The 112,108-nt window shown below is 41.9% G+C and overlaps 3 protein-coding genes across 3 annotated transcripts; 2 read left to right on the top strand and 1 right to left on the bottom strand.

Moving 5' to 3' along the window:
* Positions 1 to 1,752: 1,752 nt before the first annotated feature.
* Positions 1,753 to 12,646, top strand: PIMREG (PICALM interacting mitotic regulator; the record flags this gene model as incomplete). Its single annotated transcript, XM_081314358.1, has 5 exons — positions 1,753 to 1,851; positions 4,005 to 4,315; positions 4,944 to 5,242; positions 5,939 to 6,034; positions 12,496 to 12,646. The coding sequence occupies exons 2-5, from the start codon at positions 4,034 to 4,036 to the stop codon at positions 12,644 to 12,646; spliced, it is 828 nt and encodes a 275-aa protein (XP_081170484.1). The 5' UTR covers positions 1,753 to 1,851; positions 4,005 to 4,033.
* Positions 12,647 to 27,236: 14,590 nt separating this feature from the next.
* LOC308659480 (eosinophil peroxidase-like) lies at positions 27,237 to 77,230 on the top strand (the record flags this gene model as incomplete). Its single annotated transcript, XM_081313112.1, has 12 exons — positions 27,237 to 27,294; positions 51,216 to 51,327; positions 52,362 to 52,537; positions 53,290 to 53,413; positions 54,802 to 54,931; positions 64,839 to 65,042; positions 66,997 to 67,312; positions 68,180 to 68,340; positions 70,524 to 70,776; positions 73,114 to 73,284; positions 74,841 to 75,078; positions 77,032 to 77,230. 12 exons carry the CDS (start codon positions 27,237 to 27,239, stop codon positions 77,228 to 77,230), a joined length of 2,142 nt encoding a protein of 713 aa, XP_081169238.1.
* Positions 77,231 to 78,116: 886 nt separating this feature from the next.
* On the bottom strand, positions 78,117 to 111,786 carry LOC308660042 (myeloperoxidase-like). The gene is made up of 14 exons (XM_081314256.1): positions 111,710 to 111,786; positions 110,009 to 110,086; positions 108,964 to 109,057; positions 108,174 to 108,349; positions 105,253 to 105,379; positions 102,884 to 103,013; positions 99,859 to 100,065; positions 98,384 to 98,702; positions 92,279 to 92,439; positions 90,632 to 90,869; positions 86,751 to 86,921; positions 86,321 to 86,558; positions 81,633 to 81,850; positions 78,117 to 79,925 (listed from the first exon to the last, which is right to left on the bottom strand). Exons 1-13 carry the CDS (start codon positions 111,714 to 111,716, stop codon positions 81,643 to 81,645), a joined length of 2,154 nt encoding a protein of 717 aa, XP_081170382.1. The 5' UTR covers positions 111,717 to 111,786; the 3' UTR covers positions 78,117 to 79,925; positions 81,633 to 81,642.
* Between the last annotated feature and the right edge of the window lie 322 nt (positions 111,787 to 112,108).

Below are 112,108 nucleotides of genomic sequence, written 5' to 3'. Positions count from 1 at the left end.
TGCTCTTTTACCTTATGCTTTTTCCTCATTTGGTTTTTGTGATTTCTATTCAGCCCAGTTTGAATTTGTCATTTTAAAGAATTCTCATGAAGTATTTTATTTGGTGGTTATCTTAACATAGTTTAAGATAAGATGATGATAGAGTAAGCTTTATTGTCACTTTTTTCGTGAACACAATGACACACATTAAAAACGAAATTCTGATGCTCACTCTTAAAAGAAAATATATACCCATACATGTGATATATACACATATATACATACATATATGTACATGCACACACATATATTTTGTTGTTAGGTGTCTGACCCATCACGACCCCATGGACAACGTTCCTCCAGGCCTTCCTGTCCTCTACCATCTTTTGGAGTCCATTTAGGCTCACGCCTACTGCTTCAGTGACTCCATCCAGCCACCTCATTCTTTGACACACACATAATATATTAATCACAATGTAACATCCAACTTTGTGCCTATCTAATTCCTACTCTAGCTATTATCATACTGAATGAGAATGTAAGGTATAGTCCAGGATCTTGGTAATTAGAAGACATAAATTTTTGAAATTGCATTTATTAAATTTCTGCATTTCTCATCTCATATAAGTGACTGGGTAGTTTACAACATCATAATAACTTTGCAATAACATTTCTTTACCAAAGTCAAACTAGAGTGGGTTGGTGCTATACTTCCATATTACGTCTTTTAATATTCCCATAACAAGAAACTCTCTGTGAACTTCCTGTTCTATATTGAACATTGCTGAAGTCTCATTGGCCTGCTTTTCAATAAAAAGACAGCTGCCTCTTAGAGATGCCTCATTAGGTGGCCTTTATTGCCTTAGAGCCTGCTACATATCATACCCAGTAAGGAAAAAAAGCTCAAAACAAGAACAGCACAGTACTCACTTAATACAATAGTGTTTCTTAATGTGAGCAACTTTAAGATCTGTGGACTTGTTACCAGAATTCCCTAGCCAACTTGCATATCAAATCAATGAAATTAATGTCTTACTGTCTTGGTTCTATCCACCATTTCTTAGGGCACAATCCAAGCGTTGTGATTGCCTGGGATCAGATAGCTTAGCAAAGTGACATCAACACAACTTTGGGAAGCTATTGTTGGATCCTGGGCCCTATATGACACCTGAAGACTTTGCACAGCCTGAGCTTCTGTCGTTTTCTGAATTTCCATTTTATACAAAGTCCCTCATATCAAGCTACTTCTGAACACATTTGATCTCCTGAACACATTTAATCTGCCCACACCACCCACTGGTTGGGACTCGCAGACTATCATAGAGGTCCCATTCTGCTTTCCTTTAGAAATCCAGGGGGAAACGCCTTACTTTCTTACAAAACTTGATGAGAAGGGGTTTTAATGGAAAACAGACTTGATTTGGCTTTTTAAATATAACCAATTATTATTTCATAGCAACGATCTAAGTAAGCTGTTTAGAGTCTGTTGAATCAGGCAGCAGCAATACACGTGTCTGTAAAATAACAAAGGCCAACTTTAAGATCGTTTAAACTTATATCCTGCCTAATTTCTGCTACTCTCCGATAAAGCCTGCTGCTCCTTTGGGCGCACAAGCAAGCGTTTGAAAAGCAACACAGATGGAGATCGGTGGTATAAGCCGGCGCGGAGCAAACTTCCCAACGACATTCACTTACTTCTTCCTTCCGCTCTTTTTCCGTGCAATCGGGGAAGGGGAGGAGGAAGAGAAGGAGGAGCGCTAGACGCCAGCCAATCCGGTGGGCGCGAAAGACCCGGCGCCTCATTTGAAATCTTGCAAGAAAAGAAAGCTGGCCGAAGGCCGGGGTGGCCTAGCTAAATAACAAGCGGTGCAGGTGAGTTGGAGTGAAGGGAAGAAAGGCGAGATTGGCCTTTCCCCGTCCTGTTAGCTCCATTATAATTGTAGTAGCGATTAGATTGATTTGTGGTGTTGGAAAAAGACTCTTGGAGAATCCCTTGGGCTGCAAAGAGATCAAATCAGCCAATCTTAAAGGAAATCAGCCCTAACTGTTCTTTGGAAGGGCAGATACTGAAGCTGAAGCTCAAATACTTTGGCCACCTAATGAGAAGAGGGGACTCGCTGGAAAAGACCCTGATGCTGGGAAAAGCAAAGCAAAAGGAGAAGGGGACAGCAGAGGATGAGATGGTTAGATAGTGTCATCAGTGCAATGAACATGAATGGGGATAAACTCCTGGAGAAAGTGGGGGGGGGGGCTGGCGTGCTATGGTCCATGGGGCCACAAAGAGTCAGACACAATTTAGTGACTGAAGAACAAGTGATTGGCCAAGTCCCTGATGATGTTTTTCTTAATGTTTATCTCTGCAGAGATGTTTGCTTTTGCATTGTGCTAGCCTAGTGCTTCACAGTGAAGCTCCCAACACATAATGCCAGGACGGGGTAAAGGTCTGTGTGTGTTTATTAGTCCCAGAGCCCACCCGATGCTGATTTAGGCCTAGAGAGAGTTGGTTTCTCAGCTGGTTTCTGTGACTAAGGAAAAACTAGAAGCTGAAGTCTCCCTGTTACTATTCTAGCACTTAATCACAACTTCCTGCTGGTTCTCAAGTCCATAATAATTTTATCGGATTTATTTATGCAATGTATTGATTAAGGCCCCAAGGGATTGGTGCATTATATCTCCTGCTTTGCATTTCTCACCATCAACATCATGAGCTTTTTTTACACACACCCTTTTACTGACTCATGGCAACTTCTTCAGTTTGGCATTTAAAGGGAGGAAACCACAATCAAATATCCTTTTCTGGAATCTTGAATCAGTCAGTAAATACCTTAAGACAAATAGCAGATTTGCCACAAATTCTATACTGGGTGGTGGTGGGTGGTTAACCTTGACCAGATATACTCTAGTTGATAAATAACTGTTGTTAATAGGAAAGAATATTTGTAGCTCAGTTGTAACATGCAACTGAAGCCCTGTTCTGGGGAGTAAACCTTTGGAGTCATTAGTGCTGAGTTTTGTTTTTTATTTTTTTGCAGATGACATGTCTGCAAGAAAACAATAAATTATTATTATATTGAACTTTGGACAAACCTCGGATCATAAAGTCAGCATCTTTTCAAACTAAAGAATTTAGAACTGGCATGTCTGAAAAACTGCTGCTTGTCTTAATGATATTTATCTCAATGTTTTGCACAAATCAGTGCTGATTATTGTCCCTCTAGTCAACAGAGGTTGAATTTTCCAAGTGGTAGCCCTTCACATACTTTAAGGTGCTGCGTTTCTTTATTTAAATGTCCTTTAATTAAAAAAAATCAGAAGTAGGATCCTAGCCTGCTGCAAAACCAATCAGAACCTTGAGCATTAAGTTTATTTCTAAGAATCTCCATCAAGAGCCAGTTTGGTGAAGGTGCTGGGCTAGAAACCAGGAACCTGTGAGTTGCAGGCCTCCCTTAGGCTCGAAAGCTACTGGGTAACTTTGGGCCAAGCCATCTCACAGGGTTGTTCTGGGGAAAAATTGGGAAGGAATATTATTTCCTTGAGATATCTCTCTCTCTCTCTCTCTCACTCTCTCTCTCTCTCTCTCTCTCTCTCTCTCTCTCTCTTTCTCTCTCTCTCTCTCTCTCTCACACACACACACACACACATACACACACACACACAAAAGATGGAGTAAAATATTTAATGAGCCCTAGAGAATATTTAGGAAAAATAAATCTTGGGTGGTTGTCGAGATGTTGAGGGAATACATTGGAGGATAGTGGATAAAGAGGATAGCGGAAAGCAATCTCAATTTCTTTCTAATTAAGGATTGACTACTGACTGACCACTCTTTAAGACAACCCTTTTGCAGGCATATCTCTGAGAAGTTAAATGTCCCTACTATCCAGAAAGGTAGACAGTTCTTTGTAGGGGATTGCCCAGCATCTATCAAATAACGTTAATGACACTAGCAACAAGAAGTATTCTTCTCCCCCATGTTGTGAACTTGTGGACTAGAAATTTCAGTGGGCATTTTTTTTTCTTTTAAGGTTTTTGAAGAATCCAGCCCTGGGGGAAGATGGCATCTGTGTTCCAAACTATGGGATCAAGCATCAGCTGGCGGAGCCATCAGATCCTGTCTGACTTTGAGGAGAGTCCCATGCCAGATCGATTCAGGAAAAAGTCTTCTCTGAACATGAATAGTGTACGGATGTCCCTCCGGAAGAGAATGCCTTTAAAAGAAGTCAAAATGAATTTTGATGAGAATCCAACTTGGGAGAGCCTGGAGGCTAAGGAGAAAAGCTCAAACCTCCAGATGCTTACAAGAACGGCCAAAAATGTATTTGGAACCATGTCACAGGTACAGACAGAGTGTGATTCATGAGAAACTAAAGAATTGAGCAGATATGCATCTATGGTCTAGAAAGTTGGTTGAACTTTGTTTTGAAATTCTCAGATATTATTAACTTAACATGTTTTTGCTCATCAAGGAATCTTTTGATGGGAAATTTTTAAAAACCAAAACCAAAATAGAGGTACAACTGACAGGGAACTTTGAATGGGAAGGCATTAAACTTTGAATTAAAAGTCGCAGCTGGTACAGATACTCTTGGTAATCCATTCCTCCAGGCCAAGAATAATCACAGAGAGCGAGTCCAAAAAAGTCAAGATGGCATCCATAATCATGCAACTGAAGGCCTGTTCTGGGGAGTAAACCTCAGACTTCCTCCCCAATGAGTGTGCCTAGAATGATTATAATTTTATTTATTTATAAAGCTTATACACTGCCCATCTGACCTAAATGATTTTGATAAAATATAATTAAAAGTGATTATAATGATAATAGAAAGGAGAATGGTTTTTATGATCCGTGGATACATTTTGCACATTTTTGAAAACTTTTTCAGATTTCATCAAGCTGTTAGTTGCAATCTGGCGAATATCCCCATCATCTCCTAGTGTCAGTAAAAACTGCTTTTGTGTTTCAGAAAATGCAAAGAAGCTGCCAAGCTCCCTCTCGTGCTCTGGCAGCTTCTTTGGCCAAGGACCCCAGAGGCAAGAGCAGAAGTTCCACAAAACCTCCAAATCTCTCTCCTCGGACCCCTTGTCAAAACAAGAAACTGGCTTCCATCTCAACACCAACATCCAGCACAAGGATTGTATCCCCATCCAGCAAGAAGTCTGGGTCCTGTCAGCGTAAGAAAAACCTCCTGCCTCTCCGGAGATCCATGAGGGCTGCAGCCTTGAGAAGCCCATATGGTTCTCCAGTTTCTCTTGCTGTGAGAAGGTAAGTAGGACATTTGCTAAGCTAAGAGGTAACGTGAGTGACTTGCCACTTTCTCCTCCTGAGATGTTTCTTGATTCTCCAGGGCAGTCTTAACTTGAGATTAGCATTAACTAGGTCTATCCTTGATTAAACTTTTCTGAGCTCAGACAAGGTTAGCTAGATGCTGTCACCTTGTGTGATTTTTGCTAAGCTAGTTGCCTAATGATAAGAAAAGAGTGTCCTCCCAATTTGCTATTAGCAAATCCCAGGTCGAGAGTCAACACATTTCTGCTACTCTGGCTTCTCAATGTAGATATTCCAAAATATGCTATTTTAGTTCCATTTAACCACAAAGGCTCATCTTGCCTGCGGAAATGTATTTTCTCCTTTGCTTATAGTCCCTTTTCCCACCCTCAGGCACTCAAGACAGCTGACAAGAATATGCAAAAGAATATTCCAGTTTGAAACCCAGTTTTAAAATGTAAAAAAAAAACAGCTTTATCCTTTTTTTAAAAAAAAAAGCTGAATCCCTCCTGAAATCCAATGTCTATGCCTGTATTTTATGGTAATATGGTCCACCAATTAATCGTGAGGATATGTTTGGCATTATTATCCTGTTCTGAAAAGAGGAGGAACGAACTGGAGACAAAGAAAAGTGCCATCCATTGATGGCCCAATTCATTCTTCACTTTTGCCGGCCTCTCTTTGTCTTGGCAGGAAGCTGGATTGTGACTTGGAACTGGTCTCAACAGGCATTCGCCAACTGAAGCGCCTCTCTCATGCTTTCAACGACATCATTGTTCAAGAGGAGAGGTGAGTTCCAAAATGGTTTTACCATTCTCATCCCTCTGTCCATAATGGTGCCTGCAATCAGCCAATTGTTGGACTTCAGATAACTTTGTGTGGATAAGAGCATAGAGTCTTTGTTGTGCCACCTCAAAAGAGCAGGAAACTTTGGTGTCCATTCCCAAACACAAAGGACTCTAGGGGACAAATGAAAGCTTTGGACAGGTTACCAACATCCTTGTTCTGACTTTGCAGGCGTCTCTTATAATGCAGCCTTGGAAATCGTGGATAGGGATACCCCCCGTGGATAGGGCTCACAACTTGGGAGTCCTCCTAGATTCACGACTTACCCTGGAAGACCATATAGTAGCCGTGACTAGGGGGGCTTTCGCCCAGGTTCGCCTGGTGCGCCAGTTGCGGCCCTATCTGGACCGGGATGCCCTGTGTACGGTCACTCATGCGCTCGTGACCTCTCGCCTAGACTACTGTAATGCTCTCTACATGGGGCTTCCCTTGAAGACCACTCGGAGGCTCCAACTGGTACAGAATGCGGCCGCGAGAGTTGTCTTGGGAGTTTCCCAGTACTCCCATGTTACACCTTTGCTCCGCGAGCTGCATTGGTTGCCAGTTGTCTTCCGGGTGAGGTTCAAGGTCTTGGTTATGATCTTTAAGTCCTTACATGGCATGGGTCCGAGATACCTCGAGGACCACCTGCTGCCGGCGTCAACTCCCCTCCGCCCTGTGCGTGCCCACAGAGAGGGCCTCCTCAGGGTGCCTCCAGTCAGGGAATGTCGACCGGTGGCCCCCAGGGGGAGGGCCTTCTCTGTGGGTGCCCCGGCACTATGGAACCAACTGCCGGTTGAGCTCCGGATGGCATCGGACCTCCGATCCTTCCGTCGCGGGTTGAAGACCCACTTGTTCGAGTTAGCTGGTCTGGCCTGAAGGGGAATATGGGTTTTCTAATTGGTTTTATTATTTTACTATTGCTGTATTTTAATTGGGCATGGTTTAATTCTCTTTTAATTTTTGTATACCTATTTATATATGCCCTGTGAACCGCCCTGAGTCCCTAGGGAGAAGGGCGGTATAGAAATCCAATCCAATAAATGAAATGAAATGAAATCGAGGCAATCAAACTTGCTGAAAAGTCACACATTCCTGTTTCTTACCACCTTGAAATGGGAAAGAGATGAAAACTGTAGTATAAGCCCTAACATACAGGTAGTCCTCAACTTAGAACCATTTGTTTAATGACCGTTCAAAGTTACAGTGACATTGAAAAAAGTGACATGACCATTTTTCACATTGATGACTGTTGTGTGCCAAATTTCAATTCCATAGGACTCATAGGTCCCAGATTTTGGATGCATTTGGTAAGTTAGCTTATTTTTGAGGTCTGCAGATCAATCCAAAATTTGTCTTTGGTCCTATGAAACACTCATCAGCAACTGGCAATTTCCAGACCAAATCTGCCTCTTTCATGAACTATTTGTATTCCAATTGCTGAGTCTGCAGTGTAAAAAGTGTACAGGTAGTCCTCGACTTATGACAACAATTGAGACCAGAATTTTCATTGTTAAGAATGGTGGGTGTTACACCCGATGTTATGACTTTGTTTGCCATGGCTATTAAGTGAATCACTACGGTTAAGTGAATCATATGGTCATTAAGCAAATCTGGCTTCCCCCATTGACTTTGCTTATTTGAAGCTGGCTGGGAAAATTGCAAATGGCGACCACATGATTCCAGGATGTTGTAACTGTTAGAAGTCCATGCTGGCTGTGAAGTGCCAGAATTTTGATCACGCGACCATAGAGATGCTGCAATTGTCGTAAGTGGGAGGACTGGTTATAAGTCACTGTTTTCAGGTCTATTGTAACTTTAAATGGTCACAAAATGAATGAATGGTTTTAAATCAGTTGTAAGTCGAGGATTACCTGTATAAGAGAGGTATGGTTGGAGGAGTGAATCTTGTTCGAAATGTATTTAACGGAAAGAATGTGAGTCGGTGTCACCCAGTCTTGTGTTTTTAAGGACTGCTACTTGCTAACAGGGACCTAACTGTCATCTCGATGGTCCCTTTGAAGTAGTTTGAATGTCATTATCATTTCAGTTTATAAACCCTTTATTCCTAATGTTCTTCCCATCTACTAGTGATATGAGAGTTGCTCTGATTTGTAACTGAAGATAAAAACCATCAAGGTAAAACTTGTCTCATTTTTTTGTCTGATGTACTTGGAATTCATTAACACACACAGAGATTGCCTGCATGGAACAACCCAGCTCTTTAACAGGTTAATATGCATGCAAAAGTTGTCTTATCTCTTGTTATATGTGATAATACAACTACAGTAGAAACAAAATGTGACCAGATTCCCTTCAATTGTGTTGAAAAACAACATAGGGTCTTAACTAATTTAGGGATGTTGGTTGAGTTCTTTGCCCACCACTGTATTGCCCTCCAAATTGTGAAATGTGGCAGACTCTTGGTCTCTTTTCCCAGATGTTCTACTTCTAACTGTTGGCATTTTCTAGCGTCTTGGGCAAAGAGAGGGAAATAAAAGTCTTGCCCATCTCCCATCCCTTGACCGTCTTAACTTTTCCCCTATGAATAATGGGCTTTCTTGAAATTTGGACAAGCTTCCCAGCCATTAATGATGTTTACAGGGCAGTCAACCCCAACCTGGTGCTGCTAGATCAAGGGCCGGCAACCCGAAACAGTGAAAGAGCCACTCGGAACTGGTTCCCTCAGAAAAGAAAAAACTGGGAGCCGCAAAGAAGGGTGCGCATGTGCACGCATGCGCACGCATGCACAAAACAACAGGCTCCAACTCTTCCCCCTAGGAAACAAGAGGTTCGTGGACCGGTTTTCACGCCGCCTTCCAGCTGCTGCCACTACTGCTGCAAACTGGAAAGGATGATTCGTAGCTTCGGAGGCCCCCTAAGCAGGAAAGCGTGTCCCGATGAAGCCTTTTCCTACCAGGCTTTGCTGCAAAACCCCACATCGTCCAGGGCCCCCGTGATCGCCCAGAAGTGACCCAACAAACAGTTAGCACACCTTTCTCGGCCTGCAAAACGCCACAAGCGCAGCAAATGCCCTCTCCGAAGGGAACCGGGAACCCTTCCGCTCCCTAAACCCAACGATTGGCGAATGGCGTCGGCTGGTCTTCTCGCTCCTTTCCCTCCCTCCCTCCCTCCCTCCCTCTGCCGCCTGCCATTCCCACGTCACCTTTACTCCTCGCCTTTACATTTGCTAAGCCTGCCCATGACGAGTTTGAAGAGGGTACGGGCAAATTTCACGAGGCCGCGCTTGCACCACTTCCCACACCTGCTCATGGCTCCCGAGGAGGAAGGGCCCGGCTTCTCTTCTGCTAGCTAGCCCGAAAAGTCATCGCCAACTTCGAGAGCACAAAACACCCAACTGAAGCCAGGTGGGGGGAAAGGGAGGTGGCCCTTTTGCTGCCGCTTCCCCAGACGCCGGGCTTCCCGTGCGAAGCTTGCAGCCTTGGGAGGCACCTGCGCGGCAGCGGCGGCGAGTCTCACTGGCGACGGGCGCTGGGTTGCGGCGCCGGGCACCGCCAGAGCACCCTGCCCCTCCCCCCAGGGCCTCCAAACCGCTGCCGCCGGTTTGGAGATCATGTTTGACGAAGGCGGAAACTCTGCAAACAGGACGGTTGAGGTTTGGAGAGCTGCGCGTGCAGCTCTCCAAACCGCCGCCGCTCGTTTGGAGATCTGCCACCGTCAAACATGGACGAAGGCGGAAGCTCTGCAAATGGGATGGTGGCGGTTTGGAGAGCTGCGCAGCTCTCCGAACCTCCAGCGCCCCGTTTGGAGAGTTGCTGCCTTTGTCCGCATTTGAAAGAAACGCGGAAGAAGGCAGCAGCTCTCCAAACGGGGCACCGGAGGTTTAGAGACCTGCGCAGGTCTCCAAACCTCTGGCGCCCCGTTTGGAGAGTTGCTGCCTTCATCCGCATTTGAAAGAAACGCGGAAGAAGGCAGCAGCTCTCCAAACGGGGCGCCGGAGGTTTGGAGACCTGTGCAGGTCTCCAAACCTCTGGCGCCCCGTTTGGAGAGTTGCTGCCTTCATCCGCATTTGAAAGAAACGCGGAAGAAGGCAGCAGCTCTCCAAACGGGGCGCCGGAGGTTTGGAGACCTGCGCAGGTCTCCAAACCTCCGGCGCCCCGTTTGGAGAGCTGCTGCCTTCGTCCGCATTTGAAAGAAACACGGAAGGGAGCAGCTCTCCAAATGGGGCGCCGGAGGTTTGGAGCTCCTCCGCCCGTTTGGAGATCTGCCGGCTTTGTCCATGTTTGAGGAAGCCAGCAGCCCTGCAAGCGGGGAGGAGGAGGTTTGGAGAGCTGTGCGCGCAACTCTCCAAACTGCCGCCGGCCGTTTGGAGATCTGCTGGCTTCCTCAAACATGGACGAAGCCGGCAGCCTTGGAAACGGGGCGGAGGAGGTTTGGAGAGCTGCGTGCGCAGTTCTCCAAGCCGCTGTTGCCCCGTTTGGAGAGCTGCTGCCTTCGTTTGCATTTCTTTTGGCCCCAAAAGGCATCAGCTCTCCAAACCTCCGCCGCCCCATTCTCTCAATGGGACTTTTTTGCAGAATGGCAGAGGAGGCCTGGGAGCCGCATGAGACGGCTTAAAGAGCCGCATGCGGCTCCGGAGCCGCGGGTTGCCGACCCGTGTGCTAGATACTGTATCTGGATTTTACTTACATAATTCTCTAATAAGCACAGCTGGAAATTGCCTCTTGGGAACACCAGATTGGAGAATACCTTTTTAGGTTATGATTTTGCATCATGTTAAATCATATTTGGTTTGATCTTGCTATAGGAAGATCCGTGGTGTTATTTGCAAGAATATTATTAAACTATGGAGAAATTCTAGAATTCTTTCCTAGTGTCTTATGAAATTTCAGTGCATGTTTAAAATATGTATACTTTGAAATACTTAATTTTGGAATTCTTAGACACCTTTTAGAGATTTTATGGATGCCCTGATAATGTTAACACCAGGTTTGTTAACTAAGCTGTCACTGCTGGTTTTGCACAATATACAGCTAAAAGATTAACATTATGGGTGAACTGAGTATTGGAAGAACCTTCAGTTAGGTTGACTGTTAGAGTGCACCTTGAAAACTGGATTTCAGCAGTTATTTTTTTCTGACACCCCTGATTTTATCTACTAACTCCACAGTGACTTGACTAACTCAAAACAAAGAGCATGATCTCAATGGTAGTTCTACGCTACCTCTCAATGTAACACTTTTTTCTGTATGTTGTTTCTCTAAATGTTATGTCTACTCAGAATAGAATTAATGTAAAGTAAATAATATGGTTGACCTTACAAAGTATAAGATAGAGTTTGGTATTTGATGCTAAAAACTGCGACCAGAAATATATAACTAGTTCAATTCAATAAATAGATCTTGGTTCATGCCATTTCTGGATTTCCTGGTAATTTGCACTGATAAAATCTCTATGCAATTTTAATGGATTACTGAGTTAATAACTTGAGTGCACTTAGATATTTGCCCAAACACAGAATGCGTGAACATTCTTCACACAAGAGGCTCTCAACATTTGTTGTTATTTATTATCTCAAGCTGAACACATACTATGATTGTATAGCAGCTAAACCACTGGATGGAGGGGAGAGGTAGGATGGGACCATGTCACATAAAATGTCTTGAGTTTTACCCTCTTATCATTCGGTTATTTTTACAGAAAGGATGAGACATGTCTGTATTTCATTGTTCAATAGAATCAATTTACGGATGAGATCAAACTCAAATTTCTAGAAATATTAGAATTTGGATCATAATAATTCTAGAGCAGTGTTTTCAAACTTGGCAAGCAACATGCTGGCAGGGGAATTCTGGGAGTTGAAGTCCACATATCTTAAAGTTGCCTTGTTCAAAAATGGTATTCTAGAGCATTATCCTTATAAATTTGCTTTTCTAATGCCTTTTTACAAATGTTTCCTCCAGGCCAGACATGTCAAACTCAAGGCCCGATCTGGCCCGTAATGTGTTTAGATCTGGTCTGGAAGCAGACTACTAGTAGGAGGTGATTGAGTATGTAGTGTGTATGTTAGCTGAAGCAGCGCCAGAGAGGCCTGTGGGAGAGTCAGCTGGAACTGTGGTGTTTGTTGCTGGGGCCCCGGGATTGGCACGTGTGGCTCCAGCTGATCAGGGCTTCCAGTGGCCTTGGGGATGATCAGCAGCCACGAGCAATCTTCAGGCAGAGAAATCAGCTGGAGCTGCAATGTTGCTGGGGCTCTGCTGAGGCCCTGGGATTGACACATGCAGCTCCAGCTGATCGGGGCTTCCGGTGACCTTGGGGGTGACCGGCAGCCACACACGGGAAAGAGTGAGCCAGTGACTTGTCTGCCGTGGGGTTTTTCTGAGGAAAGAAAGGCAATGTATGTCCTGTGATACTCTCTTGAGCAACATTCCTTGGTGATAACAGTTGTTTCTTCTTGTCTGCAGAGATCAGGCAATCCTAAACTATTATGAAATCATGGCACGGAATATTCGGACGATGCAATTGCAGTCTGGAAGCCTGGCTCACTGTTTTCGGAGGCAGGCAAGGAGAGTGCAATGGACCTGCAGCAGCTGGGCTGATAATCACTTCAAATAGTATTAATCTGGAAACATTTGAAGGATGGTCTTTTGTATGTGTTTTAATAAGCTTTTAAAATCCATATTGAATCTACTCCAAATAAGCTTGTGTTGTAAACTGCTAACATAAGAGACCTCAAGGGTCCTTCTTATAGACTATGTATTCAAGTTTCTATACTGAAATTAACTCTATTTATAACCTTAAGCCAAAATGAGGTTGCATTCTGGACTTTTTTTTTCATTGTTACAGAATCTTAACAACTTTACTCTTTAATCCATACCTTCTTTCAGCATCTTATTCTCATTATGCTGTGTTTAATGAGTTGTTGGGAACTGTGTACTCTGAAAGAAAGAAAAAGTACAACATGTAGTATGGAATTCAACTTTCTCAGAATGTTTGATTTAATTAAAATAAAACACTAACATTCAGTTTCTTAAAAAAGATGTCTAGAAGATTATTGATAATATACTGTAATATCTTTGGGCACTGGATATATTGTTCTGAAACCTCCAGATTCAAGATCAACTCCATACAGGTAGTCCTTGACTACAAACAAGCCCAAAATTTCCATTGCTAAGCAAGACATGTTTTGTCCCATTTTATGATCTTTCTTGCTACAGTTATTACCGGTAAGTGAATCACTGCCGTTATTATTAGTAACATGGTTGTTAAATGAAGCAGGCTTCCCTATTGAACTTTGCTTGTCAGAGGTTGCAAAAGGGGATCAAATGACCCCAGGACACTGCAATCTTCATAAATTCATGCCAGTTGCCAAGCATATGAATTTTGGTCACATGACCATGGGGGCGTGTGCTTCAATCGTCATGTGAAAAATGGTCAGGAGTCACTTTTTTCAGTGTCACTAAAGAAATGGTTGAGGACTACACAATTTCTGTGGCCAGCTGTGGGCAGCAGATTTTAAGAAGCCATCAGAGGAAAAGATATAAATTAGGGTTGACTACTGTTTAGGAGGAACATCAGGACACCAAGCCAAGAATAGAGAATTATATGATGGCCCTTTTTAATATCTGGAAGGAAGTTACAAAGAAGGAAGTTCGTTTTGTTCCTTTCTCCCCAGTAGTAGCTGAGGAAAATCCCTCTCCTGAAGTTATTCTTTGCAGATAGACATAAATCACTCCTTGGCAGCAATAAATTGTAATTTTTCCTTATTGCAGGTTTTTTTTTAAAGGAAGGTTAAAAACCAACACAAACAAAGTATAAAAACAGAAATCAAAGAAAGCTAAAAGTTCAAGGAAAGTTAAAAAAGAAAAAAAAGTTACAAAGACGGGGCTTCCAGTGTGCTTTACAGCATTTACAAGTTCAGTAATAAATTTCTCTATGCTTACAACGCAACTTTTTCTATATGCTTTTCTGTCTAATCATCAAAACTAGAAATCACAAGTTCATTTTTTACCTCACAAAAAGTTTATAAGAGGTTTCAAATCAGCAGCAAAAGTTAGTCAATTTGGCTATCTCAGCAAGTTCTGTCTTCACTAACAGTTCCTCTATTGTGCATATTGCCAAATCTTTCCATAATCTCGTTGTAGTTATCATATACAAAAACAAAGTTCCATAACTTGCTTCCACCTGTTTGTACACCAATCCCAAAAGTAAAACACCGTTTTTTAATTGTATATTTAAAATGCTCTGAATCAGTGCATAGGTAGTTCCCGACTTACCACTAAAATTGGGACCAGAATTTCTGTTACTAAGCAAAGCAGTTAAGTGAGATGAGCTTGATTTTATGAATTTTGCCACGGTTGTTAAGCGAATCACTGTAGTTTAGTAAATTGTGTGGTCGTTAAGCAAATCTGTCTTCCCCTGTTGACTTTGCTCATCAGAAGCCAGCTGGGAATGTCACAAATGGCAATCACATCATCAGGGATGCTGCAACCATTGTAAATACGTGCTAGTTGCCAAGCACCCAAATGCTGGTCACGGGACTGCAGGGATGCTGTGATGGTCTATTAAGTGTAAGAATCACTTGTAAGTTGCTTTTTTCAGTGGTGTTGTAACTTTGAATGGTCCCTTAACAAGTGGTTGTAGATCAAGAATTACCTTGTATATTTTTGATTCCAGAATTTTCTAGCTTTTTTACACATCCACCAAATTCTGGTAAAGTGACTTCTGTCAAGGAACGGGGTATAAGAGTTCAATCAATCAGAATAGTGCTGGAATGGACTTTGGAGGTCTTCTAATCCAACCCATCCCCCCCCATTCAAGCAGGAAACCCTATACCATTTCAGATCAGTCTCCTGTGGTTTTGCATTGTTTGTCAAAAAAATAAATGCTGCAGTAAATGCAAAGACTTATTGAACCAATTGTATCCTCTCTCACTGTCCAGTTAACAGTGTCCAAAGTTTCATCTGAACTGAGCTAGGCCAGATGTACAGAAATTTGTTTTTATTTTCTCCTTGGAGGGCTGCATTTTCTCAGGAGATTATCATGCACTGTAGGCACAGCTGATATCAATGGTAGACTGCACCAGAATGAATTGTTTTTTTTTCCTAGTAGGATACTGAAGGATTGAACTGATTATGGTATGTGCGTGTGTGTTTGTATACATATCAAAAAAGTCAAGTTGGTGGCCTTGATTGCATGATCAAAGCTGTATTTTATTTACATGGGCACTTATTTGAGCCTGCTGTTTTAATTCTTGACTGGGTCCCCTGATTAACTGCTTTGAGAATTAAGCTAAGAGCTACATGTTTGCCACTAAACTGTATTTTCCTATTTTTCAGTTGAATATCTTTTTTTACATGATTAATTACTGGCAAGTCAAGTTTTATAAATTAAGTACACCGTGACCCATTTCCTGATGCATCCTGATGATTCATGTCCCATCAGAATGTTATGTTCTCTCAGGACCTCATCTTTATTATTAGAAAAGAAATAGGTTTATATAGTGAAGAAAATCTAACCTTTTCTTTTGAAGTCCCCTGCTTATGTAAGGTGATCCAGGTTATGCAATGGAAAAAATAGCTAGGATCATTTCATATATATTACATATATATTATATATAAGATTCACACCCACATATACATATATATGCACGCACATGTATATGTATATAATATAAATAAGATAACCTATTGTCACTTTTCTGTGACACATTTAAAAAAATGAAATTCTGATTCTCTCTCTCTACAGTATATATATATGTATATAATGTTTTTTAAGCATTCAAAATACACTTGCTTAGTCCCAGACACGGGACAAATCTTATTTCCTGTTTCAGCCTAGCCCAAGGCCATCTACAGGCAGTAGCCACAGCAGTGGCAGCTCATATTTGTGTAAATTTTTTGGCTTGCTAACAAAGAATAAAGGGAGACTGATATGATCATTTCAAACTTATTTGTTCTCATCAGTCAGCCATACCCTTCTGAGATTTGAACCTGGGCCGACTGCGTCTTAAGCAGTTGTTTTAACCCAGGTTAAAAGTCGGCCCAGGTTCGAATCTCAGAAGGGTATGGCTGACTGATGAAAACAAATAAGTTTGAAATGATCATATCGGTCTCCCTTTATTCTTTGTTAGCAAGCCAAAAAATTTACACACACACACACACACACACACACACACACACACACACACACAAATTTACATATGCTACATATATACATACACATATATATATTCATCACATTCATTTTGAATAAATGTGGAAAAAAAGTCTTGAGAATTAACAAGGTTGATACTATATCGTACAAAGCTATTAGAGAATCTGGCTGTTCTGCTTCGGATAGCACAAAGCCTCTTCTCAGAAGGTAACAGAAAACTGGTCACGGAGAGGACGTATAGCATCACAGACAATATTGCGGACCCTAGTCAAGCATCACTTATAAATACACGAATGTTTAAAATTTGTTCTAATCTTATTTTTGTTTGAAATATACCATTCATGCTATACCACTTGTTAACAAGAAGTATAGCTAGAATAAAACAGCTTAAAATACACTTCAAACAATTGAAATCAGAACAATTGAAACAAACTGAAGCAGTGGAAACTGAATAGTTTGTTGGGCTTTATTACAGCACTAAGATTAAAATAAAAAAATCAAGTACTGTATAGGAGAATACTGTGCAAACATATTGAAAGGAAAATGAAGCCTGATGCCTAAGACATGGCTGTAGTTTTCTTGGCCATAAAATGGATGTGGTTTACCTTTGGGGAGTTCCTCTCTCCCCACTTAGCCTCTTTTTCTTAGTTATGGTTGAGTGAAGTACTACAAATCAAGTTGGGCTTTGCTTAGCTTTATGAGGTCAGCCAAAACCAGATAAGCATCACCACTTAGTTCACCTAAAAGATATTTGCCTATCGCTGAAAAGATTGTAGATAGTGCTAGGCAACTTCTCTGAGGAGGCTATTTTAGACTTGTGGGACCTACTACTACTCTTACTACAGAGCCATCTGGGTATTGTGGATAAAGGCAAGAGGCTAGAAACCAGGAAACCAGTTCTCTGTAATCCTGGAGTACACTCGTCTTAGGCAGAAGGAAATAGCAAGCCACAGCTGAAAGTGTTGCCAAAAAAACTGCAGGGACTAGTCTAGGCAGTTACCAGGAGTCAAGACTTACTTGAAAAGGGAGAAGGAAAGGGGAGGGAGCTATCAGGATGCCATGAGAGTCGACTTTTGGATAGAGAAAATAAACACATATATCATAAAAGACATATTGTTCAGCATTAGAAACACAAACATGTGGCTCCAACTATTCACCATTTTGCAGGACTGATCAATATAGACCAACCATGTATGACTCCAATGAATGATGTCTTCAAGTTATCAGTATATTGGGTTATGGAAATAACCTTCAGGAACAAGAGAAAGAACTGCAAAGAAGGAATGAAATTTGAGAATATGTGTCAGATTTCACCTTTTTCTGTAGACTAAAGGCAGGGATGGGTGAAGGTAGATTCAGAGTTGCAAGATTTAGTTACTGCAACCTTATAATACACATTTTAATATTCATAAGGGACACGGTGGCTCAGTGGGTTAGGACGCTGAGCTTGTTGATCAGAAGGTCGGCAGTTTGGCGGGTCGAATCCAGAGTGCCGCATAACAGTGAGCACCTGTTACTTGTCCCAGCTTCTGCAAACCTAGCAGTTCGAAAGCACGTAAAAATGCAAGTAGAAAAATAGGGACCACTATGGTGGGAAGGTAACAGCGTTCCGTGCGCCTTTGGCATCTAGTCATGCCGGCCACATGACCACGGAGACGTCCTCGGACAAGCGCTGGCTCTTCGGCTTTGAAACAGAGATGAGCACCGGCCCCTAGAGTTGGAAACAACTATTACGCATGTGCGGGGGAACCTTTACCTTTACCTTTAATATTCATAACGTGTTCAATCTGGTCTAGTTCAAAGAGTTAAATGTACGTTTAGCACATTTCTGTTTCTTTTTTTCCAGATTTTTCTCTTTTATAATTTTGTGCATTCTTTTTTTCTTAAGATGTTTTTTACTTCTTAAAAAAATTTAAAGACTGTTGAAGGCACAATATTACTAGTAGTACTATTATTAATGAGAAGGCCTGCTATTAAAACATATAGGAACAGAGAGAGCCTTTATACAGATAGCCCTTATTTTAACACGACAATTGACCCCAAAATTTCTGTTGCTAAGTGAAACATTTGTTAAGTGAATTTTGCGCCATTTCACAACTTTCTTGGCACAGTTGTTAAGTGAATCACTGCAGCTGATAAGTTTGCAACCTGGTTGTTAAGTGAATCTGGCTTCCCTATTGACTTTGCTTGTCAGGAGGTCACAAAAGGTGATCACATGACCTTGGGACATAGCAACGGTCATAAATATGAACTAGTTGCCAAGCATCTGATCACCTGACCATGGGGATGCTTCCATGTCATAAGTGTGAAAAATGGTCATAACTCACTTTTACAGTGCCACTGTAACTTTGAACACTCACTAAATGAGCTGTTGTAAGATGAGGACTACCTGTAATGACCTCTGCCATCTTTATTCTCCTTTTATTGCCCAGAGTCACTAGAGTTCGGCAGCATATAAATTTAATAGATGATAATGATTATGATGATGACGATGATTGGTTCCACTCACTATATTGCTATTCAGCATTTTAGTTGCCACTCAAACTTCCCAACTATCTTCAAATACAAAATATCATGGTAATTTTAGGTTACCAAGATATGTGTTACTGCAACAGAAGTGTTGCCATCAAGGGAAGACTTAGGGAAGACCATCGCTGGGGAACCAGCTTAAACCAGTACATCTAATGACTGAGATGGATCTTATTGGCATCCAGACTGAACTCTTCAGAAGAGGAAACAATTTCCAGGAGAGACTGACCAATGCTAATCTTGACAGACAAACCTCAGCTAATAGACTGCTCGTCAGACCACAGGTAATCTGATACTGCAGCCAGATCCCAAATAAATACTTCCAATATTTCCCTGGATTTTATGGAAGAGACAAGAGTGCTCTTTTCAGCATCCCAATTGGACTAAACTTGAAATAGCTAAATGCTTTCATGTGGTAGATGGAACCTCGGAGGAGCTGGCATCCGAGTCTGGCGAAAGCTGGGATGTATGGAAATTGTTGAATATGTGTGAGAGTACAAGATCCAGAGACACTCTGAAGAAATGGGGCTATCCGGTAGCTTCTCCCGTTTGCAATTGTGACATGCGGACAACAACACATATGAATACCTTCCCCTTATGTCCTGATCACTTGAGGACCTTATGGCAGTGTGACAGAACACAATTAATGTTGCTATTTTCTGGGCAAGAACTGTTTAAGTTGTACAGTACGTGTTTTGATTTTGTACTTTATATTTTAAATGTTATGTTGTATAATATGCCTTATTTTAATTGTGAAGCTTCTGACACAAATAATTTTTCATGTAGTTATTTCATGCAAAGGTTAAGATAGAACTATGTAGAAGCCAGAAGGCAAATTCTGGGATGCCAGTGTGGCACTTGTGGGCACGGCTAGGCCCAAAGCATCTCCCTTGGGGCCTACCAAGCTCTATGTCCCATCGGATTTTATCTATGTTTTGAAGATTGTTTTTAATTACAAGTAAGTGGGAATATTTTGCTGAAAAATATTATTTCTAATAATGGATCTTACTTAGAGCCTAGATAATTTTCTCAGAAATTAAAAGACCAGGAAAAAGTTGCCTAGTGTTCTTATTTTTTAAAAATTTTTTGGAAGTATGCCTCTTTCCTCTGCTCCCAAGTGGTTGCTCAAATTGTAAAAAATATTCTGAAGAGATTAAAGAGGATTTAGGAGCACGTCCAGATAGTCCCTTAACCATACATTTAGCAATAATTTAATGTTAACAATGGCACTGAAAAAGGTGACTTACGATTCGTCCTCAGACTTATGACCATTGCAGCATCCACCATAGTCCTGGGATCAAAATTTGGGTACTTGGCAACTGGCATGTATTTACAACAGTTGCAGCCTCCCCGAGTCATATGATTGCCATTTGTGACCTTTTCAGTTGGCTTCTGACAAGCAAACTTAATTGGAGGAGCTAGATTTGCTTAACAACCATGTGATTCATTTAACAATCATCACAGAAAAGATCATAAAATCAGGCCCAACTTAACAACTGCCTTTCTTAGCAATGGAAATTCTGGTCCTACCTGTGGTTGTAAATCTGTACTGTACTATCTGTACTTTCCTTCTATCAAATGGGTGACTGTGACCAATAATCTCACTTCAGAAGTCCCCTTATGAGTATCCTTCCTCAAATTCAAAATGTACCCACATGCCTTTAAAAGTAATGTCATGATTTAGACCATGAGCCGTTGTGGCGCAGTGGTTAGAATGCAGTATTGTAGGCTAACTCTGCCCACAGCCAGGAGTTCAATCCTGACTGATTTAAGATTGACTCAGCTTTCCGTCCTTCTGAGGTTGGTCAAATGAGGACCCAGATTGTTGGGGGCAATAAGCTGACATTTGTAAACCACACAGAGAGTGTTGTAAAACACTATGGAGTGGTATATAAGTCTAAGTGCTATAGCTATTGCTAGATCAGTGTTTTTTAAATTTGGCGACTTTAAGATTTGTGGATTTCCTCCCCCAGAATTCCACAACCAGATTCTGTGAGATTGATAAAACACCCCCCACCTGTGCCCCAGGAGCATCTGGACATATTTATCCAGGAATGATCAGAACAGTCCCAAGGATCTAACACCCATGCTCAATTCAGGCAGTCTCCTGAAGTTGTTCAATGGTTTCAACAGCCAGCAAGAGTCTCAAAAAAATAAATAAATCATAGCATATCCCCTTATCTTTCTTCTGCCCAAAGTCATTACACAGGGCAACCAACAGCTTCATACCCTATCTTAGGCTAAATACAATTGAGTATTTATTCTTTATTTACTCATCCAGCAAGAACATGCTGAAATTGTTCTATGTTCCCTCTCCCAGTGGAAGATTAAAAGGAAATGCTTCATTTTCTCCAGCTGGGGCACACCACAGAAGATTAAAAGGGTTTTTGACACCCTGGGAAGGATGCTGTGCAGTAATTTTGAAAACTACTGAGATACAATCACTTCCATATTCCAAAATGTGACCAGAACTTCCAAAGGAATGGCTCAAATGATCTGGAAAGTCTCCCATGGGGATACATTAGCCTTTGTACCCATGGGGATACATTAGCCTTTGAGAATGGACTTTTCTCCATTCCTAGAGAAATAGATACAATAAAGCATAGAGGGTTTCCATTTTTGGGGATGGAAGATGGACACTGCTGGTATTTTGATAGTGATGAAGACTTTTCCTTCAACAAAAGGGGGGATGTTGTGGGAACAATCCAGAGAAAAGAAATATTTTTGGGAATATTAAAAAGACAGAGTAATGGAGATCTTTTAAAAAGGCAGAATCTTCTCCACCCCACCACCCCCAACCAGACAACTCAGCAGAAACCAGCTTTTAGAAATGCAGATGTAATAATCCATTCAGGAAGGTTGGAGCCCTCCAGATAGAAGCTGAAGAGATCAGGAAGACAAAGACCCTTAAAATCTACATACCCCACCCAAACTCTAAAACAGGACATAATAGGATTAACCCACCACTGTCAGAATACCAGAAAGTTATTCAGGTCAAAGTTCATGACACAGGAACAACTCCAAACAAAAGCCCAAGAAGGTATAAAAACCCACTCCCTACCCACATGTGTTTTTTTTTCAGAGCCATCTTTCTGCCTGACTCTCTTCTTCAATAAACTACAGTCTTGTTTCTAAAACAGTCGCCATGTTGTTTACTCCTGGGTTGGACTGGACCCTGATGAAGAATTTTCCATCAACAATAGCAGGTGGTGTGTGCCACAGGAATGTATTACATCTATCTATTACATCTGTATGAGATCCTAGCAGAGGTAAAACTGGGTTTTACTTGCCTTGTACCACCACGCTAGTGAAAATGTGCTCAGAATGCAGAATTATTGCATTGTCTGTAATGTTAATCAGGAATGCTGCACATGTCACAAGGATGATAATCTAAGGTACATTTTTCTAGTTTACTAAAAAGCATTATACAAAAGCTTTGATAATTCAAAAGCTTCAGCCAGAACTACTGGAGGTCAATATCTATGGGCTATCTGGGGTGATAAATGTATATGGAAAGTATATGAAAGATTGCAACCTAGAATGTAAGAAGAATAAATAGCAAGAGCATGAAATAATTGAATAAGAGAATTGCACTTGGGACCATGTCCCTTTGACGAAGGAAGAGTGAATGAGCTGAAAAAAGAAGTCAGAAAAAGTGGTGGCTGGATGGAATTGATGAGATCTTGAAAAACACAGAGATGTTTAAAGAATGAAGTAGTATATAGACAATCTCTTTGGCTTGCTGTTTCTTACCTTTTTTGTGCACTCTGCATAAGTTTGGTTACCCAGATAGGAATAGTATGTCAATATGAGTTGTATAAACCAAGAAATTATGAACTGTATTCCAGGTTTAACTGGCTGGTGGATTATTCCATAAACCATAGATAATCATATTATAGCTTTGTGTCATATGGGGGGGAGGAGAAGGGGGGGAGGGAAGGAGAGAGAGAGAGAGAGAACAGGGTTTTCAAAAAGAGGTTCTCTATTTACTATATATGGGGACGCGGTGACTCAGTGGGTTAGGACGCTGAGCTTGTTGATCAGAAGGTTGGCAGTTTGGCGGGTCGAATCCCGAGTGCTGCGTAACAGAGTGAGCACCTGTTACTCATCCCAGCTTCTGCCAACCTAGCAGTTCGAAAGCACGTAAAAATGCAAGTAGAAAAATAGGGACCACTCCAGTGGGAAGGTAACAGCGTTCTGTGTGCCTTTGGCATCTAGTCATGCCGGTGACATGACCACGGAGACATCCTTGGACAAGCGCTGGCTCTTCGGCTTTGAAATGGAGATGAGCACTGGCCCCTAGAGTTGGAAACGACTAGCACGCATGTGCGGGGGAACCTTTACCGTTACCTTTTTATCTACTATATTCACCATTGGTATGCAAAGCAGTAGGCCATTGTATAAAGTTCATTCTTGGAAGACCTTTAAAAATTCCGGCTAGCTGTGCCAATGTAAAAGGAAGAATATTTATTTTTTTCAAGAAGCATTGTTTCACTATCATGTTGATATGTTAATAACTTTATTGTATATATTAATACTAATGTTTTTCTTTCTTTTCTTTCTTCTTTTCTTTTCAATAACTTTATTGCATATATTAATACTAATGTTTGCTTTAGATAAACAACTATTAACTCATTGTCACATTGCTCTGATTTTCTTTCATTATCTACATGAACAAAAGAATGAAAGGGGGGAAGATTTTACCAAGCTAGAAAAATAGCCAGGATGCTTCCTTATACCTTATTTATCATTAAGGAGGAATGATATGTTCCTATGACAGGTTCACACAATATTCAATCATGCGTTCCAGCAGATATTTTGTGCTGCATGTTCTGTCTCTTTGGGACATCTGAAATCTCAACCTATAGCAGAGGTCCCCAACATTTTGGGCACCAGGGACCGGTTATGTGGTTTTTCCGCAGACTGGAGGGGGCATGGTTTTGTGTGCTGCCTGCATCCTGTGAATGGGACTTTGCTTGTTTGTGCAGAGCATTTGCTGGCATGCCACGGCCTGGTACTGGTCCACAGACTGGGGGTTGGGGACCCCTGATCTACAGTACATTCAAAAGGCATGGAATTTGAATTGTGATGGTGTGATGTTGCTTTTGTGGCTCTGTTCTCCTCAACCTCTCTCCCCTATGGACATCTCTGCTTTGAATATTTTTGATAGGAGCTTTCAATCATTTAATCAGGATAGCTGGTCTTATTATTAATTAGTACAAATGTGAACTAGTGAATTACTATGTGCATACTTCCAAGTTTCAAAATTATTTTGTTCTCATATGTAACTGCACTGGAAATAAAAAATCAACTTTTCTTTTGAACATGATTAAGAGTTTATGAAGTTGTACCCTCCAAATGAGTAGGGATTACAGCTCCCAGAAGTCTTAAAATATGACAATATCTAAAATCAGAGGAGGTAAAAATAAATGTGAGCTGCCCTTCCTGGCATTGAACTGTGCTATGAAATTATGTGCAGGGTTTGAAATTTTGCAGTGTGATCATATTTGGGAAGATCAAGTGACTTTATCATTCTTCTTGCCTTAACATAAAGAGGAAGTGTACAAAGGTCATTGTTTAAGCAAACATAGTCTTGTCCTTAAGGTAGATGTTGATTGGGATAGCCATATCCTGTCTGTGAAACTACACATACTTCATGTAATTTTCTTCTGTAAACTGTTGTCTGATAAGAATGTGCAGGATGTAACCATATAAGGAACAATGTATAACAATGTATAACTAGGAATTAGAGGTGTATAAATATGTCTGTTCATGAGCCCTTCGGGGTTCAGACCCTTTGCTTTGTTTAAGCCTTCTGAACCTGCGCAATAAACCTTTCCTTTCCTGAAGAGCTTGCGTGAGTCTCTTCTTTCTACAACAGTTTCCTGGCAACCACGAAGGGACTCCATAGCGAGGCGATGTTTCACTGAGGGCAGCCTGATCCCTCGGACCCGACGAGAGGCCACTCCTGAATCATTCTCCAGGCGCCACGAGGGAAAGCACCTCCAGGAGAAAGCAGTAACACCTCTGCGGGGCCGACGGTGCTGACGGCTAGTCCAAGATCCCTTAAGGGAAGGAAAGGAGGTCTGAACACGAATCCTGGCCAGGACGGGGAGAGGAAGAGTGTGAAGATGCCTCAGGTGAGGATGTGTTAAAGGGGAAAAGTACCTATCTCACTTGAAGATAGAAGAGGGGGACTGATCACCCTCTTGGACTTGGGACATCGATCCTAAAGTAGTCCGTGTTAGGTTGTGTGGGAGGTTAAGCCATTGCAGTTCCTATCAGTGACCGTTGGAATATCCGGCACTGTAGGTCAGTGGCAGTGTTTTTAGAATGGGGGGGAGAAACAGTGTTCCCAACACACTGCTGGAATGCATGTTGAAAGGTTTTGATGATTATTTTAATCATACACAGTATAAAGTCCCCTATCCTAAGGTGACGAAAGAGAGACCGAGGTTTCTATGTGAAAAGCAGTGGTCACATATGGGGGTTGGGTGGCCGCAAGAGGGTACATTCAAAAATCAGCTCATCAATGACCTCAGGGTCATGATAGCAGCAAATGAGGAAAAGTACCCCAATCAATATCAGTATATAGATCAGTGGTGTAATGTAGTAGAAGAGAAGGCAGAGGACCTATTACAATGTCAGACTGAGATGGTTCGCCTCTGCATTGCTAGATCTAAAGGAAAGAAGTTAGAGGATGTGTCAAAAAGATTTAAGGACGTGAAAATATCCAAAACCAAGATGTCAGATGCGAAGAAAGAGGTATTGGTTGAGGAGGAGGAGGTGATTCGTAGACCCCCTCCATATGTGCTGCATCTGCTCCCGCTACCTTAACCGTTAGCGGCAGCAGCTGCTGCAGCACCAAGTGGAGCACAGTCAGCAGTAAGAAAGAAGCAGAGAAGAAAGGAGCCTATGGCTCCTAAGGACGAGGGGGGTTTCTCTGTGCATGAGAGTGGTGAGATAGGTGGAGGTAGTAGTGTGTCAAGCACTCCGTTGGAGCGCATGCTCAAGGGATTTGATACATACTTCAATCATGCCCAATACAGGGTCCCTTATCCGAAAGCCACTAAGAAAAGTTCGAAGGACAGCAATATAGCCGAATAATCAAGACCTGGCTAGGGGCCAGGTCTTAGTGAACCCTCTGGTTCGAGTCCAGGGGGGGTGGTAGGAGGTGGAAGAGAGGAGGAAGATGAAGAAACCAGGGTGGCATCCCCGGTAGCCAAATATATAAGGGAAGCGGAAAAGCGAGAAGATGTCTGTGAAGAAAGGATCACATGAGATAGTCGTGGAAAAAAAAAGTGTTACAGAAACGAAAGTAGCCCCAGCCCTCGAAAATCTCCTAAAAGATGCCGTGAACATTCACCTGATAGCGATGCCTACAATAGTGGAGAGGATTAGAATGAAAAATGGCGTCTATTGAGTCAGGATGTGCGTCCTCAAGAATCACGTTCACTTAGTCCTTCACACCTTTCGGAAGAGAAGCAGAGCCGGTGGAAAGAGAGTGACAGAAAACCAGAGCGAAAGGAAAGCCTGAGACATTATGAAGAATGCGATTACAAAGAACGGGTTACTTCTGGGGACAAACAGCGAAAGCAGCGAGAGGGAAATGAGAGTTTGAGGAGCAGAATCCAAGATAACATCAGTAAATGGGATTCTGAAGAGCACGAGGCAGTAGATTGCCTGCACGAGGACAAGAAGAAAGCTAAAATGCAGAAAAAAATGGCAAAAAAGAAGAAAGACGATGACGGTGGGTTGGAGTGCTATATTGGTGAACCCCCGGCAGAGAAAACTCAAGTGTTTTCTCCCAAGAAAGGTCAGAAAAAGAAAAATGGTGAAAAGAAGCACAAGAGATCCAAGGGAGATTCTGAGGCTTCTGAGGAAGACAGTGGCCCCCATCAGAAGAAGAAAAAAGGTCCCAGGACACCACCCGTAACCACGAAAGAAGAAGTGGTGGAAGCAACGCCCAAGAAATCTGCAGTAATGGAAGCGGTTCCCAAGAGGGAAGACACGACGTTTAGTGACTGGTCAGACGAAGACGTTCCAGAGCGTGGGGAAACGGTTTTAGAAAGGACTTCTGAGGAGCCCCATAGAACTAGCCACCGCATGCGAGGTGAAACCATGGAGGTGGTTTCTCGTGGGGCCGAAGAAACCTCTCACCTCCGCCCTGCAGAGCAGAAACGGAGCAGCAGCCTCAGTAGCAACAGGAGCCGTACTTCAAGTAGACTCCGATCACCCTCTAATGATACTGCACATTGCAGCAGAGATGACCAGGCTGCAGTTAAGAAGATCCTGCACAGCCGTTCCAGCGACAGAGACAGGAGATGCCTTGAGCTCGCCGGCAAGCGAAAGTCCAGAATCGATCAGCTGAAATGAGGGGTTGCCAGCCGTAGAACCTCTTCTGATCAACAAGATTCAAGGAGTCACAGTTCAAGGCAAATTTCTCCTGAATCTGATCACCAAGGCCATTCCAGATCTGGGTCCTTCAATAGCAGAGAAAGAGTGCAAGACAGAGACCGACATGAGCATGATCGTGAATGGGAAAGAGAGAGGCACTTCGGAAGGCAGGAAAAACCCCTGTAAATATGTCTAAGTTGTCTTTGATAACGCAGGGAGCAGATGAAAGCCCGGAGAGTTTTTTGCAACGGTTGATTGAGACTTATGAGCTGTATACACAGATAGATCCGAGACATGCAGACAATGTACGAATGTTAAATGAGAGATTCATAGCACAAAGTTATGGTGATATCAGGAAAAGTTGCAGAGTTTGGAAGGAAATCTGGGAAAGAATACCAATGAATTGCTGGAGGTGGCAAGGAAAGTGTATGTTAATAGAGATAAAGTAGAAAAGAAAGAGAGGGAAGCACGAATGCAGAGGAAAACGGAATTGCTGGTGGTACCTTTACAAGGGAAAACACCGCTGAAGCCAAATCAATGTGTGTATTGTAGGGAAGAAGGTCATTGGCAGAGGGAATGTCCGAAAGGAGGGACGAGAGGACGAGGCTGGAGAGGAAGGACAGGTTTTGGAAAAGGAAGGTCTATAGGCACGGCACAGACTGGATTTTCTGTGAGAGGTAGAGGATCCTGAGGAAACTGAGGAGGTAGAGGAAGGGATTGGATTGGCAGGGACAAGTTGGATGGATTGTCGGGGACCGGGCTTAGAGGAGGCCCCCCCTGAGCCTTTGGTAACTATGAATATAGGGGGCCATAGAACGACGTTTTTGGTAGATACGGGAGCAGGACGGTCAGTCGTAAATAGCCCTAGGACAGGAAAGGAAGCAAGCGATTCTAGCCATTGCTGAACCAGCGAATAGAAGGCAACTGCGAGGCTTTTGGGGGTTGGCTAGTTTCTGTGGGATCTGGATACGTAATTTTGCACTGTTGGCAGCTCCGTTTTATACAACTAAAAAGGGGTGTGACTTTGAACATATTCAGTGGGGAGGAGAACAAAGAAGTGGCCTGATGCTTTGCTCTTAGCAGTGTATTCTGTGAGGTGTGCGCCGCGAAGACAGTACAGATTATCCCCATTTGAGTTGATGTTTGGCCGTCCTCCCACTCTGTTAAGACGAAACTTGTCAGGATGGCCAGAACTGGGGCATAAGGGGGGAGTGTGGAATTTGGAGATGGTACAAGAGCTTAATAAGCAGGTTGAAAAGCTTCGCAATTATGTGATTGCGCAAACCCCTCCTAGATTAGTAACAAACTATCATCCCTTTAAACCTGGAGACAAAGTCTTGGTGAAACATTGTAAGCGGGAACAACTAGAAGGCAGATGGAAAGGACCGTATGTTGTTATTATGTCCTCTCCTCTTGCTGTCAAGATTGCAGAATCCAAATCATGGATCAACTGGACAAAAGTCAAAGCAACAGCTGAATCTGAATGGGTGGTGTCTAAAGATCCAGTGCTTCCCACAAAGTTAATGTTTAAACGAAAGTGATAAATGATTTGTTAGTGTAGCTGGACTTATTTAAGAAGCTTTAGTATATTCGCTGAAAGGCTACTCTGCTAGAACCTTACCGGCAATAGGTTCTTCTATGCACAGTAGTGAAGACCCCTGCTAAGTCACTCCGGAAGCTGACTTTCTACGCATGGGAGAAGAATGGAGAAAAGTTTACTGTTGCTATGGGTGTATTGTATTGCTGCCGTATGTAACAATGTTTCAAAGGAAGTTAGGTAAAGGTAAAGGTTCCCCCGCACATGTGTGCTAGTCGTTTCCAACTCTAGGGGCCGGTGCTCATCTCTGTTTCAAAGCCGAAGAGCCAGCGCTTGTCCGAGGACATCTCCCTGGTCATGTGGCCGGCGTGACTAGACGCCAAAGGCGCATGGAACGCTGTTACCTTCCCACCGGAGTGGTCCCTATTTTTCTACTTGCATTTTTACGTGCTTTTGAACTGCTAGGTTGGCAGAAGTTGGGACAAGTAACAGGCGCTCACTGTTACGCGGCACTCAGGGTAACCAAAGAAATGGGACCAAAACTGACACCTGTGATGCCTGTATAACCAAGGCAAGGCATGGGATCCATATAATTAATACTTTGGTATATCATACCCAAAAGCCTATGAGCTGTAAACCAGAAGGGATCACATGTCTACATAACAAGACTATGTATTCCCTATGTTCACAAGAGGGGAAAAAGATACGTTACAACCCTGAGACGCCAATTAGGCTTAACTTCTCAATCTATGCTGGTTTGTTTTATGAGGCTACCGTGGGGCCAAGCAACTACCTTAATTTGACCCTGGTATTACAAACTGAAAACCAGAGAGCTGAGATCACTATTGATTTCTGCCAAGCTATGGATTGGAGTCCTTCAGGAAAAAGGGCCATAAAATGTGGAGACGACAGTTGGAGAAAGACATATTGGTCCAATCATAAGTATTTGTGTGACACAAAGGGCTCATGGATCACAGAGGGACATACGTATCTACTCTGTGCAGGATATGATGGAAAAACAGCCTGCTCATGGTGGGAATGTGTTTGTGAATATACCGGGGGAGGATATCAGGGGTGCAAGTACTTGACTAATGTTCACCGAATGGCTCAAAGTAATCAAGTGGTAATGGAAGTCAGCCGAGATGCCTAGTTGATATGTGTATGCCATAGGAATTGATGGGACAGGGGAGGATCCAAAGACCTATATCACAATCATAAAACAGGTACTCTATGATGGAGAACAAAAATCTCTAGGATGGTCAGTATATGACACTTTAGCCCGAATGGAGAAATCAAAAGACCAATTCGAGGTTTCTATGAAAGCAACCAATCTATTTCTGTCATTAGCAGAGGAAATAGCAAAAGCTCTGACTGTAAAGAATTGTTTTGCATGTGGAGGAATGAATCTGGGGGAACAGTGGCCATGGGAGGTGATGGAAGCTAACCCAGAAATATATAACAATATGACAAGGGCAGGTAACATCACCCAAAGAATGCATATATATGGCATGGTGTGGACTCTCACAACAAATCTGGTTGGCCGAAACTGCTTTACACGCAGAGGGGATCAGCCAGTGGGAGGTCTTATCTGTTTGGGGGATTGGGACGAACAGTATAAGGTATGGACATCTTTGGGAAATGCCTCTGAACCTTTAAAATTTGATATGACCATCATGCCTTATCTGAACTCCAACAAGGAAGAGGAATGGGTAGCCCCCAGTGACATGTACTGGATTTGTGGCACCTTTGCTTATGAGGTGTTACCTAAGAATTGGTCAGGATCATGTGTATTGGGGTTGAATAAAGCCCTCATTCTTTCTTTTGCCAATACGGTCATGACAGGTGATTGGTGTGCCAGTCTATGATCAAATGGGAAATCGAAGAAAAAGAGACGTTGACACAGCCTTCTCTAATTTTCCTTGTAGAGAATCCAATTATTATGAGAAAATGGGGGATTTGTGGAATTCAGAGATGATAGTTTGTGTGTATGGCCAAGCAACCTGGGCAGAGGATGGTACCTATGTTTACAGAACACCAATCTACATGATAAACTGTATAATTAGGCTGCAGGCTGCTGTGGATCTGGCAGGGCAAGGCCTAGATAAAGCCTTGAACTTGTTAGCTGTAACTACTGATAAACTCCGGACAGCAGTCTATCAAAACCGATTGGCTTTAGATTACCTATTGGCAAAAGAAGGTGGAGTGTGTGGAAAATTCAATCTTCCAAATTGTTGTCTTCAAATGGATGAAACTGGACAGGTAATCAAACAATTAACCAATGAAATGAGGCAATTGACACACAATGCAGATCAAACCTGGAAGGGTTTTATTTTCCAAGAGATTTTCAGTGGATGGTTTCCCAAACTTCCAGGGTTACAAGCAATCGTGGCTCTCATAGGACTGATAGCTGCAGGATGTGTGTTGATTCCTTGTATCTTGCCTATTTTTATAAGAACTATATCCAATAGCTTAGCTTTACTTGCTGAAAGAAAAGCTACTGCACAGGTAAAGGCAATGTGGGAATATGAAAGGTTACAAACCAAAGAAGACCTCTGTCGAGACTCATAGTCACAAGTTGAGATAAGTCTCAAAGGGGGGGAATAAAGAGGAAGTGTACAAAAGGTCATTGTTTAAGCAAACATAGTCTTGTCCTTAAGGTAGATGTTGATTGGGATAGCCAACCAACTAATACCTTAATTTTTAAAGGGATAAAGAAAAACAAAATAGAAACAACTTGAATAATTTTCCTATATTGGATTAACAAAAAAAGTTTGTTGAAGGTGGGAAGAATTTTGTGAGAAAGGACAAAGGAAAAATGAAAAAATAAAATCAAGACATTACTTGACTAAAGATCAAGACTGTTAAAAGTAAAAGGAAGGAATATTGGTAGTCTTTTGACTTACAGCTGCAATCAGGAACAGAATTTCCATTGCTGAGTAAAGTGGTTACTAAATGAGTCCACCTGATTTTACGATCTTTACTTGCCCCAGTGAAACTTAACAACAGTGAAACAGTGCAGTTAGGTGAATCAGGAATCAAGTGAAACATTAAGCTGTTGTTAAGTGGTTAACAACAGTGAAACGCTGCAATTATTTTAATCATTAAACAAATCTGGCTTCCTCTCTTGATTTTGCTTAAGGTCAAAAAAGGTGACCATGTGACCTTGGGATGCTGCCACTGTCATAAAGACAGTTGCCAAGTGCCCAAATTTTGATCACATGACCTTGGGGACCATGGTTGTAAATGCACTATGATAAGTCATATAACGGCCATGACCAGGGGGGCCTTCACACAGGTTCGCCTAGTGCGCCAGTTGCACCCCTTTTTGGACCGAGATGCCCTATGCACAGTTACCCACGCCCTCGTCATTTCTCGCCTGGATTACTGCAATGCTCTTTACATGGGGCTGCCCTTGAAGAGCACCCGGAGGCTTCAACTGGTGCAAATTGCGGCCGCGCGGGTGCTTATGGGAGTATCTTGGTACTCCCATGTTACACCACTCCTTCGCGAGCTGCATTGGCTTCCGGTTACCCTCCGAGTGCGATTCAAGGTGCTGGTAATAACCTTTAAAGCCCTACATGGCTTAGGCCCGGGGTACTTGTGAGACTACCTGCTGCCATTGTCAACCTCCCATCGCCCGGTTCGCTCCCACAGAGTCTGCCTCCTCAGGGTTCCGTCGGCCAGGCAATGCCGGCTGGCGACCTCCAGGGGGAGAGCCTTCTCTGTGGGTGCACCGACCCTCTGGAATGAGTTGCCTCTGGAGCTGTGGATGGCCCCTGACCTTTGGTCCTTCCGCCGTGACCTGAAGACATGGTTGTTCCAACAAGCGGGCCTGGACTGACTACGATTTTTAATTAGGCTTTTTACTGGGTTAAATTGTCTTGTAATTTTGCATTTATTGTTTAATTCTCTTTTAAAATTTTTACTCTATGTTTTTTAATTTTTATTGTTGTGAGCTGCCCTGAGTCCTCAGGGAGAAGGGCGGCATATAAATTTAATAAAATGAAATGAAATTTTTTTCAGTGCCATTGTAACTTTGAAGGTCACGAAATGAATGGCTGTAAGTCAAGTTGATTTAGTTCACCAAGGTCAAAATAAATATGCTGTTCTCTCTGCTAATCCTTAATGGACTGAACAATAAGGCTTTAAGGATTTGTTTGTAAATAAGAGAGGGGATATTGGAAGAAGAGAACATTTCTTGTATTTTAAAAGGTGATCAGTTACTAAAATTGTTTATACCTGATGTAATGAAGGGGGAAATAACTTCTTTATATGTTTCTTTTCTTTTCTTTACTACATTCTTATTTTTTCTATTTCTATTTCTCTTTTTATTTTTTCCTTTCCACGCTATTTGTTTTTTAAAAAAATTTTGTATTTCTAGTTTCTGTTAGTTTTTATCCTTTTGATTGTAATTTTTAATAAAAATACTATTAAAAATCACACAACCTGCCGGCCCCATTTTTTCCAGATCAAAACTGAGGTCCATCTAAGAGAGTGTCCAGAAAACATTTGGCTTCCTTTAAAGTAAACATTGGAAAAAAGCACAGGTGACACAGCATAGGTGACTGGACATTTATAATTTTTTTTATTTTCAAAAGGCATAATGTGTTCTTGGTGGTAAATATGTTATCAGGCTCATTGTTCTTGGATTTTTATTTTATTTATTTATTTTATTTTATTAAATTTATATACCGCCCTTTCCTGAAGGACTCAGGGCGGTTTACAGGGTATTTAAAATCAATCAGTACGAAATACAAAAGTTAAAAAACTATTTTAAAAAGATTAAATTATCCCTTAACTAAAAACCTCAGTTAAAAATTCTCAGCTTGGGCCGGAGAGCTCAAAGAGCCAGGTCTTCAGGTCCCGGCGGAATGAACGAAAGTCAGGGGCGGTCCTAAGCTCCACGGGCAGCTGGTTCCAGAGAGCAGGCGCACCCACAGAGAAGGCCCTCCCCCTGGGTGTTATCCGCCGGCAATCTTTTACCGGCGGCACCCTAAGAAGACCCTCCCTGTGCGAGCGCACTGGACGAAGGGAGTTTGATGCTGGCAGGAGGTGTTCCCTCAAATATCCCGGACCCAAGTCATTTAGGGCTTTATAGGTCATTACCAGCACCTTTAACTACTTTATTTGCTTATATATTGCAGAATCTTTCCTTTTGTTGAGTCCTATGATCAATAAAAACAATCATTTTGCTAAATTAATGGAAGAGGACTCTAGTAAGAAAAATCACGTTGGGCTTTGAACTGAATCTTAAAAAAAATAGAAAACCAGGAGATTAGTTTTTAAACTGAGATCTTGCTAATTATACAAACAACCTAAATAGCTACATAGAACCACAATATAGTTAAATATTATCATGGATGCCACCCCAATGGTGCATAAATTAATAAATTCTCTATAGATAAAGAATCTAATGGTAAAAAGTAAAGTAAGTGAAGCTTACTTTACTTGTATTCTGGCCTGGGACTTCTGACTGATTTGCATATTTGGCTACCAGATCTCTGCAAGATTGCTTTTTGCATTACTCCACCCTAAATTGCACTTGTATTTCCACTGGGGAAACTCAGCAAATATAGATATAAGCTTCCTTTTCAGCAGTGTTGGCAAAGAACTTAAAGGGAAGCATACATGGCAGAAAGAAAAATATTAGCATGTAACATAGAAGCCCCACAGGCACTATTGAATGATTCGGTTGTTGGACTTTGTATGGGGAAATCCAGCTTCAAGTTCCCATTCAACCAGGAAGCACACTAGATAATTTAAGGCTACTCTGCTTTGGCTCGACCAACTCAAGTTTCTTTTTGTAGGAACAGCATGAAAAGATCTCTGACACATGAGGAGGCCTTGGTGCTTTCTGAGCTTAGTTGTTTTCTTGCAGATGTTTCACTACCCAAACAGGTAACATCATCAGTGATAGTAGGGAATCATCACATAATCAGAGGTTCCCCTATAATGCTGAATGCCACCCTGTTACCCCAAAAGGTAACAAATAGTTCATTAGATGAAGCATCTACTGTAAGCAAGTAGAAGCAGTACTGGGCTTTTATTTGCCTTTTGCACACAGCAGGAGTTCTCAACTGGGGGTGTGAGACGATATTCCAGGAGGTGCGAAAACATGGATTTAGAAATTTCAAAATTATAGTGTATATGCATAATTCGTTGCCGTTATTTAGAACTTGTTCAGATGGTCATTAGAGGGCAACAGAGATGTACAGAAAATCCTAGGTATCTACTGCCACTGAGTGGTTATCCAGAGTTTAGCAATCTGCAAATGATAATTCTAGCTGAGAGTGTGTAACAATTTTATTGTGTAACAATTTAAATAGCTTTCAGGGGAAAAATGCTTTGTTACTATCTTAATCTACAAAGTATGGGGGATGGCTATGTACATAAATATCTATATTTACTTATATTTATTTGTATCCTACCTTGGTGTGTGTGTGTGTGTGTGTGTGTATGTATGTATTACACACACACACACACACACACACACAGAGCGAGCGAGAGAGAGATTTTAGGAAGTTTTCTAGCCATGAAAATTGGAGAGAAGGATTCCATCTGCTTTGGTATTATATTGTTATTAGGGTCCTTTCAGTCAATCTTATGTACTTATTTATTTCAAACATTTATATAGCCGCCAGTGTTAAAAAAAGAGATTTTTTGGTGTCATTTACTATTCAAGGAAGTAGTATTTTGTTTTTATGGTAACTTTTCTAACATGGTTGGCATCACTGTGGAACTATTTCAAAGTTCCTTCAGTCCTTTTTGATTCCCTAGAGCAGGGGTTCCCAACCAGGGGTGCTTGCATCCTCTGGGGGTGCAAGACGATATTCCAGGGGGTGCAAAAACTTGGGTTTTCAAAATTATAGTGTATATGCATCTCATTGCCATTGTTTTGAACTTTTGTAAGGGGTCTGAGAATATATTAGAAGCGTTCTAGGGGTGCAGGGTATAAAAAAGTTTGGGAGCCGCTGCCCTAGAGGAAAAAGTTCCTGCAGATTTTACTCCACTAGTCATTGCCGACTATAGGGGGCAGTGCTCATCTCTGTTTTGAGGCCGTTGAGCTAGATGTTTCCATGGCCATGATGTCACGGAGATCTGCTATCTTCCCACAAGAGTGGTACCTATTTATCTACTTGCATTTGCATGCTTCCAAACTGCTAGGTTGGCAGAAGCTGAGGCGAGAATGGGAGCTCACCTGATCTCGCGGCACTCAAGTCTCAAACCTGGGCTGTCAGCTTTCCAGCTGACAAACCCTGCATCTTTACCCATGAGCCACCATGCCACCTCTTCTATTTCAACATTCCTTCAGTCCTTTTTGATTCCCCAGAAATTGCCACTCTTGCTTTCCTGAGAAGTTAGTCTGAAACTCCTCCCATACTGCACAGGTGTTAATCTGCAGGGAATGATGTGGGTTATAGTGCAAAATCATTGGCAGATATGACGTTAGTTAATGATATCAGATCTTTTATTGTCTAATCTGAATTAATATCATTCAGTTTCAAGAACAAGGAAGTGGGCTTTCTATGTTTCATCTTGAAATAGCCCACTAAATGTTTTCTCTTGCCCCAAATCAAACAAAGTTTTTTTTTTAAAGTCCCATCTTATTTGTTCATGTCCACACCTATTGATCCAAAGAGTATAAAAGCTTACATCGTCTAGCAAAAGAGGGTGGAGAATCATCTGAAGAGGAACAGAGCAGGTGAGAGTTGCCCTCTTTAGCACTTATCTTGTGACTGATGGGAAGGTGATAGATTTGCCAATGAGGAACTGGTCTCCCTTTCTCTTTCCAGTTGATTGTTGATCTGCTTCTCAACAATATTTTAAGTTCTTTATGGGCTTAGGCAGGGCTTTTTTTCTCATAGAACGCTCAGAACAGAGTTCCGGCACCTTTTTTGGATGGAACCTTGTAGGGTAGGCAAGGTGGGTTGTATGACATGTGTGAGTTCCGGCACCTTTTTCTTTTACAAAAAAAGCACTGGGCTTAGGAAACTGAAAAATGATATTTGAACAGAACAGAATAACAGAGTTGGAAGATCTTAGAGGTGTTCTAATCTAATCTCTTGCTCAACCAGAAAGACCCTATTCCTTTCAGACAAATGGCTGTCCAATCTCTTTTAAAAATCTCCAGTGATGGAACACCCACAACTTCTAAAGGCAAGCTCTTCTACTGATTGATTGTTCTCTCAGGAAATTTCTCTTTATTTCTAGGTTGGATCTCTCCTTGATGTGTTTCCATCCATTCCTTCAGGTGCTTTGGAGAATAGGTTGACCTCTTCTTTTTTGTGGCAAAGCCTTAGATATTGAAAGACTGCTTTCATGTCACTCCTAATGCTTTTGGTTCATTTAATCCAAAATGATCAGTGTTAATACTGCAACAACCCCTCCCCCAAACTCTTTTGTTCTGTTAATTTATTTAATTCACTATGTTGGCTCTTCCATCTAGTCCAGAACAATCTAGTTATGCAAAGTAATAAGCTTTATATTGGTATTTGTTTTTGTTACGCATTGGAAGAATTCTGAAATCCAGAGGCATGATGGTGCAGGGCAAACCTATGTTCTCTACAGTGCAACTGTAATGGTGCCCATAGACTATCTGGGAAACTTTTTCTGATGACCACCTGACTTTTCCCAGTTCTACCTGATAGAGATAGAACTTTATATTCAGATTTCTAATCTTTCTATCTCCATACTTCCCGCTCTGACTGATAATGCCTCTCAAATCTTTCAGGAAGAAAAAATCCCTTTCCCTGACTCTCATCTTAGCCTTGCTTCTCTCTGATCCAGGATAAGGGATCTGATGTCTTTCATTTTCAAATGAAGCAAATCCTTCCATTTCTAGCAGCATAACCTGGATGCCCTCCAGATAGGCAAGGAACATCAAATTGCAAAAATCTCAATCAGTTGGAAGTTCTTGGAACTGGTTCACACATCTGGAAGACCCTAGTTTGAGAAGTCTGCAGATTCAGATCACTGATTCCTTTAAGTCAGGGATGTCAAACTCGCAACGTCACGTAATGTGTCGTGACGTATCGCGACTTTTTTCCATTGCCGGCAATGGGGTGGGCGCAGTTTTGCCATGACGCATCCAGACCGTGGGCCAGCAGTTTGACATCCCTGCTTTAAGTGATGCTCAAAGATCAACAGATAGATATCTTAATCCTGTTAGCTGGGAATTGTTAGAAACTGAATTTGGTACTTTAAAAAAATATTCCTTTGCTATGGAGATTATGCTTTATTATGTAAAAAGTAGACTTGGAGAGCCTAAGAGTCAGGAATACTTCTTGATCATATTCTGCATCTTGGGATAGGTTTATAGTATTTACATCTCAATGGCAAATATTCAATTTCTCTCATGGCATGACAGGTTGAAATTATGTCCAAGAAAATCAGGAAGCAGAATTAGAATTAGATGCTCAAGCACTGGAGATTTTTAAGAAGAAACTGGACAACCATTTGTCTGAAATGATATAGGATTTCCTGCTTGACTAGAAGATAATAATAATAATAATAATAATAATAATAATAATAATAATAATAATAATAATAATAATAATAATAATAATAATAATAATAATAATAATAATAAAGTTGGAAGGGACCTTGGAGGTCATCTAGTACAACCCCCTGCTCAGGCAGGAAACCCTATACCATTTTGGACAAATGGCTGTCCAGTCTCTTCTTAAAAACTTCCAGTGTTGGAGCATTCACAGCTTCTGGAGGCAGGTTGTTCCACTGGTTAATTGTTCTAACTGTCAGGAAGTTTCTCCTTAGTTCTAGGTTGTTTCTCTCCTTGATAAGTTTCCATCCATTGCTTCTTGTCCTGCTTTCAGGTGCTTTGGAGAATAGCTTGACTCCCTCTTCTTTGTGGCAGCCCCTGAGATGTTGGAACACTGCTATTATGTCACCCCCTCATCCTTCTCTTCATTAAACTAGACATACCAAATTCCAGCAGCCATTCCTTATATGTTTTAGTCTCCAGTCCCCTAATCATCTTTGTTGCTCTTCTCTGTACTCTTTCTAGAGTCTCAACATCTTTTTTACATCGTGGTGACCAAAACTGGATGCAGTATTCCAAGTGTGGCCTTACCAAGGCATTGTAAAGTGGTATTAATACTTCACGTGATCTTGATTCTATCCCTCTGTTAATGCAGCCTAGCACTGTGTTGGCTTTTTTGGCAGCTGCAGCACACTGCTGGCTCGTATTTAAGTGATTGTCCACTAGGACTCCGAGATTCCTCTCACAGTTACTACTATTGAGCAAGGTACCCCCTATATTATACCTGTACATCTGGTTTTTCTTGACTAAATGTAGAACCTTACTTTTTTCACCATTGAATTTCATTTTGTTAGATAGCGCCCAATTTTCAAGTCTGTCCAGATCCTCCTGTATCTTAAGCCTGTCTTCTGGAGTGTTGGCTATTCCTGCCAGCTTGGTGTCGTCTGCAAATTATGATGAGTTCCCCATTTATCCCCTCATCCAAATCGTTGATGAAGATGTTGAAGAGCACTGGGCCCAGAACAGAGCCCTGGGGCACCCCACTACACACTTCCCTCCATGTAGATGCAGTTCCATTGAGGACCACACGCTGAGTACGGCCTGTCAGCCAGCTACGAATCCATCCGGTGGTGATTCTGTCTAACCCACATTTTTCTATTTATCAAGTAAAAGGTTGTGATCTACTTTATCAAATGCCTTACTGAAGTCCAAGTAAATTATATCGCCAGGATTCCTCTGATCCACTAATTTTGTCACTTGGTCAAAGAATGCAATAAGATTTGTCTGGCATGATCTGTTTTTGACAAACCCATGTTGGCTTTTAGTAATGACTTTGTTTGCCTCTAGGTGCTCACTGATTCATTGTTTGATTATCTTTTCCAGAATCTTCCCAAGTATTGAGGTCAGGCTGATAGGTCTGCAGTTTCCTGGATCTATTTTTTCCCCCTTTTTTGAAGATGGAAACTACATCAGCTCTTTTCCAATCCTCTGGTAGTTCCCCAGTGCTCCAAGATCTTTGAAAAATATAGTTCAGTGTTTCTGAGATCACACCTGCCAGTTCCTTGAGAACCTTGGGGTGTAATCCATCTGGTCCTGGTGATTTGAACTTGTCTAGACTGGACAGGTGCTCACTTACCATTTTCTTGCCTATCTTAACTTGTGTTTCTATTCTGATTTTTATGGCACTATTTTTGATAGGTTGGTCTGTTTTTTCCCTTTGTGTAAAGACAGATGCAAAAACCGAGTTAAATAGTTCTGCTTTCTCCCTGTTGCTTGTCAACGTCTTGCCACTTTCACCCACATGGACCAATCATGGACCAATCAGATCTCCAAGGTACCTTCCAACTCTGTTATTCTGTTAGAAATTAATCTTGGAAACTACTTTGATACAAACCTGACACACCAATAACTGTGAGCTAAATTATAAGCCTCACAGATATCACTATAACTCTTTTGTTTTAGGAGGTTCTAAAAGCTTTGCTTTACATCCTATATGGTTTATCTAAGGTGCTAATAAACTCATTTTACAAAATGAAGCTTTAGTAACATTAAGTAGTTTGGAACAAAATTAGAAAGTCACAGATAAAGAACATGCTGAATCTGTGTTTACTTTTAGCAATCGGCTTTTGTAGAGTTCTAAAAGATATTTCCCTAAATTGATCAATTTGTATCTTCTCTCTTTTCTTTCTGTTTCAGAGATGAGGAGAACAGTTGGTTTGCTCAGTCTTTTGATAACATTTAACTTCTTAATGGTATCTGAATCTTACCTGGAAGGTAAAATGAAAAATCTTGTTTTGCTTCCTGAAACTTTTTCACAAGCATAATTCTTCCTGGGGAGGGGGAGCGAAATGCAGCTTTTAATGGCCTCTTGGGGGTATTTATAAACAAGACAGAAATGGAAATCAAGGGTTATTAGCCTTGATTAACCTTGGCTATTAATCTTGGTGGCCAAATGTTGGGAGACAAGAGAGCTTGCTTGGGCAATTGGTTAGCCAATGTGAGAACAGACTGCTGGACTAGATGGGCCAGGGAACTGATCCATCAGGACACAGTTTATGAGCTTGTGTTATTTATTTATTTATTTATTTAATTGTATTTATATACCGCCCTATTCCCTGAGGACTCAGGGCGGTTTACAGGGAATTAAAAATCCAAAATACAAAAATTAAGAACCAAATTAAAAAAGAAATTAAATTAACCCTGTAGTCAGTTAAAAAAGAACCCCAAATTAAAAATTCCTCCTCAGTCTGGGCCCGAGAGCTCGAAGAGCCAGGTCTTCAGGCCCCGGCGGAATGATCGGAGGTCGGGGGCAGTCCTCAGCTCCACCGGCAGCTGGTTCCAGAGGGCAGGCGCTCCCACAGAGAAGGCCCTATCCCTGGGTGTCACCCGCCGGCAATCTCTCACCGGCGGAACCCTGAGCAGACCCTCCCTGTGGGAGCGCACTGGGCGAAGGGCGTTTGATGCCGGCAGCAGGTGTTCCCTCAAATAACCCGGACCCAGGCCATGTAGGGCTTTATAGGTGATAACCAGCACCTTGAATTTCACCCGGAGGGCAACCGGAAGCCAATGCAGCTCGCGGAGTAGAGGTGTTACATGGGAGTATCGGGAAACCCCCATTACAACTCGCGCGGCCGCATTCTGCACCAGTTGAAGCCTCCGAGTGGTCTTCAAGGGCAGCCCCATGTAGAGAGCGTTACAGTAGTCCAAACGGGAGGTCACAAGCGCATGAGTGACTGTGCGTAGGGCGTCTCGGTCCAAATAGGGACGCAACTGGCGCACCAGGCGAACCTGTGCAAAAGCCCCCCTGGTCACGGTGTTAAATGGTGGGGTTCGAGAAATGAACAAGGGGTTAACAAAATATTTATGGGGCATGGATAGGGCTAACAGATTCTTCTAGGGAAGGTGATGGAAAACGTACAGGTAATCCTCAACTTACAACCATTAATTTAGTGACCATTCAGTTATACTGTAATAGCACTGAAAAAAGTGATTTATGACCGGTTTTCACACTTACGGCTGTTGCAGAATCCCCATGGTCAAAATTCAGGCACTTGGCAACTGGCATGGATATATCATCTGACTTGAGGTTATGTGATCACCATTTGTAACCTTCCCAGACAGTTTCCGACAAGCAACATCAATGGGGAAGCCAACTCGCTTTACGATTGCATGATTTGCTTAAAAACTGTGCCAAAAAAAGGTTGCAGAATGAGACACACCTCACTAAACAACTGCCTCCCGTAGCAATGGAAATTTGGGGTCAATTGTAGTCATAAATTGAGGACTACCTGTAGTTGCATTGCTGTTCCAGACCTGGATGAAATGAATTATCTAGACACCTTTCAGTCAGGTTTTAGGTCTGGTTATGGGACAGGAATGGCATTGCTCATACTTATTTATAATCTCTGGCAAGAGTGGGATAGGGATAGTGAATACATTCTTGCTCTCCTTGACCTTTTGGTGGCGTTCAATACCTGAGCGAAGACGAGGAGCAGTTGGTTCCTGTTCCAGATGCACGGATGCACAGGGAGGAAAGGCTTGCAGGACAGTGGAGGGTGGTGGGGCAGCTCTCCAGGAAAAGTAAGACTCTAAGAAACCACGCTGTAAAAGCCGTGTCAAAATATAAAGGGGTTTATCTTACCAAGTCCTGTCTTGTTCAATGCAAAGGGGTTTTTCCTCAGCAGTTGAGCAGTATCCGTGGAGGCTGGGACAGAACAGTAACACAGTTGTTAAGTGAATCTGGCTTCCCATTGACTTTGGTAGTCAGAGGGTCACAAAAGGTGATCAAATGACCCCGAGACAGTGCAGCTGTCGTAAATATGAGCAGTTGTCAAGTGTCTGAACTTTGATCATGTGACTGATGGGGATGCTGTAAGTGTGAAAAATAATCATAAGTCACTTTTTATATATAGATTTTTAATTGATTTTCCAATATTACACTTATAGCTTTGAAAAGCAACATGGTGTCTGGGTTACAATAGTTCCATTTCATACAGATACATGTTATTACAAATCTCCAATTTGTTGTAGCCAATATTTCCTCTTTTTTCCTTTAATACATATTGTCTCTTATCTAAGTTAACATACTTCTGATTTTATTTATCAGTTATTTAATGGTTTCCTTGCATTTTTCAATACTTATATATATTTTATTTATTTTAACATTTCATCTTTAAGGCATAAATCACCTTATAAACTTTCCCAGCTTTAATTTGCATTAATATTAAAGTTAAACATTTGAAGTTTCTCATTATCATATTTCTAGGTGAACCCACTTCTCTTTATCACAGTTCTCTCCAATGCCTAATAATCTAAATACACATCCTATCTATATCATTTCCATATCAAGTTAATAATACAATTTTCTTATTTTCATTATAATTTCCACATACTGTAAATTCAATAACCAAAATTTCTCCCATTTCAACATTTAGTACATCTTTTCTCTTCTCCTTTATATCTGCTCTCTCATGCTTAGATTTATAATTTTATTCTTGTCACTACATCCAAGTATATTAGTTACATTATATCACTCTTAACATAAATATATCTTAATCAATTTCATTTAAACGGTTCAATATTTCAATTTAACTGTTGATATTCACACATCTATGTTTTTTAATTAGCCAGTATTTTTATCTGCACATCAAAACAGTCTCTCATAATCCAAATACAATCCTATCTATTTAGATATTTTCCATTTCAGGCCTCTTAAATATGTCCATTCTTCTTCATTCTTATTCTAGCTTTTTTCCTTTGCCATGTCATTTTCTGTTTCTTTGCTTCAGGGTCATCAAAGAGTACTTGTATTGTAGTATCATATTGAAGTGACCCTTCAATCTCCATTTTTGAAGGGTTGAGGGGCCTGATAGAGATATCAAATCTTCTCATTATTTTCTCCTCTTGGCGTAATTGTCCTGGACTGTCTATTTTTTCTTCCATCTGTTTCTCATTTTAATCTTCAAATTCCTTCTGCTTTATGTAACAATTTTTTTCTTTCTCCAAGTTTTCTCTTGTCTGTGTTTGTTGAGTAGTTCTGTCAGAGTATTTGATTGTTCAATTTCTTCTGTTATGTTCTGTCCTGATAAATTATTAGTTATAGTCACAATTTGAGTTTGCTTATCCAAGACGCTTTCTAGTTTTCCCCCCCAAAAGCTCTTATTTCATCACCGGCTGTGGAAAGGAACTGATAAGCTTGGCAGGTTATTTTCATCATAGCATACATTTGCTTTTGTATTTCTTCCATGGTGGACTCTCACATCTGGTGTTCAAGGTTAGTCTTATCTTGTTTTCTAAAGTGTCAGCCAAGTCTCTCTTTCTCTGTCTCTTTTTTTTAGGATGTCAGATTTCAATTTCAGGTTTAGCTACAGGGTGTCCCCCAAGTACTTAGAAAATTCTTTTCTTTTCTTTTAGGGAACTGCCTGTTAATCTCTTTTCAATTGTTTCTTCTGTTTTAGAAGAACAGAGCCAAATTTTCAAATAAGGATAAGAAGTAAGGAATAAATAGTCAAAAGCTTTTAGTCCACAAGTTTTTTTTAAAGGAATAAAGTTCTACTTGAGGTCCAATTTGTTTTTTCAACATTTCTTTTTAAATCGCCTCTGTTTCTGAAGGGAGGGTTGAAATCCCCCCTCCCTCTCTGCAGGGGGGAAGGTACTTAGCAGCTTATTTAGGTGGAAAGAAGAAGATTGGAGTATAGTTTAGTTAGTTTAGTTTTAGTTTTATTAAATTTTTATACCGCCCTTCTCCCGAAGGACTCAGGGCGGTGAACAGGGCATATAATAAAAAATACAAAAATACAAAAGTTAAAATAGAATTAAATTAATGCCCAAAATAAAACAATAAAATATACAAATATTTAAAACCCTAAATTAACTCCCCATCAGGCCAGGCCAGCTTGTTCAAATAGGTGGGTCTTTAACCCGCGCCGGAAGGAGCGGAGATCCGGTGCCATCCGGAGCTCAACCGGCAGTTGATTCCACAGAGCCGGGGCGCCCACAGAGAAGGCCCTCCCCCTGGGGGCCACCAGCCGGCATTCTCTGACCGGAGGCACCCTGAGGAGGCCCTCTCTGTGGGAACGCACAGGGCGGAGGGGAGTTGACGCCGGCAGCAGGTGGTCCCCGAGGTATTCCGGACCCATGCCATGTAAGGACTTGAAAACCATCACTAAGACCTTGAACCTCACCCGGAAGACAACTGGTAACCAATGCAGCTCGCGGAGCAAAGGTGTAACATGGGAGTACCGGGAAACTCCCAAGACAACTCTCGCGGCCGCATTCTGTACCAGTTGGAGCCTCCGAGTGGTCTTCAAGGGAAGCCCCATGTAGAGAGCATTGCAGTAGTCAAGACGAGAGGTCACGAGCGCATGAGTGACCGTACACAAGGCCTCCCGGTCTAGATAGGGCCGCAACTGACGCACCAGGCGAACCTGAGCGAAAGCCCCCCTAGTCACGGCAACTATATGATCTTCTAAGGTAAGCCGCGAATCTAGGAGGACTCCCAAGTTGCGCGCCCTATCCACGGGGGGTAAAGACTCACCCCCCATAAAAAGAGATGGAACATTTTGAATGTCCCGGGATGCCGGAATGCACAGCCACTCAGTCTTGTCAGGGTTGAGTTGAAGTCTGTTCCTCCCCATCCAGACCCGAACCGCCTCCAGGCAACGGGACATCACAGCGAGGGCATCACTGGGGTGGTTTGGGGTCGAAATAAAAAGTTGGGTATCATCAGCATATTGATGATACCCAACTCCAAAACCACGAATGATCTCACCCAGCGGTTTCATGTAGATGTTGAACAGGAGAGGCGAGAGAACCGACCCCTGAGGAACTCCACAAACGAGAGACCTAGGGGCCGATCTCTGCCCCCCTGCCAACACCGACTGCGAACGTCCCAGGAGATAGGAGGAGAACCACCGAAGAACCGTGCCTCCCACTCCCAATCCCCTGAGACGCCGCAGCAGGATACCATGGTCGATGGTATCGAAAGCCGCTGAGAGGTCTAATAGGACTAGGACAGAGGAACATCCCCTATCCCGGGCCCTCCAGAGATCATTCACCAGAGCGACCAATGCCGTCTCCGTGCTGTACCCGGGCCTGAAACCCGATTGGTACGGATCCAGATAATCCGCTTCATCCAGGACCAGAGGGAGCTGGTGCGCCACCACACTCTCAACAACCTTCGCAAGAAAGCGAAGGTTGGAGACTGGACGAAAGTTGTTCAACACAGCTGGGTCCAAGGCTGGCTTCTTGAGGAGGGGTCTCACCACCGCCTCCTTCAAGATGGTGGGGAAATTACCCTCACTCAAAGAAGCAGATATCACCGCCTGGAACCAGCCTCGTGTCCTCTCCCTAGCTGCATAAACCAGCCAGGAAGGGCACGGGTCCAGTAAACATGTGGTGGAGCTCAGCCTCCCCATAATCCTGTCCACTTCATCAGGGGTCACAGAATCAAACTCCTACCAGATAACATTGACAAGACCGCCCGTGTCCTGATCGTCAGACTCTGCCCAGCTGGAGTCCAAACCGGTCCGAATCCGAGCGATTTTATCCGACAGATGCTGACCAAACTCCTCGGCACGACCCTGCAAGGGATCCCCCCTCACCTCCTGATTAAGAAGTGAGCGAGTCACCCTAAACAGGGCGGCCGGGCGATTATCTGCGGACGCGATGAGGGTGGAGAAGTAATTACACCTCGCCGCCCTCATCGCTGCGAGATAAGACCTAATATAGGTTCTTAACCGCAACCGGTCGGATTCGGATCGGCTGGACCTCCAGCAGCTCTCTAGGCCCCGTTTCCGACGCTTCATCTCCCGGAGCTCCACGGAAAACCATGGAGCTCGCTGGGATCTGCACCGGGTCAGGGGCCGCAAGGGTACAACTCGGTCCAGTGCCTCAGTGGCTGCCCTTTCCCAGGCTTCCACTAAGGCATCCGCCGAGTTGTGAGCGACGGAGGCAGGTGGGGATCCCAGCGCTGCCTGGAACCCATCAGGGTCCATTAAGCGCCTGGGGCGGTACCATCTGATTGGTTCCGTATCCCCACGGCGGGGGGTGGTAAAACGGAAGACCAGCCGCAGGAGGTGATGATCGGTCCATGACAGGGGCATAATAAATGGAGAGCCCCCACCAAGATCATCCAACCATCGTCCAGATAAAAAAACTAGGTCCAGGGTGTGGCCCCCCTCATGAGTTGGTTCAGAAATTACCTGCGTCAGGTCCATGGCCGTCATGGAAGCCATGAACTCCCGAGCTAACTCAGATGACCCTCCCAGGGATGGTAGATTGAAGTCACCCAAAACTAAAAGTTTGGGGAACTCAATCACCAAACCGGAGAGGACATCGAGTAGCTCAGGCAGGGCTGCCGCTGTGTGACTAGGCGAAACGTACACCAGCAGCAAGCCCAACTGCGCCCCCGAACCAAACCTCAAAAAGAGAGACTCACACCCGACTATCTGAGGGACGGTGGTCTCCCGCGGACATAAGGTCTCCCTGATGACTACCGCCACTCCCCCGCCCCTACCTTGAGCCCGAGGCTGGTGTAACGCTCGGAAACCTGGTGGGCAAAGATCAACCAAAGGGACCCCACCCTCTGGGCCCAACCAGGTTTCGGTGACACAAGCCAGGTCCGCATGCTCACCCTCCACCAAATCCCGCACAAGGGGAGCCTTATTAACCACGGACCTGGCATTCAGGTAAACCAGACGGAGCTCAGGAGGCTGCACATCCTCGCTCCCAGCACCTCGGGGAAGAACCAGAGGGTCGGAGCGCCTCACCGCTTGTAAACAGCGGGGACGGCCCTCCCGGTAACGATACGGCCCTCTGTCCATACGCCTGCTGCCATACCCCAGTGTCGTGGGAATCGGTAATCCCACGACCCGCTCCAGAGCCCCAGATGTAACCACACCCCGCTCCCCCCGAACGCAGTCGGACCCAGGCCTGGCCTGCACCATGGTTGTATGGCCACCCCCCATAGTCAAACAACCATTACCCCCCACCCCTCTCCCTAACCCCCTAAAAAATTTAACTAAAAAATTAACCATATAAGAGAGATTGATCTTACCCGGTCTCTTCCATGCTGCTTTAATGTTGCCTGGTAGTAAGTGTGACTTCAGCTGTCCGCAGCCTAGTGACCAGCTGTATTGCTATGGCCAGTCTTTCGTCCGCCAGTTTGAAAGGAATGCAGGCACTAACGGGAGAGTTGCAGCTCCCCTGCTTTTCTGCAAAAGTCCCTTCTTGCTGGTTGCCCCTCCAGGGCAACTCTTTGGCCCTTTTAGGATTCCCCAGCAATGTGAAACTTGACGTGGAAGATGAGAGCCATCCTCCAAGCGTCCATAGCAGTGGTGTTGGCAAACCGGAAGCCTTGATCATAAGTCACTTTTATCAACGCCACTGTAACTTTGAATGAACTGTTATAAATTGAGGAATACCTTTATGCAGGTAGTCCTCGACGTATCACCACAATGGAGCCCAAAATTTCTGTTGCTAAGTGAGACATTTGCTAAGTGGGTTTTGCCCCATTTTATGACCTTTTTTGCCACAGTTGTTAAGTGAATCACTATAGTAGTTAAGTTAGTAACATAGTTGTTAAGTGAGTCTGGCTCCCCCATTGACTTTGCTTGTTAAAAGTTTGCAAAAGGTGATCACATGACCTTGGGACATTGCAACGGTCATAAATATGAATCAGTTGCCAAGTGTCTAAATTTTGATCACATGACGGCCATAAGTATGAAAAACGGTCATGTCATTTTTTTTAATGCCCTTGTAACTTCGAACGGTCACTAAATGACCTGTTGTAAGTTGAGAACTACCTGTATTTGTTTAACTTTCTTGACACTTATAACAAAAAATTACAATAAAAACTGCAAAAAAAGACCTATATGTAGGATGAAAATGTATGTTCATTTGTCATCCCTGACACTCTTTCCATTTGTGAAAACTGAGCTCCTCCTAACCAAAACCAGAATATATGATGCTGCAAATAAACCATAGAATGTTGTAAAAAACCACTTTTGTGCCTGTATTTGACATTTGGGCTGAAACTGTAAGAAGTGTGTCTTGCTTTGGGAAAAGCAAATATCAGCATGCAATGTAGTGGGTCCGACGCAAGGAAGAGACGCCAGCCGGAGTACGCGTTCAGCTCTTTATTGGGGGGGGTAGCGTACTGGGGAATGAGGTTTACCTGGCCTCCTTAAATACCCAGCCAGGTAGGCCGACAGCCAATGGGGTTGGCCCTAGGTTTCCCGCCAAAACTAAGTTTCCCGCCAAAACTGTTCAGGCCAACGCCCCCTGGTGGCTGTTGCTATGCAGGTGCCTGCATACATAACACAGCAGCTCAATTACAATTAAAATAAATTCTGCAGAAATCTCTTAACTACACAATGTAGCACTCCAAATTCCACACATAAGCACACTCAAGGAGCCAAGAATCAACATATTTAGCAAAGTGAGAAAATGACATTTTCCTCCACTGGAGTTGCACTTCCACTAGAACTCATGCTTTGATTGACACATTCAAACACATCGCAAAGGACCAACTTCATTGTAAATATTACTAGTCTCAAACTTCCCAAATGGTAGCAACTTTGACTGCTGTATCTCATGTTGTCAAATAAACCACCCTCCTTTTCAAGCAGCTTGTTCAGTGCATTTCTTTTGTGACTTGCTCAAAATTGGACCATAATTTCTTCTGACAATATAAAACTACATATTCCAGCATCAGAAAGACTATTTTCCCCCAATGGCAGGAATGTACTGGAGCAAGTTAAAAGGCAAAAGCCTTCAGGATAGAACATCACTTTGTTCCTTGTATGTACATTGAGAACTTATGCATTGGAGACAAATTCCATGTCCAACCACACTTGGTTAATAAAGAACTATTCTATTCTATTCTATTCTATTCTATTCTATTCTATTCTATTCTATTCTATTCTATTCTATTCTATTCTATTCTATTCTATTCTATTCTATTCTATTCTATTCTATTCTATTGGTTTTGTCATTGTCAGGCAGCAATTACCAGCCTCTGAATTCATATCAACTAATTAAAGTCACAGAGGAGTTAGGGAAACAGTGGCCTTAAAAAGCTGCTCAGGAAGAAATAGCTTGTAGCTACTCTAAAAGAGCAATATTTGATTTTAAGGCTATGCCTGTAGAGTGGAGGATATGAGTACAAAAAGGAGGACCTATAGTCGTTCTGCAAGAGGTCTGGTAACCTTAGGCATGGAATTAATTTCCAAAAAATATTTTTGATTTTGTGGTAGACAAACTATTATTCCAGGGTGGGAAGGCAGGAAGGAAGGGGGAGATCTCTGTTTTACGCAAAGCTTGGATGGAAGGTTTGAAGAAGCTTGGGACAGCATCTCAGTGAGAGTCAGCATATGACAAGAACTCACAATTAAAAGACTTTCTTCATTTCATGATTTTGCCCTCATTTCATCTCATATCTGCCTTGAGCGATGCAGACTTAATTTATCCTTAATCTATTACTCCTAAAATGGTATTCTCTCCCTTAAGCAGCAGCGTTCAGTGACAGCCTTGACATGTGAAATCTGCTATGTTTTGTCATTCTGAAGGAAATATAGAGATGATTTCAATAATTGGGGAAAGAGTCCATAGAAGAAAGAGAGGGAGGTAAAGCAGCTAATTAAGAATATTATCAAAAGGACCAAGAAGGTTCTTTTTAAATAACCTAGAATCATATCTGTTCCTTTCTAGTGTGCCACCAATAATTTAATCTGAATGTCTGCCATTAAGTTGAGCTCCTTAAAAAAATGAGAGGAGGCTTACAGATGTTTAAAAATAAGGAGAGAGATTTATAGAAAGTGAACTTTTATATTATTAGTAACTATTGGAACTGCTAACACAAGAGAAACCTCATACAGTATTCAGGACAGGAACAAAAATGGCAAAATCCAGTCATACCATTGTCTTGAGATGGTTGGCACACATGTAATGTGGACAACCCTGATTTAGGGCAGAATGTCATTAAATAGTTGAGTCAGTCTTCATTCCCTACTTCTGGCTAGAGAATCCTGACAGTCATTGTTGGTAACAATCAATTTTTGCTTTGTTGTTGTTAGTTGCAAAGTTGTGTCCTACCCATCGCAACCCCATGGACAACGTTCCTCCAGGCCTTCCTGTCCTCTACCATCTTCTGGAGTCCATTTTGCTACATCTTATTTATTTATTAAGAAAATTTATACGGCCTGTCAAATCACAGTGACTTGAGCGGGGGGGGGGGTTATAAAAGATATCACAAAATATTCAGTGTTGTTTGCTTGCTATTCAGCTTCAAGATTTTTAAATATAAGATTTAAGATATAAGTAGAAGGGCAGTATTTGCCTTCTGGCTTAACAATGTAAATAATATATTATAGGCAAGAAATAAAGATGGATAGGGAAGCAGACGCCCACTCTGCTTTCTTAAAGCGGTTATAGCTACCTAGGATGATGTAGGTAGCCATCCTTTTCAACTCTCTGGCTTCTGGTTAACAAAAAAAAGAAAGAAAGAAAAAAAAGAAAAGAAAGCCAGAATCTTGTTTTTCTTCTAACATTATTTTATTCTTCCAAAGATCATGATGATGAGCTGGATTCCTCTGAAGAGCTGACTGGTAGTGAGTTTCTCAGCAGCATTAATGAAGCCAAACAGAAGGTGGATTGGGCATTTAAATTATCCCGGGAAAGGTGAGATTCTTTTGTGTAAAACTGTAGGCAATTTCCTTTGTTATGTTTCATCACAGACTCTAAGCCACAATTTTTCATGATGAAAGTTTAGAAATATGCCTAGGAAACAGATAGCAAATAATAGCAATAATACACATGGAGGGAGAGAGAGAGAGAGAGAGAGAGAGAGAGAAGTGGCCTGAGGCTTCTAGAAGCTTAGAAGGCAAGTTTAGGGGGGCCCTTCTCAAAAATGCCACCAAATTATAAACGTTATATTGAGGCAGGTAGAAAAGTATTAAATTTTCTTTTTCTTTGTTTCTATCTATTTGAATTTATATGGCTGCCCATCTCAGTGCTGTGATTCTCAAGCCCACACCTGTTTACTAAATATCCTCATTCATTCATTCGTTAATTTGGTCTGCTGTATCAAGAAGCTCTTTCAAAGCTAATTAGTTAATTCATTATCTCTGAAGGACTTTGGCTGTCCAGCAACTTACAATCATTCAAGAATTTGAGCATATACTTCTTGGATATGATCAGTGCTTTTTTTGTAAAAGAAAAAGGTGCCGGAACTCACACATGTCATACAACCCGCCTTGCCTAACCTACAAGGTTCCATCCAAAAAAGGTGCCGGAACTCCGTTCTGAGCGTTCTATGAGAAAAAAAGCCCTGGATATGATATTGTAGAAGGACCCCCTTCCTCAAGAGTTAAGTCTAATGAAACATCCAGTTGTTTGAGCAATGCAGTAGTAAAGATAGGAGAGAAGAAGAAAAATGCACAGATTTATTGTGGCATGGAAAAATAAGGATTCAGGCTGCATATATTAATCAATACATGTTGACTAAACAGGGTACTCTGATGAAGTAGTAAAATGGCAGAAAGTAGAAAGGAAGGAAATAACATGAAAGAATAAGAATACCTCCAGTCTAATTCTCTCTTTGTGGTGCAACCTCCCTGCTGCTATTTTAAAAACAGCATTGTGTAAACACAACTATATTTCTTTTGGCATTTTCCATTGTGGTTGTTTATCATCAACTCTACTTCTTTTTCCAGAATCAAAGAAAGTTTGAACAAGACTGATCTCAATCCTTCAGATTTTTTGAAATATTTAAAAGCACCTGTGGCAGGAACCAGGACTGCAATCCGAGCTGCAAGTTATTTGGAAACTGCTTTGGATATCTTAGAGAAGAAAATACAAAATAAGTATCTGAGACCATTCAATATTACAGGTAGGATGAAAAACCAGAGACGCCTAATGAGGGCCCATGAAAACAAGGCCTGATCACAGTGCCTTGAAAGAATGTTCCTCCTCTGGAGCACTTCAGAATTTTTCCCCAGAGAGGTAATGCAACAGGGTGAGGAGTGGACAAGAAACAGAAAACCGCACAAATGTTAGGTCATGAATACTACAGCTTAGACTCCAGAAAAAAATTCTTATTTGCAGAATGAAAGCGGTTGAACGCTGTCCTTGAGGTCTAATTTAAAATTTTAAAGTACAGCTAGACCTCAACTTAGAACCATTCATTTAGCAAGTATTTAGCAAGTATTCTAAGCCACTGAAAAAATGGTTTACAATCCCACACTAACGACCATCACAGCAACCCCACGATCACATGATCAGAATTTGGGTGCTTGGCAACCAGCATGTATTTACAATGGTTACAGCATCCCAGGATCATGTGATCATCATTTGTGATCTTCCCAGCCAACTTCCAACAAGCAGAGTCAATGAGGTAGGCTGGATTCGCTTAACAACTACACGATTCACTTAACAACTGCAGCAATTCACAACTGTGCAAAAAAGGTGAAAAAATCAGATATGATTCACTCAACAACCAATTGGCTTAGCAATGGAAATTCTAGTCCCAACTGTAGTCATAAGTCAAGGACTACCTAAATTGATAATTAGCAATTAAATTAACATTAATTAAATTAATATTACATTAAATCCTTGATTTCCAATTATTTCCCCCCTATTTAGACATATTAAGCAGAGAGCAGAAAGAGACACTCTTCAGAAGAACTGGTTGCAATTATGTGACGTGGCCAATCCATTGTCCACTGAACAGTCCTTATCGGACCATCACCGGCCAATGCAACAACAGGTATGCAACTCCTGCTGAAACTCCGCTTAAGGCAGGTGTCTTTAGGATATGGTGATTTTGTGGAACCAGAACTGATAGAGCTGAAATGTTTAGGCTTACTTTCTGTGCCAAGCATTAAAGAAGTTGAAGAAACAAAACTGGTGTTTGGAGCCCTTTAAGGCAGGGGTCCCCAACCCTCAGTCCATGGACCAGTACTGGGCCACGGTATGCCAGCAAATGGTCTGCACAAACAAGCAAAGCCCCATCCGCAAGATGCAGGCAGCACACAAAACCACACACTCTCCGGTCCGTGGAAAAACTTCTCTCCACAGAACCGGTCCCTGGTGCCCAAAAGGTTGGGGACCTCTGCTTTAAGGCATCTCTTCTGCAGCTTAAAAACTCTCTAAAATGGGGAAAAGCTGATTGGGAGGATTTTGAGGGGTGCAGTGAGAATCCTAAGCACCTACAAGGTGCAAAATATTCATTTTGCCCCTTCTTTACCTCTAGGTGGTATATATTGTCTGACTGGCTGTAAGGCATCTCTGTATGCTGAACTATTTCTTTAAAAATAAACAGGTTTTATGAGAAAAAAAGAATTTTGATTTCCTCTTTTAAAAATACCAGGCACTACGAGGGCATCAGGGTTAATGGCAATCAGTACCAGAAGGTTTGTATGAAATTGTTTATTTCTAGCAAGAACCTATTCAGGTTTTAAACTTCATTTCATTTCATGGTCAGTTTTAAGGGAGAGTTTTAAAACAAGCTTTCAAAATGCATAGTTAATCGGTTATACAAGTAGTCCTCGACTTACAACAGTTCATTTAGTGACTGTTCAAAGCTACAAAAGCACTGAAAAAAGTGATTTAAGATTATTTTTTACACTTACGACCGTTGCAGCATCTCTATAGTGACATGATCAGAATTCAGATGCTTGGCAACTGACTCATATTTATGATGGTTGCAGTGTCCCAGGGTTGTTTGAGCCCATTTTGTGACCTTCTGACAAGCAAAGTCAATGCAGAAACCAGATTCACTTAACAACTGTGATACCAACTTAACAACTGCAGTGATTCACTAAATAAGTGAACGAGTGCACCACCTTTCTGTGGCAAGAAAGGATATCAAATGGGGCAAAATTCACTTAACCGCCTTACTGAAGAACAGAAACTTTGGGCTCAGTTGTGGTCATAAGTTGAGGGTTACCTGCAGTTTCACAAAACAGATATTTACACAGAGGTTTCATTTTGTTCAACATTCAGAAAAGAACAAAACCTGCCCGTTAGCTTAACTTCAACCTTCAGGAAGGCAAAGGAAATAATTTTTGTATAGAGATTGTTCCAGCATATTTTATTCGGTGATGGAGACATCCCTGAAAGACCTCCATGCCTGACATTATTTTCCCATTCTAGGGAACACCCACATTTTGGAGTATCCAATCATGCCTATGCACGCTGGCTTCCAGCAGAATATGAAGATGGCATATCCCTTCCAAAAGGACTGATTGGGGGGCAACTTTATAATGGATATCCTCTCCCTCTGGTAAGTGATGGGAAGTCATCTACCTGTTTGGGTCAAGCTTATAGTTGGAGAACTATCAGAGGACAATGGTGAAACCATCGTGGGCTCTAGCATACAATGAGATGACCCTTGTAGAGCAATAACTATACCAGTCTAAAGTAGCCAATAGCTACTGGCCCATTTCATCATCCCACCCCTCTCCAAATCACCTGATTTTATCACCAATTACATGGTTAATGAAGTGGGTTAGATCATACCCCAAGTTGCCATAGTGTATTGTTTACCTTAGAACAGAATTTCTCAGTCTTGGCATGAAGATGTATGGACTCCCAGAATTCCCTAGGCTAGCATGCTGGCTGGGGAATTCTGGGAGTTGAAGTCCACACCTCTTTAGGTTGCCAAGGTTGAAACACAGTGCCCTAGAGCATGGCTTTTCAACTGGTGGTACATGTACCACTGGTGATACTCTGGCACCTGGTATACAACCATCCTAGATAAGTGTAGTGGGGAGGAGAATGAGCTGAAGCGGCAGCCGTGCCACACAAGCCTGAGAGAGTCAGCTGGAGCTGCAGGGCTTTCAGGGCTCGGTGGAAGCCCCAGGATCAGTGTGTGTGGCTATATGCTGATCAGCGCTTCTGCAGGGCTGCAAGGGTGAGGCAGAGGCCCCAGGATCAGCTTGCACAGCTGCATGCTGATCAGCGCACCCGGAAGAGAAAAGGAGGAGGGGTGGGGAGAGATGAATAGAACAGAACAGAATAGAACAGAACAGAATAAAATAGAGGTGGAAGGGACCTTGGAGGTCTTCTAGTCCAGCCCCTTGCTCAAGCAGGAAAACCTATATCATCTCAGACAGGTGATTGTCTAGTCTTTTCTTAAAAACCTCCAGTGATGGAGCATCCATGATTTCTGGAAGCAAGCTGTTCCACTGGTTGATTGTCCTCACTGTCAGGAAGTTTCTCCTTAATTCCAGGTTGCTTCTCTCTTTGATCAGTTTCCAAACATTGTTTCTCGTCCTTCCCTCTGGTGCTCTGGTGAACAATCTGACCCTCTCTTCCTTGTGGCAGCCCCTCAGATACTGGAACACTGCTATCATGTCTCCCCTATTTCTTCTTTTCTTTAGACTAGCCAAACCCAAGTCCCACAGCCATTCTTCGTATGTTTTAGTCTCCAGGCCTTTGATCATCTTAGTTGCTCTTCTCTGATTTTTTCCCCCAAACTTTCAACATCTTTTTTGTGATATGGTAACCAAAATTGGCTGCAGTATTCCAGGTGTGGTCTTACTAGGGTTTTATAAAGCAGTAATAATACTTCACATGATCTTGATTCTATGCCTTTGTATATACAACCCAGGATTATTTTAGCTTTTTTGGTTGCTGCTACACATTGTTGGCTCATAGTCAAGTGATCGTCCACTAGGACTCCAAGGTCCCTCTCAGAGTTACTGTTTTTAAGCCAGGTCTCACCCAATCTGTACTTGTACCTTTGATTTTCCTGCCTAAATGGGGTGTTGGCTACTCCTATCAGTTTGGTGTCATCTGCAGATTTGATGAGTTCCCCTTCAATTCTCTCATCTAAGTTATTTATGAAGATGTTGAATAGTACTGGGCCTAAGATGGAACCTTGTAGTACCCTACTGCTTAATTCTCTCTATGTGCCATTGCAGAGTACTTGTTGAATACGGTTTGTCACCATCTGGTGGTGATGTCTATTCCACCTTTTTCTAGCTTACCAAGGAGTAGGCTGTGGTCTACTTTATCAGATACCTTACTGAAATCTAAGTATACTATGTCCACAGCATTTCACTGGTCTACAAGTTTAGTCACTTTATCAAAGAATGAAATAAGATTGGTTTGGCATGATCTGTTTTTAACAAACCTGTGCTAGCTACTGGCTATGACTTTGTTTGCTTCTAGTTGTTCGCAGATCTGTTTTTTGATTATCTTTTCTAGGATCTTTCTAGGTATTGGTGTTAAACTGATTGGTCTGTAGTTTCCTGGGTCCGTTTTTCCCGCCCTTTCTTTTTTTTTTAATTGAAAAGTTTTAGAATACATTTTAAAAACATAAACTCCCTCCCTCCCTCTCCCTCCCACTTGCCCTCCCTCGCCCTGACCCCCCCCCCCCGACTTCCCAGAGCTGAATACAGGGTATTAACTTTTACAAACTTAAGCTAAAATATGCTAACTAACTAAAAAAAAACCACATTAAATTCTATCACACTTTAACTCCCCTTAAACATAACTAACTAACTAACTAATAATGAATACCTAATAATACATCATATAAAACTAATACTTATTCATATGCTAAATGAAACTTTTTAGTCCCATATTTATTCTGAATATACTCGATCCATCTTCTCCATTCCACAATATCCATCTTCTCCATTCCACAATATATCTCTGTTGCGATTGTTCTTTCAAATATGCTGAAATCTTTGCCATTTCCGCCAGGTTTGAAACTTTCAAAGTCCACTCTTCTATAGTAGGCAGTTCCTCCTTCTTCCAATATTGCGCTACTAAAAGTCTTGCTGCCGTAATTAAATTCAACATCAATTTAGTATCTATAACAGTACAATCTGTAATAATACCCAACAGAAATAACTATGGAGAAAACCTTATCTTTTTCTTAAATATCTTCTGCATGTTCCACCAAATTTTAATCCAAAAAGCTTTGACTTTTTTGCAAGTCCACCATATATGATAATATGTTGCATCATCACAACCACACCTCCAACATTTAGGCTGACAGTTTGGATACATACTTGCTAATTTTTTAGGATCTAAATGCCATCTATAAAACATTTTATAAAAATTCTCTCTTAAATTTTGAGGCTGTGTAAATTTTACATTTCTAACCCATATCTTTTCCCAAGTATCCATTGTTATGACCTCCTGAAAATTCTGGGCCCATTTTATCATACAATCTTTAACAAGTTCCGTTTCTGAATCTATTTCTATCAATGCATTATATATCCTTCTTATATGTGCTTGACCTTGATCTCTAATTTGTTTTACCAAATTTTCATCAGTTATCAAAATACCAACTTTCTGATCTTCCTTCCATCTAGCTTGTAACTGCCCATACTGAAACCAAGTTTGTACTATTTTCCCTTATTTTAAAATATTATAAGGCTTCACTTGCCATACATTCCTTTCCATCCTAAGAATTTCTTTATATGTAGTCACATCATGTTTAAATCCCACATTTATATTTTCTATTGCGTGTTTAGGTATTGCCCAAATTGGTATTTTATAATTTAACTTATATCGATATTTTTTCCAAACTCGCAACAGAGCATACCTTAATATATGTGTCTTAAAAACATTATCCACCTTCTTGTCATACAATAAATATGCATGCCAACCAAATAACAAATCACAACCCTCAATATTCAATAATCTCCCTTGTGTTAAATTAAACCAGTCACTAATTGATGATAAAGCAGCAGCCTCATAATATAATTTAAAATTGGGCATTTTAAGACCACCTCTTTCACGTACATCTTGCATTATCTTAAATTTTCCTCTTGGTTTTTTCCCTGCCCAAACAATACCTTTCTGCCATTCCTCCAAGTTTGAATCCTTTTTAAGTATAGGTATCATTTGAAACAAAAATAAAAACTTTGGCAAAACATTCATTTTCACTGCTGCAATTCTTCCCAATAAAGATAATTGTAATTTTTTCCAACTATCTAACTCTTTTTGTATTTTTAACCATAACAATTCATAATTATTTTTTATATAATTTCACATTTGAAGCTGAAAGATATACCCCCAAATATTTAGTCTTTTTAACTATTTCAAATCCAGTTAGTTCTTCTAAAACAACCTTTTGTTCTGTAGTCATATTTTTAGACAATATTTTAGTTTTTTGCGTATTTATCTTAAATCCAGAAACTTTTCCATATAACAATATTATCTCCATCAAATCTACAACTGAGTAAGTCGGTTGACTTAATGTAATAACCAAGTCATCCGCAAACGCTCTCAATCTATAATCTTGACCTCTTATTTTAATTCCCTTAATTTTATTTGAGTCTCTTATCTTAATCAATAATATTTCCAATGTTAAAACAAACAACAAAGGTGACAACGGACACCCCTGTCTTGTCCCCTTTTCAATGTTACATGCTTCTGTCAAACTACCATTAATTGTTATTTGAGCTGTCTGCTTCTGATATATTGCCCTAACACACGGGTCGGCAACCCGCGGCTCCGGAGCCGCATGCGGCTCTTTGAGCCGTCTTCTGCGGCTCCCAGCCGCCCGGTGCACGCGCACCTCTCCAAATGGAGAGTGGCACCGCCCGTTTGGAGAGGTGTGCGCGCACCTCCCCAAACCTTTGGAGAGGTGCGCGCGTACCTCCGCGCGAACGGGCTGCGGCGTCGCTCTTTGAGGAAGCTGCCGCGGCCCGTCTGCAAAGCTGCCGAAAGCGGCAGCTTTGCAGATGGGCCACGGCAGCTTCCTCAAAGAGCGATGCTGCGGCCCGTTCCGAGAGGTACGCGCGCACCTCCCCGAATGGGCGGAGCTGCGCGCGCACCTCCCCAAACCTTTGGAGAGGTGCGTGCGTACCTCCGCGCGAACGGGCCGCGGTGTCGCTCTTTGAGGAAGCTGCCACGGCCCGTCTGCAAAGCTGCCGAAAGCGGCAGCTTTGCAGACGGGCCACGGCAGCTTCCTCAAAGAGCGACGCCGCGGCCCGTTCCGAGAGGTGCGCGCGCACCTCCCTGAATGGGCGGAGCTGCACGCGCACCTCCCCAAACCTTTGGAGAGGTGCGCGCGTACCTCCGCGCGAACGGGCCGCGGCGTCGTTCTTTGAGGAAGCTGCCGCGGCCCGTCTGCAAAGCTGCCGAAAGCGGCAGCTTTGCAGACGGGCCACGGCAGCTTCCTCAAAGAGCGATGCCGCGGCCCGTTCCGAGAGGTGCGCGCGCACCTCCCCGAATGGGCGGAGCTGCGCGCGCACCTCCCCAAACCTTTGGAGAGGTACGTGCGTACCTCTGCGCGAACGGGCCGCGGTGTCGCTCTTTGAGGAAGCTGCCGCGGCCCGTCTGCAAAGCTGCCGAAAGCGGCAGCTTTGCAGACGGGCCGTCGCCGTCGGGCAACCGGGAACCGGTTCCATCTCACTTTTTAAAAAAATGGCAACCGTGTGCGTCCGCGCATGCGCAAAACGCTTTTTGCGCATGCGCGTGCATGGACACACGCACACGGCTCCCAGTTTTTTTAATTTGTGATGGAACCGGTTCCCGGTGGCTCTTTTCCTTTTTTAGGTTGCCGACCCCTGCCCTAACAGGTTGCAAAAAATTATCCCCAAACTCCATTTTCTCTAGTACCTTAAATAAAAATTGCCAATCCAATTGATCAAAAGCTTTTTCAGCATCCCAAAAAATAAGCGCTGCAGAGACCTGGTTATTTCTTTCCAAAAATTCCAATAAATCTACAATATGTCTCACATTATTTTTCATTTGTCTACCACTTATAAATCCTGTTTGGTCACTATGAATCATTTGCTGCATTACCTTCTGCTAAAATTTTTGCAAATATCTTGTAATCCGTATTTAAGAGCGTTATTGGCCTATAATTTTTGGTTTGGGTAAGAATCAGCGATATAAAAGCTGTTTTCCACGATGGAGGCACTTCTCCTCCGGATTGGATTGTTCTAAATAATTCTTTTAAAGGTTCCACCATTTCTAACTGTAAATCTTTATAATAAATGGCAGTCAAGCCATCTGTTCCTGGAGCTTTCCCCACCTTTAATTGTTTAATTGCTAAAATAATTTCTTCAGCATTTATCAGTTGATTCATCCCTTCCCTTTGCTCTTGTGTAAGAACAGGGATATTCACTTCTTGTAAATATCTATCTATATCTATACCTTGAATCTTGTCCCTACCCGCCTTTTCTTGAAGATGTGAATCACATCAGCCCTTTTCCAATCCTCAGGTACTTCCCCGATGCGCCAGGATTTATGACAGATGTGGTGCAATGGTTCTGAGATAACATCTGCCAGCTCTTTCAGAACTCTGGGATGTAATCTGTTAGGTCCTGGTGATTTACATTCATCAAGGTCGGATAGGTGTTCTCTTACCATTTTCTTGCTTATTTTAATTTTTGTTTCTACTATGTCTTTTGCGGTGGTTTTTTTGGTATGTTGGGCTATAGTTTCTTTTTGTGTGAAGACCGATGCAAAGTATGAGTTAAGCAGCTCTGTTTTCTCCCTGTTGCCTGCTTTTTCCTTGCCATCTTCTCTCTTTAGTGGGCCTACAGTTTCCTTGACTTTTTTCTTGTTGATAATATGTTGGAAGATACTTTTTTATTTTCCTTAATTTCTTTGCAAGTCTTTGTTCATTCTGAGCCTTTGCTTTCTTTCATCTTTGCATATTCGGGCTGTCTGCTGATAATTGCCCTTAGTTATGTGCCTTTCTTTCCATTTTTTTGTATTTGTCCCTTTTGTCTTTCAGTTTGTCAGAGAGATCGTTGTGCAGCCATGCTGGTTTCTTCTTGGATTTCTTGTTTTTCTTTCTCAATGGTATTGTGCTGCTCTGGGCTTTTATGATCACATTTTTCAGGGTCCCATGCTTGGGTTGTTTTCCCCTTTAGGATTTTCATCCATGGGATCTTTCCTAGGTTCTCTCTGAGTTTGTTAAAGTCAGCTCTTTTCAAGTTTAAGATACTAGTTGGATTGTTTTTTTATTGCTAGTGTTTGCATTATATTAAATTCCAGTATGACGTGGTCACTCACACCCAAGGTTCCCGCAATTTCAATTCCCTCCATCACTTCTTCTCTATTTGTAAGGATTAAGTCCAGTATAGCTTTACATCTAGTTCCCTCCTCCACCTTTTGGGTGACAAAGTTGTCAGCTAGCTTGGCTAGGAATCTGTTTGATTTCCCGCTCACTGCAGAGTTTGACTCCCAGTTGATATTGGGATAGTTGAAGTCTCCTATTACTACTTTGGTATGCTTCCTGCATACATTTGTTAACTGGTTGGCAAGAGTTCATCTATTTCTTCCGATTGGTTGGGTGACCTGTAGTATACACTATGGCAATGTCACTTTTTTTCTCTTTTATATTGACCCATGTACATTCTGGAGAGATTTTATCTTTGATCATGTGCATTTCTGTGGATATGTAGTATTCTCTTACATATAGTGCAACTCCCCCTCCTCTTTTTGTAGACCTGTTTCTTTTGAACAATTTGTATCCATAATAATAATAATAATAAGTTGGAAGGGATCTTGGAGGTCATCTAGTCCAACCCCCTGCTCAGGCAGGAAACCCTATACCATTTCAGACAAATGGCTGGCCAGTCTCTTCTTAAAAACTTCCAGTGTTGGAGCGTTCACAACTTCTGGAGGCAGGTTGTTCCACTGGTTAATTGTTCTAACTGTCAGGAAGTTTCTCCTTAGTTCTAGGTTGCTTCTCTCCTTGACTAGTTTCCATCCGTTGCTTCTTGTCCTGCTTTCAGGTCCTTTGGAGAATAGCTTGACTCCCTCTTCTTTGTGGTAGCCCCTGAGATATTGGAACACTGCTATCATGTCACCCCTCACCCTTCTCTTCATTAAACTACACATACCCAATTCCAGCAACCGTACCCTATATGTTTTAGCCTCCAATCCCCCAATCATCTTTGTTGCTCTTCTCTGTACTCTTTCTAGAGTTTCAACATCTTTTTTACATCGTGGTGACCAAAACTGGATGCAGTATTCCAGGTGTGGCCTTACCAAAGCATCGTAAAGTGGTAGTAGTACTTCACTTGATCTTGATTCTATCCCTCTGTTAATGCAGCCTAGCACTGTGTTGGCTTTTTTGGCAGCTGCAGCACACTGCTGGCTCATATTTAAGTGATTGTCCACTAGGACTCCGAGATCTCTCTCACAGTTACTACTATTGAGCAAGGTAGCACCTATACTACTCAATAGTAGTAACATCTATTCCATTCATGGGTTTCGTTCCACCATGTTTCTGTTATGCCAACTGTGTCATACCCTCCCTTGTGTACTATTGCTTCTGGTTTGCCCTGTTTGTTCCCCAAGCTTTGAGCATTTGTATATAAGCATTAAGACTTTTATGCCTGTCCATGCGTATGTTTCCTGTATCTGTTTGAGTTTTTCTTTTTTCTCATCACTGCCTACCTCATTGTTTGATTCGTTTTCTTGGGATTTGTGATTGGTTTTGGGTTCTAGAGATTCTAGAGATTCTAGAGAATACAAAAGGAGGAGATTTTGATGGGAAAGGGAGAAAAAAAAAGACGATAGGTAAAGACAGATGGAACAGTGTGCAGCCTTGGGAAGAGGACTCTGCTGGACCTGCACTGAAGAGAAACGGAGGAGGGGGGAAGAGAGGAGAGGATATAAAAGGAGGACGTTTTGGTGGGAAAGGAAGAAGGAAAAAATACAATGGGGAAAGAAAAGGGGGTAGAGGAGATGGAGAAGAGGAGAGGCTTTATTGAGACAAGCAGAAGGACAGAAGGGGATAGAACAGTGAAAAGATTAATGTCAGAGAAACAGGCACAAGTTTCACATTAAAAGTATGTTACAGATAGTCTTCAGCTTACAACCACAACTGAGCCCAAAATGAGAAATTGATTAAATGAGTTTGGCCCCATTTTATGACTTTTCTTGCCACATTTGTTAAATGAATCACTGCAGTTGTTAAATTAGTAACACGGTTGTTAAGTGAATCTGGTTTCCCCATAGACGTTGCTGGTCAGAAGGTTGCAAAAGGGGATCAAATGTCCCAGGGAAACAGTAACGGTCATAAGTATGAACCAGTTGCCAAGCATCCAAATGTAAATTACATGACCCTGGGGATGCTGCAATGGTCATAAATGTGGAAAATGGTCACAAGTCACTTTTTCCAATGCCGTTGTACGTTCAAACAGCCGCTAAGCGAACTGTTGTAAGTTGAGGACTACCTGCACTTTAACACTTTCCCCCCCTTCTTTTGGTCATCACGTTTTTGACACCTTCCTAGGCGACTGGGGATACTCAAATATTGCCATATCCTAAAAGTGGTACAATCTGTGAAAAGGTTGAAGAGCACTGCCTTAGAGAATGGATTGGGGAGAACTGTATGAGGACACACACACACAAAAAGAGGTTATTATTCCAGTTGATGGGTCCAGGAGGATGGCCTTCTCTGCTGTTGCTCCTGCCCTCTAGAACATCTTGCCCACCAATGTGAGGTTGGCCCCAACCCTCCTATTCTTTTGTAAGAGCCTAAAGACCTAGCTCTACCACTTAACTTGGGACCCCAGTGGGGGAACAGTGAAATGGAGTATTTGACTGAGTAATAACATATCCCCCCTCCCCCACTCCACTCTGCTCCTGCCTTCCCCATGGGTCCTTGGTTACAATGTCTGATTTTAACTTTTTATGTTTTAACTTTTATGTAACGGTAAGCCGCCCAGAGTTACCCTGTGGTAAGATGGGCGGCCAATTAACTTTATAAATACATAAAAATAAATAAATAATAGTTTTAATTTAATTTTGTAAGACCTGGACTCCCAAGGAAGGATCGCTTAGGAAACAGAAAGATTTCAATCCAGGCAGATTAGACTAGCTCAGGGGTTTCAAAGTCAATTTCATTGAGGGCCGCATCAGCATTGTGGTTGGCCTCAGGGGGCCGGGTGGGCATGGCCTACTGTGTGGGCGTGGCTAGAGTGTGTATGGCCTACTGGGTGGGCGTGGCCAGCTCTACATCATTTGCATCAAGGGTGCCTATGGGGGCCTGGGCAGGAGTGGGACAGATCTGAGGGTCTCTGGCAGAAGGAGGGTCTCTGGGCCAGGGCTAGGGCAGTGGGGGCCGTTCCCTCACTGTTTCCAGGATGGCTTCGCGGGCCGCATGAAACCACTTCACAGGCCGGATCCGGCCCCCGGCCTTGTGTTTGACATGTCTGGACTAGCTTATCTGATCCTCTCTGGGTGTTTCCTTGCAGGTACGGCAAGTGTCTAATGAGGTCATCACAACTTCCAATGAAAATGTGACGCCTGATGTCCAGCGCTCTCTTGCATTCATGCATTTTGGGCAATGGATTGACCATGATTTGGACTTAGCTCCTGAAAGTCCAACCAACGTAGATAATGGGAATGTCCAATCTGATTCCTGTTGCAATTATGCACCTCCTTCCTTTCCAATTAAGGTAATAGAAACTCTGCTCTGCGAAAAAAAGTTATAGCATTGTATATCCACAGTTCAATTTTAGCTTCAAGAGATCCTCCTTCTGTGGAGACTTTCTCCCTGATTTTGATAAGGTAGTAGATGAACGTGAAAATGAATAGTGTCTCTTTAAAATACAGTAGTGGCTCTTTAAAACAGTTATGCGACCTCTGGGCATAATAAAGACTTTTTATAGCACTCAGTCTAATACACAACATTCTCTAACCTAAGGGTCCCGAACCCCAGACCACAGACCACTACCAGATTGCGGCCTGTTCAAAACCGGGCCGCGGGAGAAATGGACATGAAGCCCCACTTGTGAGAGCGACAGGCCCTTGTGCACGCATGTGAAGCTCCACTTGCATAGCACCCTTCACTTGTGTGCAAAGCTCCATTCACACAAGTGGAGGATTCACATGCACGCACACTGCTCGCACAAATGGAGCTGTGTGCAAGTGCGTGCACCTGCCACTCACACACTACCACCATCCCAGGATGGGCTGGGCCACCAAGCTGGAAAAATTGAGATACCACTGTTCTATGTGGCTTACAGAGTCAGTATATTGCCCCCAACAATCTGGGTCCTCCTTTTACTGACCTCAGAAGGATGGAAAGCGGAGTGAACCTGGAGCAGGTTAGGACTGAACTGCTGGCAGTGGGCAGAGTTAGCCTGCAATAGTGCATTCAAACTACTCCCCACCATGATTCTTTTATATTTTTATGATGATTATTTTTATATTTTTTGTTTTCATGGATTGTTGTACATAGCCCAGAGTGATGTGTGGCCATATAAATGTCTGAAATGGTATAGGGTTTCCTGCCTGATCAGGGCGTTGTATTAGATGACCTCCAAGGTCCCCTCCAACTTTTTATTATTATTATTATTATTATTATTATTATTATTATTATTATTATTATTATTATTATTATTATTATTATTATTATTATATAGATGATAGATAGATAAATTTAAAATTTAGGGAGTTAGTTTGGCTCCTTTGTAAAGTCAAGGGAAATGTGTGATGATGACAATTTCATTAGTGTACTTTCTGCTAGGTATTTCTGATGAAACGGGTTATACAACACATTTCACTTTTTTAGTGAATTAGCCTATTTTCTGGACCTGTGCAGTTTATTGACTATAAGTGAATCAAATAAGTTGGTTGACAAACTATGCTGAAAAACTAAGTTTGCAGAATGTGAAATCCAAACTGTTTCACTGACCTGCTGGTAACTTATTAGACTTGAAATCTCATTAGATTTAAAAACAATTTAAAAACCGTTTTTAAAAAAATATTTATTAAAAAATTAACTAAAAAAATCAAAAGTATTAAAGTCATGTTTATTTTTAAGTGCCAGAACATGAAATACAAAGTAACATAGAAAACTGACAGCAGAAAAAGACCTAGAGGTCCATCAAGTCTGTCTTTTGAGTTTATTGGGAGTGGGGGGGGGGTTGTTTTCTTTTTAATTAATTAATTAATTTTTATTTTATTAAGAGTTCAAGTATAATGCTTTAAGTTGGTAAAGTAAAAGGTTGAGGCCATTATTGCAGTGGTGGGATTCAAATATGTGAACAACCGGTTCTCTGTGGATGCTGCTTCCAAAAGTCCATTCTAGGCCTGGGCAACAAAAATTAGCTACCGGTTCTGCCAAAGTGGTGCAAACCGGCTAAATCCCACCACTGCATTATTGTATTCTGTACTTTACTGTGCTGAAAAAATTTGGAAGTCGATGCTTTTTCTCCTTTTCCCCTGTACCTAGACCTTTATTCCTCCTTTCTCTCTTTCCCATTTTCCTATCACCTTTGTTTTTATTTGCATTTAATATTATGATAACAGTTTAATACCTTTTTAAAAAAAGAGTTCAGACATGATGCCGAATAGACTGGAATTGGAAACATGTGGAAGTTTTGACTTATTGACCTTTTTATACAGATCCCCCCTGGAGATCCACGGATTAAGACTCCAGGCATCTGCCTGCCATTCATTAGGACAGCTGCAGTGTGCAACCCCAAAACATTTGTCCGTGAGCAGCTCAATTCAATCACCTCATTCATGGATGCCAGTATGGTGTACGGGAGTGAAGAGCCTCTAGCAAATAGTTTGCGGAACCAAAGCAATCCACTTGGTCTCATGGCAGTCAACCAGAACTTCACTGATGCTGGTCTGGCCTTTATGCCTTTTGAGATCAACTCCTATAGCCTCTGTCTGCATACAAATAAAACTGCTAAAATCCCATGTTTTAAAGCAGGTATTTGTTTAATCAATGCATTAAATTTATAAGAGCACCCAACATCAAAGTGACTCTGTGAAGGGTTCAGTAATAAGAACATGATTAACAAGTACAAATAATAACGTAGGCATTTGGAGAGAGAAGAACCATTCACTCTAAAATGTAATATAAAACTGTATTTTAAAAAAAATAATAAATCACACATATTGTGCATTCAGTTCTGGGGCATTGCATGCAAGTTATATGTGGATGGTAACAACGGCAGGATGAAATATGCAAAATAGATAACACTGGATAGTGATTCCTAATATTCTGCTTTGGTAAAGATCCATAGCCCAGCATGGCCAAGGTGTGTTTTTTGGATGCAGAAGTTCAGCTTTAGGGACATGACTGTGCTGGACACCCTCTTACTATCTGAAATAGGTAACACTGGGATGATATAGGTAGACGCAGAGAGGAATTAGAGTTTGGTAGTATAAGAGTCTGTCTGGCAGTCAGAAGATCCCCAGGTTACATCTCTAACATCTTCAGGAAGAACAAGAAAAGGCTCTCTTGAAATTCTGGAAAGCCACTGCTGGAGAGGTACATGTAAAAAAGGAATGTGATTTCAGTTGCACAGTTATAGATGCCATATACACCCACCCCATGAACATCCTGGGACCAATGCCTCCTTTCACAACCAACATTCAACAGGTTCCTGCCAAATTCCCTTACTACGGTAGGGATATACCAGATTCAAGCTGCAAGAATCCACATAACCTCTAGAGGGTATCCTGAAAGTTAACATTTTCCAGCTTCCTTTCTGAAATGTTTAGAATATTTGTTTTTGTTTGTTTGTTTTAATTGCTAAAACCAAACATAATGTGTTATGGTTTAACTTTGCAGGAGATGGAAGGGCCAATGAAAACCTGGGACTGATGGCTATTCACACTCTCTTTCTTCGGGAGCACAACCGGATAGCCGGGGAACTGAAGACATTGAATCCCCATTGGAACGGAGAGACACTCTACCAAGAAACACGGAAGATCATTGGTGCCCTCAATCAGGTATGGAATGTTCTCATTTTTATCTCACAGTTTTGCTGCTTTTACATAACATTTTGTTAACACAGCAATATCCAAAGGGATATTGCAGGACTGAATACTCTGTCCGAATTAGATGTCTTTTCAGATAGAAAACAAATGAAGGGGGAAAAAAAAGTCTTGTCCAATCTTTTCTCTTCCATGACTTGTTCTTAATATTCAAAGGGCACTTTCTACCATTAAGGACAACATCAATACACATATAACTTGCTACCTAAGTTAGCACATTTCCGAAAATGGCTAGTTACTCTATAAATAATACCTAAAAAATAATACAGGGAATTCTAAAACATAGGGTAAATATACTGAATGCTTTACCTTACTGAAACAAATCCCACTGGAAAATAGATGGTAGATGAATTCAAGCCACAAGAAAGTTGGATCTCACTTCAGGAGAAGCAACAGGCATTCCATTTTCAATAGTTTGTTGAGAATTGAATATAATGCCAGAAGATCAGCTCATTTATTAAGGTAATTCTATTATTAATTTGTCTAGAGAGGGCAAAGAACAAGATAGAAATACAGGCTACCAGTGTCTGAAAATATATTTTTTTTCTTTTTCCTTGAAGGATTTCATCCACCCATTCTTGATGCTGATATCTTAAGTTTTCAGAATGGTGCTTTTTCACTGTTCTCCATCTATTCCTCTGACCCATAGTTTATGAGAGGCATGGTCTTACTGGAGCCATTAATTACCACTGTGCAGTATGAAGGCAGGCCATTTTGTGCTTTAGCTACAGCTGGCTGATGCTATCTATCAAGAGTGAGGAAATTGCCTTAAGTCTGATTCTTCATCTCCAAGGGAAAACAAAGCAGTGTGATGTAAGAGATGTATGAGAGAGGTTTCTTCCCCCCATCTGTAGGACTGAGTAAATCCCATGGACAGGATTTTATAAATGAAGGTAGTGTTGAGTTGCATGCAGATTTCTGGAAGTTCCTATTGAGCCTTACTTCCTTCACAACTTGTCCCCTAAGTTATCAGGAGAGCAGAATAGTATGTTGGCTGGGGAATTCTGGGAGTTGAAGACCACACATCTTAAAGTTGATAAAGTTAGAAAACACTGTAGTAGTTGAACTGTATGGAATTTTGCAACCCAGATGGCAGGCAGAAAAGTGAATCTTCTAAAGGATGGAGGTTAATGAAGGGCACACTTTTTTTAAAAAAAAAAGCTGGATAAGCTGTGCTTCCTATATAGGAGTGCCTGCCTTCTATAATGAGGCTTCCCCCTAAGAATCCCATTTTCCCATACCCCAACTGTTGTTTCAAATGTCTTATAGTGCAGGCTGTTCACTGGGGCCTTTGGTGAGAATGATTTACACCTCCTTTTAACGGTGATCTCCTTTGTTCCCATTTGGTTTTGTCATAATGCCTCTTTTACTCTTCTTTTTGTTTGGGTTTTTTGTTTTTAGTATTTTAAATAGTTTGCAAACTACCCAATCTGCTGGGAGTGTGCTGGACCAATATATAGCCCTCTGGTCCATTATATAGATAGCTTAGGAATTAAGAACTGTGTTAGAGTGTTTAGCATTTACAGGGTTAAACGCTGTTTCCTTAAGAGTTGGCTTCTGGAAAATGTAGTCTAGTTGTTAGTTAGTCCTATATCTTATCTAGTCAGTGGGAGGAGCTCAAAGTTTACTGCAGGACATCCTGGTTATGTGCCAGGGTTTTATTATCTTTCTGCATGAATCCTAGCTATGATGCTAGGCTAGGAACTCCATACCAGCATGTAACATTTACATAGGATGGGGAAATCCATTATTCTTTTACCTATGCGATGGGTCCAGATTACAACCTACATTCCAGAAGCACCTCAGCTGTAACTGTGAGTAATTGACTTGAGGATATCTGTGAATAAAAGTAATCTTGCTTGATCTATCCATTGAGTTCATTCTGCCTGTTTCACGTGGAGTCCAGCAACCCTCTCTGCATGGGACAGGACAGGGAGTTATGCAGGATATAAAACTAGATATTTGGCTACATATACTATTTCCAAGAATCAAAAAGAATTACATTAGTTTGTAATTTGTCCTTACTTTCTGAATGCTGAGAGTACTCTTAGTATCAAGTCATCAGATAGGAATAAAGAAAGAAAACAAATAAGTAGGTTGAGGCCCTTGGGACTTACATTGTCTTTGTATCATTGTAGATATTCACATACAGAGATTACCTACCTCTGTTGCTAGGCAACGAATTCTATAAACGGTTACCTGTGTACAGAGGCTACAATAAGAATGTGAACCCCTCCATTTCAAACGTTTTCTCCTTGGCCTTCCGATTTGGGCATGGTTCTGTCCCACCCTTTGTACCCCGCCTGGATGAGAAATTCCAGAACTCGCTTCCCTTTTCCAAGACCCCACTTCATCTCACTTTTATGGCTCCATGGAGGATTGTGGCGGAAGGTGAGTTGGGTCTCTAGCTTAACCATATTGAGCTGGGTTTCTCTAAGATCCTGCCTATTTCTTGAGAACTTAAACCAAGCCTGTTCAAAGTGGAATCTATAGGGCTGGGAACTATCCAATGCTCCTGAAAACAATCATTTTTGAAGAACAGGAATGAGCAATGCTAAATCTTAGAGCCCCCAGGAACATGTCAGAAATCTGTCTGATGCAGTCCTGCAGCTTTGATCCAGGAAGCATACAGTCATTGTCACGCAAGTAGGGTATTAAAAAAGCAAAACCCTCCTCATTCTTTTCCCCCAATATAGAACCTTAAAAAAAATCCTGGGCCCACCCATCAGTTTGACTTGCCTATATGACATTGTCTAAAGCAATGTCAATGCTGCCTTGAGCCCTTAAATGCTGTTCATCCCTCCTGCACAATGGAGAAATTTTCCCTGCCCCCCAGACATTGGCCTGCTGAAGCATAGGGCTGCCCTACAGTGATATTTCAAGGAGACCGAACTCTTTAAAGCAGGGGACCAACTGCCAGCTTTGGGGGTTTCTGCCATTGGGGCAGAAATGTAAGGAGTAACTGAAATACTGGGACCTGGGGAAATGCCTCTTTCAGACAATGGTGGGCTGCCTGGGGGCAGACCAGAATAAGCAACATTTTCCAGGTTGACGTCCTCATTTTCATGTCTTGCTGGCTGCTGCATTCCAAACTGTGGTTTGTGTTCATTTAATTCAAATGTACCGGTATATTATAATGGATTAATTTACGTGCATATACTTAATCTGATGATTATGCTGCATATCTTATATTATTTATTTATTTATTTATTTATTTAATTAAATTTCTATACCGCCCTATTCCCGAAGGACTCAGGGCGGTTTACAGGGCAGCATAAAATACAATATAAAAATAATATAGAATTAAAATACATTAAATTAATTAAGCCCAATTAAAACAACATTTAAAAAGCTAAAACCCCTTCAGTCCAGGCCTGATAGATCGAAAAACCAGGTTTCCAGGTCCCGGCTGAAAACTGTCACCAGTTGCCACGTTACACATGATAAATCAGCAGCTGCTTCTGGAATGGCTCTGGGTCAAAGATTTGGGGAGCTCGCTAGGACCATGGAGTCACAGATTATGATCTTTTTATATGGACCAAGTTATTGAATTCTAATCCTGTTTAGTCTTGCCAACATGGCCAATAGTGGGAAGGAAGATTAAAGATGTAGCCTAACCACGAGATATATTTTGACCTTCCATGGGATAAACACTACAAGCCTAATTGTGCCAATGTAATAATAAATCATAAGGCAACTTTAGAACTGTTAAACCCTGAATCAAATTTCTTTCTTTCTTTCTTTCTTTCTTTCTTTCTTTCTTTCTTTCTTTCTTTCTTTCTTTCTTTCTTTCTTTCTTTCTTTCTTTCTTTCTTTCTTTCTTTCTTTCTTTCTTTCTTTCTTTCTTTCTTCCTTTCTTCCTTCCTTCCTTCTTTTTTTTTCTTTCTTTCTTTCTTTCTTTCTTTCTTTCTTTCTTTCTTTCTTTCTTTCTTTCTTTCTTTCTTCTTTCTTCCTTCCTTCCTTCCTTCCTTCCTTCCTTCCTTCCTTCCTTCCCTTTCTTTCTTTCTTTCTTTCTTTCTTTCTTTCTTTCTTTCTTTCTTCCTTCCTTCCTTCCTTCCTTCCTTCCTTCCTTCCTTCCTTCCTTCCTTCCTTCCTTTCTTTCTTTCTTTCTTTCTTTCTTTCTTTCTTTCTTTCTTTCTTTCTTTCTTTCTTTCTTTCTTCTTTCCTTCCTTCCTTCCTTCCTTCCTTCCTTCCTTCCTTCCTTCCTTCCTTCCTTCCTTTCTTCCTTCCTTTCTGTCATTCTTTCTTTCTGTTTCTACCTTGCCTCCCTCTTCCTTTCCTTTCCTTTCCTTTCCTTTCCTTTCCTTTCCTTTCCTTTCCTTTCCTTTCCTTTCCTTTCCTTTCCTTTCCTTTCCTTTCCTTTCCTTTCCTTTCCTTTCCTTTCCTTTCCTTTCTTTTTTCTTTTCTTTTCTTTTTCTCCTTTAAGTCACTGTTGACTCCTGCATTAGTTACTGTACTTTTCTTGGAAATATTTTTTAGAAACAGTTTGCCTTTGCCTCCTCCTTCCTAGGGTTGAAAGAGAGTGATGAACCCAAGGTTACCCACCTGGCTGTGTGCCTAGAAGTCACCAACACCTAACTGGCTCTCCTCAAATGAGTATACCAGAGAGTTATCTGTTGAATTTAAATGTAAAAAGCAAGCTACTGATTAAAAAAAAGTCTAAAGCTCTGGAAGCCTTGGTTAGAAGATACTTTCCTTTCAGAGACCACTGTTGCTTTTCTCTTTTAGGTGGCATTGACCCCCTTGTTCGTGGCTTCATGGCAGACTATTCCAAGCTGATGAGGCAGGACCAGATGATGGTTGAGGAGCTTCAGGAACGGCTCTTTGCGCAATTGAAATATATTGGTCTTGATCTATCAGCTCTGAACTTGCAGAGGGGACGAGACCATGGTTTGCCAGGTAGAATGGCTTATTGTAAAGGCAGATTTATCATTGTCCTTTGAATAGTAAGAAAGGCTGTCCAAATCAAACTTAACAGAATAATAAAATTGGAAGGGACCTTGAAGATCTTCTTGTCCCACCCCCTGCTCAAGCAGGAGGCCCTATACCATTCCAGATACTGTAAGTGACTGTCCAGTCTCTTCTTAAAAACCTCCAGTGATGGAGCACCCACAACTTTAGAAGGCAAATTGTTCCACTGGTTAGGAAATTTTTCCTTAGTGCTGCTATCATCTCACCCCTAGTCCTTCTTTTCACTAGATTAGACATACCCAATTCCTGCAACTGTTCTTCATATGTTTTAGTCTCCAGTCCCCTAATCATCTTTGTTGCTCTTTTCTGTACTCTTTTCAGAGTCTCTACGCCTTTTTTTAATAATATATGAACAAAACTGGATGCAATATGTATGATCTTACTAAGGCTTTATATAGTGATACTAATACGTCATTTATTTTTATTTTAATCCCATTTATATCATGTGATCTTGATTCTATCCCTCTGTTAATCTTGGAGTCTTAGTGGACAATCACTTAAATATGAGCAAGCAGTGTGCAGCAGCCAAAAAAGGCAACACAATCCTAGGTTGCATTGGCTTTTTAAGCTGTCGCCACACACTGCTGGCTCATGTTTAAGTGTTTGTCCACTAAGACTCCAAGATCCTAGTTATTGCTACTGGTATTGAGCCAGGTTTTACCTCATTTAGTACATCTGTTTTTTCTTGCCTAAGTGTAAAACCTTACTTTTCTCTACATTAAATTTCATTTTGTTAGACAAGTCCCAGTGTTCAATTCTGTCGAGATCCACCTGGATCTTGAGCCTATCTTCTGGGGTGTTGGCTATTCCTGCCAGTTTAGTGTCATCTGCAGATTTGATATCCCATGATATTCCCTCATCTAAATTGTTTATGAAGATGTTGAGTACTGGGCGTAAAACAGAACTTTGGGTTACCTCACTGCTTACTTTTCTCCGTGTACATGTAGACATTCTTGTCTTCCTTCTAACCTAACAGCTTCCAGATCTGGTGGGACCATAACTCCCAGAATTCCAAGTGGGCTGACTGATGAATTCTGGGAATTGCAATTCTACCATATCTGAAGTAGGAGAAGACTTCTATACTTCATGGGCAATTTTTCTTTCCTGTTACCCTACCCCTGCCCTGTCCAGGCCCTATTGATGTGTATAATTTCACTAATGTTTAGAATAGACCCAAAATGAATCCCAACCTGACAGACACACTAAAAATATGCCTATTATGTAACGCCTGCTTGCAGATCCTACAGCATTCTAGAAATAATTGTGTGGGGAAATCACTTTTTTCTTTACATTCTTAAAACATACATCCGATTTGTTTCCTGTTTTAGGCAAATCCAACAACACAAGTGGGATCAGTTGTAACTAGGGATATCCGGGGAAGGGGAGAAAACTCAAGATGGCAGCTGTGAATATGCAAATAGAGCCCCACCCCTTTTTAACATGGGAACCTCCCTGTCCATAATGATGATTGCTCCTCCTTGTAGGATACAATGCCTGGAGACGTTTTTGTGGCCTCTCTGCTCCCAGCAATGAAGCCCAGCTTGCTGCAGTCCTTCGCAATCGTAAACTGGCAAAGCAGTTCATCAACCTTTATGGGACACCAGAAAATATTGACATCTGGATTGGGGCAATGGCTGAGCCCTTTGTCCCAAACGGGCGAGTGGGACCACTCCTGGCCTGTCTCATCGGAGCTCAGTTTAGAAAAATCAGAGATGGCGACCGGTGGGTATTTTTCAAATCCTTTATATATATCAAGATAAAACTATATGCCAAATCCAGATGTCACCAGTGATTTCATAGCTATAATTGTTTTTGATTTTTAAGTGATTGTATGATAGGGTAGTTTTAATTATCATTTATCTCACTTTGATCATTGTCTTGCACTATGTATTTTATAGCCGAAGTTCATGAGATTGTCACTTGCTGAGCATCTTTTGACTGAGATAGAATGACATCTAATATATATATAGATAAATATATAAACAAGCCTCAGATTTTTGGACTTTGAGGGCTGAGCAAACAGTTGTGATTGACCTGATCAGCATTAGACTTCAGGTTACCCTTTAGCAGGATTTCCAGCCTGTTTTCTCCTCTGTTTTCTCTGCCACAGCCTAGAGGCCTCCTCCTATGGTTGTGCCTACTGTATTTTCAAATACAATATATTTTTTATATTTTCAGTCAATTGAAATAGCAGATAATAGGAAATTGCTGAGCACAATATGGGAGGAAAGAGTGCCGGTCATTGTCAATGATTATAGGCTCCTATCAGACTGATTTTCTCAAATTTATATGACTTAAATAATTCTAGGTGGCTAACAAAAAATAAAAACAAAACACCAAGTCTAAAAAGAATTTTAAAAAATAGCCAAGCAAAATTTTATTCATTTCTTTGTTCATTTATGTAATTGAATTATTGATATGGCTGCCCAACTATTTAATGCCTCTGGGTAGCATACAATCAAAAGCAGTAATAAAATTCAGAAAAAATACAAATGGGAAAACCCCGAATGTGGAAAATAACAATCATTCTAACCCCAAAAAAGACAAAAGAATAGCCACTCACTTAAGAACATATTCCTAAGGCTTTTTTAAAAAGAGCTAAGTTTGGGCCTGAGGAATCTTGAGGAGAGAAGCAGGTGCTGTTCCAAAGCATAGATGCTGCAATTGAGAAAAGTATTCAACAAGGAACAATTTACATAAACCATATTCCACTAACCTCCTGGCCTTTAAAGCCTGAAGGAAGATCCAGTTTTTAAAGGCCTTCTGAAAGACTAACAGATTTGGGGAATGTTCGCAGGGCCGGCACTATTATAGAAAAGTCATGTCTCTCAGGTCTCATAGGATGACACTTCTTTACCAAACGGACCTGGAGCATGTCCACTCTGTGGTCCACAGGTATCTATCAGGTCTCCAGGACCTGTGATATGGAGGGCTTTAAAGGTAATGACCAGCACTGGAATTACACCTGAAAAAGTACTGGAAATAGCTTAGCACAGAACATTGGTGTTAAAAAGACTCACTTTATTATACTCAAGCATTTGAGGACCAACTGCAGCTTCCAGATACTTGTAGGCTATTGAGAGCTTTTTGGTCAAGCTGACTCTATACCAGGGCTAGGACATTCTGGTTTGGATTTTAGCAGTAATGATGAATTCAAACATTCTGCAGAACTTAGTATAGTATAGCTACCATCTGGAAAACCATCACCAAATGGAAGAGTCCGTTGCTGTGTAACAGATAACCTGGTCCTCCTGCTTCTTTGGGTTGACATTGAACCACCAGATCTAAGTTTGAAATTGAATCTATTCATTTCTGGATTCATAGTGTTATAAACTAACCAAACAGGCTAGGTTGAGACAACAAGTTAAGCTACAAAGAAGTTAACTGAAGTTACAACCAACTATTCTTTATGCACACTGCCAAGGCAGTCACTAAATTACCAACACTGTTTCTAATGGTCTCCCACAGAAATATTCTTCAAGTTCAGCCAAGATGGTTAGTTGTTTTTCCCTGCTGTGACCAAAGCTCCCCAAAAGAAATTGTCTTCTATAATTAATCCTTCAGCTTCTGGCTCACTAAAGCATTATTTTTACTTCCTCAAGTCATTATTATTATTTCTATTATGATTCTTATCATCGTTATTCATCTATTGCAATTTTTCACTTTTTTTGGCAGATATTGGTGGGAGAACCGTGACGTCTTCACCTCATGGCAGCGCCGTGCTCTGAGAAGTGATTCATTTTCCCGTGTCATTTGTGACAACACACACATTAAAGAAGTGTCCAGGGACATTTTCAAAATGAACCGCTATCCAAGAGATTTTGTGAGCTGCTGTGAAATCAAGAGTCTGGATTTGTCAGCTTGGAAAGAATAGAACAGCAGAAGGATGAGAAAGGAAGTGTGAGACAGGACCTTGAATCTGCAGGGAGGACCAGGAACCCAGGCAACTATAGCCCCTTTCTCTCTAGTCTAAAACATAAAGCAGAATGCTGCTAACCAGCTTCCATTGTCAAAGACAGTTCATTTTAGGTGGAGTACTATATACTGGGTGCTGAGAATCAAATAGAATGGGACAAACCCTATAAGTAAATATATATATATAAAAGAGGTCTCCCTGTACAGTACTGTGTATTTGTTAGAATCCTGATTAACTTCCCAAACTACCACATTTTCCTGAAGTGAAAAACATTTGGATCAGTTGCACTATTTCCAGATGGAAGCATTCATGGTGGTGGTGGTGGAAAGTCAGGATAACCAGTCAAAGGCCTTTCTTGATGCATCAAGTGAACAAAATTCTCAGCCCAGCTCACCTTGTAACTCACCTTACAAGGCTTTTGTTGTGGGGAAAATAGGAGGAAGTGTGTTGGATATGTTCACCACCTTGAGTTATTTGTAAAAGTAATAAAGGCAGCATATGAAATAAATAAAATGTGTAAGAAAAGGATGAGGTTTTGATCCCACAGTTGTAGGTGCCCTCTTGACTTTCTTGATTCTTCCCCCAAGAATGCCCTGTTTGGAGAGTCTTGTAGAGCACTATTATGTTGTCTGTCAACTCTCCCACAGGGGAGAAACCTTCAACATACCAAGTCTGTAGAAAAACTACAGACCAAAACTAACACTCTGAATTGTAGCCAGAACCTAATGGGAACCATTGCAGACTCAGTACGTGTTAAGTGTGAGTAGGAGCTTTCATCTGCCAACAAACAGGCTATTTCATTTTGCAACAACTGTTTTTGAAAAGTCTTCAATGGTAGCAGCATGTAAAAGGCATTCCAATAATCTAATCACTACCCTGAGCTTCTGTTCCATGAAGCTATTTTTTAGCCAACAATGAGAACTCAAACATTGGATCAGGTGCATTTTGTTAACTTTGACCCTTGAGAACAATCTGAATCAGGAAGTAGACATTTCATTCTCTTTAGAACAAGCTTTTTAATGGGGTTCTGAAAAAGTTACAGACATGAAGCTGGATTACTTTTCTACAGTTATGCATACAAAATACTGGCACTAGTTGGGCATATAGCACTGTCACTTATAAACTCTGGGTGTGAGTATATGGATTAACAGTTTGTTGCTTAAAATCAATGTTGCATTCTAATAGTTGCTTAGGCATAGCTGGGAGAAAGATCTGATTATTTTTAAAGTGAACTGTTGATACGATCACATTATTAATAAAAATGGATAAATACAAAGACCTGTGTCAATACTTTTTGAATTCAGAAATATAAAAAGGTAATATGTTTGTAGGCTGCTGTTTTATGTGGTACAATATTGTCTGATTAGTATTTGTTCTTCTGCTTTTATGTTAAATAGATCTCCCTAAAGCACAATAAGTATGCATTCACCCTCATTTCTCTCCAGATTCAAACTTTCTGGATTAGAAATGTCCAAATGAGCATATATTTAGAATAGAATAGAGCTGGAAGGAACCTTGGAGGTCTTCTAGTCCAGCCCCCTGCTCAAGCAGGAGAACCTATACCATCTCAGACAGGTGATTGTCTAGTCTTTTCTTAATAACCTCCAGTGATGGAGCATCCGTGATTTCTGGAAGCAAGCTGTTCCACTGGTTGATTGTCCTCACTGTCAGGAAGTTTCTCCTTAATTCCAGGTTGCTTCTCTCTTTGATCAGTTTCCAACCATTGTTTCTTGTCCTGCCCTCTGGTGCTTTGGAGAATAATTTGACCCCCTCTTCTTAGTGGCAGCCCCTCAAGTACTGGAAATCTGCTATCATGTCACCCCTATTTCTTCTTTTCTTTAGACTAGCCAAACCCAAGTCCTGCATCCATTCTTTATATGTTTTAGTCTCCAGGCCTTTGATCATCTTAGTTGCTCTTCTCTGAACTTTTTCCAAAGTCTCAACATCTTTTTTGTAGCATGGCGACTGAAATTGGTTTCAGTATTCCAGGCATGGTCTTACTAGGGTTTTATAAAGCGGTACTAAAACTTTGCGTGATCTTGATTCTGTGCCTCTGTTTATACAACCCAGGATTGTATTACATTTTTGGCTGGTGCTGCACACTGCTGGCTCATAAGCAAGTGATCGTCCACTAGGACTCCAAGGACCCTCTCACAGTTATGTTTTTGAGCCAGGTCTCGCCTAATCTGACAAAAAGTAAAATGCATCAGTTTACAATGTGTTAAACTCAAAAGTTTCCTAGGAAAACTTTTGAGCATTTTTTTTTAAAAATGCAAGGGATTACAGTATCTTTGCACAGAGCCTTTCCTTTCCATCATTGCTAGCATCCTTGTCTGACCTACGGTAAATAACACTGGCAAAGTTCCAGAAATTCTGTTCTATTCTGTCTTAAGCATAACAAGAAGGGAGTTGCAACAGTATTGCATGCACTCCCCAAATAGAGAATCTTCTATAATTTAGTTGCCTTGTATGATTTGAAAAAGTGAATATCTAGAACATCGCAGAGCAGCTATTTTAATTTGGCATTCCTTTCGCATTTCTCCAGATTAAGCAGGAGCAATGGCAGCGAGGGAAAACAGCTAAAGCAGATTAAAGAACGCTTTCTCAAAAACAAAAATTCCAGGTTGCTGGCAGAACTTGCTGAGATGTTCTTCTATAGGGAGGAGAGAGAGAGAGAGAAAAAATAGAAAACTAATAATGGCCTCATAGGAACAAAACAGACAAGCTCAATAAGACCAATAGCTATTCTGGCATGTCCTCCACCTCACTCTATTCATTGTATTTCACCAAAATTCTCTCTCCTTTGAACAAAATGCTGAAAGCTATTCTGGTAAGACTGAATTGCTGCTTGCAAAGCAAAATGACAAGGGTGCTTTAATAAGATAAACTGAATAACCTATCTGGAGAAGAGGATCTTTAAGTGAGGGAAGATAAACAGGGTTATACAGAATCCTTATTAATTTTCCTTTCAAAAAAAATTTCAGTGATGAATTTGAGGCTGGTTTAGGAGCAGGGCACTGAACTACAGGGGAACGATTGAGAGCATCCTGTCATACAGCATCACAGTCTGGTTTGGAAGTATCACTGCTTCAGGCAGGAAGGCAGTGCAGAGAGTGGTGAGGATGGCCGAACAGATCATTGGCAGTTCCCTCCCTCCCATCCAGGACATAGCGCAGAAGTGTTGTTTGAACAGGGTCCATAAGATTATCTGGGACACTACTCATCCTCTTCACAACCTGTTTTGTTTGTTACCTTCTGGGAGAAGGCTTTGTGGTATCCGTAGCAGAACATCCAGATTCAACCATAGTTTCATTCCATACAGCATTAACCTTGTGAACTCTCAGGCTGCCTCCTTCCGTTATATATTCAAAATGGACAGTATTTAATATTTATTTGTTATGTATATGTAGGGGTGTGGTCTATACATATGTTGTTTATAGTATGTTTTAGGTGTGTGTCATGTATGTGTTTCACTTTGAGAGCAGGCAACTAAATTTCATTTTTGATATGTGCCGTTGTGCCCACAGTAAAAAAAATGACAATAAAGATTATCTTATCTTAACCTGCTCTTGGTGCTGACCTCAGCATTAGAAGGCAGCCTCTAGCAAAATTGGCTTTTCCCAAATGCCCCCCAAAATGACCCAACTGGGGATGCAGCAAACTATCTTCCTGCTCATGGTGATTGCAAAAATGCAAGCAGAGGCTGCTTAAGATCAGCATTAGGGGAAAAGATGATCCATAAAAATGTTATTTAAGAGTTCAGATAAATGAAAGATCCACTCTGGATCAGTTCAGAGGTTTACTTTTCTGAGTGTTTGGATTTGTGATGGAGCCCATCTTCAAGGAACTTCTCTCTGTGCTTTGGGCTATTGTCTGGGTTGCATTTATATAGTGCCTGTTGTGTATCACTTTTTAGATGTTGATTGAGGTGTTGATGGCTGGCTATTAAGATCAACAACTTTACAGTCTTGCAGACTTTACAGTGTTACCGACTTCAACTCCCAAAATTCACCAGCTAGGAAACTTACTGGCTGGGGAATTCTTTGAACTGAAATCCACACATAAAGTTGCTGAGGTTGAAAAATATTGAGAGAGGGAACAGAGGACAAAACACTGGGAATAGTTATGGTGGAGAGGAGAGGGCTTAGAAAAGCTGGCACATGTCCTCTATAACACCCACCTACCCACTCACACAAACATACAAATGCACGCACACATCTTTGCATTCTTTTCTGGGGAATATTGTTTTATAACTTCAATATGGCAACAGCCTTCTAAGGCTAAGTGACATCCCAAGGAAAAGGTCATGAATGCAAATTTAAAGATTCCATAGTTGCATCAGAAACCAAATGCATCTTACCTTCACTGATCTATTCAGGAGACTTTTTCCATGGAAAGAGGCTGAGCCTTGGGATGGCATTGCAGTTGACAAAATTACGTGGATACTGATTGGCTCGGAAAATGAACCGAGGTACCTCGCGGATGTAGGTATTGTCACAGATGATGCGTGGCAATGACGCTGCAACAAGAGCCTGTCGCTGGGCTGGGGTGAAGACTCCAGGGTTCTCCCACCAGAACCTGGAAAAAAACAGGAAAATTGTCTCACTGAAGAGCAGCCTCCCAAATTTACAAAAACTTTCTTGCTGGAATGAAGCAGAACAGAATAACAGAATGAGTAGGAAGGGACCTTGGAGGTCTTCTCGTCCAACCCGCTGCTCAGGCAAGAAACCCTAGGCCATTTCAGACAAATGGTTGTCCAATCTCTTCTTTAAAAACTTCCAGTGCTGGAGCACCCACAACTTCTGGAGGCAAGTCATTCCACTGATTTATTGTTCTGTCAGGAAATCTCTCCTAAGTTCTATGTTGGTTTTCTCCTTGATTATTTTCTGTCCATTGCTGAAGCCATTAAAGTGCATGTTATTTCAAAAAACAGTACTTTATTTCAGAAAGTTGTCCTTTAAATTTATTTTTCAAAAACCCACTTGTCCTTAAAAGAAATTTAAAAATTGCTTTTAAAAATTAATTTATTCAGGTAGTCCCCAGCTTACGATTACAATTGACCCCAAAATTTCTGTTGCTAAGTGACACATTTGTTAAGTGAATTCTGCCCCATTTTATGACCTTTCTTGCCACAGTTAAGTGAATCACTGCAGTTGTTAAATTAATAACACGGTTGTTAAGTGAATCTGACTTCCCCATTGATTTTGCTTGTGAGAAAGTAGCAAAAGCTGATCACACGATCCTGGGACACTTCAACTGTCATAAATATGAATCAGTTGTCATAAGAATGCCTTCTTAAATGAACAGTGCAAAGAAATAGAAGAAAACAATAGAATAGGGAGGACCAGAGATCTTTTCAAGAAAATTGGAGAGATGAAGGTAACGTTTCATGCAAAAATGGGCATGATAAAGGACCAAAATGGCAGGGACCTAACAGAGGCAGAAGAGATTAAGAAGAGGTGGCAAAATTACACAGAAGAACTATACAAGAATGAGCTTAACGTCCCTGATAATCACAATGAAGTGGTCACTGACCTCGAGCCAGACATCCTAGAATGTGAAGTGAAGTGGGTCTTAGAAAAGCTGAGCAACAACAAATCTAGTGGAGGTGACAGTATTCCAGCTGAACTATTCAAAATCTTAAAAGACAATGCAGTAAAAGTGCTACACTCAATTTGCCAGCAAATTTGGAAAACTCAACAGTGGCCACAGGATTGGAAAAGATCAGTTTACATTCCAATTCCAAAGAAAGGCAGTGCCAAAGAATGTTCAAACTATCGCACCATTGCACTCATTTCTCATGCTAGTAAAGTTATGCTTAAAATCCTACAAGCTAGACTCCAGCAGTATGTGGACCGAAAACTACCAGAAGTACAGGTAGGATTTCGAAGAGGCAGAGGAACTAGAGATCAAATTGCCAACATACACTGGATCATGGAGAAAGCTAGAGAGTTCCAGAAAAACATCTACTTCTGCTTCATTGACTATGCTAAAGCCTTTGATTGTGTGGAGCACAACAAACTGTGGCAAGTTCTTAAAGAGATGGGCGTACCAGACCATCTTATTTGTCTCTTGAGAAACCTATATGTGGGCCAAGAAGCAACAGTGAGAACTGGACATGGAACCACCGATTGGTTCAAAATTGGGAAAGGAGTCCGGCAAGGCTGTATACTGTCGCCCTTCCTATTTAACTTATATGCAGAGCACATCATGAGAAAGGCAGGGCTTGATGAATCAAAAGTTGGAATTAAGATTGCTGGAAGAAATATTAACAATCTAAGATATGCAGATGATACCACTCTAATGGCAGAAAGTGAAGAGGAACTAAAGAGCCTCTTGCTGCGGGTGAAGAAGGAGAGTGCAAAACTTGGGTTGAAACTTAACATTAAGAAAACCAAGATCATGGCATCCGGCCCTCTCAATTCCTGGCAAATAGATGGGGAAGAAATGGAGGTAGTAACAGATTTTATTTTCCTGGGCTCCAAGATCACCGCAGATGGGGACTGTAGCCAAGAAATTAAAAGACGCTTGCTCCTTGGGAGGAAAGCCATGGCAAATCTAGACAGCACACTAAAAAGCAGAGATATCACCCTGTCAACAAAAGTGCATATAGTCAAGGCTATGGTCTTCCCAGTTGCAATGTATGGCAGTGAAAGTTGGACCATAAAAAAGGCCGAGCGCCAAAGAATTGAAGCCTTTGAACTGTGGTGCTGGAGAAGACTCTTGCGAGTCCCTTGGACTGCAAGGCGATCAAACCGGTCAGTCCTAGAGGAGATCAACCCTGACTGCTCTTTAGAAGGCCAGATCCTGAAGCTAAAACTCAAATACTTGGGCCACCTAATGAGAAGGAAGGACTCACTGGAAAAGAGCCTAATGCTGGGAAAGATTGAGGGCAATAGAAGAAGGGGACGACAGAGAATGAGGTGGCTGGATGGAGTCACTGAAGCAGGAGGCATGAGCTTAAATGGATTCCAGAAGATGGTAGAGGACAGGAAGGCCTAGAGGAATGTTGTCCATAGGGTCGCGATGGGTTGGACACAACTTTGCAGCTAACAACAACAAAGAAGTCTTTATGTTATCAACTAATCAATCGATAGTCATCTCAGCGTTCCTCGTTATCTCTAACCAATCGTACAAATTTTTCCAAATTTCATAATACTCTGTTTCAGTTTTATTTTTAATCTCTAGAGTTAACCTGTCCATTTCGGCGCAGGATAAAATTTTATTTATTATTTCTTCTTCAGTAGGGATTTCCTTTCTTTTTCCATTTTTGGGCGTAGGCCAAGCTTGCTGCAGTTAAAATATGCAATAGTAAGTAAAAAGATTCTTTGCTGAGTTTATCATTAATAATCCCTAATAAGAAGGTTTCTGGTTTTAAATCAATTTTTTGTAATAATATTTCTTCCAACCAATTTTTTATCCGGTTCCAAAAATTTGCTCTTTTGGACTGCTGTTTTATCTGTAACAAGTAAGACATGTAGAAGCTAAATGAAGTCATTGGCTCATTTTGCCCTGTAATACAGTACAACCCAAGAAGCAGGGGCTTCTCAACATTTAAAATATATTTTTACTTAAAAAGGAAAATAAGGTTTTTCCCTCAAATATTTACTAGCTGTGGTAATTATTCAACAGCGTCTTATGAAAACAAAGAAGTGAACAAGAAACATAAACAAGTGTAGATGCATGTTGTGAAAAAACCATGAACACCTCTAAAAGTTACTAGTCCCTGGGAGGATTTCTTGCCTTGTGAATATTATTGTCCACAAGATATGGACAAAGAGTCAAGATGGCAGCCACAATAGTGATTAGGGGACTGGAGGCTAAAATGTACAAGGAACAGTTGCTGGAATTGGGTATGTCTAGTTTAATGAAGAGAAGGTCAAGGGGGGACCTGATATCAGTGTTCCAATATCTAAGGGGTTGCCACAAAGAAGAGGGAGTCAAGCTATTCTCTAAAGCACCTGAAGGCGGGGCAAGAAGCAATGGATGGAAACTAATCAAGGAGAGAAGCAACCTAGAACTAAGGAGAAACTTCCTGACAGTTAGAACAATTAATCAGTGGAACAACCTGCCTCCAGAAGCTGTGAATGCTTCAACACTGGAAGTCTTTAAGAAGAGATTGGACAGCCATTTGTCTGAAATGATATAGGGTTTCCTGCCTGAGCAGGGGGGTTGGACTAGATGACTTCAAGGTCCCTTCCAACTTTATTATTATTGTTGTTGTTGTTGAAACCAAACCATTTTTAAATGTCTGATATACATAAAATAGGTTGGAGTTTTAATTGCAGCATTATGGCCACCATTTTGATTTTTTAAAAAAACCAATCCTGAGGAGACTCCTGATTTTACTCTTTCTGAAATATTTCAATAGATTCCCTGCTGCTTTTCTTTTCTTCTCTGATCCTTTTCATTCACCTTATCCCTATTCAGTTTTGCCCTCTCATCCTCATTTTTTCCTACCCTTTATTTCTAAAGCTAATTATTCCCCTTCCCTATTATTTAGCTTGCCTCCTGGGGTTGTGGGTGTTCCATCACTGGAGATTTTTTTAAAAATAGACTGGACAGCCATTTGACTGGGGTGGGATAAGGCTCTACCTTGAATAGGGGGCTGAAGTAGAAGACTCCAAGGTCCCTTTCAGCCCTCTGATTCTATGACTTTATTTCTCTTTTTTAATGTTTACATCAATTTTAATCAGTAATTATTTATTTGGGGGTGATGGCTACAGAGTGGAGAGAATTCCAGAGATGGTTTCAGCTAGAGTTGGTAACCCTAGGTTAATATGGGAAACTGAGCAAAACAGAGATTTTTGCCTGTGTTTTTTGTGTATATAGTTTTTTTTTAGTGTCCATTTTCCTTCCAGGTTTAATAAAGTGTTTGGGAAAGCTGGGAATTGAACCTTAATTCATTCAAAGCATGTCTTCTGTCCCTGTGTAGCATGACAACTTTCTGTTTTTCTTTTTTGTAGTGAAACAACTTTAGGCCCATTTGCTATATATACTGTAGAAGACCAAACAGCCACAATAAAATGGCAGGTTTTATTTGCTCACCTGTCCCCATCACGAAGGTTTTGGAACTGTTTCCGAAAGATACATGCCAGCAGAGGCCCAACTCTGCCATTCCGGATGAGGGGCTCAGCCACTCCCCCAATCCAGAGGTCGATGTTTCTGGGCGTCCCATAATGCTTAATGAACTTCTTGGCCAGCTCACGATTCTGAAGGACCTGGGCCAGCTCATTTTCGTTGCGAGGTTGTGAGAGGCCACAGAATTGTCTCCAGGCATTATAACCTATAGAACAAGAATGGCGGTCAAGAGTTCTGCTCATCTGAAAAATAGCGTTCTCCCTAGTATCATTCTATGTAGCAATCTCAAAACATCTTTAAGGCTGAGCTGTAATTTTCCACATTATTCTTGGCTATTTCGCAGTAATCCGCAACCTCTGATTTTTGCTACAAAATGGCAACACTCTACTCTTGTTACCTGATAGACCATGGTCTCGGCCACGCTGCATGTTCAATGCTGGCAGATCCAATCCCAATTTTGCAACTTGTTGGAAGAGTCGGTCCCGCAGAGCCTCTACTACTATCTGATCTTGTCTCAGTTGTTTGGATGGTGTACCTATTAGGCCTCGCAGGATGGGATCGATGCCTCCTGGAAGAGAGAGGAAATAACATTGAAAAGCAATGCCCACCTCTAGATCTCAGCCTAGCATTTGAGTGGGTAACCTTAGAGGTCTTCACAGCTGAGCTGAAGAACTCTGCTGAACTAGCAGAAAACTCAAGGGGTATAAAATTTGCTGATTTCTGGGCAACTCCAATTTTTATGATGATAGGGAATATTAAGGACAAAAATTGGTGGATTCCCCTGGATTTCTATAATAATAATAATAATAATAATAATAATAATAATAATAATAATAATAATAATAATAATAATAATAATAATAATAATAATAATAATAATAATAATAATAATAATAATAATAATAATAATAATAAGTAGTAGTAGTAGTAGTAGTAGTAGTAGTAGTTGGAAGGGACCTTGGAGGTCATCTTGTCCAACCCCCTGCTCAGGGAGGAAACCCTATATCATTTCAGACAAATGGCTGTCCAGTCTCTTCTTAAAAACTTCCAGTGTTGGAGCATTCACAGCTTCTGGAGGCAGGTTGTTCCACTGGTTAATTGTTCTAACTGTCAGGAAGTTTCTCCTTAGTTCTAGGTTGCTTCTCTCCTTGACTAGTTTCCATTCATTGCTTCTTGTCCTGCTTTCAGGTGCTTTGGAGAATAGCTTGACTCCCTCTTCTTTGTGGCAACCCCTTAGATATTGGAACACTGCTATCATGTCACCCCTCACCCTTCTCTTTGTTAAACTACACATACCCAATTCCAGCAAGCGTTCTCTATATGTTTTAGCCTCCAGTCCCCCAATCATCTTTGTTGCTCTTCTCTGTACCCTTTCTAAAGTCTCAACATCTTTTTTACATTGTGGTGACCAAAACTGGATGCAGTATTCCAAGTGTGGCCTTACCAAGGCATTGTAAAGTGGTATTAATACTTCACGTGATCTTGATTCTATCCCTCTGTTAATGCAGCCTAGCACTGTGTTGGCTTTTTTTGGCAGCTGCAGCACACTGCTGGTTCGTATTTAAGTGATTGTCCACTAGGACACCGAGATCCCTCTCACAGTTATTACTATTGAGCAAGGTACCCCCTTTACTATATCTGTACATCTGGTTTTTCTTGACTAAATGTAGAACCTTACTTTTTTCACCATTGAATTTCATTTTGTTAGATAGTGCCCAGTGTTCAAGTCTGTCCAGATCCTCCTGTATCTTAAGCCTGTCTTCTGGAGTGTTGTCTATTCCTGCCAGCTTGGTGTTGTCTGCAAATTTGATGAGTTCCCCATCTATCCCCTCATTCAAATCGTTGATGAAGATGTTGAAGAGCACTGGGCCCAGAACAGAGCCCTGGGGCACCCCACTACACACTTCCCTCCATGTAGATGCAGTTCCATTGAGGATCACACGTTAAGTACGGCCGGTCAGCCAGCTACTAATCCATCTGGTGGTGATGCTGTCTAACCCACATTTTTCTATCTTATCAAGTAAAAGGTTGTGATCTACTTTATCAAATGCCTTACTGAAGTCCAAGTAAATTATATCCACAGCATTCCTCTGATCTACTAATTTTGTCATTTCTCCCATCAAACATTACTGGACAGTGGAAAAAACACCCACTGAATACTGTCTTTGTTGTGGTGTGAAACTGAGACGAGGAGGAAGCAATCACTAGATTTTGACAGCTAAACTAGTTGATTTAGCTATCAGTCAAAACTCAGTCAAATTTTCATATATGTTTTGTGTAGGTGCATTGAAGCAGAGACTTCTTTATTATTCCCAGTTATTTTTTAACCTTATTTATCTTTAAACATTATTTAATCTTAGAAAATTAAATTTATACATAATTTATATGTCCACCCATCTCATAGATATGACTCTGGGTAGTTAACAAAAACAACAACAAAATAAACAGTAAAAACACCAAAATTTAAAAAAACAACAATAGCATAAAAGAGCAGCTGCGGACATTTATAGCAGCCCACATTCAAATCAGCCGTGAAGCGAATTCACCCATACTGTTGGGGCCCCAGGCTAGATGGCAAAGCCAAGCTTGTAAGGTCTGGTGAAAGACCAGCAGGGTCAGGGCAAGTCTAACCTCAGAGGGGTTAGTCTCTCTTTCTGGGTCAGATGAAACTCTCCTGTGGGATGGGTCCCGGAGTGTGTTACTCCTTTTGGATCTAACAAGGTGGGTAGACACCAGTGGAGAGAGTAAGTAATCCAGCCCCAAGTTATGAAGGGCTTTAAAGATAGCCGCCAGCATCTTGAATTCATCCAGAAGCATACCTGTAGCTAAAGAAGCTCCTGAAGCAATTGGGTCTCGACTGCCAAACATCCACAACTGTCTGTGCCATTGCAATTTGTGGCAGATTACCCTTCGACATACTTTTCATGAGCAGTCCCATGTAGAGCATGCGGCAGTAACCCAATCAAGAGGTGACTAAGGCATATTTTTAGTATTAGTATTGTTTAACAACTTGGATATTGTATTGTTTAATAATTAGGATATTAATTTGTTTATGTTTTTATTATTATTATGTTTACTTTTAATTTGTTTATATTTATGTTAAAGGGGAGTTAAAGCACATTATGGACTTGGTTATTTATATATTTATTTTATTTTATTTTATTTTATTTTATTTATTTGTATACCGCCCTTCTCCCGAAGGACTCAGGGCGGTGAACAGGGCAATACATGTTAAAAAACAAGAATACAAAAGTTAAAAAAGATTAAACAAAATGCCCAAAAACTATAACAATAAGTTAAGTTAAAATACATAAAAAACAATAAAACCCAAACCCATCACCCATCAGGCCAGGCCGGCTTGTTCAAACAGGTAAGTCTTTAGATCGCGCCGGAAGGAGCGAAGGTCGGGCGCCATCCGGAGCTCAACCGGAAGACGGTTCCATAAATCCGGCGTGCCCACACAGAACGCCCTCCCCCTGGGGGCCACCAGTCGGCATTCTTTGACCGGTGGCACCCTGAGGAGGCCCTCTCTGTGGGAGCGCACTGGGCGGAGGGAAGTTGATGCCGGCCGCAGGTGCTCCCTGAGGTATTCCGGACCCATGCCATGAAGGGCTTTGTAGGTCATTACCAGCACCTTGAATCTCACCCGGAAGACAACTGGGAGCCAATGCAGCTCGCGGAGCAGGGGTGTAACATGGGAGTATCGGGAGACTCCCAACACAACTCTCGCGGCTGCATTCTGTACCAGCTGGAGCCTCCGAGTGGTCCTCAAGGGCAGCCCCATGTAGAGAGCGTTGCAGTAGTCCAAACGAGAGGTCACGAGCGCGTGAGTGACCATACGCAAGGCATCCCGGTCTAGATAGGGCCGCAACTGGCGCACCAGGCGAACCTGGGCAAAGGCCAGTTGGTCAATGTTAGTTAGATTATGATTATTATATATTGTAACCCTGTACTCAGCTCTGGGAAGTGGGGGAGGGAGAGGGGGGGTTAGGGTGGGTTGGTTTTGGGGTTTATTGTAACTTTTATAAAACTTTTCAATAAAAAAAGAAGTGACTAAGGCATGAGTTACTGTGAGCTGGGCCTCTTAGTCCAGGAATGGACACAACTTGTACACAATGCAAAACTACGCAAAGGCCCTTGTGGATACAGCTACCGTCTACTCCAAACAGCACCTGCAAATTCAGGAGAACGCCCAGATTCTGCTATCCAAGAACTGACTAGGTCCATTTCAGCTTCATTGTTGAGATCAGCCAAAATTGACCACTTGATGAGACTTACCTTCTTGGATAACTCTCCATGTAGCAAAGAACTCATTTTCTAAGGGTGTTTGACTCAGAACTCGGTAACGGCTGTCTAAGCGAGGCACAGTTGGCCGCACCGAAGTATGTCCGAAACGGAAAGCATTGGTAAAGACGCTAGAAATTCGGGGATCCACAGAGTCATTGTAGCCTTTGTAGGAAGGCAGAGCACTAGAATCCCCCAGTACGGCAGGTATATATTCTGTATAGGTGATTTTCTAGAGCAAAAGGACAAAAAGAAGAGTTAACCTATTGGAAGAAAGCAATCAATTAGTAATGATTATCACTAATACTACACTGAATATTAGAAGCAGAAGACCAGTCTTCCTCAATGTGATGCTATGAGGTTTGTTCTCAAATATGTGTTTTGTATTACTAATTTGGCTTCTATCACTTTTGCAGGCTTACAAGACAGAATACAGATAGTCCTCGACTTACAACTGTTTGTTAGTGACTGTTCAAAGTTACAAAGCACTGAAAAAAGTGATTCATGACTGTTTTAACACTTATGACTGTTGCAGCATCCCCAGCGTTATGTGATCAAAATTCAGACGCCTGGCAACTAATTTATATTTATGATGGTTACGGTGTCCTGGACACATGTGATGACCTTTTGCAACCTTTTGACAAGCAAAGTCAGTGGGGAAGCCAGATTCTCTTCACAATGATGTTACTAACTTAAGAACTGCAGTGATTCACTTAACACATATGGCAAGAAAGGTCATGTAACTTAACAAATGTCTTGCTTAGCAACAGAAATTTTGGGCTGCATTGAGGTCGTACACTGAGGACTACCTGTACTTTAAACTCAGCACACGGATATTATGTCAGCAAATATTTAAGACCCCTTTTCTAAATCATGGTGCTAGGCTCACTGAGGGAGGAATTATTATCAGACCTAAACTGGTATTAACCAGCTTTTTGAAATTGCACATGAACCTTGTTTCATACATGTTGCCTTATAAGAATGCCGACACTAAGTTCCCAGTGATGTGCACCTTCTGTAGGGATGCACTGCAACCCTCAATGGTCAAATCCTGGCAAGTCAAGCTGCCACTGAAGCTTTCTTTTTAGTAACTCCTTTTCCACAAATGGGGAAGGCCATTCATAGGAAAGAGACATTAGCTGGGAAAGCCTCATTCGGACCCACAAGGAATGGTCACGTGATCAAATTCAGATGCTTGGCAACCAGCATGTATTTATGATAATTGCAGCATCCCAGGATCATGTGATCACCATTTGCAACCTTCCCCACCAGCGTCTGACAAGCAAAGTCAATGAGAGAAGTCAACATTTGTTTAACGATGGTGTGAGCCACTTAACAACTGCAGTGATTCGCTTAACAATGGTAGCTGGAAAAGGTCGTAAAATCAGGTGCTAGTTACTTAACCACCCTTCTTAGCAACAGAAATTCTGATTCTAATTGTGGTTGTAAGTTGAGAACTACCTGTCACTAAATAAATACATTTAGATGGCAAGTGTCATGTTCAGGCCATTCAATGTTGCACCCTAATGGTCTTATTCTATAGGGCTGGTTACTCTGGGCTTCAGAGAGGGGTTAAGCCACTTAAAACAGAATTGTTCCTTCATTTTGTGAAAAATGGTCACGGAACTATTCATCCCACACCTGCATCATCGCTCCCAAAATTTTCCGGGATTCCTGATAGAGTTCTTCTCCACGCATTTGTGGGTTCAGCCTCTTCAGCTCAGTGGCCAGACGGTTGTGCTCCCGCATGAAAAGTGTTTGCAATACAAGCAGCCCTGGCATTTCATTAACTCGACTGTCGCCTTTAATAATCAGAATAAGAAATCAACAGAAATTGCATAAGAATATTTTGTTCCAGGTGAGGAGTCTGAACAAGAAACAGACATTTGGGGAGGGATGTCTCCAAAAAAATATCTTGTGTAGATTTTTTCCAGTGACACAGTTATGCAAATGAAGGGAAAGAGTTAACATGTCATGCAAATAATCCCAGCCAGCGTGCAAATTAGGGGAAATTAATTTAAGATTCTGCAAGGTAATGTGAAGCTAAGCCAACTCTCCACAGATCATCCACATTGTCTAAATCAGTGCCTCTCAAACCTAGCAACTTTAACATGTATGAACTTCAACTTCCAGAATTCCCCCCCAGGTAAGACTGGCTGAGGAATTCTGGGAGTTGAAGTCCACATATCTTAAAGTTGATACGGTTGAAAAACACTGGTGTAAATGGAAGCAATAGGAATAGCCATTCTCTTTAACTATTGGCAGAGATGATGCTACTGGCCCCACAGAATTAAGGTCTCTCTAGGCTCCTTGATTCCATTTTACTCTTACATCCCCACCCAGAGAGAAGAGACAGTAGATGGAGAATGAGCAGAAATAGAGTCGAGTCTGACTCTTGGTGACTCTATGGACCAGGTTTCTCCATATCTTCTGATCCTGCACTATTTGAGTTTTTCTATGCTCTGGCTGGTGTCAGCTTGATGGTGTTCAGTCACCATGTTCTTTGACAGCCTGGTTTTCCTTAATCACTAAGTCTTCCAAACACAATTGCTTTCTCCAGTGAGAAGCAAACGATAAATGGATAAACTGTTATGTATGCAGGCATCTGCATAGCAACAGCCCTCAGGGGGCGTTGGCCTGGACAGTTTCGGCGGGAAACCTAGGGCCAACCCCATTGGCTGTTAGCTTACCTGGCCAGGTATATAAGGAGGCCAGGTAGCCCTCATTCCTCAGTTCACTTCCCCTTCCAATAAAGAGCTGAACTCACACACCGGCTGGCGTCTCTCTTGCGTCGGACCCACTACACAATAGTGGCGACGAAGGTGGGATTGCTGCCGACCAAGAGCTGAAGTCACTGGGGAAACGCTCCGCGAGCTGAAGGGAAAGGCATTTTTCCTTCTTCCCCCCACGACCGCCAGCCAAACCGGCAACGCCAAGTGCCACATCCACGACCAACTGCCGCCATGGCTAGAGCCGGACAACCCCGCGAATTCGAGACCCGCCGCCCCGAAACCTGGACCCGTTACCTGGCTCACGTTGAACTGTACATGCGGTTCAATCAGATATCGGAGGACGGTGCAAAGGCGGCCACCCTGCTCTGCCTTGGGGGACCAGCGCTGCTGGAAGTCGCCGCGAACCTGTTCCCCCAGGAGGCCATCAACACCGTCGCGTACCGAGACCTCGTGGCCAGGCTCAATGCACATTTCAGGCCCCGGCGCTCCAAGGTGGCCGCACGGTCACAATTCGAGAAAAGGGACCAGCGCCCCGACGAGACCGGCGCCGACTTCCTTGCCGCCCTACGGGAAGCTGCCGTCGCTTGCAGGTTCACAAATTTGGAGGAGCGACTACGGGACCGGCTGATTTGCGGCCTACACGACAGGCGGTTGCAGGAGCGCCTGTTCGAAAGAGAGGAGGTCTCTCTCCAGGAAGCCGAGGATGCCATCGTAGCCCACGAAGCGGCCTGCGGGGCCATCCAAGCCTGCCAGGGAACCCGGCCCGGCAACCAGGCAACCAGCGTCCACCGGCAAGGGGCCACAGAGGAGGACGACCTGAGCATCGACCTCCTCCAGCGGAAGTCGACCCCCGACCAGCGAGCCAGACGCCTAGACAGGCCCAGGCCTCCCAGCAACACTGCCGTTCCCCAGAGGTGCGCAGTGTGTGGTGGGAACCACATGCGCAGTCTCTGCAAATTCTGGTCCGCCACGTGCCGGGCCTGCAAGAAAACAGGCCACATAGCCGCCGTCTGCCATGGCCGCCGCCCCCGAGAGGAGATCCACGAGCTGCAGCTGGAGGAACCGCCGTTCGAAGGTACTGGGGCCCCCACCAAAACAAAAATTGGCTATGTCGAGAGCCAGCTGGCCATTAACCATACGGGTAGCCGCCGGCTGCTCAAACCCAAAATTAGATTAACAATCCGTTTGCAAGGTGTCCCTTGCAGCATGGAGCTTGACTCCGGATCAGCGGTCTCGATTATTTCGGACGAGACCCTTAACCACATAATTAGCCGGAGCAAGCAACGGATTAAATTACGGCCTACTAAATTAACCCTGACCGATTTTCAGAATTCGCCGGTCAAGGTGAAGGGGGAGGCCACCATTTCAGTGGGGTTTAAGGGTCGCGAAGGGCACCTGGATGTTGTAGTGGTAGAGGGCCGCAGAGCCAGCCTGGTCGGGCTGGACTGGTTTGAGGCCCTGGGAATCTCAGTATCCGGGATCCATCGGATCCAGGGGGACTCCGTTGAGGCCGTTTGCCGGGAGTTCGCCGACGTCTTCGACGGGTCATTAGGCAAGTACACCGGGGCCCCCATATCGTTCAAGCTTAACTCGAACGTCTCCCCCGTTAGGGTCCGGCCGCGGCGAGTCCCGTTTGCGCTCAAACACAAAATCGAGCGCGAACTAGACAAGTTGGTGGCCCAGGGAATCTTAGAGCCTGTAGATGGAGGGGAGTGGGAAACCCCCATCGTGACCCCCCTCAAATCCAACGGGGAAATAAGGATCTGCGCCGACTATAAGTGCTCGGTGAACCGCGCCCTAAACCCGCACGCTTACCCAGTTCCCGCAGTCAGCCACGTTCTCGCTTCCCTCCAAGGCGGCGCCATTTTTGCAAGGCTCGATCTTGCACAGGCGTACCAGCAACTCACGGTCACGAGGGAAACAGCTGACATCCAAACCATAGTAACCCATAGGGGGGCGTTCCGGGTGAACAGGCTGCAGTTTGGAGTCAGCGTTGCTCCCAGCATTTTCCAGGAGGTTATGGAAAAGACACTCAAGGGCATTCCAGGAGTCTGCCCCTATTTTGATGACATCCTGATCGCAGGAGCATCAGCAGAGGAACTGGCAGGGAGGCTTAGGGAAGTGCTGGCAAGGCTGCGCACAGCTGGCCTCAAACTCAAAAAGGAAAAATGCAGCATAGGCGTTCCTTCCACAGAATTTTTGGGGTTCAGAGTAGACGCCAGGGGAATCCACCCCACAGAATCCAAGGTGAGGGCCATCAAACTAGCACCCACACCCAAGAACAAAGCAGAGCTTCAGGCATTCCTGGGTCTGCTGAATTTCTACCATACATTCCTCCCACACAAGGCAGCCATCGCTGAACCGCTCCACAGGCTGCTAGACAAACAGGCAACATGGGCCTGGACGGCCACCCATGATCAGAGCTTCAAGGCCCTGAAGGCATTGCTGTCGGACAAGTCCACAGTAACCCATTTCATCGAGTCCAAGCCCATTTGTATCGCCTGCGATGCATCCCCTTATGGTGTGGGCGCTGTCCTAAGCCACCTTGAGCCCAACGGGGCACAAGTCCCCATAGCATACTATTCTAGGACACTGTCTGGAGCAGAAAGAAACTACGCCCAAATAGACAAAGAAGCCCTGGCAATCGTGGCAGGAATCAAGAAATTCCACGATTACTTATATGGCAGGGAGTTCACTGTCTTCACGGACCACAAACCACTCCTGGGCCTGTTCACCACAGACAGGCAAACCCCCCAGATTCTGTCCCCCAGGATGCTCCGGTGGTCCATCTTTCTTGCAGCATACAATTGCAAGCTGGTACACAAGCCAGGGAAGGAGATGGGCCACGCCGACGGTCTAAGTAGGCTCCCCCTAGACACACACGACCCAGACCCAGCACCAGCCACACAGATCCTAGCCCTGCAGGAACTACCCGAGTGCCCAGTTCTTGCCAAGGACATTGCCAGCCACACAGCCACAGACAACATCATGGGCAGGGTGCACTCATGGGTTTGCACAGGGTGGCAGGACAAATCCCCGGGACCAGAGTTTCAGGCCTATTTCATTAGACGCGATGAAATCTCCACACACAAAGGGTGCCTCCTTTGGGGTAGCAGGGTCATCATTCCACCCACACTACGCGCCAGGGTATTGGACTCCTTACACGAAGGGCACCCGGGGGTGGTCAGGATGAAGGCACTGGCTAGGAGCTACCTCTGGTGGCCCGGGTTGGACAAGGAGGTTGAGGATCGGGTCAAGGCCTGTTATACGTGCCAGAGATCCAGGCCAGAAGTGCCACATGCACCAGTACACCGGTGGGAGGCCACACACACGCCATGGTCCCGCATTCACATTGACTATGCGGGGCCATTCCAGGGTCAACTATTTTTAGTAGTGGTGGACAGTCACTCCAAGTGGTTAGAGGTAGTCCCTGTCCCCAACATGACCTCGGGGAGGACAATCCAGGTGCTCAGAGCTCTCTTTGCCACACACAGCCTCCCCGACGTAATTGTGTCTGATAATGGGCCTCAGTTTACTGCTGCAGATTTCCAGGCGTTCTTGAAGGCGAACTGGATTAGGCACGCCACCTCTGCGCCTTTCCATCCATCTACCAACGGGCAGGCCGAACGGATGGTAAGGACGACCAAAGACGCACTCCGGCGCATCATCAGCGGGGACTGGCACCACAGACTGGCCAAATTTTTACTAGCCCAACACACAACACCATGCGTGGCTACCGGCAAGAGCCCAGCAGAACTGCGATGGGGACGGCGCCTCATCACCAAGCTGGACCGCCTACACCCAGACCGGGTAGCAGCCGAAACCGGTAGGGCAACATCACCATCATCACCATCATCACCATCATCACCATCACCACCAGCATCACTACCATCACCATTGCCATCATCATCCACACACAGGGTCCTCAACCTGGGGGACCTGGTCTGGGCAAGGAACTATGGGGCTGGACATCCTTGGGTTCCGGGGACAGTGGTCTGGAAAACAGGACCCCTTTCGTACATTGTAGGGGTGGAGGGGGACAGACGCATAAGGCGACACATCGATCAGCTCAGAGGAAGAGTCCCTGAGCACGTCACACACGCCCCTGAGCACGTCACACACGTCCCTGAACTCAACGCACACGATCAACAGGAGGACCACACTCCAGGAGGGGTCAACCCAGCTGAGGACGTCACAGGGCAGGGACCAGAGGAGGAGGACTTCCTGATGCCGGCTCCTTGCAGCCCTGCACAAAGGCCTCAGGAACCCACGGTCCAAGCCCAGGGGCCAAGCACACCCAGACGATCCACCCATCCACACAGGACACCAGCCTACCTGTCGGACTATGTGTGCAAGTGATCCTCACACAAGGACACCACTGTTTTTTTATATATATACTCATAGTTATAGTAGTTGCATGTTGTTGTTGTTATGTGGGTCTTCTCTAAGGGGGGAGGGGTGTTATGTATGCAGGCATCTGCATAGCAACAGCCCTCAGGGGGCGTTGGCCTGGACAGTTTCGGCGGGAAACCTAGGGCCAACCCCATTGGCTGTTAGCTTACCTGGCCAGGTATATAAGGAGGCCAGGTAGCCCTCATTCCTCAGTTCACTTCCCCTTCCAATAAAGAACTGAACTCACACACCGGCTGGCGTCTCTCTTGCGTCGGACCCACTACACAATATAAACGGTTGGTTCTGTCCTTGATTATTTTCCATCCATTGCTTCTTCTCTGCATTCAGGTGCTTTGGAGACTAGGTTGACCCCCCTCTTCCTTGTGTCAGCCCATTAGATATTGGAACACTGCTATTATGTCACCCCTACTCTTTCTTTTCATTAAATTAGACATACCCAATTCCTGCATCCGTTCTTCATATGTTTTAGCTTCCAGACCTCTAATCATCTTTGTTGCAGCTATCTATTCCTTTTTTGTCTTCCTGTTATCCCCTTCACTAGATGTGACTTCAGTTTGCAAGAGCAGCCCCAAAGAAATGATGCACCGTTCAAATTACTTACCTGCCAAAAAACAGGGGATGTTGAGGGTTTTATTTGTTATATGGCAATTGTCCTGAAAGCCTTCAGGAACACCAAAGGGGAGATAGGCAAGGCCTCGATCGTTGAATTTCTTATTCACAGCAAGCAGTCCTAGGTTGTTTGTGAAATTTCTTAGCTGCATTGCCCACTTGTCTTCACTGGCATATACCATACTGGCATCAACAAAGGCTGTGAGTGCATTGATCTGGTTGCGAATGGCATAGCCACCGTTGCATGCAGGAGCAGCCCGCATAAAGGGGATACACTTAAACTCCTTTTTTGAAGGATCATTGGGTGGGATCTAGAGCAAAAATATGAAGACAAGCTTAAATTCCCAGGTTCAAAAAACGTATTTGCTTTATTCTGCCAAGTAGAGAAATATGCCACGTAAAGGAATATCAAACACTTGGAGTTTTACACAGATAGGCATCATTATCCTCATGCTTTCCCCCTTTCTCTCATTAATATTTAAAAGGAACATGTGACAAAATGGAGGCATGGTTGGAAAATGTATAAATAGGATCCATTTCTGGAATGAGTTACTTTTGGTGATGGGTTTTGGACTTTAACCCTTGTCAGTCCGAGTAATCATGGCCACATAAGTGAGCATCTGAAGATCTTCAAGTTAGATCAAGAGATTAGATCTAGTAAGCATGGTGGCTCAGCAATGCTGTCTTTTTATATTTATTTATTAAAAAAATTGTATGGCTGCCCAACTCATTCACACTGGACTCCAGGTGACTTATAAAGATAAAATCCTAGTACAAAAACCAATAAACCCCTATGTACCTACTGACAAAAATCAGACCAGCCTCTTGATGGGCTCCATATCACTATTGGGTCCCCAGATCCATTGGCAGAACTATATTTTCTGTCTCTTCACTGGCACATGCTTAGATTAGACACCAAGGAAGTAGACAGGGAGATTGAAATAAAGCTGGAAAAGCAGAACTCGGAAGGACTGGGAAGATAAAAAACAGAGGCTGACAAATTTAAGTTGTTGGCAGTAGAAACCCTGAAAGTATGGAGACTCAGAAGTTCCCTGCTGATGAGCTTTCCACTCATCCTGAATGTCTATGGAGATTCTCAATCGTCCAGGTCATGGTTGTCCCAAAGGTGCTTTTTAAAACAGCAACTGCATTTTCTTTTTTTCCCCTTGAAGACGTTTCTCTTTTCATCCAAGAAGCTTCTTCAGTTCTGACTGAATGGTGGGGAATGGAACTATTTATATTCCTTGCAGTCATCTGGTTGTTGGCACACCCTCTGAGAGTTGTCGAGGTCACTTGGAGGTTTATCAATCAGAACTGAAGAAGCTTCTTGGATGAGAAGTGAAACGTTGTCAAGGAAAAACGAAGGAAGTCCAGCTGCCTCTTGAAAAAGCACCTTTGGGACACTCATCCTGAATGTCTCTGGATGGCTGCTAATCCATGCAGAAGTAGATACAGAATTTCTCATACCTGGATTGGAAAACATGGTGGCCCTTTCTCACAGCTGTTAAAGCAATCTATTCCTTTCCTGAAGGTGAGGGTCGCTGTTACAGAAGGTCCAAAATCCAAATCGTGATCGAGAAACTGCCCCCACTGCATAAACATGACTGAGCGGAAAGGATCATCAGTGATGTTTACATTAGGAAAGAAGACGATGTCATTGGATACATTCCGGACCTGTTACCAAGAAATTATTATCAAGAGTGGCAGAGACAGAAGGAAAGAAAAAGGGGTTTATGAAACCCCACCTGGAACAGCTACAAATTGCTACATGCTATTTTAGGAGAAAGAATTTAAAGGTTTACTTGCAAAAACTGCCAATGAAATAATTTAAGACAGTGGTTCTCAACAGATCCCTGGGGAGCCACAATGTTATCAGGGGGGCGGGGGTCTATGAAGGCTTAAAGAAATGTTATGATTTAAATCTTGAGTTAGGTCTTGGGGGGTTTGTGGCCGTGGTCCACAGCCACAAAAGATATTTAAAGGGGGTCAGTGGAGAAGAAAACTTTGAGAACCACTGATCTAGGAGTCTCCTTCTTGATGAAACGAGAGAGGAATGACTTCAAGGTCTTAAGGCAGAAGAATTAAATACAAATGGTTGACACCCTGGAACTTCATTAAAAGCAGCTAACTAAAAGGACTAAATAAAAGAGATTTATCTAATTATCTAATCTTATTTTATTTTATTATTATATCAAATATAATATTATATGTTAATTATTAATATTAGGTATTAGAATTTCAAGGGCCTTATATATGGGACCTGCAATAGAACATTCCAGCCTGAAATGCTTCTGCTTAGCATCCAGTCAAATAGACACGTCTTTTTTCAGGGTGCTTGGTTCTTTCACTCCCTTTTGACAAAGCTTCAGTGGCCTGCAGATACTGAGCGGATTAAATGATCATGAGATTGTCTGGATTGCTTATTTCTGTCCTCTTGTTTATTCTTCCCTTAACTTTATTGTTGCTTCTGTCCTAGGGCTTACAAAATATTTTTATGTGCATGGTGCCAATGATGCATTCAACCTCCAGATCTCTACTCTTATGCCAGATTAGCAATTCCTTGGTGCAATTTCTGCACAATACAGCCCTGGGCATCAAGTATCTCAGGGTGTTTCACTAAATGTATCAAAAAGTTTTGGAAGGCAGGAGAAACCTGTTGTTGTTAGCTGCGAAGTCGTGTCCGACCCATCGCGACCCCATGGACAACATTCCTCCAGGCCTTCCTGTCCTCTACCATCTTCTGGAGTCCAACAATAAATCATTCCATTAAGGAGAGAACCATAGAAGGTACTCAGTGACTCCTCCAAATTCAGCCCTCAGCCCTCATGCTGTGGTAGTCAGATCTCCAAGAAATGTTAAATTGTAAATGTAGTACACTCTTGGAGTATGAAGTATGAGCATATGTGGTTCATTTGTGAGGAGAATTGTCTAGCAGGAGGATTTAAAAGACTTTGGTCACTGTATATTAGGAAAAAAAATGTATTTTTGGATGATGAAACTAAATCATCCTGGAAAGTGCTGAGGATTGGTCAGGCTGGACAGCTGAGAAGGATGAAGCTATCACTTTTAGCCAATTATTGCTACAGGGAGTTAGCCTTATTGGCAATATTTCAAGTCCCTCTCATTTTTCAACTTCCATTGGAAAAAAAGGGAGACAGTGTCAGCCGGTATTTAAGAATACCAAAGAGGTTCAGAACGTCTGTCATCTTTTGAGCATGACAAAATATAAGTTTAGATATTTATGGTTATGATTTATCATTTTTCAACTCCTGCCTTATAAGCAAATATTAATAAAATCCTGCAATAATAATTTGCTTTATTTATCAAATTTAGAGACCACCCGTCTCATCCTCAGAGCAACAAATTATGATAGATTTTCAAAGTGTTAGATGCTATGTAGTACCCCCTCCACAATATCTATGCAACATTGTTTCTATTCATTGACCACACAGGTAATTCTCGACTTATGATCACAACTGAGCTTGACAATTGACCACAATTTCTGTTGCTAAGCAAGGCAGTTGTTGTGAATTTTGCCCCATTTTACGACCTCTTTTGCTACAGTTGCTAAGCAAATCATTCCAGCCTGTTTAAGTGAATCATTAAGCAAATCTGGTCCCTCCCCCCCTCCCCCCCACTGGCTTTGCTTGTCAGAAGCTGACTGGGAAGGTTGCAGATGATGATCACATGACGCCAGGGCAGTGCAACTGTCATAAATATAGGCCAGTTGCCAAGCAACCAAGTTTTGATCACATGACCATGGGGATGCTGCAATGATCATAAGTGTTGTAACTTCAAACAGTCAATAAATGAATGGTTGTAAGTTGAAGAATAACTATATTACAAAGACAGCACAGCTAGCATGGTGACCTAGTAGGAAGTGATCATAATAAAGTCATCCAGATCGGTTTTTCAAAAAATATATCAAGGCTGTGCTATAAATTACACTGTATCTCCCTCTTAATTTGTCTTGTCTTTATGATATAACAGATCAAAGGCCTAAGTTGTGGTTGTTCAGGGCTGCTCAGCAAGTTGGGAGCCCAATGTGCACCAAAGTTATTTGCATACTTGATATATTTACATTATATCTTCAAAGTTTATTTAAATGAGTCAGGATTTGGCCATAATGAAGCCTCTATCTTTTCATTTGCAAAACTATGGTATAAGATATGATTCTTGCCAGTTTCATGAAAATGCCACTCTATTCCTGTTTTCTATTGCTATAACTATTGCACAGAAGCATCAGATCATTTACAGGCCTTAAACTATACCTGGATCACTCCTGCTCTGACAGACAAATTTAGGACTCCTTAGTACATTTCTGGCTATGATCCTTCAATTACATCAATTATTCCATTCCTCTAATCTCCTTGCCTCAACTCTTGGTCTCTTTCCTCCCCTTTTAAATGTTTTTGGCCCTTAAAACCCTGGATCCTTCCTCTGTTCAAACTAAGCATCCTGGAATTAAAGAGAGATAAGGACTGTATCTTACTAAGGGCAGACGAAATCCAGAATACAGCTTCGTTTCTGTCCAGCCACGTGGGAGAGAGACGCCATCTTCATATTCTTGCGGCAGCCACCTGGCATATGGGCGGTTGCTAGCCCCTAAAGTAGGAATTCTCCTGCAAATTTTCAGTAAACCCAAAGGTTTGTTTAGAAGAGTTTTTAAAAGCAATAAGACTTGGTTTACACACAATGTAATCCAGTAATAAAGCTCAATTGTATTCACACATGTTACGGCAAATACATCATCCATATTCTGATTAAATGTTCAGGTTTAGTTCCAGAAGAAAGTCCAATACAGGTAGTCCTCAACTTACGACTACAATTGAACCCATTTCTGTTGCTAAGTGAGACATTTGTTAAGTGAGTTCTGCCCCAGTTTAGGACCTTTCTTGCCACCATTGTTAAGTGAATCACTGCAGTTATTAAGTGAATCTGGCTTCCCCATTGATTTCCATTGCCACAAGGGCGCAAAAAGTGATCACATGACCCCAGGGCACTGCGACTGTCATAAATATGAGCTGGTTGCCAAACATTTGAATTTTGGTCATGTGATCATGGGGATGCTACAGTGGTTGTAAAAGTGAAAAACAGTCATAAGTCACTTTTTTTCAAGGTCGTTGTAACTTTAAATGGCCACTAAACAAACTGTTGTAAATTGAGGACTACCTGTATTTGGAGTCTCATATGTTGAATTACAAACTAAAATAGAAAAGGTGCCTGGGTAACCAGCTTCTTCCTGAGGATGGTATACAAACAAACTTCTTAGCAATGGGCATGTCATAAAAGTAATTTGGCTCTCACTTTCCAGGAGGCATCTTGAACTTCCTTGTATCCTGTATTCCACCCTATGGGTCCAAGGTCACCCAAGATTGGCAGGTGTTGACATCTACTGCCAACTCCATTCTAGTGTAATCCTAACTGAACAATAATAGCTGTTCTATAGGGAAGAGGGCTGAGATCACGGAGAGCCAGCTAGACTGACACTCCACACTTGAAGAGAGCTTGTTCCTGATTCAGCAACTGATTTTGTTCATCATGCTAAACTTTAATTTATTTAACCTTAGTTTGTGGGATAAAATTCAACTGGTTGAGTTGACCGAACACATCTAGGTTGTATGTGCCAATTTCAGAGATGGCACATTCTGGAGAAATTTGGAATGTTTTATTCTTTGCCAGACCAGACCATTCCCATCAGCTATGGGCAGCCCTACTGTCTTCCAGGAGTAAATCTCCCAGCAATAGGAAGTGGTTCATGCTATTCTAGACATGGACAAGTCCCAATTCTGCTGCTAATCAGAAAAGGTTAAAGAGTGCTACATGACCTCACTGTTGGAGTGGAAGCGTCCATGGGGCAGCCTGATGACTTTCTTATGACTTCCCATCATGTCCTCTTAAGCACAATAGGCTGAGGACCAAATCAGTAAGTTTCCAAATGCAGAGCATCTGCTCTTGCATCCACAATATTCTCTACTGAAAGAGTGGGAAAATAACCTGAGACCCAGGCAGCTTTTGAAGTCTCCTAGGTTGTATAAACAGAGGCAGAGAATCAAGATCACGTGAAGTATTAGTACTGCTCTATACAACCCTAGTAAGGCCACACCTGGAATACCGCAACCAATTTTGGTCACCATACTACAAAAAAGATGTTGAGACTTTGGAAAAAGTTCAGAGAAGAGCAACTAAAATGATCAAAGGCCTGGAGACTAAAACATATGAAGAACGGCTGCAGGGCTTGGGTTTGGCTAGTCTAAAGGAAAGAAGAAACAGGGGTGACATGATAGCAGTATTCCAGTATTTGAGGGGCTGCCACAAAGAAGAAGGCAGTCAAATTATTCTTCAAAGCACCAGACGGCAGGACAAGAAACAATGGTTGGAAATTGAGCAAAGAGAGAATCAACCTGGAATTAAAGTGAAACTTCCTAACAGTGGGGACAATTAACCAGTGGAACAGCTTGCCTTCAGAAATCGTGGGCGCTCCATCCCTGGAGGTTTTTAAGAAGACACTAGACAGTCACATGTCTGAAATGGTATAGTTCCTCCTACTTGAGCAGGGGGCTGTACTAGAAGACCTCCAAGGTCCCTTTCAGCTCTATTCTACTCTATGCTATTCTCTTATGACCAGTACTTGGTCAATGATCAGAAACTGATACTACATTTTCTGGCCATTTTGAGATGTGTAATGGATGAAAACTAATGTGAGTCTTAAACTCAACATCACCGTTTTTTAAAGAAAGAAACCCTTAATAGTATTCCCAAAATGTCACCCTCTTCACTTAGCAGCCCTTAGCACTTAAAAACAACTAGGCTAGGGTCTTGGCCACCAAAAGACTGTCCGTTTCTATTCTAGAATCATACAGGTTATTGCATTCGCCTGTAATGGTCCGGTAAGGGTTCTTCTCATCACACTCTTGTGTACTGATCTCTTGGGAAGCACATCCGCTTGCCTTGTAGATAGTTTGCATCTGGGAAGGGGAGAGCACATCTGTAGGAAAACAAAGGGATTTAGACTTCAGGGCTGCAAAAATGACAGAAGAATGCAAGACTAGAGTCACTTGCCTTCTGAATTATACTTTAAAAGCCAAAAGCAGGATTTATGTTTTGTAAGGATGAGAAAATTTAAAAGGCAAAAGTCTATGGAGATTCTCAGTCATCCCAGTCATGGTTGCCCAAAAGTGCTTTTTCCAAAAGTAACTGGACTTTGTTTTTCCTTGAAGACATTTTGCTTCTCATCCAAGAAGCTTCTTCACTTCTGAAGTGAAAAACTGAAGAACAGAATTGAAGAAGCTTCTTGGATGAGAAGCAAAACATCTTCAAGAAAAAAACAATGTCCTTTTGAAAAATAACCTTAGGGTTAAAAGGTGAAACATTTTTCAGACATCTTTTTCAGAGATGTTGGATAGCTATTAAATACCATTCAGAACAGCTCCAACCAATTGCTCTACAGTAATCAGTAACTTAATGGTTGCATTCCTAAAACAAGCTAAGCTTGGTTAATTTTAACTGGTTCATTTTTGTCTGTGCGTAAGGATTAGTAGGTTATGTGGCTGTTTTAGGAGTCAAGGTATTATGCAAATTCAGAAAATGGTTTAAGTAGTAGCCAAGTTAAACATGTTGTTCAATAGCAGCTATCTTGAAGTCTTCAAGTCAATCTGTTGCTCAATGTAGGATCTTGCAAAGCAGAATACAAGTATAGCATCTCTGAAGCATGACTACTTGGGTGGTCCTTAAATGACTTTAAGGTAGAAGAGCCCACCACTTCCCATCACATGTCTATGGAGATTCTCTGATGATGTTTTTTGCAGAATGGACATAGGGCAGAAAAATCCTGCAAGAAGCACAGCTCCACAACACAGTCCTTTCAGCAGTTCCAAGAAGGCTCCACACCCATTTGCACTACTGAGATGACCCTGAGGACACAGACAAACCCTAAGTGGCCTCAATGACTCTCTAAAAGGATGCAAATGACAAGCTGTCTGCAAGGAATATAAATCCTTCCATTCTCAATCAGTTAGAGCTGAAGAAGCTTCTTGGATGAGAAGCAAAACGTCTTCAAAGAAAAAACAAGAAAATCCAGTTGTCTTTTGAAAAAAATATCTTTGGGACAACCATCAAATGATGTTCCATTGATTAGCAGCTCTTATAGGTTTTTGTGGGTTTTTTTTGTAAGCCCCCAATCTCTTTCTCTTTAATTTCCATCCATCCTTAGGAACAATTAAGAACACTCTACTCTAGCTTCTCCTATCAATTTGAAGATCTTGTCTTCTCTAAATTTAAAGAGACCTATCCCTTGGGTAATGTTAATAAATAAGAGTTAATTTCTAACTTCCCACCATCTTGGCCATTCTTCTCTGGATCATCTCCAGTTTCCCAATGTTCTTCTCAACATGTAATGCTCTTATAGGCTTTGGTAAAGCACTACAAAAGTAATATAAATATAGATATATCAGCATTAAGGTTTCTTTGTGCCGTACCTTGCAGAGATTTCTTTATTTTTGTTTATATTTCATATTTCTAAACTGCCCATCTCCTTTAAAGAAGGGCTCTAGGCAATGTTTTAATTCAGTCTCATGCATTATAATGCAACTGAATCTACATAACGCATCATAAAACTATTGAAAATGATAAAGAAAACAAAAAAGTCTTCTTGATGCATAGGATGAGATTTGAGGAAAAAAAAACAATCAAAAGCATTCTCTGAAAAGATTTCCCATGAAATTCTTATGAAGACAGATGCTTCCATATAAAATATTAGTTTAATACAAATAATAATTATCCATGTCATTTTTGGTTGCCCCACCCAATCATCAGCTAACATCTAAAAATAAAATGATTAAATACTTAGATAAAAAAATTCTCTTTTGCTTCCTCTTTGAAGATGATTGGCCAAGAAATGTACATGTACTCTGTGGTCAAAATGAATGGGTAAATCTGTTAATTCAGTTTCTTCTCAGTTCCTCATATTTAGTTCATCTTATTCTTCTATAACTTTGAGATTTTTTTTAGAAAAAAATAGATTGCAGGCATCTTTAATGCATTTTTTGCACATTTTTTTCAAAACATACAGTTTTTATCTACAATTTTGACAAATGCACATAATTTTTGCAAACAGTTTCCCCTAATAAATCTGTAGTGCACCTCTGTATATATCTTTCCAGGAATGGATGTATTTTCCTACAGAGCTTTCCTTCATATAGGTTTGCTTTCCACTGGGGAAACTGTATTACAAGAAGTAGAGAAGGACATAATGCTAAAGGACAACCTAGTTTCCATGAGATGCTAATGTGTGAGGCTGAATACTTATGAGCACCATTTGATATTTTAAAAGCTTATACTATAAACATTGGGGTTGGAGTTTTCAAAATGAAACACTCAGCATTAGTTTTGATTTGTCTATGGTAAGCTAAGTCATTGCAGAAGTTATGATGTGCAAATAGCAAAGAATGTAAATTAAGCATGGAAGAAAACCCAGCATTTTATTTTCCCTTCTTTTGATTACTTTTTTTTGTTACTTTTGGTTACTTTTTCCTGCCAACCTAGCAACTTGAAAGCACACAAATGCAAGTAGATTAATAGGTACCACTTGGGTGGGAAAGTAACAGCATTCCATGTGCCTTTGGCATATATCCATGCTGGCCACTTGACCACAGAAAATGCCTTTGGACTATGCTGGCTCTCTCGGCCAAGAAACGAAGATGAGCACCATGTCCCGGAGTTGGACACAACTGACAAGGTAACTTTTACCTTTACTTTTGGTTAGTGTTTTAGTTCAAAGATACCTGTGATATTGAATTCCTGAGGAAATACATCCTGCAGCTTCTCTTTCAAGAGGTCCAAGGTCACCAGCCTATAATGAGCAGCTTTCACATGCAACCGAGTTTTTCCTGCAGGTTGTTTGAAAGACACTAGGATATCTGAAGGGCGTACTGTCTCTTTCCTTAATTTTTCTTCTAGCCTGGTGAATCAGAAAATACCTATATCAAGACTGCAGAATAAAAGCTTTTCCTCCCACAAGGTGTGTGTTACAATGACCCAGCCAGAGAGGCTAACTTGAGAGGCAGAGACTTCATGATGTTATCTAATGAAATCTAGGGATGAACTACTAGGGCTTCATAATCCTAATCTAATACTTTACATTTCTTCATGTCATCATTCGCCCTTTGATTTCTTCTTATTGCCTAAAGTGGATTTGATTATGCAAGGCTTCTGTGCCTCTAAGGACGGGGAGGCATGCCTGTTGGTATTTTTATTCCAAATCAATGTCATACCATGGGATTCACAATCGCAATGAACAATAAAAATATCCACAGTACAAAAGCTGTAGCAAAACATGCACAGTAAAGATATGGAATAAAAACAGGAATAACTGGAATACTTAAATCAGTTTGTAACTGGCAGAAATAGCCATGTTTTCTAGATAAAACAAAATGGCACATTGCCTGAATTTTTGTCTGAACTTTCACACGGAGAAGTCACCTAGTAAACAACGCAGCAAATCTTCATCAAACAGAGTAGATGGAAAAAGGGCAAAATAAACTTGGCTTCTGGAACTTTTGTACAAAATCTTACCGGTTCTGGGTATATTCATAGGCAGCATCTACTAATTTCTTGGCTTCTTCCACATTCTGCAGAAGGAATCGGGTTTCCAATTTCTTTGCAATGTCTAAAAGAGACACTTGGTTTGGATTTTGTTGAAGGAGACACTTCAATCAAATCCCACGAAAACAAACTAATGAGAATATAGCTTCGCTAACCTGGTCCATAACCTGAATTCTACTTTACATTCCAGCATATCTAGAAGCCACCAGCTCAGAGAAGCCCTGTTGTAATATCAATAGTATATTTCTTTAAGTAATCATCTATTAAAATTGACTCTGTGCTCACACAGTACTTTAAACCTTGTCAGTTACTAATGATATGGATGGGTGTTTGAGATCTACCAGGAAAAGCTTACACAGGTCATGCCTATGTAATAGGTTGTTAAGGGTGTGTATCTCTTGTTGGTCCTTCTCTATACTGTAATACCACCAAAGATTTGGAATAGACTCTAAACAGGAGTGTTGATATAGGGAATCTGGGACAGCCCATGTGTCTATGCTTTCATGCAAATGATATAAATTAGATTTAGCATTCATGTGATTTGGCATGTACCAATTCCATCATTTTCACAGAGATGCTATGATGCACAGACATCATCCTAGCAACTACTAGAAACTCTGCTTCCAATGAGAGTTCTTTGCAAGGGAGATCAAAATAATAATCAAAATAATAGCAGCCACACAATTGAGAGATGAAATCCATGGGTCTTACAGCCAGCAAGGTTCAGAAATACTGCCTTAGGGATATTTGGCAGACTTCTGAGTGTCCACCAAGAAAAGAAATGCAGATTGAATTTCTGCATTGGTTCAAACATTAGCAAATTATCCTTAAATGATCATGTTTTTTCCTGCTGCAGTGAGTTGAATACATGGAGGCAATCAAAACACATTTGTTCCTGCAGCTTGTTCTTAAATGATGAAAAAAAATGCATTTTTACAAAAATGCGGACACAGGCAGGCCTCTACTGACATTGCAACTCTATTTTAAAAAGCATTTCTAAAGTGAAAGTCCTTACCTTGTAAAGAAAGGTTATCTGCCTCTTGAGGCTTTACTGCTATTAGAATACCCAGAAGAGCAAAGACTAGCCTCAGCCCTTGAAGAAAGCATAGGTTTGATGTGAGTTACTTGCAAATCATTTGGGAAAGTAATCTTTAACTGTCAAATTTTAATATAAATTGGGAATGTCAGAAGCTGGTTACTCTAGCTCTACAAACTTGGACAGGACAATGTGTGTGTATAAAAATACTTGCCCTAGATCTGGAATCTTCTTTCCTTTCATCATTTTAGGGCTACTGCAATTGGGCAGGAAAAATCTGGATCATCCACAGGTGGATCATCCGCAAATAGGGCGGTTACCCTATTTTCTCCAGCCAAGTTAGTGTAATTATATCCCTCTTGAAAAAAATTTTAAATAAAAATCTCAATCACCCTTATAAAAACATAACCCCCACAATTGTGTTATATATGTTTTGCTTGTTTCCCCTCCTTCTGTCTTTCTTTCAGTCTCTCTCCATTGTTTCTGCATACAATAGCAAGGGAAAAAAATCTATTTCTCCTTCCTCTTTGCCCCTAGTCATATGACAGAGAAAATTCCCAAAGTTGTTGAAATCACTGCCACAGGAACTAAACCTTGAATGACTGTGAAAGAGATCACAGCAACTCAAAAAGAAGAAAATTGCAGGGCTGGCAGATGTTTAGAGCCCTAAAGAAGTCAGAGCAAGTGCATTCTGCAAAATAGAGGAAAGTTGGGAGAGAGTCATTCTCAGGACAGCAGGTGTCAATCACAGTCACAATCACATCCAGAAGAGCATGCGGTATATGCACTTTCTTTGTTTTAGACCGTTTCTGCAGTGATGGTGTAGAACATCTTCATAGCATCACCCAGGCATTGTTGAAATCATGTAAAGCTCTGCCCATAGTTAATTATTGTGACCCAATTATGATAGGATGACTACCAATGATGGTAGGAGGAGCTGCCAGGAGTCACCTTGCATTTAATAAATAGAATAAATGACTGCAGCTAGCACTATAAATTGTTATTAGGCAAAAGAGTGAGTCATGTTATTTAGCCATAAAATATCAAAGACCTACACTGTTCTTCAAGAACAGACTGCAAAGTTCCTAAGCCTATAAAACGTATAATAAATAAATAATTTTATTTGCTAAAAGAAACGTTAAACATAGAAGGTTTTGTTATACACTAGAAATCTCACTTTGGAAATATTTAAAATTTTAACACTTGTGCCTATGATCATTCCATAAATATTCACAAAAGCTTGAAATACAAGGTAGTTTAGCCTTATTGGCATGTAGATACTTTGCTTCTATCCTGTTTGTCAAACTTACCTAAACCTCAAAAGCCTGCAATCAGCCCTGCTTGAGCAAAAAGATGGAGAAAAAAGACTTCTTTTTATACTATCACTTAAAGATGCAATGGTTCTGCTTTCCACCATAGTTTTCCTAGTCAAAATAGAGTGCCTTCATCCAATTTTATGCTCTCCAGATACATTGAATTACAATACATGCTATCAGAATAAGAGTTGTAATCTCATATAACTGGTGCCCATCCAGTTGAGGAAGGCTGATATTGGGGAATTTACTAGTCAAGGAGATCTAATATAAAATGGAAGAAATGGAGAATACTCAAGTCCATAAGGTAGCTTCTGAGCAATGCACTAAAATAATTAATTTTAAGAAGCATTTCAAAATCACTTACTTGCCATCTTCTCCAGTTCTGACTTTAGATGCCTGGAAATCAAGTATTTTCTGAAAGATGGGAGGAGCCATTTACAAAAGAAAAGTTACACCCCTTTTCTTTTCCCCTCCTTTCTTAAGACACATCCTACTGATAATGCTCTGAAATTATAGGAGAGCCATACAGCAGCTTTCCTAGGGCTTTAGATCTTGTCTGCAAAAGTCCAGAGGATTACTAGAATAAATAAATTCATCTCTGCCTTTTTTGCTATAACGGTGGTCCAGAATTTTGCAGGTCAGATTTGGTATCCTACTTTTCCCCAGCCTGGCATGCTTCTGGTAGGCTTTGCGGGAACAGAGCTACAACTCAGTTCAACTCAACATACTTCGAGTTGAAATGAGCAAGAATCTGATTGAGAAT

This window comes from Vipera berus (assembly GCF_964194415.1).
Source record: "Vipera berus genome assembly, chromosome: 1".
Classification (NCBI taxonomy): domain Eukaryota; kingdom Metazoa; phylum Chordata; class Lepidosauria; order Squamata; family Viperidae; genus Vipera; species Vipera berus.
The sequence above is the reverse complement of the archived record's forward strand: the minus strand, read 5'-3'. Positions and strand labels throughout refer to the sequence as shown.

What these genes read in the sequence shown, in the direction of transcription:
- LOC308660042 (XM_081314256.1), bottom strand. An exon ending in TCAGGAATTCAATATCACAG is followed by an intron (nt 105,380 to 108,173) that starts GTATCTTTGAAC and finishes GTTTTCCTACAG; the next exon opens with ATGTGCTCTCCCCTTCCCAG. An exon ending in AACCTTCGTGATGGGGACAG is followed by an intron (nt 81,851 to 86,320) that starts GTGAGCAAATAA and finishes GTTTTTTTCCAG; the next exon opens with GTTCTGGTGGGAGAACCCTG.